This window comes from Nipponia nippon, unplaced genomic scaffold (genome assembly GCF_047370975.1).
Source record: "Nipponia nippon isolate SJK-2023a ecotype South Korea unplaced genomic scaffold, ASM4737097v1 scaffold_1, whole genome shotgun sequence".
NCBI lineage: Eukaryota > Metazoa > Chordata > Aves > Pelecaniformes > Threskiornithidae > Nipponia > Nipponia nippon.
Genome location: NW_028262290.1, coordinates 66,258,301 through 66,402,479, shown reverse-complemented (window position 1 = coordinate 66,402,479; position 144,179 = coordinate 66,258,301). Strand labels below are relative to the sequence as shown.

Sequence of the window (144,179 nt, the reverse complement as noted above, 5' to 3'; positions counted from 1 at the left end):
TGCACTCAGATAATTGGGTTATACCTAGTAAGGAGAAGGGAAATTGCACTGATTGCCAGCAGGGGAGAGAGGACATTTTGTAGGCACTGTAGAGTACTGAATCAGATTTTAGATATCCACTTTATAAAGTTTCACGCCTAGCCCACCTATTAAGAAAGACAGTGAGGTTCACAGTTGCCTGTTGAAATACATGAACTGAAAGCATGCATATGAGTTGCAAGTCATGGGTCTACAAACAACACGTATCACGTGGACAGTATTTTCACAGGCCACCAGTAAATGTGTGGTAGGGTCTACCTTGGCAGGTGTAGGGAAGAAGAGTGAACAAGAAGGGCTGATGCACTCAGCTTCAGTAACTCCTAAGAAAACATTTTATACCATATCACTCAATGGATCTCTGGCTACTTACAGAAGTAGATCTGCCCTGGTATTTCTCTCAGATTGATTTTCCTTTTTTTTTTCCTTCCTGATTGTACAGTATGTTAGTTTTTCGTGCTTGAATTTTTACACCTGTTGTTTGTACGCGGAGTATTAACACAATACTCCTAGATGTGTCTGACTTTAAAAGTTTGTGTTGCCATTAAGCTATTTTCCTTTCTTTTTTGTGAGAGACGGACAATTAAAAACATTCCCACTATTTGTAAATTCTCCTTGTGAGGAACACAGCAGATTGCCTGGATCTTCTGCTTGTTGTTCTGGCTTCAGTTTCAGAACTGAATGCACTCCTTCTGCTCCGTCTGTTTGAGTTTTGACAATGCAAAGGATGAAGCTGGAGGAAGTCCCATATATAAGCGAGGTCTATGCTTCTGCTTTATCTCATTTTTAATTGAATTTCAATTGGATTCTGCTTGCTTTTATGTAATTCCGGGCAGGAGGAGATAGAGTTTTTGTAGTACACTTTCTGCAACTACAAGTTCTCTCTAGTCACGAAATGATAACATATAACGGGCATTATATTTAAGCACAGCTGATGTTTTCAACTACTACCCTTTTCCTGCAAAATAAGTTACTTTGCACACATTCAGTTGCTAAAACATACATAGGAGTAGCTAAAAACTTCACTATTGAACGCATTAACATACATTTTTCCTCTTAATTAACTGCGTGTTAATTATTCATCAAGCAGAAAACAAACTAGTGCATTTCCTTCAGCTGATTATGCAGTGTGCTTTTGTAATATGCCCTCTTTTTATTGGGCAAAGGAACAAACCCTCACTCGGTTGATGTATGTACGTGACTCCCTTCACTGCAATGTCTCTCACTAAAAGCCTTTTCTTTCAGTTGGATTTTCTTTGCAAACTTCTCACTTAACACTCTCTTCTCGGCTTGGCTTTGTCTTGTAGGTTAAAATTCAACATTCTTGAGGTCCATTTTATTTTGCAAGAATACCATGCTGATAAAAACAGCGTTGCAGTAAGTTCTTTTATTGTCAAAAATCATTCCTGTAAGCAAGCTTATCAACATAGACGTGCTAACTTGTCTATGTGGTATCTTTATGACATTTTATACAGATGAATTTACAAAATCTGAGACTGTGTAATGAGTCTTCTAGTTATCCATTAAATATTAATAGCATTCTTTTGTAGCTTCATACGTGTAAAGTATTTTTTGTAAAATATTCTGCAATGTATTACAGATGAAGTGAGGAACACAAACGATCAGTCTGAAGTACGAGTTTTACGTTTACTTGTATAGCCCAGTTACACATTTCTGTCTGTATTATGAAATGAACAAACTTTTATTAGCAAACAACTTTAATTGCTAAGAGCTGGTTCAAAGAACATATGTCATTACACACTCTTTTTATAAACAAAACAGGCAAATGTAGAAAACTTTATTAGCTCATCTTGCAGCTTCTTTAAGTGTATAGTTTAGCAGTTTGCAGGATTGAATGTTATAAAAGAAATTAAAAATTCAATTAGAGCACAGCATTACAAGATCATTAGAAATGAAGTCGTCGTATTGTGTTAACAGAAAAATTCTGCTGCTTTGGGGTGTTCTAACAGAGGGCACGCTACGCCTGCTGCTGAGGCTGGGTGGACTACACGGGTGGACCTGTGAGTGAGAAGGCAGCTATCTGCCTGGGAAATTCAGAATGTTTGCTCTGCTGGAAACACATAAGCCTAAAATTTGTGACATGCACTGTAAATTCATACCATATAATTAATTCATACTGTTTATAAGAACTACTAATAAAAAGTCATGCAAAAATTCTGCTACCAAGCCATGTCAGCTTATCAAATTGAGACCAAAAATGCTGATCTGGTCAAAAACTAGCAGTGAAAGAAAAGAAAGTTCACTGTAGAAGCTTGGATTCAAGCAGAAGAAGGGGAAAGATCCATCTCCCCTAGTCCGAGCCATGGAAAATCAGATATCTGGTCTGAACCAGAATCTGAACCAGTTAATGGCAAGTGAGAGAAGGTCACCTCTAGAAGGGCGACTCACCCAACCCTCAGAGAAGTGGTCCGCGTGAGACAGATCGCCCCACAGTGCTGCTGCTCGGTCCTTGGCAGCTGCAGGGGAGGCCTAGGCTGCTGGCTTTGGTGAAATGCTGAGCTTTCCCATGGCTAACCTGCAGGGAGATTCAGCTGTCCTTGGACCCAAGACTACTGTGTTGACTCTCTCTTCCAGAGGTAGAGTGGTTTTATTAGGTTGTAAATCTTTACTTTCAGGTCTTGGACATCCTCAGGAAGGATATAAATTGTCAGTGAGGGTTTTTTGTATGCTTGTGTACTGGTGTTTTAGTCTGTTGTCATCTGTGTTTCAGGTGTAAGAGTATGGACACAGGACACGTGCTGTCTATACCAGTCATAGCTCTGGGCAGTTTTCTGCCTTCGGGCCCAGCTTATGTCCCTGCACCAGCTTCTAAACAGTTGCATTATGCAACCAAAAGGGAGAGCGTGCCAAGCCCTTTGGCATAGTCCTGCTGACAAAGTCCTCCTTTCCCAGGACAGAGAAGGGCAGGGCTGGGCTACAATGGCCCATTCAGCTTCTTTGCTGCACGAGGCTTCGCAGTGATGCCGTCTGCAGGAGGAGGAATGGCGAGAACGGCTTATCTCCTCATGGATCCCAGCCCGCCGTGCATTTTAGGGTGGACAGATGGAAGCCCCATTGGATCTAGCTGTGGAGGGAGTACAGATTAATTGCTATCTGACTGTCGCAGAACGGTACCAATTTCACTTGCCTGCGAAGCGGTGTGTGTTCCAAGGCAAAGGAAGAATAACATTTGCCTGATGCTATTACTTCTCTTGTTCTCCTGCCTGCAAGAGGAAAAAAGCGGCATGGTACTACATGGAAGTCTGTTTCCCCGCTGAGGAGAAATAAAAGCACCTCGTCCCGCAGGCATGTAATTTTGTTGGTGTGCTTTGCCAATTACCTCTTTTTAAAGCACTTTAAATTAGATTCAACTTAATTCTGTTTCACTTTCAGGTCATAATATTGTTTAGAAACATTATGGAAACATAAACACAATAGAAGTTCTCAGCGTAAAGAAAAAGAGGGTTGATGTTTCCATCTTTGCTGCTCACTGCTGGCCCCTTTGCTTGGCTTCAGAGGAAGCCCTGCAATCGGCCCCGAGTACCTCTTAGCACCTCTGCCCCTCGCGCCCGCTCTGTGACTCCATGTGGTTGTTGGCACATTACGGGACCCACTTAGGTGGCAGCAAAGGAGACCTCCGAGTCATAGCTTGAAATGATGATGAGACTTTAGTAAACATGAAGGGAAAGAGCGTGTGAGGCAAGAAGGGAGGTCTGGGTCTCTCGCTGCCGTGGTGCTTGCTGAGCATTGATAACAGCAGGTCTCAGCTGGGATGGGCCAGGGGAAGGTACGTGTTCTCCCTACTGCCTCCAAGGAATAGCTGCCGATACGGCAGTGACCGGCTACGTCTGGCAGATGGGGTCCTGGAGTGAGAGGGAAGCTGGTCTGCCATGCAGAATAGATATAAGGCATAGTGCTAGCAGCAAAGCAGAGAGAGAAAAGACCCGGTTGTGTGAATTTCCCTGTCTCTGAGACCTCTCGGGTCAGCATCTATTGAGAACTGTGTTGTTTATCATTCTGGCTCCCAGGCTCCTTTACTGACTGTCTTGAAGACATTGCTTTCCAACAGTAAAATAATATTTGCATGGTACAGGGTAAAATTTGGAACTCTTAGTTCTTCAGACAAGCCCTAGTATTTTTTCAGAGCTTAGACAAAAGCTTGGGAGCATCTGTGTCTGTTTAAATTGATGGATGTGTGCAATTACTCCATTGAAACTTATCCCAATATAAATGCAGTTACACCAACATAGAACTGGTGTAAAACCAGAATCAGGTCCCAAATAATTGTCTGAGTCTTGAAATTGTTACACATGGGTATGTAAGCCACACCAGTTTATTTTTACCATTATCTAATGCAATAAAGTATTTCTTTGAATTTTTCTCCTTGTAGAGGCACGTAATGTGCTTTAGTGAAGTTAATCATGTGCAGCCTCAGGTGACTACTGCTTGTATTTCTAGTTTATTTTCTAGCCTTCTTTTCATTCTCCCTTATTAATAGATGTGCTGAGGTTTCAGAGGAAGCTTAACTTTCTAGAAGCCATTTCTCTTCAACTAGCTGTGACACATGCCCGCCTGATGCATGTACAGTACTCACTTTCTCTGTAGACGAGTATCTGATTTCATTGGGAGTCCTCGCTGACTCTAATATTGCTGAGACAGCTGCTCATCTATCTTTTTTTTTTTTTTTTTTCAGCGAGGAAGCACCATGTACTCACTCTAATTACAAATCCTGTGATCTGGCCATTCTTCAGCTTTTGCAGGCTGCCTGTAACTCTCCCTATTGAGGCTTTAAAGATGATCTGGACACAGAACACCTGATCCCTCCAAAATATTCCATTTCATTTATTGCTTAGTTTTGCACTGATGACACTTTGGTGTCTTTACTGGGGGCAGAGGGGTAAGAAAGGAAAAGGTTATTTGTTTATTTCTGTTTTGATTTTAGGGAAAGGGGACTGAGAAAGCAAAACTGTAACTCCCTGGACACCATTTTGTGTGTGAGGATGCAATACCTAATGTATGCTTTGTGGCTGGTCCTAACAGCTTCGCAGAGCCTCCTCATTTTTGATGGTGGGAGGAATTCAGTGGTTTTGATTCACAGAGCCTGAGTTTGATAGATGCTGGTGGCTGTGGCACACAACGACTGTTGGAAATGGTGCCCATAGGCACCATGTTAAGGATGAACATACAGAAACAATTAGTGACTTTTCTAAGCAGTTACTGTTTGATGACTACCTAATTAAAATTCTGAAATAAATCAGTGGCAAATACCATTGGAAAGTCCATCCCAGCTAGATGTAGATTATTTAAATAATTATAAAGATTGATACAGGTCTGCAGAGAAGCTCCACTGAGCCAGGGAATGTGTTCAACCAGCAGTCTCCTGTGGTGTGGGGCTGGGTGTACTAGCCTACACACCTGCACGGGGCACCTGCCTCCTTAGCTCAACCTTTGCGACAACCTAAACTGATATTATAAAATACTTGAGCTTCCCTAAGTATTGTCTTTGTGAGTTACCATGTTCTAATCAACATATTTCTCTAAGTGATGGCTCACAGGATCTGTGCAAATTTCCCGCTGATTCAGATCAGTGTACATAAAAATGCACATGCATTCTCTTCAAATACAAACTCTGCCTTGTTGCATGGACATGGGTATTCCTATCTCTTTGCCTCCTTTCGCTTTGTCTCTCAGTGACTGTGTAAGCAGGCCAGCCTGCAAAAGCAGAGCATCCATCACTGGAGAAGGATTGACTGGATGACCAGATTTTTACTTAGTCTGTAAGCATGTGGAAGATGTTGGTGTGGAATGAATACATCTTTTAAGTTATACCTTTAGTATATGATTTCTCTGTAAGCCAGCGAAGGTCTTGTCAAGTCAGTTTACGTGGTCACTGATGTGGTTTTGTCCAATATGGCTTGTTTTCACCTTACGAGATGACAGCATTTCTTACAATACCTTTCGGCCATATGAAAGCAAAAGCCTGTGGTAAACAAGTTCTCTTTCATGCTCTTACCTTGTCTTCATCCCTCTGAAATTGGAAGTCTTTTCTTTGTTGAAACAAGTATATAGCAGAGACTGTTCAGAAGTTCTCTGGCTGGCCTTCTCTGTAGCTCTGTGTTTACTTACAGCCCAACACAGTGTGAACTTGGGGATGTTGTGCTGACCTGTCCTCTGAGTATTATTTTCATAAGTGTTTATTTTCCAGGAGATAGTGCTGACTGCCCACCTGAGGATGTGCAGAAAAGCATGGTCCAAAGAAAAGATCCACTTACTTAGCTGAAAGCATCCCTGTTTTTCTTTTTTAAATTGTGTTGTTTGCCATAGAGCCTATATTGATATGTTTTTTAAAAATCTGAGCCACGTGGCTGAATAGTTTGAAAGCTGCATTAAAAAAATAATAAAAAAAAAGGTTTTTTTCCCCTTCATTTTGGATGACCTCCAGGCCCTCTAAATCAGATTCTGGCCTTGGCTGCTGCCATTTCACACCCTTTGTCCCCTGTTGCTGTTCAGTCCTGGCAAAATCCTATTCCTTTCTAACTGGTAAAAGCTTCTAATATGTATACATCTGGGAAAGTTACTGTTTGATCCAGAAGATTCCAAAATTATGCTATTTTTCTAAGACTTGAAAACAGCCTTGTGCAGATGCTATACTCTTTGACCCCTGTCTGGTAAGCATGTATGACACCCAGAGACACTCAGTTGTAGTACTCCCTTAAATAGTCTTATTAAACAAGATTGTGTAATATAAATCAATGAGCAAAAATTAAATGACTGAGTGAAATCCTCATCTCACTGAAGTCTATAGCAAAACTCCTTCTATAGAATAGCAGAACTGCTTTATTTATTTTGGACCTGGGTTTTTATTTTGCCACTTTTGAGTTACAGGGAAGCTTTTTGCATTGACATCATTGTATCAAAAGCAAGCACTGTGTCAACAAAAGTGATGTCTTTGAATGGTGGGTGACAGGATTACTATTTCTGCCTCATTATGTGAAGTTCATTTTGAGTTTGCAAAGCGTTCCACAAGTCTCAGTTAAATCACACCATAAGGGAAATATCAATGTACACATTTTAAATGTGCATATACTTCCACAGTGAGCATAATAGTTCATCTAGAAAACTAGAGAGAGATGCAGCATAAGACACATAAGTGTCCTCTAAGACTAGAATAAATGGGGGCTGTAAACTGGCATATATTAATTTTCCCCATTATTGTTTTTAATGTCTTTGTATCTGAAATTAGAAGTACTACAAAAATCCACTAAGTTTTCATTTGCACTTTGCTGCTCTCTGGTAGTGTAACAAGCAACAAAAAAGGGGATCATTTGAGAATACTCCCAGATGTTCAGCTTGCTAAAGCACTGCACACGTGCCGGCTGTATTTGGTATTTTTAGATTTCTCTGAGATCCAAAACACTATCAAACCCCAACAGCTTTTTCTCTCTGAATCTTCAATCCATGCTGCGTGGCACTCGTTCACATTGTGTGATGCCAATGCAGGGGATGAATAATCAGATACCCTGGCACTTTGATACATTTTCTGAAACTACAGGAAAAAAAATTGGGCTTAGGAATGCATTCTTTAGCTCCCCTGGTAAATCCTTAGCCAGTAATATTCTCCCTAATCTGTTATGGGGTTAAAAAGAAGAAAAAAACCCTCTTAAGCACATTCTTCTTCCTTGTAAGCCACACACAAATTTTTCTACTCCTGCTGTCCTAATTCCCTAACACTCCCCCCTCACCGCCCACTCTGTCTCCTCTCATGTAAGATATAAAATATAGTGGGCACCACGAGGTTGAACTAGAAAGCCTGTCTACAGCACATTCAAAGATGACACCTGTTCCCTACTTAGAGCAGGTTCTGAATTTCAGCAGATATCGCTGTTTCTCGAATCTGACTCATGGACTAATACAAATTGTTCAAGACTCTGCATCTCCTTTCATATTAGTCTTTCCCATGCTCTCATCCTGCCCCTTCTTCCCTCCCTCCCAGGACTTCTCCGTCAGGCTTTTCTTTTCGTCTGACTGCAACACAACATCTAACCATCTCCTTCCACCTCAACAGCTTATCTCTGGTATTAAGCACATGGCGATGCTTGTTTCCCACGCCGCTCGCTGTGAGCATTAAATGGCTGATTGGATCACCTTGTTATATCGCTAGCAAACGTACAGCGCCTCTGGGAAAACAGTTACAGCTTCAGGGAGCCTGCAGTAACGTATTTGAAATGCAAACTGACAACTGGGAACTTTAGCAAGGAGAGGTTCCTCCCCACCGCACAGGCCCCTCTCAACCAGCATGGGAGGTGTTTTCTCTGCTATTTCCAGCTTTGGTGTGAGGAGTCTCCCAAGTTATTTTTATGAGAGATTTTTTTTTTTTTTTAAGCCTCTACACGTCCCTCCTGTACACTCTGTGCTGGCTGCCCGAGGGCTGTCGAGTGACGGACAGAAGGAGGGACCGCGGCCAGGGCGGTGGTGTGAGCCAGCGGGACATGTGACCCGCATGGAGTCAGTGTCACCAAGCGAAGCATGCCTTGGCAGGCCTGCCTGGTCACCGACCCCACACCGGCTCAAACCACTTCTTGGTAAACGTTCCTTTCTGGGAAAGGTTTATTAAGATGCAGGCTATCCGGGTGTTGCACTTTGATACCTTGTCAAATTGCTGCTGCCACTACGGCCAGTGCTATTTGCAAGGCAGATACTAATGTACTTTTCAACGTCTTAGTTAAATGCTGATAGGTGATTCTTCTATGCATGCACCGAGACTGGGACTGCTGGTCTGAGCAATGTGGCACATGTAGCATGTCTCATTGCATCAGAGTTCATGAGTTGGAATGGCTTTAATAGAAAATGTCTAGTACAATGAAGAACCTTAGTCCTCAAAATAAGAGAGCTATATGGTCATAAAATCATAGAAAAATTTGTGTTAGAAGGAACTTTCGGAGGTCTCTAATCCAACCTTCTGCTAAGACCAGGGCTAGCTTCAGAGTTAGAGCAGGTTGCTCAGGGCTTCATCCAGTCAAGTTCTGAAAACCTCCAAAGGCAGAGATTACACAGTCTCTCTGGACGCATTTTCTCAAAATCAACATGTAATTTTTAAATGTATCTCAGGTCTTCAGGTAAGAGTAGGATATACTTTGCTCCTCTGCTTGGAGAATCATGCAATGCCTCAGCTGCAAGTGTTCAGGCCAGAAGTTACTGTGACTACAGCAAACATACGTGGCTAAACTCTGAAGGGTTTTCCTGGAGCTTTTACCACCAAGGTCAGAGGATTATAAAGTCACCATTTATAAGTACAGTTTGAAAATATGCCAGTGTAACAGAATCTGGCCTAGCTTTACCTCTTGGATGCCCACCAGCCTGCTGCGCAGGGATCCACCCGTTGGATCTTTTGCTTGAATTTTTACGGAGTATGGCCAGAGTCCAGGCAAATACCCCGCTACCTACTCCCTAACACCTGCTTTTGAGACCTCATGGTTTCACTCCTTAGCCTAGGTCCAGCGCTGACTCTTCTGTCTTTTCTCGTATCAGTACTTCCACTGTAAAGGTTAACATTCAATTCCCACCTAATTCTTCAAGAGTTAGGCACTTGTTAGTGGAAAATACATACCTGTGGGCGCATAAAGCCTTTGTGTAGAGTTTCTGAACACAACAAAAAGTCAATTACTTAATAGAAAAGTACAGAAGAACTTAATAATTCTTGCTGACTTAAAAAGCTCCAAAAACTTGATGAGTACTGCCTTTCCTTGAGAACTGTACAGGGAGTTCAAGCATCAGGAGTCAGGACCTCCCATTGCCCCATGAGGGTCCTACACAGTCCTCCTGATCAGGAACTGCTGAACCAAGCCTTGAGCCGAGAGCTCAATTTGGAGCCTACTGCAAAATTCATAACAAATTCTTCACTTTGTCAGAGTTAAGGGTCTGGCTTGCAAAACTGTCTGTTTCAAGCAGTAGTGGGAATACATAGCTATGTTACATTTTTAAGAAGAGATATTAATTTAGCAAAATTTAATGAGTCTATGAAGCATTTGGTAAGAAAGGAATGGAAGTGCCACTTTAATGCAGCAAATAAATTTTCAGCAGTGTTAGACTGCAAATTGCTCATGCCCAGATTTGGAAGTGGAGAGGTTTGTGCACCTGTGGAATTGTGTGTCAATGAGCAAATGAAGAGACATCTCAACACCAGGGAGAGCAGAGTGGTGCTGACCAACGCCATGGCCAGAACAGTGAAGGCAGAGCTCACTGCCAAGTGTATGTTGTTATTCTAGTGAAAAGAGGCCAAATGCATTGTGGCTGGTGAATTTGCCAGCTGCAGTGTGTGCTAAGTATCAGGAAGGCTGGTGATGTTCCTTAGCCTGTGGTCCATTTCCTCACGTGCAGAGGTGCACCATAATGCACAGAAACCAATCTCTTGGCTTTGCATTCTTTAAATGTGAGTTAACATAAAGGGTCAATCATTTATATCCTTTGACCAGGAACTGGTATGTGGGGAAAGCTTTGTGTTTCCAGTGGATGAGTAACCAGCTGGATCTGCTGTCGTCATTTGCTCTGTGGTTCCTAAGACAAAATTACTTACAGTCTTTGTCATGGTTTAACTCCGGCCAGCAACTAAGCACCACACAGCTGCTCGCTCACTCCCTGCCCCTGGTGGGATGGGGAAGAGAATTGGAAGGGTAAAAGTCAGAAAACTCATGGGTTGAGATAAGAACAGTTTAATAATTGAAGTAAAATAGAATAGTAGTAATAGTAGTAATAATAAATAATAATATAATAATAATACAATAATAATATACAAAGCAAATGATACACTATACAATTGCTCATCACCCGCCAACTGATGCCGAGCTTGTCCCCAAGCAGTGATCACTGCCCCTCAGCCAACTCCCCAGTTCATATACTGAGCATTGCATCATACGGTATGGAACAGCCCTTGGGCCAGTCTGGGACAGCTGTCCTGGCTGTGCCTCCTCCCAGCTTCTTGTGCACCGGGCAGAGCATGGGAACCTGAAAGGTCCTTGCCTAGTGTAAGCACTACTTAGCAACAACTAAAACATCAGTGTGTTAACAACAGTATTCTCACACTAAATCCAAAACACAGCACTATACCAGCTACTAGGAAGAAAATTAACTCTCTCCCAGCTGAAACTAGGACAGTCTTATTTGGTGCAAAACATTTTAGTTGTCATTAATTTATTTATTTTTTTATCAGAAAGGCAGAGGAGATAAAGCCTTCAACCCCTCACTACTTGCCAAATACACAAAACAACAGCAATATGGCACGTGTGGTCTGATTTCACAAGTGACCTGTGACATCTGCAAACACAAACAATCTGAGCCAGACCCTGGACTCTCTTTAAACCCAGCTCAGAGCTAATCAGCAGAATCCAGGGCATGATCCCTCTCATCCTAAGGTAAATATCTATGCTTGGCCAGATGAATCGTCCACTAAACTCCAGTTTCTATATTGACTCTATCTCCACTGATGATAAAGGAAGAACACAGGAAGTCCACCTAGCAAGTGGACTTCGCAGGCAACATTAGGAATCCTACTTCTAGTGTCAGAATACTAAAAATGACCTTGTCTCAGTAAGAATTCTGTGAATTTGGGCAGTGTCCACTGTGGCAAACTGTGGAGTGCAGATCCATAAAGGAATCAGAAGAGGAGTGTTTCCTCAGTGATTCTCCAGGTAAGAGTAACAGCTGGAGAGAGAGAATATTAAACCCCATGATGGGACACTTTCATCCTTCTTACCAAAACAATGATAATAAAATACAAAGAGTTAGAAATAAGAATTTGCAGAAATATTCTTTAGATGAGCTTCATATATGCAAAATTGCTTTTTTTCATTTTTTTTGAAAATATAATAGAAACAGTGTCTAAGGAAGCTTTAAGAGAAGCACAAATGACTCTCAGTGTGTTTTTTTTTTCTTGGTAGGTGATCAATTTAAATGTCAAAGGAGACCAATTGGAAAATTCTTTAGAAAAAGTTAAATTGAACATATTCAAGTGGAACTTGTTCCCTTTATATATTCACGTGTTTTATATTCTGGCATAATTAATTTAAAACATGACTAAAATACAATGAGTTTGATTAAGATAGTTTTAATAAGGAGCACAGAAAATGTGTCTGTATGTAATAATAACAATGAGCCTCATATTTTACAGTTTAATTTGCTGGGTCAACATCTAATGCTTTTCCCATTAGCATTGGTGTGATTTGATGCAGAAAATAATCCCGTTTCCCAACAAACTTTAGGAGATAACAAATATTTAATGACACCCTGCGTAGAAACAATAAATAAATTTGAGTCGCTCTTGGACTCCTGTGGAAAGAGGTTGTGAAAATTTTATAAGTTGGGAATTAATAAATTATAACCTGGCTGTTAAAATGTGAATCACTGAAGACTCCTGACACCCTTTTCCTTTCTCTAATTAGAATTTAAAAATAAATAAATGAACAAATAAACTTGTCATGTTTAGAGGCTAACTTACTTCTCTGCACAAGTTGTGAAAGTAAGAAAAGTTGATCATATATAGTTTGCATATTTTCTTTTACAAATTAGAATTTCTGGAAAGGACAGGAGTGAGAGAAAGAACCAGCAGGATAAAACATAACCCGTTTATAAAAACATGTTTCAACATACAAAACAATTACCTGCAAAAATTCCTGGAGCCTCCAGATTCTTTATGGTGCTCTATAAATTAAACAGCCATAAGAATTGCCAATGCAATTTTCATTTAGTAAAGCAAAATTAGCTCAAGACATTTCTATATGTGCTTTTATTTATGAACATTTTGCATTAATGTTCAGAATGAGCAGAAATAAACACCAAAATGATGATACTGGGACATTGGTCAAAACAGTGTACGTAGTGAATATTCTGTGGAGCTCAGATATTTGTCTGGAAAACATGGGAATTAAGTGTCTTTCCATACACTGGCTCTGGTAGCCCCCTGATTCTTCATAATCTTTCTTCTCTGCTGAGCTCTGCCTGTGCCTATGTGGAAGGAGCAGTTGGTCCTTCCAGGGCCGTGAGGATTCAGGGATGAACAGAGGGAAAAGGAGTGAAAGCAGACCCTTATTCCTCCGAGCAGAATGAAGGTACGCTTAAAATGTAACTGAGTCTGCATTCATGTCTGGGATCCTCTATCTGTCTTGTGAACAACCTGGCTTTCTCTGTTGGCCTTGGAGAGCCTATGGGCAGTGGACAGCAGGCAAAGCCAGAGTGCCAGGAGGGCACGGAGAGGAACGGTGAGGCTCACTGAAGTCTCAGTGCTCTCTACAGATACCTTCATGTGCTTGTTAACCTCCCTGAGATATCTTGGCATAAAGGACTTAACTCCCTGGTCTTCTCCCTTCCTACAGCATCTCAGCAAGAGGATATGAGAATTCCATGAAGGGCAATGTAAGTTTCCCATTTCCTAAGCTCGTATTCATCTCAAGAATGGGGATCTTTTGTTCAGAACAGAGCACAGCTCTTATTCGTTAAAATGTCCCTGCTAAATGAAAGTCCATAATGTTGTCTGCTTCCTTCAGCGTTCTTAGCGTTCACTGTATAGGGAGAGATACGAAGAAATGTGATAGTAGATAATACTAAAGGATTGGGCAGGCCTTGTATCTTCCATTTAAAATTATTTCTGTTATTTTTCATGATCTAGCTAATCTTCGTGGCCATTTTATTATCTCTTCTTCCTCTTTTCCTCAGTATTTATGACTCATGATGTAATCATGTAAAGTTGGTCAAGATGAGGTTGGCTGCCTCTGATGAGCTGGAATTTTGCTGATCCCATGTAGAGAGAATTATTGTGTAATCTGATTGGGCTAATGACTCCTAGTATTGGCTCTTGTTGAAATATCTCTTTTATTCATCTCAGCAAGTATCACCTTCTCCAGATTTTGGCGATTCATCATACCTTAGCTCCTGTTTCAGATTTCTACATTTACCAACCAAAGTTCTCGGCTGTTTGGTAATGTTCATTCTCTGGCCCTTTTTGTTAGCAGATAGAGCCAGACAAACCCCAGTCAGAATACCAGTGTCAAAATCAGAGAGCATCATTCTTTTGCCTAAGGAATTATTGTGGATTTTGCAGTCTCAATTTTCAAGCAGGTCTGATGATAACAATCTTGGAATCTACCTGAAAACCAGCACTTTCCTGAAAAACAGATGTTACTGCCTGCACTCTTTTGGTAGATGCTGGGTAGGTACTGCTGCTAGAGTCTGACTGCCCCTTTCATATAGTGCTGATTTTGTTTCTGAAATGATTTTTTGCCTGAAGAATAGATAATTGCCTCACTTCATTGCTGTGTCTTTTTCCGTCTCAACAGCGTGGTACTGAGTGCTCACGTGTGTATGCACAGGAGATGTCCCCAGGAATTCCCCTCCAGCATGTCTGCCGTTCCCAGGCCCTGACCCTGCCATGGGCTCAGGAACAGCATATTTCCCCTTAGCATGGCTCTTCATGAGGCAAAGCACATCCAGGAACCAGGGTAGAAGCTGTAGGCCATCCAGGTGTTCTCTTCACTGCCATGGTCTTCTGTGGTCAGCTGAGCACGGGTTGTGCTCATGGAAACCTGCTCTAAAGCTGAGCAGAATCGGGATTTTAAATACACCATCCTGTGTCACTTTCTTTCCATGTCACCGTACTTGAAATGGTGGGTGCAAGTCTTCTGGCATTAGGCTCCAGTCATCCTCTACAAAAGTGGTGTTGTGAGCTCAGCCCAGACTTGAGGACTGGATCCTGTTCTGACCTTCCCTGGCCCGCTCTCCGTGTGGCAGTCTGTAGGTCAAGGAGATCATCTGGGGCCATGGCAGAAAAAGGGACAACTGAATGCAAATACTCAAATCTTCCCAAAGCATAAGGTGTTTTGATCTGATGTTTGGTTCAGGTCGATCATTTCTGGAGACATGCAATCTATTCTAGATATATATTTTTTTTAATGTAACTAAAAGAGAAGAAAATATTTTCTCATGGATTTATTCTGCTTCTGTGACTGTCTTATTATGGTTCTAGGGGTTGCCTGTGATTTCACTTACGAACTGTATCTGATTATTGTTCAGGTCTGGACAAGAGAAGTACTCTGTTGTATGTAATAGGACACGGAAAAAATTTGAGAACCTGTCGTGGCTGAACCAATTACCTAAGTAGTGGCTGTTTCTTTTAGTCATGTGGTTAGTATATTTTTGTAACATACTGGAGCATTTCCTGCTCTTGCATGCATGAGTGCTAGTTTGGAGCAAGTCAGCTGAATGAACCTTATTTTCTTTAGAAAACAGATTAGAGACTTCAAAGACTTCTTGCTTGACTCAAAATGTTTTCATAGGACAAGGTAAATGATAATAGATACTTGTTTATTCTGTGCAGACTGTAAATAATTTAGGAACTTTGCATCCATATTTGTTTCTATTACCAGAAAATCCAGAAATTCAGAAAAAGAAAATAAATGAAATTCAAACCTTAAAAATTCCAATACAAATTAATTTCACACTTGGGAAAAAAAAATGAGGCTCATTCTTGATTAACCTGCATTCATTTACTTGCCTTTTTGTTAAAAATGAAAGCACCATATTAATTTTCACATTTGACTATTAAACCCCTCTTTATTATATCTCCCTAGCAAAGATCTGTCTCCCAGCTGGCCACCCATTCTTTGTAAGGGAACTGGGCATACTTGAATTTCCCAGGACATGTCTATTGGAAGGCTCATAGAAAGCCATGTTCTTCTGGCTCAGTTCTCACAATTTCTTCTGCCAGTAAAAGTCTGCACACAACGACCTTCCCAGCAGCTAGCCACTTGCTTGGGAATGGGCACCATCAGTCTGGAAAGCCATTTATATTGGTGATCATTTTGACCCCATAGCATCTCACAAGGCAGGCCTAAGACTGGGTGAGCCAGTAGGCTCCAGCTCATAGCTCATAAAGTTTACTATGCATACCTCATAAAGTTTACTATGCTCAAGCACCTTTAGTGTGCTTGTGATCCTAGCATCCACTTTTATAGATACATATCTCTTGAGGTTAGCAGGAAGATTAAAGCATGTAATGGCTCTTGGTAGCTTAATTTCTCAGTAACAGACCAAGGGAAGGTGAAGTTAAAGAGCACTGGAGTGATCCTTAGCACCCAAGAATCGCCATACACTTCTCTTTTGTCAGCATATGCCCAGCTAGTGGGGTGATAAGCAGAGTTGATAGCGTGGGGAAGCTTTCATTTCTGATGTCTATGCCATTGTCTGTAATGGGTAAGTAGACGTCCTCCAAAAGTGTTAGGAGCTCTTTTCCCAAAACTCAATGATTGATAAAAATAAAAGAAAAAAGATCTGGCATTTCCTAGATTGATTTAGGTGTTTAGTGCTGACCAGAAAATATTTTTTTAAATATGATTTAAGCCTTACTAGTGAATTTCAATTCAAGGATTAATTTTCTTCTCACTAGAGTTTCGGTAGCACCCTGTTTGCAAAGAGTAATTAAAAAAATTCATTAGTGGGGATGGTAACCTCTTCTGCCATTTCAGTCAATCTTGTAAGGTAATGTAGCCTGGAGCTTTGCACAGCTTGGCACTTGTTATAAAAGAGGGTATTTCTAATAAGATTTACATTTATTAAGACTTCTGTGGCTGCCCCAATCTTGATCTTCTTGAAGTTAAAAGGACAATTCTTATTGACTTGACATAAGATCTGACCTAAGCATGAGGGCATCTTGAAATAAAAAGCAGCCTTATAGCATCCCTCATTTTACTGGGATAAGAAATAACTTCAAATCAGCCTTTCTCACAACATTTTGTTCTTACCTGGATATACAATGCACATTCTCATTCACTCATGCAAACACTTGGCATGGATATTTTAAAATAAGTTACCTCCATACAAAGCACATATGATATAAGACACAAGTGAAGGCATTCGATTTAGGACAAGTATAGGCTTCTCAGCAAATTACTGTTTTCTTTTAGAAGCTGGCCAAGGCTCTGTAACTTCGGATCCCTAACATAAAAGTTTTCCCTGTTAAGCATAACTTATAGATAGAGCCAAAATGAGTTACATTTGTGCCTACATCATGATGTGCATTTGTTGCATTCCTTTCTCTGATCAAATAAAATTATCAGAGAAAGATTTGATCATATGAGGTATCCTTTATGTCATGGCCTCTTACCTCAATATGAAGAATGCTTATGAGGGCGGAATTGCTCTAAATGTACAGCCATCTAAGTTAAACCAAGGTATTCCACCTAATTAGAAAAGTATAGCTACTAGCAAACATTGTCAAAAGGAACAACCGCTAAGGTGTCCTCTGCTTTACCAAGGCTCTTGGTGTGGTAATCATGTATGTTCTAGTTATCTTCGTGGATGTCTTTTCCTTTCATGGAGCTATAGTTTCCATGATACCAACTGACAACAAACAGAATGTCTTAATAATGATTTGGGTTGAAAAGGACTTACTTTGCAATGTTCTTTTGAAGGATTTGCTTTTTTTCAGCCAATTGACTCTACACAAAGCTGCCCAGCATTCTTAAAACAAAAGACTTTGCATGCTGGATTCACTCACATATTTACATGTTTAGAGAAGGTAGTAAGTAAAGACAGCAGTGGACTCTTCGTACCAAGTCAGAGTATTTCTCCTGATGATGTAAGTTGATTACAGCTGTGTGAAATCTTTTTTCTTAGGGTATTTCTTGTGAGAAGTAGAAGCACCTGGTGTGTCATTTTCACTCCCCTTTATCTCTTTGAGAAAGATCAGGTAGTTTCAGGGAACCTTATGGTTCATACAAAGTTGAAGGGAGCAAGCAAAATGACTCAGTTCATCTGTATCATTTATTATTTTCTTGGCTTCCAGCATTTCCTCCCTTGTTCATTTTTTCCTGAATAATTTTAAACTTTTTCATCTCAGTTCATATGGGAACATTTCCATAGTAATTTTGATCATGTCTGTCTGGAGTGCTTTTAGTTTTGTATTTTTTTTTTAATTGCTTGTGCCAGAGATGCATGCAATATCCAACATATAGCATATCACAGACTTTTCCACCTGCAGTAAAGGAAAAGAGCAATCAGTAACTTCATTGGAGCTAAAGACTGGATTTTATAGAGGCACATATGTATAAATAATTGTTTTAAGTATTACAAGTCTTTCTGTATGAAGGCCTATTTTTCAGTCTTAGTAAAATAGCCAGACTGGTATCTGCTTGTGAGCCAAGTCACACACTTTTATTTCCATTGTGAACAAGAAAGAGCTTACAAACAAAGATTTAATTCTTTAGCTGAATAAAGAGTTTCTTGGCAGTGATTATAAGGGGCGCAAAATGACTATTATGCTTTGATTATAATTATAATTCTCAGTGAATCATCAACTCCTATAGCAAAGACTAGTATTTTTTAATAATGAAGAAGTGAATTTTTAGCCTTGAAGAGTCGTCCGCCCTGGACTGCAGAAATGTATCAAGTATACAGCTAATGTAAATGATTGTTCTTCTGCATTGCCACTATTATTGTAGAGTTTGGGGAAAGGAAATATGTCTGTAAATGAGAAAGCTGCTTGTAGGAAATACATAATTCAATACATTTCAGTTTTAACTTTGTTTCCAAATTATCTAGGGATGACATCTTGGGATATTTTTTGAAAAATCACCCATTTTAGAAAATCTGCTGCATGATATGAGGATGGATAACTTTGGTTATGCAAGTAACTCATTGATATCCAATTTATTAGTCTAATAAGTTGCATGCTATTCCTCATGTTTACTGACTGGATGCAAATATCTCGGAATCAGAGTTGTCTGTACTAGAAATTCACTTTTTGCCTGGTTTAAAATGTATTGGTTTCAGTAACTTTTGCAAGTGACTGTCTTGAAAGAACATTCAAGGAAAATAACTATGACAGGAGCAATAAGCCAGCAAAACTGTTCTGACCAAATATTTGGAAACAATATTTTAAGGTATTCCCTTGGCTCTTTTTTAGCCATCCCTCTACCTGTTGTGCTCTTTCAGACCCAGTCACCCAACTGAATGAAAGTAAGATCAGCCTGGCAGATCTGGTCCCTGCCTGTGGGCACAGCAGCTTTCAATAACCCAAACAGTTGGGCAAACTCACATGGAAATGGTCAAGACTGATACCTGGCTATCATCATGGCAAATATTAGTGGATGTCCTTTGAAGGCAATGTTTCAAGTTCAGCAAGCTGGCATTTTTCAGCACATTTCTGTCAATTAGATCCACAGCTGCTGCATCTGAGATGCTGCAGTGTTGTCACAAACTTACTGACAGCTTTTAGCAAATAGTGACTTCTGAAACAGCTTGAAAAGTATCCAGGAAGGCTGGGAACTCCAGGAAATGCATTAATTCTTTGTCTCTCTTTTAAAACAACATTGAATTGACATTAAAAACAACACTCTCTTTGGAGACACAGTGTTAGACTGTGGCCTCAAGCCATGACCATCATTGGCTGTGGAGCAGAGAAGGAGCAGCACGTGTAGACCTGGAAGCTGTGTTATTAAAGGCATCTGATCAGCTGAGCCAATATGTCTCTTGGAGATTCAGGGCAGAACATAAAAGAATTCTCTGTGCCAAATCACTCATTACCTCACACCTACCCCATCTCACCAGACGTCTTTTAGGAAACAACAGCAACAGCAGTGCTACCACCCTTGCGTTTTTATACTTGGACATTGCACAAAGGCATGAAAGTCCCTGCCCCAAAGCATCTTGGAGCTAACAGAGGTTTTGCAACAAATCCCAGGACATGGAAGGACTCTTTGCATCTCCCCTCTCTCCATCCCCCCTCTCATGCATACATACATATGTATGCACAGTCAGGTCTTTATTTAATGGGACTTGAATTTACAGCACATTAGAACAGTGTGTAGTTTGTACGGAAAGTGATAATACAGATTTAATTAGTTTGATCTTGCTTTCTGTGCTAAAACTGAGTATGTTTAAAATATTATTGTGTCATTTCTTCTTTATTTGCTTTGTATGTATCATAAATAATAATACAATGAGTTTTCAAATGTCTGTTCTTGTGGCTATTAGGCTATGAAGCAAAATGGGAGTGCTCAGTGGAAGACTAACAATAACTTTATTGTTACAGTACATTTCATTCCAAACAAATCTGAAATCTAGATGACTTTACAAATTCTAATCCTTTCACCCATCCTGGAAACGCTGAGACTTTTTGTATATGGCTGTTAAACAGTTCAGAAAAGCACAAGACAACTAATTGGGACAGAAATCCATTTAACCTTACTTAGTCAGCCCCAAATTAAGTGTGTAGTCTAGGCTAGTTGTGCCAGCTCCTCTCAGTGAAAAGCTAATCTAACTCATCGTCCACCTCTGTGATCAGCTGGGCTAACCCAAAGGAAAGGGCAGGAACACACAGTCAGGATCAGAGAAATGTGGGAAGGCTCTTTTTCCAGACAAAATGGTTTTGAATTAGGTTAAGCCAATTCTAAAAATCTCACCTGGTTGTTATAGCTAGAGAAGCCCCTTGTTTCATTTTCAGCTGTGTTTTTTTCTTTTTCCCCTTACAAGTTTCTTGTATTTAACTCTGCAAATTAAGGCAAGAAAATATCAGCCAGATCACCTGAGGAGCACGATATTTATAAAAATAACATTTAATTCCCTATTTGTCTTCAGATATGGAGAAACAAAGATGTATTATCAATGTTATGTGGCTCAACATAGCAGAGAGGATGTTGGCCAGCTGCAAAGATTTCGATATGCCCAATAGAATCAAAGAGAAAGCAGGGAAATCAAGAAAAAGTAAAAGAAAAGAGGAGATATTCGGAGAAGACTTGAAATTAGCAGAGCTGAAATTAAGTGAATCCCTTTGAACCAAAGAGCTTTCTGCTCTCCAAATTTGCTCCAACATATCTCTGGTTCCACATCGCGACACTGGGGAATATCAGTGACCTGTGTTGCACCTAAAGCATAAGCAATTCTGGAAAAGCATGTGTGGACTCGTTAAGACTCAGCAACATGTTTTCTTTGCCTGGATAAAGCCAATTCAGGGCTACTGCAGGGTTACAGGGAGGGAAGAAAGTGTTATTGTTAGGGATCCCACTGAGATTCAATTTGTCATTCTTAGGGAAGACATTGTACTGTCATAATAGACTGATTACTGCAAATTGAAGAAGCTGATTAAGAATTTCCTAAAATTTTGGCACAAACTTTGACACAGAATAAAAATCCTGAAACTTACAGCAAAGGCTATTCAAAGATATCAGAGAAAGAATTACAGAAAGTGCAAGTTTTAAAAAAAAGCAGAAAGGTAACCTAGAGACTTGCTGTGATTTAGAACAGTAAGGGAGCCAGGCTTTTTTTAGAAAATAGATATCCAACCTGAAAGAATTCTGTAGGAATGAGCTCAATGAAATGTCAATGAAAATGGAACTGAGGAAGAATAAAGAAGAACCAGATGTGCCAAACTCAAAGACATAAATACATATAAAATATATTTAGTTATATCCAATACAAGGCATACGTCAGTGTTTACCTTAAAGCACTGTGTAGAGAAACTATGGGAAAAAAACCCAGCCCTCTTATTTTCTTTATCTTCATGAAAATTTTTTGAGACGTATTAGACATATTTCATTCAGTTATTTGAGGAGATAGGTTTCTGGGAGATTAAGCTAAATCTAAACTTAAAAAAAAAAATTTTTGCAGGGTTTTCTTTCAACTGAAACCAGGAAATTTGAGCCTTGGTAAGTCAGAACAATAAGCATTAACATAGTACTTCACCAGAAATTCACCGTCTCCTAGTTAATCAAACCCGGCTGACAAAGCCGGTGTTCAGTTCACAGGACCCTCCATCAGATGTTGAAGTTGATGTTCTTTCCACCTGCACACCAGATGGAGCGCAGTGCCAGGGACCTTAGCCAAGGGGTAGTGTCTCACAGCCCTGCCACAGTCCACAGCCTGAATTCAGGGCATGACCCAGCATCCATGAGCAGGCATGCCTGGAAGTATCATAGGGAACAGCCAATTTGCAGGGTGCTTTGGTGAGTAATTCTACCCACAGGGCAACTCTTCTTCTGGAGTCACTAGTTTGTGGAAATGAATTGGAGAAAATTGGCTTTTGTAGCTGCTGTCAAAGAAGGGCTTTCCTGCAGCATCCCAGTGCCATCACCCAAGCCCTTTTGCATTTTTAGAGACTGTCCTTTTGTATTCATGGCAGGAGAGCACCCTCTGGACAGTTGCCCAGCCCAGGGCTTGTTCTACAGAGTGGGACAAACGAGATGATAGGAAATCACGTATTTGGAACAATGTCTATAGATATGTATTGGACTTTGATCTACTCCCCATAGTCCTACACAAGATAAGTTTCCCAAGGGGCAAACTGTTGTGTCCTGTGACAAATAAAAAAAAAAAAAATTCATGTACTGGGATTGTAGGATTTGTTTTAGGAGGATTTCTTCATCTTTTTTTGTCTTTTTGCATCAGGATTATTAAGCCCCTAAAAGACATTTTCAAGACATTGTATGAAGACTAATGCAATGTCAGATTACAAACTTAGGTGCCCAATTAATAATGCCAGAGGCTCAGTCTTTAAGAAGACTGACTAAGTACAGTTCAGAACATGGGATTCATGCTGTATATACATTTGATTAACTTTGCTACTCAATATTCAGGTTAGTGTGGTGTCTAGTGCATTGTGGGAGAAACACTTCATATTGTATTGCAGATAAATGCATGGAAATATATTTATTCTCATATTAAAAGGTTCATTATTGGCTTAAAATCAGGACTTCGATAGTTTGAAGTTTCTGTTCATTTGCTTAGGCACTGAATTCAGATGTCACTGATGAAAGTTTTTCTAACTTGCCTCTAATGCTGCTGGCAGTTCTCCCTTTATCTCTGTTTCTTTCTGCCTCCTTGCCTTGACAACCATTTCTCCTTTGCTTCATGAGTCTCTACTCTGTACCTTGTTCCTTTTTTCCCTAGTACTTAGCTTTGAAGCTACCTCCCTGGGGATGTTCATCTGATGTTCTTAACAAATAAAGTCTAGCATTCTGTGAAACTCACATGCCTTTGGGTTTCACCACAGACTCAGATCATGGTCAAAGTTTTTCTTAGATTCATTAACCTTTTTACAGGGACTTGGTCCTTTCGTAAAAACCCAAGCCACTGTTTACTTTCATTATCAAGAACTACAGGAACCCAATGGCTTCATGAAATTTTCATAGAAAACAGTTTGTAGCAATAGTTTCTAAATTTAAGTAATCTACAAGCCTTGTAGGAAATTGGGGATGTGCATACATGCAAATGATATACAGAAAAACTTTCTGGCTACATATAATACTCTTATATTTGTCTTGTTTTAGCCTTAGGTCTTGTATTATCTGTAGTATTGTAAAAGTTTTAACTTACCTTTAGCAATTTTGCTTAAAGCTCTCTCTACTACAGTACGAATGTTGCCACATGGTTTCATTTTATCTGCTGTGTGCACACATTTTGCCATTTTTGGTGTATCTTTCACAATCAGCTATTCCAATAAGTACAGTATCATTTATGTCTGACTCATTAACCATGCAGTCATTTCTGTATCACTTGGTTTTGCTCTTAGTAAAAAAGTGTTTTATCAAAATGGTAAAGCTGAGCAAATAATTTACATCAAACACTTTATCTTCCTTCTCCTCCTGGGAAATCTATGACCAGATTGCACTTATTTCTCAATTATTAATTATTTATACTTTTCCAACACTGACTAATTCATTTCTTACTGTATGGGTTAATTATAGCTATCCTAAACAGAAATTAATTTCCTTCACTCTATAATTAGTCAGCGAGGCCAGGTCGCTTTGTTGCAGATCCCTGGCCCATGTCATGCACAAGCATTCTTCACCTAGAAAAATGAAAATACTCGTGCCAGCAAAGTGGACAGCCCTTGAATGTTTACATAAAAACACACACTTGTGTCTTTCCAGGTAAATGGATTGTGGTCTGGTTAACATTTTCATTCACATTTATTTTGTCAGGTTGTGAGGATGAAAACAGTGCAGCAGGGAAGTGAGGCCTTGTTTTGTACATCTCTGTACAAGGCTATTTTGAGTATCTGCAAAAAGTCTGAGTGACACAAAATTCAAGATCCAGCATCTCCCGGGTGTGAGTCTCAGATGTCCACCCTCCCTCAAAAAAGTGCAGTGAAATCAAGGTCAAGCTACAGGTGCTTGTTCAGGCAACACCAGGCTGAAACCAGGGCATATCTGCCTTCAGAAAAGATCAACACCTGCCTCTGCTCTCCTTGAACAAAACCCCCAGGGGCATTAATTCACCCCACCCTCCTCTACTGACTTCCCAGGAGAAGGGTAGCCATGCCACTTCAGTGGTTCCCCTGAAGGCAGCACACTGGGAAAACTGCTCCAGTCTACTTGTGAACAAGTCAGAAATGAGCTTGGATGTTTGTAAACTCAGCCAGATCTCTCTCCTGCCAACTGCAGAGAGGAGTTTGGGGTGCCTCTCCGAAAGCACTATTCTGAATATCCCTGTGGTGGGGGACAGTCTGTGTCAACCACAGATGAAGTGCTGGGCTTCTCTCAGCTTCCTGTTTTCATGAAGACCAAGCAACCTGTATATTCTAAAGAGAAAAATTTTTTGTGTATGTACTGTGAGGGGGAGTTTAGTTAGTTTTAAGATAGTTGTTTAAAAGAAAAAAAAATCTGGTCCTAGCATGAACACCTAAAAAGTGCTGGAGCTTATCTTGCAAGTGGCTGAATCTCTATTTGACTGAAATCTGCAGACAAATATGTAACAAACACAATGATTTTAAAGGTGTTTAAGAGCACCGAGCTTTTCAGAGCTGAGCTTCCTCACCCAGGCCCATCCTCTGGGCCTGGTATCCTCTTGACTCACTCTTGAGGCAGCAGTCCCCTCTATTAGGAGTTAGGGTGATATTAGACCTGTAGTTGGCACAGAAACAATTTGAAAACTCCTGACAGGGCACCCTTCTGCCTCTCAGAGTGGATTTGCACTGCTCAGCTAAGGAGCTAGTAACATTTCAAAGCCTAAGGAGAAAACAGGGTGAAGGCAGAACTATAGCCCTTGTCAACCACAGGTGCAGGAACAGACATCGCTTCCATCTTTAAAACTGGGGCTTCTTTCTGGGTTAGTCTTGAAAAAAACATGGTTCTTCAACACTCACCCTCAGCTTCCATGGCTTTAAAGCCTGGAGGTGGCCAGGCAGTGGGCAGGTTCATGCTGGGATGGGTCTTCATTGACAAGGGTCCTTATTTTATAGCTGCCATCTCTTAAGAGGATAGCACATGATCCTGCCACCAACCTCTTAAGTGAGTAGTCATAGTTGTCATCACATAAAAATGATGCCTCTGATGGAGCTGCGCTTTCTCTTAGCACACCTGTTGTCTGTGGTAGTGAAGCTGAACAGGTATTTCTATTGAGCTGTTGCATGGGCTTTGCTCACTGAAGTTGGGAAAACTGTAAGAGAAATTAATGCATCTGGGTCTGTGATCTGCATCTAGAACGGGATTCTCCTTTAGGATCCATCCCAGCATACAGCAGACAGGAAGAAATTATATTATCTACTTGATAATTTATTCTAGGAAAATGTTTTGAGTGGAAACAATCAGCAAGAGATTTGTCTTCCTTATTCAGCAGTTACATATTCTCTGTTCCCTGCAGAACATGGTAATATTATGGGGTGATTTCCTCACTGTCAGCTTATAAAAATACCACGCTAATTTGTTGTAGTTGCAGTGGCTCTGCCGGGAACCCTTCCAAAGCAGTCAAATACCTACATGGACTGACTTGGCTGCCTGGCTTACTACATGCACTCTAAATATGGCAGGGTGAGATGTATTAGAACATACCAGCCTAGTCACCATCTCCCTGCTCTTGTACTCTTCATAGTAAAATCAATGCACATTGTGCTCTCAGGCTGGGGCTATTTTTAGGTGTTATTTTTCCACTCAGTCTGCAGCTGTTTTCAGTCACAAGCTTCTTTAACTAAAACAAATACACAGTCCTTGGCAAAGAAGAGGTTGTAAAGAGGACAGAAGCGTGCACATGAATCTTGTGCCTGCCTCACGGAGTTTTACGTAGGGAGGGTCAGAGGGAAGGAAAGAGGACCCTGATGTCCTGGGAAGCCAGGGTCAACATTCACCATCGTGATTAGCCCCTTCAGCCCTCTTCCAGAATGACCGATGAAGGGCAGGCTTCTCAGGACAGAAGAATGTGGGAGGAGGAGAGCTGGAAGGCTACCAGACTCCGCATTATCTGCAACACCTCCCCGAGAGATACACACAGTCACAGTCGTTGCTGAGCCTTTTGCCTTTAGTATGCACAAACTCCTTCAGCAGAATATGTAATCCCATCAGCCCTACTGCATTGTTGTCATTTCCTCCTTCCCTCTCCACCTTGGGGACTGGAGAAAATGGAAAGAATGGGAAGAGTTATCACATGGGATGCCTCAGAAACAGTTGGTCTCTGAGCAGGAGCTCTGACTTTTGGAGCATTTCCTAAGCTCTGCAAAGCATGCAGGCTGAGCTTCCCTTCAGTTACAGAAAGGAAACTCTGCTTTATTCTTTCTTCCCTGCTGCTCCCACTTGGCCCCAAGGCAGCAGTGGAAGTCCATAAGGACAGAGCTGCAGCTCTCTGTCTTCAGTGTGGGAATGGCTTGGTTGAACTTCCTGTTAATTTAAGAGCAGGAGAGAGCAGATTAGTTCAGTTATGTCTTGTTTGGTAAACTGAGTTTAATGTTCTATGAGGATATGATTGAAGTCAAAAGGGCCTAACAGTAGCCAGCCAACTGCTTTTAGCGTTGTTTGTCAGGCTCAAGCGATGGAGAGAAGTGAAATGGAGTGATCATATTGTCCGAAGCCACTCCCATCCATTACACTGGACATCTTCACCGTCTACTGTGTAAACAGATATAGGGTACTGTGAAGACATATATGTCTTAAGATTTTTCTTAAGCTTAGTGCTGCATACAAGCCATGAACACTGAGAGGCTGTACTCCCTCTGATAAGTTTCTCATGTCATAAAATACCACGGTTGTGCTGGTGAACACGAGGAGATGGGCAGGCAATATCTTCATTTCTCCATCATCCCATTCAATTCATCTGAGGAACCTCACTGAAATAGCGGGAGTACTCTGGTGGATAGCATGTGCTATGCCTGATAGCAGATGTTGGAGGGGTTGGGAGCTCAGATTATATAAAATCCCAGTTGACCTCCTTAATCCAGCACAAGACACACATCTGACATGGAATAAGGATCAGAGTGTCTTGCAGATATCACGCTATTTAAAAAGCTTTACTCTGTGATACAGGCCCTTCACTGTGAGGCTGATGCAAGTAAAACAAGTATAATTTTAGCTTTCCCTGTTTTCATTAAGCAGTGTACTTACTAGTGTCACTACATAAAAGCTAGCTGGCTACAGTGATAATTAAAAAAAGCTGCACCATGAAAGTCATTTATACTTATCTCTTGACTCACTTTGTTGAAAAATCAGCTTTTGGTAGAGTTTACTGTTTCATTGTTTAATATGGAAACTTTCTCACACTGTTCTCACACTGTCCATTAGGAGAAGTGCTGCCATCCTCCATGTGGACTGTCAAAACCACAGGTATGAAGTGCCTTGTTGTGCTATACTATCAAGTTCTTCACTAGGTTTTGTATGAAAAGCAAACAAAGACACTTCTTCATGAAATCAGAAGTGCCCAGATTATATTTCACTTGTGTGAGTTTCCTTGTTTTTATTAAAATTAAGTTTGCTCATTTGCCATTTTCAAGCTAGTTTGAAATGAGGATCACCTTGTATCCTAGGAAACACAGTGAGAATTTTATATGTGATCACATTTTTATCCATGTTATGAAAAAAGCAGATGGTAATTAGGTGCATTATTCATAGGAAAGCTTGTTGAGCACAGTGCCTGTATGGTTCCAGCTTCGATTAGAACTTGTTTGGAAGAACTACTTCATACCTTTCAATTGCCCCTCATTAAGTGTAATCATTACTCTTCTGTGGCCCCAGTGTGTTTTAATTTGTGCAAAACAGCATACACAATATTATTTAGAAAAAAAAAAAAAAGCAAATTTCTGGGGTCCCTTTCATTCTGGTTGACATCAGTGTGACCCTTCTGCCCATCCAAATTCATTATTATTTATTGCAGCTGTGTATGTGCCTTGTAAGAGACCACTTGGCAGCGGGAGGGGTACAGCCCTGTCCTGGTTCAGGGACAGCAACTGAGCCATTGGAAGAGACCAGTTCACCCACTTAGGTGGTGCAAAGGATGCTGACAGTGCACTCAGAGGCTGGGCCAGTTTGCATAAGAAAGGCAGGTGTCAGGATTTCTGTATCTCCAAGCCTTCCACCACGGACAGAGTGATGGAGCAGAAAAGGCACAGCCATGCTGCAACAACAACAACATGTCTGCACCAGGATTTATGTTAGCTCAACAGTACTTACCTATTTGCCTATTTAGGTGAGTCCTAAATCGTGCCCAGCAGGGTGACTAGAAGTTGCCAGATAGGCAGTTGGCTAGCTAAGAGTTTCTTCCTCCCCTCCACGGATCTTTATCTCTTGCTATAGGAGTCCGAGTCAGGACAGCTTCTTGGAACCCAGAGAATCCAGGGCAGTAAAATCCTTTTGCAGAGGCTATAACAGGGACATCCTCCATTTCTGAGTCCGACTTTCTCACAAACTGGGCACTCCCTTAAGTACTAGGACAAAAACTGTGTTATCCAAAGCTAGTGAAAAGGCAGACACTAATACCCGTGCCTGTTGCTAAAAGAAAGCCTCAGCAGCTCTTTAAACAACACATTCGCTTCTCACCTTATGGCAGGATGCATTCTAGCCCACATGCAAACAACACATTGCCCAGTAAACACGACTTGCTGTCTGCCTTCCAGTTTGCAATCTCCTACTCCCAAGAAACATAGCTGGAAAGCTAAAACTAGCTGCTTCCCCTTCCACCTTTGACATTTTCCTAATTTGTACACAATTAAGCTTTCTGTTTGGATAGGACACATAGCCGGATAGTGGTGACTTCCCTTAACTTCTGTGGGAAGGACAGTGGCTGTGCTTGTACTGCCAGACCTCTGCAGCGTTCCATTGAGGAACTGCTGTCTCAGAAAGCCGACAGGCGTTTGAAGCAAATCAGGTTGACATAATCCCAGGAGATCACGCTAAGAATGTCCAGATCTCTGTTGGCAGTTCTGCTAAGAGGTCACTATAGTTCCCTCCTTCTCTTGCTTTTGGCTTTTCAAATGCTACAAAATGTAGCCATGGACTTTTTGTCTCAACATTGAGAGTTCGCTACATCCTGATGATATTACTGATCTCATATGAACAAGCTGATGCACCATCAGCTAATACAACACACCACACCACATCTCTTTGGTGATGCAGATGCTTCCCTGTGTCTTTCCCAAACATGAATCCAATATTCAGTTCCTGTTTCTCAAAAGCCTTCAGTAAGCCATCCCCCTCAAAAATAAAAAATAAATTCTGGTGTTTCCACCTGTGTAGCTTTGCCACTCAGAAGGTAGAAACATATACAAGAAAATACAGTGGGATGATCAATAGAGCTGAGTTATACCAGAATGACTGGATGGGACACCCACTTCAAAGCCTGATTGCCATTTTAAAACATCCACCCTGGAGACCACAGAGCAACCGCATGGCTACTCATATTCTTACAGAAGTACAAGGTCCATCTGCAGCACAGCATTTCCAGTGAGCCATACAGCCCTGCCTAAGGAATTTCCCCAAGCTGAATGACTGGGAAGTAGGACCCACCCGCACACAAGTGTCCTTGTTTCTCACTGAAAAAATCTTGTTAGCCTATCCCAGTCTTGCACTTGGGCTTCCTCCAGAGACTTCTCTCTAAAAGAAACCCAAGAAGTCCTCACAGATGGCACTCAGACTTGGAGATCTCCATATGGAAAATATTTTTGGAAAGACAAATAACTGTAACTGGGTCAGACAAGGAGATTTTTTTTTCATACTGCCCCTGAAAATAAAGTGGGGTAAGGCTATTGTTTGTCTGCTTATGCTACACAGAGGCTTCTGTAATCTTCCACAGCATGCTAAAGTGGGAAAAAAAGGACGTTCAAGTGCATATTAACACTTGTATCATGTAAGAAAGTGTGTGTGAGCATGAGTTTAACAGAGAGGCTATTTAATCTTATCAGTACTGTAGATGTCTATTTTATTTATTTTGTGGTTAGGATATTAGCAGCTTCTACTACGTCACCTGTATTTGCTTCTGAAGAAATTCATTTCAGCGTTTTCCTTAATGACAAACTAATGCTCGTAAAGTCTTCTCTCTCCTTTGCAGCAGACAATACACTCAGACAGTGCCAACTGGTCCTGCAGAAATAGATTGCTTTGAAGTAGCCATCAATAAATACATGCAAGGGTCCAAATAAACCTGGTAAAATATACACTTGACTAAACAATGCATCAACGCATTTGAGACTTTTTTTTCATATTTGAAATGTTTGCCAAGATCCTGACTGATACAGTAGATAAGATGGTCCTTAAAGATTCAACATAGCCATCTTCAACACTGGTCTTGCAGAAGCAAGGCAACACAAACCTGCCATAAAATCAAAATCATTCAAATTCTGTGCTTTGCTAATCATAAAATCCAAGAAAAATTTGCTTTTTCTGTTCTTCACTTGGAATTCCTTGTGCCCCAAGTAGGCTACCATTTAAAGTCTCACCATGATTTCCAGTATAGATTTTTATCATTCATTTTCAGGCTTCTGCCATCAGAAAAGTTGCTCTCCTCTCTAATAACTCATCTCAGGAATGACCTTAAGGCTTGTGACAAGATTTTTTTTTGGCTTACCTTCTGGTGCCTCTGGTAACGAGATATCTGTATTGCAGCAACCTATCAGACAGCCAAAGGCACACATCTCTAAGCACAACATTTCTGTTGGTGTTGTCAATCCCATTTCACATGAGACCCCAGAAGAACCACAGGAAGGCTGAGTTCATTGTGTCCTTCTTCCTATGGCTTCCACCATTAGCTCTGAGTTCCAGGCTCAACAGAAGCACAGGGGAAATAAATGGTCTGGCTTCCTTCCTTCCTTCCTTCCTTCCTTCCTTCCTTCCTTCCTTCCTTCCTTCCTTCCTTCCTTCCTTCCTTCCCTTCCTTCCCTTCCTTCCTTCCCTTCCTTCCCTTCCTTCCCTTCCTTCCCTTCCTTCCTTCCTTCCTTCCTTCCTTCCTTCCTTCCTTCCTTCCTTCCTTCCTTGTTCCTTCCTTCCTTCCTTCCTTTCCTTCCTTCTTTTTCTTCCTTCCTTCCGCTAGCACCATTGCCCTGATCTCTCCAGCCTCTCCAGGTGGTGGTTCTAGCCAGTGCCACAGACTGATGCTTCACACCAAAGCAGGACACTGCCCCAGACTAGCCTCCATTACTACAGAGGTCACTGATGAACAAGTGCACATCTGGGCTAAAATATTACATTCCCCTTAATCAGGCAGCCAAGCCTGGTTTAGGTATGTGTTTTCTCAAGCACCTAGTGAAGCTAAGTCCACCTCTTCTCCAATTGCCAACAAAACAGAAAGAATAAATGGCCCTTATTTGTGGATGTACCTGTCCTCTTTCATAGGCAGCGGCTTGCTGTCGTTATGGAGAGCCTTGATAAGAGAAGTTTATAAATTGTGTGAAGGAGAGAACAGCGTCCTGTGGACAGGTCTTCTGTCCCGAGGGTGCAGTCTGGTGTAGCTGCTGGCCAAAGGCCATGCCTCATGACACAGCTCTGCTTCTCAATCACATGGTCTCTCATTTAGGAAAAGTCAATTTCTGAGCCTGTCTTGCTGTGAAGAAACAAAAGAACCCAGTCTACAACTGGTTTTAGTCATAGTGATGCTGCCTAAATTGGACAAGGACCTGAAACAGTGGGCCTGGTGAGTGCATAGGCTGCTGTTCATTTGTCCCAGTATCAGTATTCATATCTAAATCCCTAACCTCAGGTGTCTGTCTCAGTACCGAATCTTTTAGCATCCTATTAATGGTCTTTTCCTAGAAAAAAAACTGTTCTCCATCCCAATCATCCCATGCTCCACCCACCCAGTTACCAAATCCTCCAGACCTCCTAATTGCTTTTCCAGAACAGGCACGTGTCCCTGCTATAAGCTTTATCAGCCAAGTTGAAAATATGAAGTGAAGCAAAACAGATGGAATTTCATAACCAATTAAATACTACAGAGGGAACTGTAATGTGTAGGCTCCTCATTTTCAAACTGAAGTCAGTCATCTCGTTAAGCCTCCTAGTAGCTGTGACAGAGTGCCCTACATTCTCTTCTGCAGCCCCACAGCTTGAGGGGATCCCGCACGTTGGGAGCATGCTGAGATCCTGCTGCAGGACTAAAACCTTACTCCATCGAACTCTAACCAGTGGCTGCACCTTCCCTTGATCTAAACGCTCGACACGTCTTGTCTGCAGTGAATCTGTGGTTCTTTTGGTATTACCGAACCATCACAGTCTGATTTTCTGTGTGTGCCGGGTAGTGTGCTCTCTCGCTTCACAGCTCAATGACAAAATGGAGCGACTATTAGAGAAGGTCTTTAAACAGTTAGAAGACGTTGGGTTTGTGGCCAATAAGTAGCACGGGCTTGTAAAAGATACATCCATGCCAAATAGGGGTGAGGAAATTCTATGGCAGAAAGGAATAATTAATGGGAAGTGGCACTCCCTTGGTCCAGGCTTTCACCCCTTTCACAGCTGAGCTTGTGGAAATCAAAGTTTATAGTATTCTTAAGTGACAGGAGGACGTGGCCCAAGTGAATTACAAGACAGTAAGACCAGCACATATGAAGTGAGAATTAGGCTTAAAATATCAATGGCCTGGGGACTTTTTACTAAAGCATGTGATACCTGGGTCTCACAAAATCTTACCCACTAATTAATTCAAATCGACTTGTACAGATTTGCCATGTGGACATAAATGTAGTGATGATGCAGGGAATCACCCTGTAAAAAGCTGCACCGACCAGCACTTTGGACATCGTTTTCAGTGAATTGGAGGAGGGTCTAAGAGAAAGCTTGATCCTGTAGAGTGAGCTCCCAGTGTGGAGCACACTGCCCAAGGAGACCCCCAGGTGCCACTAGCATGGGCTACTCAAATAAGAATGTGAGATCTGCAGCACCACCAGATACTGAACGGGCGGGAAAAACTAAATCTATCATCCCACCACAGGACTGAAGTATGTTGCATTGGCAGGTGTCTCACTGAGGACATAAAAAGTAACTAACTACTGCAGATAAGTGGAAAAGTTGAAAAGTGAGTGAGGAGGGTCTTTTGAGAGGGACAGGTTCCTTGCTGAGGAGCTGGTCTTTGGCTCTGCTCCCATGCTCCACCTGAAACCAGTGGGCAGCACAGGGGAAAGCAAAGAGGAGGGGCAATGAAAGATGGTGAGTTTAGGGAGAGATGGACCAACACCATTCCTTTCTGAGCTACACAAGCTTCCTCTGCCTGTATGTGTGTGTTTGTAAGAGAGAGGGAGAGAGAAAACACCGCACTGCTTGTTGTGAAAGGTTACAGGAGTAAAAAGAAACATAGCGGTAATGTAAGAAAGATGTTTCTAGTTAGTACTGGTACAGCAGTCAACTGAATGTGTGTCAATTCCCTTTCTTCCTCTCTGAGCCCAATATATATATTTAGATGTGAGCAGAGACATTGTTAATCTCAGATCCCAAATGCCACTTCGGTAACTGCCAAGATTTGGGGGGGGGGGGGGGGGGGGGGGGGCAGTGCTGCTGTAGCAGCAATAATACAACATTGTTTTCTGTCCTGATGGACGATTGTATGTGAAGTGCTCCTCTCTCCAATATGTACAATATTTCAAACTTTCCTGCCAAAAATAAAAATGGAAAAAATCAAGAAAGCCTTGAGGCAACAATAACTTATTTGACATCAAGTTACATGGGTTTTACATGTTTATTTCCTCAAATATTCAATTAAAAGCTTACTTACTGTGGCAGATGTCATATCACATGGTGCATATGCTCCCTCTCCAATACAGAGCAGCTTTTTAGAAATGACTGCCAAAATGTTGTAAGAACTTTTATAATGGTTTCAGGATGAAGCATAAAATGTAATAAGTCACACATTTTTGTGCGTATTTTATTGATCATTTGGTACTAGCTTTCTGTTTGGGCGTGGGGTTTTTTATTGTTTTTTGGAGGAAGAAAGAATTGTTTCCATGCAAAGAGGGAGAGAAGGAAACCGTCGGGTTTTTTGGAAACTGGGCATAGAGGCTTTGTTGTGAAAAGACGGCTGGAGTGACCTCAGCGAGACAGGTTTCTTTTGGTCTGCTCTTGTTCCTGCATGTGAAACACAAAAAGATGTGTAACCACTATTAAATACTTCAGTAAGTTCAGTTCCACTGAAAGCATTTTACTTCTCTGAAAAAGATCTCTGAAAATCCTATTGTTGGCCATTTGGTTAGCTATTATGTGGGTAAAAATAGGCTGTTTTCCAAAATCTTTGTCTGGTTTCCATTCATAAATTAGTGCATGTGTTAACCAAACTTAGATTAAATATTAAATAGATGTAATGCATCTATGTCTATCCAAATCTGGTATAGCCACCTGTTATACCTCACAGTGTAAGGCAGTCATTAGTGACTTTCAAGAAAAAAGATGTTTTCTGGTTGACAGAGTCATCCATACTGGAGATACTGCATGCTTTGCCATAACATTTAAAAACAAGTCCTGGTTCAAGGATGCTGGACTACCTACATAAGGGTCTAATCAGCTATGATGATCTCCATGCCTTTCTTCTGACTGGCACTAGTGAAATAGCTCTGAGAAAACTCTAAAGCATCATGAGAAAAGAGCTTTGAAAAAGAAGGATGAAGGTAACAACACTCGTATTTGTTTGCACCCACTGAAGCCTTGTATAATCCCAAGGAATAGGGTCTCTGGAAAGATATTGCTGGCTTGTTCAGCAAAGGAGCGTCAGACCTAGGAAAGAGGGTGAGTTTTTACAGCATGACCATAACACATGCCAGCTGACATGTTACACACAGGACAAGAGTGAGGCAGTAATATGGATCTGTCTTCGCTAGCGTCAGTGCCTGCTCCAATCTCTATAAACAACACATGTCAGCGCTGGATCAATAGACTTGAAATGACAGAGCTTTATGGATTTTGAGGAGCTTTTAGGACAAAAAAAAATTCCAAAGTGTCTTCACTGCAGAGTAGATCCTGACTGTCACCTGAACATGGCACTTAGCTCTCTGCGATTGCCCACAGAGAGTCTTTAACCCTAACTTCACAGTTCTTTTAACCCAGGACAAGCAGAGTTTAAATTTAAGCTTTTGTGTCACTTCAGGATGGGTTTATGATCCACTTTCTTCGCCATAAGAAGATAGGCTAATCAAAGCTCATGTCTGTGAGGCTCCCAAAACATTCCCCTCTCCTGGAAATGATTCAGAGCTGAAACTCCATGTTTGACTCCTTCCTACAAAACTTCTACAGTATTCACACAGAGATGCTATGCACACATAAAGACTGGGCAAACTCACTTGTTTCACAGAATCATAGAATGGTTTGGGTTGGAAAGGACCTTAAAGAAGATCTAGTTCCACCCCCTCTGCCATGGGCAGGGATACCTTCCACAAGATCAGGTTGCTCAGGTTTAAGATAAACAGGACAGACTCTCTGTTAGGGGTTGCCCAATCCAGTAGCCCAACAGAGGCGAGGCTACTGCATCTCCATGTCCTCAGGTCCAGCCAGTAGCGAGGCTGTTTATCTATTCCCAAGAAGCACACACAGACACATACGTACAATGTGCATAGATACACACCACTGGCCACACAGACCAATGTCCACAGGAAATGCCCACACAAATAAGAAGATAATGAGCAGCCTGATCCTGTTTCCCTCTCTGGGTGATCAAGATGGAAGTCCATTAGTGGAAAACATGCATATACACAGATATACACAATATAAATCCCTCCTTACTCGGTCTATTGAGCAGCTAGCACCCAGATCCCTGGTCTCCCCAGCTGCTGGCACCTGCACAAACAAAAGCCTGACACACCCACAGCCCCACTCCAACCACTGGTACTCAAACTCTGACAGATACCCATACACACACATATACACTCACTATGGATCCCCCAGCAAGTGGCCTTGGATACCTAGGCTATCCAATAGCTGGCCCCTGGGTCCCCCTGCCTCCCTGGTACCTCATGCACAGCCACACACACATAAGCAAACAGGTCTCTGGCAGCAGGTCCAGACCTGTGGTCTCTCCAGTGCCTGACCCTCAGACTCCTTGGTCTCTCGGACAGCTGGCTTGCAGCCCCTGGTCCCTCCAGCAGCCAGCTCTCAGTCCCTCTTGCCTCGCCAGTATCCACCCCACAGCATCCAGCCTCTCTGATACCTGACTCCCATGGTCGTCCGACCAGCAGCCTCTCCACACACGGCCAGTCCCTTCCAGAACGTCAGGCAGAGGAACACCACGGTGGGCACGTAGTACTTGCAATTTGGTTAAAACCAGATTACCACTTAATCTGGTCAAGTGCCAGCTTTTTCACTGACCATTCTTTGGAGAGGACGCTCCTGGGCTTCCATGACATGGTATACATTTTTCACTGCATGCCATAGGCAGGTGTTGCAATGAAAATTACCTTGTAAAGGATATGTTTTGTAAAACACACAAGGTAGATTCATGCACCTTTTAGAGGAACTGGCTATACTAGGATCTGGAAAAGGTAAATAAAAGCTGCAAAATGGTTTGCTGTCACGTAATTTCAAATAGTGTTACAAATTTCAGAACTGAACTGAAATTCTCATCTTCTTAGATACTGTAGTTTACAACTTGATTCATTCAGATGAGCTGGTAAAATTCTATTAGGGGCTACAATTAGATGAATAAGGACCCTTGCAAGTGCAGGAGTGATGTTCACTTTGTAGAACCCAGCCTATAAGAACATGTCTGACACAGCGATGAAACAAACCAGAGTATTTCAAGTCAAACGCTACTTTGAGCACAAGGAAACAGACTGGAATTAAAGCACAAACACCACATTTCACATATATACAATCCCAGTATTACTGATTGTTTTTTAATGCATTCCAAGCTTGCAACTATTATTCCTTGGAGACAATTGGTCCTTTGTCATTTTGATAGAGAAACATACAAAAGAGACATGGGAAGCCTTTTCCATCCGCCCACGTTTCCCCATTATTGTTGGACTGCTCCCTTCAGCAAGTTTTGAAATACATTTTCTAGTTCAGTTTCACACATTTCTAGTTCCATTACTGATTTTGACACCACCATCTAAGGTGCTTCAGGGTTTGGAATTTCTTCTGTGACACTATGCTATTTTTTTTTTATTTTTCTCAGCCTACTTCTACCATTACTGTAGTTATACGGGGTGTATTGCTCTAACCCACTGATATTAAGCCATACTCCAGAAGACTGGCTAGTGGTCAAAAGTTGTTCCATACTGACCAGTGCCTTCAGTTAAAAAGCTGATGAGATCAACACCAGCAACCTCACAAGATCAACGCCAGCAACCTCACAAGAAACTCTGAGTGCTGACAGCAGTCGCATTAGCACGGTAACTTTGGGAATTGCTCTTCTGAGCTATCCAAGTCCCTGGAATGCTGGGCTGGGATTCAAAATGTGCATTCCTGCCAAATCTTGTGAGGGGTAAGAAAGTTACACAGAATATGACCCAGAAAAGTAAAGCCTTTGAAAGGGTGCTGCTCCACAGATGCAGTTACCCAGAATTACTGCAAAATCCAACTTGCAGAGCAGAGCCGGGAAGGAAAGAAACTGTTGGAATTTATTTTCTTGCACAAGACTGAAAAACAGGGCCCCTTTGAAAGACTTAATATGACAGCAAAGCTTCCACAAAAATAAATGGTGGTTTAGGGTCTCTATCGACAGCAAAAAGCATAGACCAAATATCAACACAGGCGTACTCTAAAATGCATGCTTACAAGCTTAATTTGTTGAGGAACCAAGAGCAGCATCTGTAGCAACAGCAATTCCCCCCTGGATCTTCTGGAAAAGAAGCCTGCCGACATCTCCACTTCCTTTTATCAAGTAATGGCTACTCCAGGCTCTGTCCAAAGACACATGGTGAAGGAGAACAGGCATAAAGGTCCCTCTTGATCTTGAAATCTCTAGTCTTAGGGGAACACTGTAGTACGTACCTACTGTGCAGCTCAGTCCAGCCATGGAGTGAGAACTCCACTCCAGTCTCACACAGGAAAATTCCTGCCCACCTGCAACTAGCGAGTGAACTTAATGGATCTGGAAAATAAATAAATAACTAAAATAGAGCTGAAACATTGGCTGGGTTCCTTCAGGCATCAGGAACCTGGGTGCTGAGTCTTCTGTTATCACAAGCATTTGTGGAAGCCAAAAGATAGTTTCCATCTTCTGTCCATACCCATATGCAAAGATGAGAGCTAGGCATAAAGTCAGCACCAGAAATTGCTCAAAATTACTATTGCTGAGAACTACTCCTCTGAGGTACTGCATGCGCTAGCCTTTGAACTGAAGAAGCAAGTAGCATGCAGGCAATTTTTCTTTGTACAAATCCCAATCCAGTATCCAAAGAGAAATTTGGATCCACATTAAGAAACCTAAATGTAGGTTTCTACATGTGAGCCAGGTGCCCAAGATACCACTGCAGTCACTGAAGCTTAAAGGCTATTCAAACGCACCTAAAACTCAACTGCTACATTTGGTCAGCTGAATAGCTGTAAAGCTACATTAAAGTCTAATTCTGCAAGCTGAATCCCACCCCCATGTCTCTCTGTGGCAAACAACTGGAACTGTGCAGCGAGTAATGATTGTAGCAATAACCAGACTTATTCAGGGCTCTACCTTGAACAAAGAACTTGGTCACAGAAAGGCTGAATGTGTGCTCAAACACTAATGAAACAGGTGATTCCTGCCAAAAAAAAGATAAAATGAACAAATGATTCTTCCCTTGATTTTACAGGTCACGTTTAAGATCTTGTTACAAATATACTTTTTGATCTGGTTTACAGCATCATGCTCAGTGTGTGAATAACTAAGAAGGTGTTGCTACTAGGTACCCAGAAGTAGGAGATTGTTGTGGTCTAACCCCAGCAGGCAACTAAGCACCAGACAGCCGCTCGCTCACTCCCCCCAGCAGGAATGGGGGGAAGAGAATTGGGAGGGCAAAAGTGAGGAAACTCATGGGTTGAGATAAGAACAGTTTACTAATTAAAATAAAATAAAATAAAATAAAATAAAATAAAATAAAATAAAATAAAATAAAATAAAATAAAATAAAATAAAACAATAACAATAACAAGTTGTAATGAAAAGGAAAATAACAAAGAGAGAGAAATATAACCCAAGAAAGACAAGTGATGCAAATGAAAACAATTGCTCACCACCAACTGACCGATGCCCAGCCAGCCCCCGAGCAGCAGCCCCCCACCACCTTCCTCCTAGTTTTATTGCTGAGCAAGACATCATATGGTATGGGATATCCCTTTGGTCACTTGGGGTCAGCTGTCCCGGCTTTGTCTCCTCCTGACTTTTCATGCACCCCCAGCCTACTCACTGGCAGGGCAGCATGAGGAGCAGAAAAGGCCTTGACTCTGTGTAAGCACTGCTCAGCAGTAATGAAAACATCCCTGTGTTATCAACACTGTTTTCAGCAGAAATCCAAAATAGAGCCTCGTACTAGCTACTGTGAACAAAATTAACTCTACCCCAGCCAAAACCAACACAGAGATTGAATTACATTAGAGCTTTTGGGGATTTGTTTTTAATCAGTCAGTGTCAAGGGACATCACTTTCTGCATGTTTCTCTTCTGGGGTATGTAGTAGTTCTCACCTTTGAACTTACCTGCAACAGTCACTGCTGAATTTCAGTTTTTCTGTGGAATATTGGGACCTTCAGGTATGTCCATATTGCAAACAGGATCGATCAGAAGGTTGATTTTTCCAGAAATTGTACACAATTCCTTTGTGGGAGAAACCACACTATGGTCCTGTGGGGTGGAGGCAGAAATGCAGACACTGACCAGATTATTGGAAAGGAAAAGATTATTGGAAAGGAAATGAAACTTTCATATATTCTTGTATGTTGTTAAAACTCCATAGAGCTAATTTGTTTTACATGTGAAGCAGTGACCTGTTCCTGCTGTTTCAACCAATTTTATTAATAAAGGTTTTCAGAGGTGAATGTAGCTGATACCAAAGACAAAGTCTTTAGGAATTGGGATACTTAAATGAATCGTTGAGGGCTTTTAACTCAATTCAATCATGTTATGATGGAGAAATTTAGTCATAATATATGACATTGGCTTAATTATTGTAACCAAGCTAGGTGATCTAGGAGATGGCACCTCTGGGCCTGTGATAGTGCCCTGCAATGGTACACAACCAAAGGGAAAATATTTTTTTTCTAAAGATGCTATCTTTTGGAAAACTTTGCTTGCTTCTCTGGGCAATAATTAAAGAGGATGTGTTCTGAAGAATATTAAAGAATATTAAAAGAATGTTAAAAGAGCTATCTGAAACAACCTTGCAAAGTGCTTTAAATGTGTGCAGTAACAGAAATTATTTGGCCCACTCAGACCTTGAAGTCAAATACCCATTTACTGGAGTCCATAGTGAAAGATGGGTACTTCCAGGGGTTGATTCTTCTCAGCTGTTAGACAGTTAGCTGCAGATGGGACGAATTGTATCCTGTTTCTCTGCATTAATTAAAGAAGAAGCCGAGATCACTAATATAGATAAACGCCAGTTTTACATGGTCACAGCTGAATGAGTTCTTCCCTTACACTTTTCTGATTTGGAAACGAAACATTCTCTTTAGGGGCAAACTTTTCCAAGTATATACTGTAGGTATATGCACCTACATATGAGACTACACTGTCCTATTCACTGATGTAGGGTTTGAGTAGCTGTGTCACAAGGTAGGTGAAAGACTATGCTTTCTTTTGATGTCTGAGACATCGACTGAGAGTGAAGCTGGTCCCCACTAGAGCCGTTGCACACAGCATGCCATTGTCACACTTGTGAGCTCCCACTGTGCACTGGAGGTCTCAGTAGATGATGGACATGCTCAAAATAGAATTGGGCATGGGCACTACTAATGAGACAGTGATGTACCAGACCAATCCTTTCTTTTTCCTGGCTTTTGGGCCAAATGGGTCAGTTTGGAAAAACAACTATTGGTCTTCAAGCCAAATACTACCAATATTTATGTTCATATGAACATGTTCAGAATTAGCATTGTTTTGAGTCAAAGACATTCTCCTTTTGGAAATATTTTATTGTCTAAAAGTTAGAGCTGACATTATTACCACTCTGCTCCCCAGATAAAACTGTTTTTGCAAATGTAAAGGCTAGGGACTTACATCAGGAAGGAAAGAAAAGCCCTTGGAAATACAGCATGGGATCTTGGCTCCATTAAAATCAATGGGAAAACTTTCACTGAGTTTAGCGGGGCCGGGATTCCATGCACTGCCAATGAATTTGTGCATGCAGCTGCTAAAGCAACTGTGAGCATCTCCGGTGTGATTTCTGATCTTCCCTTTTATTCCCCTTTAAAAATATTTTCCTTCTAGAGGAATGTACCACAAATGAAAATTGTTCTGCTGCTGTTCTTTGCAACACTGGATGTGAATTACATGTACTGAGTGGATGATCCACTCTGTAGGAAGCACAAGGCAACAGGGAATATTTATCTGTCATCGTAAGGTAAACAGAGCTAAGAATTAAAGACGAAGTAGCCAGAACAGGGACATATGCACATTGACTGAATAACCCGAGCACCGTGGTTTTCAAACCTACCTGTTCTGTAACTGTGATTAAAGCTATTCTTTAATTCATCTTGGATTTACATTTACCTTGTTTGGTTTCTGCCCATGTATTTGAGAAATTTTAAAAAGACCGTTGGTTTTGGATTCACTGAAATGTGAAAAAAATATGACATTTAAAAAACAAACAATATATGCCATAATGGAACACAAAGATACTTGGGGAAACATGAAGTGAATAGTCAAGTACATGGCACAGATCAGAGGGCTTAAATTAACACATGGTGAATATGCACAGTTATTCTGAGGAAACGAAAAATGATCAGGAGATTCACTCAAATCAATGCAAAAAAATTGACTCTGACCACCTGTGTCTCTAAGAAAAACAGGTGAAAGCTCATCCTTCTCCCTAGGAGAAGATGCTCTAAACTTCCTGGAGACAGACGCTCTAGAAAGGATTAACAGCACCATCAGTTGATCTTTGTGCAGTGTTTGAGAGACCAGAGTCTTCTCACTAAAGAGCGAGGTTAATAGATGCAATCAGATTACTCATTTTCAGCTGTTTCTTGCTTAACTAACATGTAAAATGCTATGTACAACAGTCATGGTTTGGAGGCATTGTTTCTATATTCCTTTTTTAATTTTAGCAGCTATATTTTTTCCTCTTAATCCCTATAATAATCCTGTTTTGAGGCATACTTAATTATTTAGCTTTGCCATTCTCCCAGGGAAATTATGGACTAAATTGCATGCATGTTATTAATACAAAGCACCATTTTGTTAGCTAATTTAGAATTTCACACCCACATCAAACAGGCAGATGTCTATAATCTATTATTTGTGATCCCGCTCAACTGTGCCGAGCGGACAGAGCCCACACTCCTGTTCTCCCTCCCCGCTGCGAGGGCAGCATCCCGCCGCCAGGTCCCCTCGGAAACCCAGCCCTGCATACGCTGGTGCACCACCATTTGAATCTCCCAGCTTCACAGCCTTTCTCCCTTAATGCCATGCTCAGTGGACACAGCTGGCTCCTCTTTTCTTTTTGGAAGTTGTTTTCTTTTAAAATTCCTTTACTACTGCTTGATTGCCGTTGGATACACTCTGGCTCGGCATATGCTTCTCAGCTTAATTGTAACCATTTCTGGCCCAGGTTTGGGCCCCACCAAACCAACTGTCAGACTTTCTCCCAGAAAGGGGGAAAAGGCAAATTTAAACTCTCCCCCCCGTTGGTTTTGCTTTTAATTTAGAAATGAAGAGCGTATATTTATTTCAAAAGGTTACGTGTCCCTTTTCATCATTCTTGGCTCTCACATTCATTTTGTATTGCAACTACTTCATTTTAAGCCTTGTGCAGTACAATGTTGTTTCTACTGTAATGCTGTTTAATGTAGCAACACAAACCTGGCAAGTGACCTGAATTTCACAGATCAACTGCAACCACACAGGAGACGTGGGGACCTGCAACAAGAATGTTTTGTTTCCTCTCTTGATGTTCTAATTGCTGCCCATGATCCAACTGCTCCCCCATCTGACCTTGCATGCAATTTTCATTGCTTATTCTTTGGAGGCTGTCTAGATGTATGACATGTCTGCAATTCTTCTTGGTATAATGCATATTCAGCACCTGATCAGCTGCGTGTCTCTGGGTGTGAGACAGTCTAAATGGAGTCGTATCAAAGGAATTACGTGATGTACAGGGTGTCTTCAAGTATGTCACAAGCATAGTGCATAAGCCAGACTCAAAAGGCAAAGCCCTACTCTCTGTTGAATATTTTGCATGGACCATCTGAAACCTCAGATGTCTTAATAGAGCTTCTTTCTTAAAGCAAGCAAGACCCTTTAGATAACCTCAGTGGCCGGAATATTGGTACAGGCTTGTAAAACCTGATGATGCTTTGAATGTCATGCCTCTTTTCTGTGATAGTCTTTTTTTCTAGCACTGTTCTTCACACAACACCTTAATTCACTCAAACAGAGACATGGAAAGAATGAGGACGAGTATAGAGGATGCAGCTGAGAAACTGAGATAGTATCAGCTTCTTTTGCCAGTACTTTTACAATTCCATATATGTTCATTGCATTCTGCGCCCACCAGCCACTTTCTCTCAGGGCCAGAGCAGACTTTACCCGCAAAGCTTCTGTGCACTCTTGTTGAAACACGTTACATTTCTCCTTTCATTTCCTGTGGTTTTTGTTGGCCAGAGGACTAGACCGTTCCGGACTAGAGCATTCCTTTTCATTAAAAGTTCCAGATCATCCCATGAGTATGGATCAACTGAGCGGTAAGACTAAAACTCTTGGTGACAGCTTTATTTACTCATGTTTCATGCACAGTATGTTCCTTATATCCCATATGCCTTCTCCCTCAGAAACACCAACCTTACATTCACAAAAAATCAAGCTTTACCAATATATTTTTAGTGTACATCTATACATTACTAAATGTATGTCTGACCTGGAAACCCTGCTGCGCAGTTAACTTTGGGAATGAACAAAGAAAGTTAATGTGGCTTTTTCTGGGGTCTATTTCTACTTTGCAAAGGCGTTCTTTTTTTATAAGAGGGCAATGCCAAGCCAGCGACTGGATCAAGACGGCCAGAGCTGTCTGGGAGCGCTCTCTTCAAGATCACTGAAGGAAGGGGGGAGCCCTGAAACACACTTTTGCTAATTTTGCTAAACCTCCAGGAAGGGGGATGCTCTCAGGTCCCTTGCAGTCAGACCTTCTGGTCCTCAGGGACAGCACCCTCGTCCTTTCTAGAGCCACCTGACAGACTCCCTGCAGGGAAGATCTCTTCTTTTGTTATCTTCCCCATCTGCAGCTGCCGGCATGGTGCACCTAGAAGCCGTCTCTGCCTGGTACCCTGCTTGATGGAACCCGTGTCCAGTGGCAAGGGGCTGTGAAGGATTTGCAGATCCTCCAGCAAAGGGCTGGAGAGACCTAAATGTACTAGATGCCGGGCTGCGCTTTTTCAAAGTTAGATGCTCATATTCACTTCCACCAACTGAAAATTCATAGCAGTTAATTCCTAAAATGTGTTTGCTTACCGTGTCCAGATATGTATCACGGACTCAGCTTTAGATATGCCCCATCTCATTCAAACATGGGAAGACATGCTGAAACAAACTGGACATAGACAACACTGACCCGAATGAGTTTTCTATCAGTTATATAGCTGGCCATATCTTAACCTTAAATGAGCAAGCCACAGAGGACTAACTTGCCTCTTTCCCCAGAGTCTCCTATTGCACAATTGCCAACAGACAGAGCTAGTATAACCCTAAAATCACATCTCTGTCTGTGGGGCATGCTTTCAAGGCACACAGAAGTCCACTGATAGAACCTCGAGCTGAAACACGCAAATGCACCTGCCATCAGTGGCAAATCTTATTATTATTAATGTTAACATTAGAAGAACGTAACTGATGGAGCAACACATCTGGATCTGCAGCAAAAAAACATCAGGACTAAGGAACTGAAATTATATTCTCAGGAATGAATTATTCACTGCATGTGTACAACCAGCAGGAAGAGAACCGCAGGCTGAGGAAAATATGTTCAAACTTACCAACAAAAATAAATACATGAAAGTATGATGTGAACATCAGCTACATTTCCTAGGCAAAAGCTCCACATGGGGGCCTGAAATCCAACTATATTTGCATTTTGACATATTATCACCACAAAAGACATAGCAATGCAGCCCCTGAGGCAAAGGAGTTCAATATTGCCAGGCCATCTGGACCTTTTTCTTACGGGTGGAAAATTCCTCTGCTCACAAATGTCCTACAGGCTTGTATAGAGGGAAATAAAGAGGGTAAATGGGGGATGCCCTGCCTTGAAAGCAATGAAGCTATTGCAAGGAATCATCTAGACAAAAAGGCTGTACTCTTGAAGAAAGCTGAGATGTTTTTGCACTGCCCCCTGAACCTACGTCATCCACTTGCTTCCCTTTTCTTCCCAGTCTTGATGAGCTCACTATTATCTGCTGTATCTCTTCATAAAGCTGTTACCTTTCCTCTCTCTCATCTCCCCTCTAGCAGATTCCCTCTCTTTAATTTGCCATTACCCCTTATCCCAGGCACATCACTCCTCACACACACACACACACACACACACACACACACACACACACGAGTCCTGAAGAGAGATTATGATGATGCACATGAATTAGTCTTCTTAAAGGCTGTAAACAATGGAATAAATGGGAAGGGTACTAAAACTCTATGGGTCTAGTTTGATGAAGCAATTGAGAGCTACACAATGTTTGCCTTTAAGGGGATAAAAGAAAGAGTTACTGTGCTTCTCACAGAAGCTTCAGAATTTGGAAAAAAAAAAAAAGGAAAGAGCTTTGAAATGCTGTCATGGGAGAGCCCAATTTGAAGTTGTGCTAGGAAACCCATCCTGGAGTGTTTATGCTCCTGGGAAAATTCAGCCCAGATGTGACAGCAAAAACTGTGATGCTCAAGCCACAGTTGCAAAACCGTGCCATGAGGAGCACTATGTGAGTGGGAATGAATGGAACCAAAGTACATTTCAGTCAATGAACCTATGCTTTGAATCAAACAAAGAAAGCTGGGTCTGTACTGATGCCTCCCAAGATGGTGCTGGGGCAATGCTGCTCCAGGAGAACAGAAAAGACGCACTTGGCTTTCTATGGCATCTGTTACAAGACTGATGGCTGAGCCTGAACAAAAACATACCTGACTCTAAATGAAGTTTAGGCATGGCACACACACGTATAAAATTTTCTAGGCATATGTAAGCTTCATAACTAAACAGAAACTGGTCTTCAGAATTACTTTTTGCTTATATACAATATAATGTGTGTATATGTGTGTATATATACACACACATATATTAAGGAATCAGAATCATATGTTTGTATATTCAAGCCTAATGGTGAAACTGCAAAGTTAGTTATTTGACTTTCAGACAATGAATGGTAAGTGCTCGATAAATGCAAAAGTATGTGGCAGATGCAAAGGCATTCTCTTATTTTGGCTTCATTACAGAAAAGTTCATGTGAACATGTGTGTTGATGCAGCTCACCAAGGATATGAGGGAGATGAAAACCCTGTGCTCTTTGCTTGCTCACTGAAGGTCGTCAGAGCACAGCATAAGGCAAATTTCAGTCAGGCTTTGAAGAGACCGTCATTAAGGTGGTTTCTTTTTCCACAAATGAGGGCCACCAGGGTAGCTAGAGGGAGCAGCTGCAAGGCAAGCGATGGGCAGGCTAGACACAGACATCTTCAGTCAGACATTACCCACGGTAAACAAGAAGAAACGCCACTTTTCAGATTTGCTAGCACGGGGGGCTGGTGGTCAGCAAGTTCATGTCAGACTGTTAAACAGAATTTCCTGAAAGGGAACTACGATTAGTTTCTTTTCACACTGTAAGCCGGCAGTTCAAAAGCAGATCTTTTGCCAAGAGGATTCTGCCAGTCATGAAGCATGGTGGCCCACAGACAACCTCAGAAGTCTCAAACCATCTGGCTACTTTGATTTCAATGCTACATAGGAAAATGTCTCTATCATAGCATCCTACGTAGCCATTTCTATCTTTACCTTATTTTTACCTACAAGTACAAGAGTCTACGGTAAAGACCAGATGGCTAAAGAAACCATTTCAAATCCTAACTACCATGATTGCCTTAGTTTTACGCATCTAGTGGACATAAATTCTTGTCATCTCGTTTTATGCTAACGGCAGGATTTATTAGATCAGACAGGTCATTAAGTAATTTTTTTCTTCAATACTGTCTTTGATTCAGTGAACTCAAATTTATGCTCTGTTATAGTGTGCTAACAGCTATTTTTTGGCTAGGAAAGTCAGCAATAAATCTGAATTTAATAAACTGACAATAGATCTCAATGTGAAAGAGATTCAAGGCACTCATTTTTCCAGTTATTTAAAAGCAGTGACTCCTTGCATAACTGCAAGCCTAATTCCAAACTAAAAGCATATTCTGTCTAAAAATATCTCATTTATCACAACATGCAATTCTGCTTAATGTGGAGACTGTTTTAAAAGCTGTCTAACAATTGCCCTGGTCGCTAGTGGCAGCATGCTCTTTTCATCTGCCAAAGAGGAAACAAAATTTGGGATTGTTCTTTCACGAACGCAGCTCTGTGAACAAGCACATATGCACCTCTACGTGCACTCCCTCCTCCTCTTGCCATCTCCATTCTCTGCACGCATGCAAACACAAACACAAACACACAGAAAAAAGATCTGGAGCTGGAGAAGCATGGTGGAACAGGTTGCCCAGAGCAGCTGTGGAATCTCCATCCTTCAAGATTTTGAAACCCCACATGGACAAAGGCCCTGAGCAACCTCATCTTGCTCAGAGGCCCACCCGGTTTTGAGCAAGGACCTGTGTCCACCACAGGTCACATCCAACCTAAATTATTCTACAATTCCATGAGCTCGTCAGCCACCTGTCCTATTCCTTGCTAATGAAATTTTTCAGGAGCTCCATGCACACACCCACAGCTTGTCTACAAAGGGAGAATCACTGGCAAAGCTACACAGACATAGTTTTATCTATATATATGTCTCATTATATATATTGTATGTACATATGTATATGTGTGTGCACATTTGTATGTGTGTTTGTGTAAATGGTTTTGCACATACCTACGTACGTATACAAACACGCCCTTCACTAGCATACTGCCCCACTGGAATATCAATGCCCACCCTCCCCAGAGGACAAACCAGTTCTCCTGCAAGTGAGGTGGCTGGGAATGAAGACAGAGTGGCTGCGCGTGGCACTGACTGGACAGGTCTCTCAACATGCTCAAGCAAGACGCAGAAGCAGTGAAGACACAGCGCACAGCTTCACCACAGAAATGTTCACACACAGGTCATGCCATTCCAGGTCCTGGTCATCCCAGCGCACTGGGGAGTGAATAGCTTATCCCATTCTGTCTTGTTTTTAAAGGACTTGAATGAGGTATTGAGTCCCCATCCCTGGAGGTATTTAAAAGTTGTGTAGATGTGGTTCTGAGGGACATGGTTTAGTGGTGGACTTGGCAGCACTAGATTAATGGTTGGACTCAATGATCTTGAAGGTCTCTTCCAACCTAGACGATTCTATGATTCTATGATTCTATTATGTGATGGATATGCACGCTGCATATGGGAATCACTCACGCCTAGGTGTTTTGATGACCTTGTTCTCATTTCTGAAATTCCCTCTAGCTACATGCTACATGAGTACTTGGGTTCTGTGTCTCCCAGCCCAGTCTTAAGTAGATCTTTTAGGCCACAGATAAATTAAATACTTCATGTGCATCAAAGGACTGTATGTAGGTCCAGAAAGCCTTGGTTGGTAGAATGCCTTTGTAAGCTTCTTTTATTAAAGCCTACCACTTCGTTCACCATCTTCCACAGTGCTGCATCTGCCACTTACTTACATAGCTTTGAAGAGAGAGGGCATGTGTTGAGCTGCTCCATAGCACTGTGAAACAGATGCACCAGAACAAAAACCAAGACACCAGTCCTTTCCTATGTGTCTGGCCTAGATTAGACTCCTGTGTGACAAGGGCCGAGGAGGCAGAAGGTTTGCAGTCATAAGGGAATTGTCCTGTATCTGTGATGGAGCAGAAGATGAGGAACTCATTGCTACGAATGAGACCTACTCTCAGCCCTTCTGGAGACAGTCATAAGGGTAGGAATATCACCTTTCGATCTCTGAGCCCTCTACTTGAATTTTCTTGTCACACCTCTCCACTTTCAAGAAGAACCCCAGTGAATCACGCTGTCTGGCTGTAAAAAGGGAAACTAAAAGAAACGTCAAATGTCACGGTGGCTTTTTCACGTTATCTCTCTGTTGTTCAGACAGGAAGTAGGAGTGCATCCTACTTGCGGCGCAGAGAGGGGAGACAGCTGCCTCCAGAGTCTCTTTATCAGGAGGGACTGCCCCTTTCGGAGAACCACAGGCTTGTTTTCTTTTCTTCTCAACACAGTTTTGTTTTCTGGCCTCTGTTCTGCCAACCTAACTTGTCCTCTGAGAAGCAATGTTTCAGGGTGTCCAGTCTGCTAAAATTTGGTCTCATTTCCTTTTTAATCCAGATTTTGGACCATATCCATCTACTCTCAAACCATAGGGAGTGGTTGAGATGAAAAATATTTCATTTTAACTTTGAAAGCCTGATTGTCTCTTAATGCAGTAGGTTAGGAACAGTATCATTGAAATTCATGCCACACTGGGTGAAGCAGCTCAGAACGCATTAATGCTTGAAGTGAATGAATAAAACAGCCTCTCTCAAGCTACTCTCAGACTTCTTCTTAGGTCAGGTCAGTTAAAATGTCTTGCAGCCACATTTTCACACCACTCAGAATGAGTGTCGGCTGCAGATCCTCCATGAATATTTGTTGCCCAACTACACGACAGGCAGGCATTTTACACATCTCAAAGGGGAGACGGCCTGTCAGCTGCTCTGTGGCTAAATCCTTTCATTCTATTCACAAATACATTCCCACTTGGTAAGGTTCAAAAGCTGCATGCAGTCCAAAAGCTAAAGTACCTGGCAACTATAGTGCATATGTCATAGTCTGTGTGCTAATAAGGGTCGCAAAGAGCTGGAGCAGCCCGTGCAGATAGCTGCAGGATCACCTTCTCACATGTATGACTGACATGTAGAAAACTATCAAGTGTCCTCAGACAGGCAAAGTTTTTTCTTCTCTTCAGGAAGACTGGCGGTTGCTGCCCAGTCCAAATCATCCTCTTTCTAGAGACTACAATTAATAACATGAAGAGACCAGTCAGTGACTAGACCAATGGTGTCTTGAGCAGATTCCCTCCTTGGTTTCGGCCTTTCTTTAAAGCTGAGGTTGAATTTCTCAGGGCCATAAAGTAAGCTCCTACAGATCTGAAAGTAGTGTTTGCAGCCCAATTAGCTTGTAATGGCTCTTCAAGCAGTTGTTGATGATAGTAATCTGGGTTGAAGTCTTGGCATGTAAGGGATGCTTGTGATTGTAGCTCACGTTGTCTCGCATTGCCTGAAGGCGTATAGAGAGGACAAGGGTCACTTAGTGCTATCACAAACTAAGGCCTCTGACATAAGGCATCCCTCAGATACGTACCCTATTGCCCATGTGCTGAGCTTTGTTAGTGAGATCATGCCAAAGCTCAGGCTAGAGAATTATCAGCTTTCTGAAAGAACAGCATTATAGCACTGCAGACAAAGCACTCTTATGTGCTTTGTGCTGTGCAAACTGAGACCAAGTGGTAAATGTGTCAGTTTAGGAGTGTTTTGGACTCAAGAAGCAATGGAATGTCCTTTATATCTTTCGTAATGAGAGTCTGTTTGGATTAAAATGATCTCCATGTAAGCAAAAAAATTACCAGCCTTCCCGTTTCAAAGCTGGCAGGGCTTCTTACACAGGCCTCTATTCAAACAGTGTAGGGGAAGAGGAGTAGGGCACTTTTTTGTTTAACTCAAATGACGTGGTGTGTATTTCTAACATAAAAAGCAAGACAGAAAATGAACTCTGTCTGAGGCAAAAGATTTAGAAGAAGAAGGAAAGTATGAATGTAGGAAGCTGTCTGAACACAAAGGCAAGGAAAATGAACACTTTTAGTCATTGACAGAACATGCATTTTCATAAGCGTTAACAGAAATTTGGTGTGATGATTCCTATAGTGACATCCTAGCCAGTACAGCTGGTCTAGAGGCAGAAAGGGAAGAAGCTGGATGAACAGTGGGATCTATGAAAAGTCTTTAGAGCATGTTTAAGAACAATTTCAGACATTTGGGGAAGATCTGAGATTGACAGCCTAGTAGGGTTGAAAACCATGGTTGAAAACAACAAGGAAACTCCAGCTGAAGAAATGCAAATCTATACATCATCCAAAAATAACTGCAGACAGCTATCCTACCAAAGCCCAGAAGCCCAGGAAAGAGCTGAGGAGTGGTCCGTCTAAGCCAGGTTGCTTTCCCCCAAAAGCTGGCAAAGCACAGTGCTTGAGAGGAGACTGCACAAAAGGTAACTATGTACAGTTTTGCCACAAAAATAGATGCAACAAAACATGCATTTAAGATAAAATGATTAAATACAGTTTATTACCTCAGGCTTAATTCTCATGTACCCCTGCTAAGAAATCTCAACTACCCCTTTCCCTCTATGCAACTTCCATTCTCCCCACAAAGAAACTATCACCCTCTGGTTATGCAAGGGAGTACCAGAATAACCTTCACAGTGCTCCCCTTTCCCCCCAGATGAAACTCACTCCGATTTCTAGTTTTTCTGTTGCTCCCCAAGAGCTCTCCCCGCATACTCACAGACCTCGCCTACCTGCTCTGCTTAAGCCCTATTCTTTGGTTTCTGTCCCACTCACACTTCTGTCTGCTGCTCTTCCCACCTCTCACCTCACGCAGTAACACAAACCCAGACCCTATCTTGGCCTTCCTCTGTCACACCTCTGATGACACTTGACCCAACCTGGCTGCCTGTCCGTCTCCATGCTCCTCTTCGTTGCTCTCATGAGCTTCTCCTGCTATAACCTCTCATGGCAACATGCCTGACCTGAATGCTTCTCTACTCAGTTTTTCCCTCTTTTCCCTGGCAGTCTGTTGCATGACCGTACCATTCCTAAACCTACTGCAGACAGCCAAACTATTTTCTCCATCATCTCCTCGCCCTGACAGAGACGTGTTTTTTCTGTGGTCGCTGTCACTGAAGCCACCTTTTCACAAAGATGCCTCTTCTTCTCTCACACTCCCTTCTCTTTCTCTTTCTTCCCTTCCTCCTCCTTTCTGCTCTTTTGAATAACCCTGTACCCAAGCCCTTTCTCTGCTCCCACATTGCTCTCAGCCATGACTCTCCTCAGATTGTGTCTCCTGAGAAATTTTGGAGAGTTCTTCATCCTCTTTTCACCCTCGCCCATCCTCAGATGTGGATGCCTGTGCGCTGATGACAAGCCGATCCTATAGGTGTTGGTTTCTTTGCACTTTTGTCTTCATGCTGTCTGCAGCCATGCCTCAACTTTCCCTCTCACCTAAAAGGCTACTCATCAAGCCATGCTCTCTCTCTTTGTTCCCTCCGATGTTAAATTCCCCCTCCTACCGTGACCAAGTCTCCTTCAGCATTATCCATTGCTTCTGGATACAACCCCTCACCTGGCATTCATGCGCCTTCCAGTCCACTGGCATCTGCGCTCAACCTTTTGTCCTTTCCCCCTACTCATAGCTTTGCTGATGCTCTCTGGATGCTGTGATTCTTTCCCCCCTTTTTCCCTCTGCAAGTTTTATCCTGGCACTGGCTCAACTGCAACAACTGTTCCTCCAAGAACAGGCTGACAACTGCCACTATGAGTTTGTTCTCTCCTTTTTCCATTCACCCGTTTCATGCAGCACTTAGCACAGTGGGCTTCTGGCCCACGAGCGAGGCATCTTAAGCACTGCACTGAATGCAAATATAATCACGTGGCTGTGGAAGTTGTTCCTGCCATTCACATGAATAGTTAACTGCTTTTTGTTAATTAACTTTTTGCCGCCATGAAGTTTTGTAGCAATCTTTATGCTGCTTAAGACCGACCCTCTCCTGCAGGAATGGTTGAATAATAGCACCAGCTGGATGCGTCATAATTATCGCAGCCTCGGCGCTGTGGAAATATAAGACTTCTGGTGGGTGGAAGCCATTGCTTCTTTCTTTTCCTGTGTGCCTGGGCTTATCACAGGATGTCATTCAAGGTTAAAAAGCTTAGCATCCCTGCTGATCATGCCTTTCCCCCTGGAAAAAACATGTGATGGATATGATCAAAAAGGGTTGTATTTCAGCTGCACAGTCTGTTCGGGCTTGTCCTTCTTTACCTTACCCATGGTGTCCCAAAAACAACATGTGACCCTGTGCACATGAGGGATTAATAACTGGTATTCCATTTTAGTGACACTGAGAGCATCAGATCATTGTTGTGGGACGCTTGTTCAGAAAGCTGGACACAAATGAGCAGAAACACAGCAGTACTGCTTGCCTCACACCAGAGAGAGGGAGACTGACTTCAGTTTTGCCACTTTAATGTTTAAATCATCAGGGAACATTGACTCTAGTCATGTTGGAGAACTCCTTGCCCTGCAGCTGCCTCTGCCCCTTCCTCTTGCCTGTCAGTGCTGTCTTTGCAGTATGTTACAGAAAAGGGTGAATATATATTTCTTTTTCTTAGATGCTAACACATGGAATTTCCATCCCTGTGTCTTCCTCTCTATTTATAAAAGGATGCCTCTAGGCGTTTCTGTGTGAATGCTACATTTACTAACATGAACATAGCTGACCCTATATTTATACTTCTCTAACATGCCTTTCTATTCTATAGCTGCTGCAAACTTCAGCCAAGATCAGGCAGAGAGAGGAAACGGTTTAGACTTCTAACCCAGATTGGTAATAGCATTAATGTTTTGAGCAAAGATAATGTATTGCGATTCCCATTGACCATCCTACACTGAGTATACGCCTCGAAAGACTGTCTTGTCCTCCTTCTTGAGGATATGGTTATGCCTCAGTTTACCCAGGTTTGGGATTGAGGCCTCACATAATCCACAGCCAACTGCACTGTAATTGTATTGGCAAAGTTCCTAGATTCTCCAACAATCTGGTGGAGGCAAAAGCCAATTCTGCCACCGCTTCTTTTCTACGGTAACAAAGGATATGTTTAACCAAATAAATATCAAGATAACAATGAGGACGGTGCAATGGTATCTCTGTTACTGCCTCAAATATCACTTTTCCTTTATTTAGTAACCCTGGTTTTCAGTACACCACAGTGGTGGCGGTTTTTTACCTCAGCAGCTTTTGCCTGCGTCGTGGCGTTTGTAGGAAGGACTCTCCCCCAGGCAAAATCAACAGGATACTTTATAAAAAGGACATATTGCTGTTTAAAATGATGAGGAAGCACTTATAACAAAAACTGGTCTAATGCTGCGTATGTATTCCTAGATTTGAGATCTCTACGCTGCCTCTTTTCTTACTTGCCAACGATTTGCATATTATTGTCTCCACTAACAGAATACGTCAGTGTTCTTCTGCTTACATATCCCCTATTAATTTCTTCTTTCGTGTCATATTACCAGGGTGCTTCACAAATACAAGCAAAAATACATTTTTGTTAGATAGCTACAATGCTGTTTTGGTATAAGGTAAAAAACCCCCAGAATTGTGAACTTATTTCTGACCTTCTGCATGCAGGGCATAGTCTCAGATTTTCTGATGATTGTTAAAAATGCAAATAATTTTAATGTAAATTCCATGGACAAAGTAAGTAAATGAGCTGAAGTATTCCTTTGCCTGGATCGACCTTATGACTAAAACACTGCCAAAATTTTACACGTTTTCCTGTGGTCTGTCCTCCAGACAATGAGATCCAAGCTGCCAGATTTTTCATTAATTAGTTCTTCAGTGGACGGTAGAAAAGCAAGAAGAATATATCAAATGTGTTTGTTTACTTAACATCTGCTGCCCCTTAACCTCCAGGTTCCACATTTCTCTAGCAAATACCTTTTCCTCCATTATCTCAAAACCACAGCGTATCCAGCATTTTTCTTTTATTTCCTTGTATGCTTTTGCCCCTTTGCCTTTTCTCTCATTCCTGTTTTCCTGGCGTTGACATTAGGACACGCGAATCCAGTGACTGACCCCCCCTTTCCTCGGGACTGCCCTTCTGTGGGGTGAACGGAAGGGTCGGGGAAAAAAAGCTGATCTTTCATCAACACAAGATGTGCGTGAAGGTGGCTCTGTTACATGGGTCAGCTCTGGAAAGACGGAAGAGCTTCTGTCAATATGTTAAAGAAAAGGAAGGCATTCTGATGACGCTGTTAAGAAAATAAACCTGCCCAAATCTCTCTCTCCTCTGCCTCACCCTCCTGGATAACTCCGTAGGAGCCACTGCTGTTGTTCATGTCCCTGGGGAAGAAGGAAAAAGAAGTGAAAGCCTCTGGGATATGTGAAAAAAAGAAAAAAGAAAAAAGAAAAAAAAAAAAGTGGGGTGGGGGAAGAACTGAGCCACAAAAAAGGTATACGGGGAAAGCAGGAAAGTATAAACTGTACCTCCTTTGGAGAATGGAGCGGGGCACAAATGCTGCCAGGGAATGTGCGGGGGCAGAGCAGCAAGGAGGCCGACTGACAGCCCTGTGAAACCCGGCCCGGCCCCGGCGGGGCCAGCTGCCACATTAAAATAGCCCGGCACAACGCCGGCAGCCACCTCTGCGGGCACCTCTGCAGCCACCTCTGCGGCCACCTCGCTGGCACCTCTGCGGCCACCTCTGCGGCCACCTCTGCAGCCACCTCTGCAGCCACCTCTGCAGCCACCTCTGCGGCCACCTCGCTGGCACCTCTGCGGCCGCCTCTGCAGCCACCTCTGCAGCCACCTCGCTGGCACCTCTGCGGCTACCTCTGCGGCCACCTCTGCGGCCACCTCGCTGGCACCTCTGCGGCCACCTCTGCGGCCACCTCTGCAGCCACCTCTGCGGCCACCTCTGTGGGCACCTCTGCGGCCACCTTGCTGGCACCTCTGCGGCCACCTCTGCAGCCACCTCGCTGGCACCTCTGCGGCCGCCTCTGCAGCCACCTCTGCAGCCACCTCGCTGGCACCTCTGCGGCCACCTCTGTGGCCACCTCTGCAGCCACCTCTGCGGCCACCTCGCTGGCACCTCTGCGGCCACCTCTGCAGCCACCTCTGCAGCCACCTCTGCGGCCACCTCTGCGGCCACCTCGCTGGCACCTCTGCAGCCACCTCTGCAGCCACCTCTGCGGCCACCTCGCTGGCACCTCTGCGGCCACCTCTGCGGCCACCTCTGCGGCCACCTCTGCAGCCACCTCTGCGGCCACCTCGCTGGCACCTCTGCAGCCACCTCTGCAGCCACCTCTGCAGCCACCTCTGCGGCCACCTCTGCGGCCACCTCGCTGGCACCTCTGCAGCCACCTCTGCAGCCACCTCTGCGGCCACCTCTGCGGCCACCTCTGCAGCCACCTCTGTGGCCACCCCGCTGGCACCCGCCGCAGCTGCCGGGGCCGCCCCGCCGCCGCTCCCCGCCGCCGCTCCCCGGTCCTGCGGGGCGGTGGAGCCTCCCGCCGGCTGCCGCCTCCTCCGGCCGCGGCTGTGGCCTCCGAGAGAGCTCCTCTCCGCAGCTCTTCAGCAGCTCACGTCCAGCCCCTCTGGTATCAAATAAGGCGTGAGCACCAAGTACGGACTTTCCCTGTATTGGGCTCAGGAAGGGAGCTCTCATCCCTCTGCCCTCGACCTGTTCCCATGGATCACAGACCCATAGAACGGCTTGGGCTGGAAGGGCCCTTAAAGAGCATTGAACTGCAGCCCCCCTGCCATGGGCAGGGACGCCACCCACTAGACCAGGTTGCTTAGGGCCCCGTCCAACCTGGGCTTAAACACTGCCAGGGATGGGGCGTCCACAGCCTCTCTGGGCAACCCGTTCCAGTGCCTCACCTCCCTCTGAGTAAAGAATTTTTTCCTAACATCTAATCTAAATCTCCCCTCTTTCAGTTTGAAACCGTTCCCCCTTGTCCTATCGTTAGCTGCCCTTATAAAGAGTCTCTCCCCCTCTTTTATATAAGCCCCCTTTAAATATTGGAAGGCCACTATAAGGTCTCCCCAGAGCCTTCTCTTCTCCAGGCTGAACAACCCGAACTCGCTCAGCCTGTCTTCATAGCAGAGGTGCTCCAGCCCCCTGATCATCTTAGTGGCCCTCCTCTGGATCCGGTCCAAAAGGTCCACATCTTCCTTGTGCTGAGGTCTCCAGAGCTCGACGCAGCGCTCCAGGTGGGGTCTCACGAGGGCAGAGTAGAGGGGGAGAATCACCTCCCTCGACCTGCTGGTGAAGTGTGCAGAAACTTTGAAATGTCCACCTCTCTGGCCAGTAAGGACATAAACACATGCGTTCACCTTCCTCTAACACCCTCCTTCCTCTAACAAGACAAGTCTAATATTGAAGCCTTCTGGCGCAGCAATCATTGTGAGACAAAAATCACCAAAGATTTCTATGCATTTTACCATCTCTGCTGTATGACCAGCCACCTCGTTGTCACAAATGCCCTTCACTCAAAAATGCTCTGGTGAGCTGACAGCACCTCGTGCTCAGGGGACCACTTGTGGGAGCTGAAAAGAAATGATAATGAAAGGTAGATTAAGGTGAGAGATGCCAACACAGGAAGACTTGCATATCCTGATTTATGCTGTATACTTATGATTAGGTTTGGTAGGCAATGCACCAAGACAGACAGACCTTATGCATAAGTCAAGAGAGGTCAGAATTTGAGCTGTCTGAGTTTGTCTGGCCCAAGGCTCTGCACAGACCTTGACCAGAAAAACTGAAACTGTTGCCCTGCTGTGCTAGTAAATACATGTTGCCAGCTCCCTCCTTCACCTTCTCTGCTGTCCAGTGGTTTTCCTTCTTCCCGGATACCACTCTTCTTCCAGGCTTTGCAGGCCTTCCTTTTTCCTTACACTACTTTTCCTTCTTATGTGTATGCCCCTCGTCTCCCACTTCCTACTCTGACATAGGAAGTTTATGGTGGAAGACTGAAGGAGGAGAAAACAATTCTCAAGAATCAAGTGGAGAACACGGTGAATGAGGAGAGGGGCTAAGAAGATGGTCATCTTGGGAAGGACAGGTTAAATGGAAGAATTCACTATTGGTTCCTGAAGATTGTTTCCTTCAAGCTGTCCCATGTCATGGAAGCCACAGAATGAGCAATCGAGCTCATTTAAGTCCTTTTTCTGGGCAAAACATTATGTACTTGGTTAACAGCCCATAAGTAAACATAAATCCCTAAGCCCAAGAATGTCATTTCAGCTAGAAGCATCTGTACCAACATCATAGTGACTTTGCCTGGCTCCTGTTGGTGTGTCCTTGAGGTAAATACATCTATTATTTTTTATTCATCTCCGTAAGTTTGGACAAGCTCTCTACCCAACCCTCAAAAGTCACTGTAGTTCCAACTCGACAGCAGGGACGGTATGCAAGATCAAACAAGGTAAGCTCTGAGATTGTAACAATTAATTTTTTAGCTTCATTCAAAAGTAGAATAAGCAACATTAACCCAGGAAAGCCAGTTATCATGCAATAATACCTACAGGGTCCACAACTGTTGAATAATTTAGAGTAAACTTTGCATTGAGTGCCATGAATTCTACTCTAAAATAAAGAGTACGCAGTCAAATCAGTTAGTTCAGCTTGAAATATCTGGGTCCTGATCCAGGCCTTATGCCTGTATTTAAATCATATTACCCTCAGTCTACATTTCCATCTCCAGCGAGAAGTGCCCATCTGTCTCAATCCACGCAGAGCAAAGTCCAGTACAGCCTTAGCTGTGCATTCCAGCCCAGGACTCAGGTTTCCTCTGTGATCTGCATGTGTCTCCTCCACACACACCAGTCCTGTCCAAATAATACTGGAACCCTGACTGACCTTTCAATATTAATGACAACATACTCTAGAAAGCACCAGGAGAGAGGTTTTCAAAGCTGCTGAAAGACATAGATAGGTATCTCCTGGGATTTTTGAATGTGAGTAAATAGGCCAATTGACTCCCTCCCACTGCTTTCATGAAATCAGTAAGAGTTGAGTGCCTAACTTCTTCAGTCATGTTTGGAAACCTTGCCGCAATCATCTTTGAATAACTAAGAATTTTTGGACATCTGGCCTTACTTACAGATGAGGTCTGCCCAGGCACTCAGTAAAACAAAAAAAAAAATATCCTCCCAAAACTGGTTAGAGCCTAGTACCTAGTACATGAGAGTGCTCAGAACAGCTGGGCTGCTCCAGACAAGACATACTGACTCAGCTTTAGCTCTGGTTTCATACGCTTTGTATCCCAGAATCAGGCCCAGCAGAAACCGGGCTAGCGCTATTTTACTGAAGCCTGAAGCTTCGAGAGCACCTGCAGTTGGAACAGCTGCTTCATCTACTTGGTTTCTGAAAGAAAAAGGAAAAAAGAAAGGCTCTGCATCTCCACAACTCCTTCCCTCCTCCCCGCCAGTAACCTGGAGCATTTCTGGCAAAGACTGCCAGGTAGCCCGCAACCTGAAGCTGCACTCCGGAGGCCTCTCACCTGGGATCGCTGACCAAATTGTGGGCTGTGATCTGCTGATGGCCATTTTGCCTGTCACTCCACGTGCAATGCAGGAGACTACACATCAACAACATCTTGAGCAAAGATTTTTACCTCTGCCGCAGCAGACAGATAAACAAAGACTTGCAAGAAGTGCAACTTTTGGTAAAGTCAGTTCTGGTTTGAGAAGTAACCATTCACAGATGCATGGTACGGCTGTCATCATCAGGAAACTTTCACTTACTTGAATTGTTATATGAAAATAAACAAAAGCCTTTTTGTGTTTCTGAATTTCGTCCTGTTGTAGAAATCACAGTTCACCACTGAACTCATCACTAGCATGTGAAAAATACTTTGGGAAGTCACATCACGCAGGTCTTCCCCAGAAGTCAACGCACTGGAAAAAAAAAAAAAGTATGTCATGTATATTGCTCATCACTTCTGCACAGATCCGGGTTCATCAAATTTGAGCTTTGATTCATTTTAGCCACATGGCCAAAAGGACCTGTATGAATTTGTCCAAAATTGTCTGCCTTTCTGTTTCAAGCTCATGCTTGCATTCAGAAGCAGATGCAAACACGCACCAGCACTGATATTCATCTTCTGGTTACTCAGAACCAAGTGCCCCCTCCAGCAGTATTTGCATTCAGGCTGGAACAGGAGGCACCACCCCGGTGGGGAGCTTGATGTGAAGCTCCACATTCACAACCCCGTCACCAGACTAAATCAAATGGTATGTGGTCCATAACACTGTCAGGAAGGTAGGGTATGCCGTTCTGCATCTGATTAAGAGTGATATATTCAGTCAACCCACGTAATAATGTTGTTTCAGGACTAAAAGGAGAAACTAGTGGCAAATGCAATCATCTTCTTTTTCAAATGATGAAGAGGATGTGCAAATACACCCAGAGTATAAAAACCTAGCCGTCCTAACGATACAGGGATACCGGCATCAGGACTGGGATGCTTTACAGCCTGCGTGCTCTGCCTTTTGCCTCCTAGTTGTTGTTTACGCTTAGGAATAGAGCTGTGGGGGACGGGATATTTAGGAACTGTCACTGCGCGAATGACATATGGGTGCTGCCTGGCTCATGGCATCTTTATGATGGTGTGACTTCTAATCCAGACATATGCAGATTAGCAGCGGGTTCAGTCATGCTGCAAGCATTCAGGGCTTCCTTTTAAGCACCGATCCCTTTCTGACTGGCAGTGATGTGACCGTCAGCTACTGTTTCCTGATGCCTCTCTCACATGACTCCCGAGCGCCGTGGTACACCGCGCTCGGACGGCTATCCGATTTCCAATCAGGGTGCCGCGGCAGCAGACAGTAACGGGGGTTTCTGTTCCTGGCCAGGTGCCACAGTGTACTTGGAGACATTTGCTGCTTGCATGTGAGTTTTGGAATCCCCTTTTACAATCAGGAGGTCTATGGAAAAAGAAATCCCTACCACAGCATGAACATAATACTGGCTCTGTGTGATGCCAAAAGCATTAACCTCCTTCAGCCTTAAGGCCGTGTACCTACGGACTCCAAATGTCCCGGTTCACTCAGCACATTTCTCTTGACCTTATGCATGATTTTTTGATAATTATAATGTCACATGATAGCACGCTGCACTGTCTTTGAGTTATGAAACTGGAACTTCACGTCGGTAGAAAAATCCAGGTTTTTTTTTTAAATCACTCACAGGAGAATGGAGAAGTCATTATTGCAAACTGCAAACCTGCTGGTACAGTAGTTTCGAAACTTGAGGATGAGTTGCCTTTATCTCGGTGAAATGATGCTCCAGTTTAAATAAAAATCTCTCAATTTAATTTTCATTGAAAAACTATGGACTTCTGTCTGTAACTCTCACTGCCAACAGGGCCTGCAGCTCCACTTAATTCAAGCCAGGACTCCATTTAAAACGTTTATAGAGGATCAATAGGTGACTACACGCTATGCTGAGAGGTACATCAGAAATGCTTTTGACAGAAAAAATCTGGCTTTGTCTTTTGTACCAAGTGCTGAACAGGTTTTGAATTTAAAGAGGTGTTCCTGTGGCCAGCACAACTTTCATACCTGTAAGAGGACAGGACTCTTGCCAAGAGGAAGGAAGGAGGAAAACAGAGATGCTTCCCAAACCACTGATACAGTTTTCTTCCCTTTACCATTCCTACTGATTTTTTTTTTTGTTTAACCCTTTTTTGTATCATTCACAGCATGTGAATAGGTCAGCGTCACTGTCCCCTCATTGTCCATCGAGCATAATTTAGACACTCAGATTGCTGCAGAGAAGGGAATTTGATCTGATGCCATGCAAGTATATTAAAAAGGACTACTAGAAACTGAAGCCATGTTCTGTTGCCTCCAATTTGGGATGGCAGAATGGCTGTGGTTGTTTGGCAGGTCATGAAGGCCCAGGAAATTTACTTCTGCGAGACTTAAGGAATGTAGTAGGGCTGAGATCAATGTGATCATACAGAGACTTGTGAAAAGTCAGTAGAATTTATATTTTGATACAGAAAGATCTCCTTTCTGTTGAACTTCCAAAATAATTGGTCCATAAAACATGTAAATCCAATCATATGGTTTATAAATGCTGCAGGAAAATTACCGTTTTCTGTACATTTCTATAAATGCAGTTCCTGTAGGGCTGACGGAGAGGAAGCTGCAAGTTTCTAACTTTTCTTCGTATTACTGAGTGGGGACCACGCGCCCGCATCAGCTGAGCGTGGGTCACAAGAGCAGCGACAGTGAGGTTCACCACAGATCCTCCTGCCCGCTGCTCTGGTCTGCCAGCCCCCATCAGCGTGGGCACAGGACCGCAGGGCCACTTCAGTTGGGAGGGACCGCCGGGGGTGACCTGCTCCAACCTCCTGCTCAACCAGGGCAACTTCCAAGTTAGATCATCGCTAATTAACAACACAAGGAAACACAACAGAAACACCGGGGATGTGCGTCTGCCTTGGATGTGCGGCATCAAACAGAGAATTCAGAAGAATTTCATAAGCGCATTCTCAGTTCACCACTACCTTAACTTTAAAGGCATATTTTAATGTGGCACTGATTCATGATCAGCTTTCTCAGATAAATACAGCACACCCAGAAACCAGCAATTGTAAGCTGCTCAAACTTACTAACAAGTTGACCAAAGGAAACTTAATGCTTTAATCCAAACACAAGCAGCAGACAAAAATCCTGATACGGTTGTCAAACATAGCATAATCTTGGCTTTTACTTTATTTCAGTTTGTTTTGGGTTTTTTTTAAGGAACTGTAATTTAACCTTGTCAAGTAGGAGTTTCTGGGTTTTGGGGTGGGGGGGCGGGCTCTCTCCAGATCAAAGCAGAGGCACATAAGGAGAGAACCGAGAGCAAGCATGTGCTCTCGCCGTCGGTGTTGGGCAGCTGAGGGTGACTGAATCTGCTCCTCATTTACTTCTGTACAGCTGGGGATCTCTAACAGCACTCTGCTTGCTCCGCTCGTATTTCCTTTTTACAGGGGAGAGGCTTTCATCAGAAAGCTGGAACAAATTGCACCTTTGGTTAAACCATCATGCATGCTAACGGTTGCTTCCTCTTTCCCGGTATCTGACATCAGAGCCATGCTGTTTGAGGAAGTCATAGTTACAGCGATTGTTTTTAACTGCTGCTCCCTTCTATTTTAGTCTGGCTGAGAACCATCCCATCCCTTTACACTCCGCTTCTCGCTAAATACACTTATATCTGTAACCTGCACATCCAGAAACACTGTTTGAGAAGACCAGAGGACAACAAGACATTTCTGGGCAGAACAAAGGAGCAGAAAAGGAAAGTGCGGCTTTTTATTTATTTATTTATTTTGTATCGATTTTAAATTCTTTAACAACAACAGCACGTTGATTGATGCGAAGTCACAATGAAGTCACAGTAGACTTGGCGGTGTGATGAATGCTCCTTTGACCTTTAGAGATGGTTGGCCTCCTTCCCCCACTGCTGCGCTCCTAGGGTTGTAATTCATACCTGTGGCAAAGTGGTTACCAAATCAGCATGGTAGCAGTTTATAGCGACTTGTGTGAATCACAACACAAGGAACAAGTCAGGGGGAAACCAGGCCCAGTGCCTTCTCCTACAAGGCATCAAAGAGAGGATCTTTTATCATTTACTACAATACTGCCTAAGTATCAACCTAAAGCGAGGCCCTGCCAGGCACCCTATAAACACAGAATAGCGGATGGCTGCTTGCCACAGCCGAAGGGCTTGTCTACGGGGGGAAGTCACTGCTCATTAAACGAAGGTGCGTGCAGGGAGAGCTGCTCTTTGTGCTCCGGGAGGGGACGGTGCAGTTTGCGAGCTCCTGCCTTATCCCAGTGCGCAGTGACCGCAGGCGCTGTGTAAACCCGTGGGGCTGCACAGCAGCTAGGCAGAAGGGTTGGAGCCCCACTAGTACCCCTCCTAAATCTACCCTGCCTCCCAAGCAGATTAGCCCTGTGCAGAGAAACCCCTTTAACCCTCTGCGCCATGGTCACCCTATAACCTCACCATGAAGCCCTACAAAGGGGTCCTGCCTTACTGAGCGCTATCTAAGATCACCCAAAAGCAGATCTAGCTGATCACACGCAGGCGTGCCAGGCCTGGGGCAGGGGGGACTCAATCCATCACCTCTTTGCCGATGACTGAGGGCCAAAATGCCCCTTTTCTAAAAAGAGTGTGCTTGAACAGAAAAAAGAGAGGTCTTGCGCAGCAGGTGTTTTGAACACGTGAGCTCCTGGGCCCTCACAGGGAAACAGATTTTCAGATGGTTCAAGGCAGGTTTGCAAATGTGTCTCATGAAATGTGCCTCCACTAAATACAGTGATCACCCAGTCCCAGGGCCTAGGGAAAAAAAAAAAAAGTTCCCGGCAGAAGCAACACAATCCCCCAATTTCTTCCAGAGGTCCAGGGCACCTGCCAGGACTCTCTTATTCCCTTTTCTTTAGAGGCATGCGTCCAGAGTCAGTGATACACAGCAGTTTCTGACTTCAAGTGAGCAGCCCAAGCCAAGTATCCTAGGACAGGGCAATTTGGGCTGGGAGTCACAGCCTGTGACCATAGGAGATGGCTTGTCTTATCCTTCGTGAGAAAAGTAGAGAAAGCCAGAGAGCAAGGTCTGACCAGGGCCTATGAAATGAAAACACAACTGTGCAGTCCCTTTTCTGTCTTTTCAAAGTCCTGCAGTTCCCCCATGTACACCTAACATACTAATTTTGAAAGTGCCCAAGAGGAACTGGGATTTGGCTTATTTGCAGCGTTGTGACAGGCAAGTTTATACGAAACCTGTGTGTAGTATCTCCCCAGACACCAGCAGCTCCAGGACTAGGCAGGCTGTGTGCGAGTCCAGGAACGCCTGCGCTTCATGCATTCCCTTGCAAAAGGCAGGGTATGTTAAGATGGCCAAGGCACCATCATTTTGCACATACGCATCCACAGCAGCACAGAAAATACAGCAGACAGTGGATACGCTGGGGGAACCAGCGTCAGAAGTTCGCCCGGCTCTGACATGTGTGATAAAATGGTCTTCATGGAGTAGACAAAACGCCATTCTCTGTCTAAGGCTGTCTAATGCCACCCCACTCACTCCTCAGTCCTGCCAGGATTAACTCCACCAACAACTTCACAGAGCTCACCAAGACACACATCCACAAATACACCTGTGTCCCTCAAGTCTTGCCTCCTTTGTGGCCAACGAAACCTCCCCTGGGTCCCAGTGACCCCCTGCACTGCAGTTCCTGGCTGAAGGCAGGACTCGGTAAGGAAACGGAGGGGACAGCTAACCTCTGCTTCCATGGGCTCTCCCTGCTTCTGAGATGCCTTCTTGCTTTTAAAAGCACCCAAGGGACGAGCGCTGTTTATTTAGCAAAAACTCTGGAATTTGTTAACTTAAACCAAATAGTGGTTTTGAGCCTGTTATTTGTTCACAGCCCCTACTGAATAACCAGATATGATGAAGCCTATGAGGTGTCTCGAGCATAACTCTCTGCAGTTTGTCCTGTGTGGACAAGTGATGGTGCATGAGTCAGCTGGCTAACCACTAGAAAGCAAAACCATACTCCTCGTAAGCTCCCAATTAGAAACAGTAAATTAACAAAGCCACAATCACTTCTTATAAGCTTCTTTTTCAAAGCCAGCTTCTTCCGCTGTCCTTTCTGATTTTCTTTCAGGATCCTGAGGTGAGGATGAGCTCCATCTCCTTCTGAAAGAACAGAGGGGAGAGCAGGGCAGGCAGTCAGGTGCAACCTAGAACAGCAATGCAGAACGTCAAGAAGATTTCAGCTGGAAGGACTCTCTGGAAGTCTCCACTTTCACCACCTACTCAAAGGAGGGCTAGCTTCAAGGCAGACCAAAGCACCTTGCAAGTTTTCAATGTCTCTGTGGACAGAGGCTGTGCAACGTTTCAGAGAGATCTGTTCCAGCGTTTGACTAAGTTTCCTGGTGAAGAATTTCCTTCCTACAGTCAGAACCTTCCCTTGCTGCATCTTGTGACCATTGCCCCTTGTCCTTTCGCTGACCAACATGGAGAGGAGTCTGGCTGTGTCTTCCCTGTAATCCCTCTTTAGACGATTGAGGACAGCAATTAGATGTCCCCTTATCCTTTTCTTCTCTGGGCCAAATACGCCCAGTGCCCTCAGCCCACCCCCCCTACGTTACACGCTCCAGCCCACAGCACAGGAGCGTTTTACTCAAAATTAACGATGCTATTCCATTACTGCAGAGGTCAAAACCAATGACCTCAGGATGTCACCCTGTGTATTTTAACGATAAAATGCTGACATTTTAAAATCATTTGAGGATTTTTTCCTCATTCTGTATAGGTTAAATGCTCCTATAAAACCACAATAAATTAAAAATTATATGGAGTTAAATTTTATTACAAGTTGCATAAAATACAGCAACAAATCACATCCTAGCAGGTGACCATCCCTTTCTGCTAGGTATTAAGCCTGTCACTCGGCCAGCTGAGCTACACTAAGCATCAGATAAAACCTGCAGATTGATTAGACCCAACTGGCAGCTGCAGAATTAACACCTGCAATTTTGGTCAGCTAGCTAAACTAATTGAACTGAGCAGCACAAAGCTATCAGATTTCACTCCTTCTGTTTTCACACATAACTCTTGACGTCCTTTGCAAGCGGTTGTGAGAAACTGCATATTTGATTTAGTTTGAAATCTGATCATTTTCGCAGGTGACCGCAGCTTTGTAATCCAAACATGGAGATACCTCTTTATTCTCGTTGCAGAACAGAGTGGGTTTGGTTTTTTGTTCTGCTTTAGGGAACTGCCATTGGATATTCAGTGACAAGCAGTTTGAATAGATAGATTTAATTTTTGCTACAGCCCCAGTTACAATAACAATCCTTACATCTCTTGTAATTACCACCCAGCATTTCACCCACAACTACATAACAGCCTCTCTTTCTGTATATTTAATCACCCTCTCCTAACCTCCAACTCAACTAATGGAGCTGCTGGTTGATTAGCAAACAAATAATCACCTGAGTGCCAGACACAGACAGCTGCACCGCCTGTGTGCCGCTCACGACCCACCTGCAGAACGCAGCAAATGCCAGATGCTTGTCTTGGAGCAAGCTTGGCCGCAGACCACTGGACACGGACAGCGGTGCCTACATGCATGCCTGTGCCTGTATGTATACAGAGAAATAAGAGCAAGGAAAGCTTGGAAAATGTTACCAAAAGGAAATATTTTTATCTGCTCTTCTCTTCATGGCTAATTTGTTTCCTGGTGTTTCCTCAGTGTCATGACTACCGTACCATCTGCTAAAGAGAAAAGTTTGGTGCAATCCCAGTAGTCAAAAAAGGAGCTGGTTGCTCAGACTGTGCAGTGACAGTGGATTTTGTAAGTGGTCCTGACTAACGTGGTGTGTGTCTCACGAGTTTTATAGTTTCTAAACATTACAAGATGGCAAGCAGTTACAACTAATACAATGTTTGGTAAAATCTCCTGACTAAACCCAAATTTTACATTTGATTCACAAAGTGACTGCGCAGTTCAACAGAAGGTGGGCTTGTAATAATTGCTGGCATTATTCACACAAATATATTAATATTTTGATTTTGCACACACCACCTTGAAAAGAAGTTAGAGATTCAATGCCAGCTTCAGCGTATATACCAGAATGCTCCTGAAGTACATCCCAGAATTCTCATTTAATGATGTGATATTTTATTTTAAAATATACATTCAGGTGTGTGGCGATTATTCAAGAAAGATATAAAGCTCACTCAAATTCATTGGCTTCTCTAAGGCTGGATCTCGCTTTATTGTTTGATTTTCTTGACAAAAATGGCATTAATACTTCAGTGAAACTCGGGATTATATCAGAGCCTCATCAAACTGAGCAGTGCAGAAATAAAACAAAAGAGAGACTGAACTTTAGAAAGCAAAGATTTGTTGGGCATCCTTCCACTTGGAAAGAGATGGTGACTACGTTAGAGGTAACCCATCTTTTTTAACTAACCTTGAGCAAAACTCAAATTTGTGCCCAGTGCAGATGCACACTAACACCTTATTAACATATTTACTTCTTTTGAGCAATAAGGGCAGACACCAGCAAAGACACAGTCAAACTGAGGTAAAGAGGTATTAAACTTTTCCTTTTTATGGGTGTAACTCTGAATGTCAGATTGGGTGTTGCAAGCAGGCAAATGGATGGGAGTAGCAATACAAGAGCAGAAATGTTTTCTCCGTCTTATTAGGAAGTGTCTGCCTGATTACAATGAGGGGAAGGGGAAGGGGAAGAAGAAGAAAGGGGAAGGGGAAGGGGAAGAAGGGGAAGAGGAAGAGGAAGAAAGGGGAAAGGGAAGGGAAAGAGGAAGGGAAAGGAAGGGAAAAGAAGGGAAAAGAAGGGAAGGGGTGCTCTGTCTTCTTTACACTTAACTCTTGTGTCCTCATAAGGCTTTAAATTCTCATCCATTTGTTTAGACAGTACTCTTCCTTCAAAGGAACACATTGTCTTCTGTGTTTGCCAAAGAAGACACAAACTCCCTTAAAGATCTCCTTCTAGCTGAAATTGCCCACCAAACTAGAGAACTCCCTAGGTGTAAGTCAATGTGAGGAAATGCAAGAATCCTATGCAGAGCTCACCTGAACATTTCCCTGGTAGGATACCACCACTGTGCCACCGGCAATCTCTGCTTGTGCAAACGAAACTTGACAGCAAACACAGGTGAACCTTCTCAAAGATCTAATTTTAGAAAATGTACTAAGCTGCTTGATCCACATGACAAAGAAGTGCTTCATGGGCTGTATCTATACTGCTGGATCACAACTTCATTGCTTCTACATTTTTCCTTCCACACCTTGGCATTTAATATTAATTTACTTATGTGGAATCAGCCCTAATCACATTTGCCATGGGTGAGCTGTTACCAGAACTAGAGGGTTTTAATTTCTAGGAAGACACTGAACTAAAAACACACTTGGCTGTGTGTGTTATAATATATAAGTGAAAGAAGAGAGTGTGAACAGCATCCTGCCCTCCTGCTCTGCTGTGTGCTGCAGCAGCACTGACTCCGTGAGAATTTGTGTGTGTGTGTGCATGTGTGTTGCTAAATCACAAGCAAAACTAGCTTTCTCAAAGTAGGGAAGGGAAGGAAAGGGAGGGGAAGGGAGGGGAAGGGAGGGGAAGGGAAGGGAAGGGAAGGGAAGGGAAGGGAAGGGAAGGGAAGGGAAGGGAAGGGAAGGGAAGGGAAGGGAAGGGAAGGGAAGGGAAGGGAAGGGAAGGGAAGGGAAGGGAAGGGAAGGGAAGGGAAGGGAAGGGAAGGGAAGGGAAGGGAAGGGAAGGGAAGGGAAGGGAAGGGAAGGGAAGGGAAGGGAAGGGAAGGGAAGGGAAGGGAAGGGAAGGGAAGGGAAGGGAAGGGAAGGGAAGGGAAGGGAAGGGTCCACAGCTCCAGATGTATTGGCTGCATATCAGTGCCCCCTGGCACCTGCAGAGAGTGAACTTCTGTTACTTACAATCTGTTAGATCTCACAAAATGAACCCAACCCTTGCCTTCATAAAATAGCACTGTATGGAAGTAGCCTGATCTCCAGGAGAACAGTATAGATGGAGGGGGAAATGCCAAACTATGTATTTCATCATTTGCACTTAAAAGAGTGGTATGAGAAGTAGTTTGAACAATCCTCTTCTTCTGAGCAAAACAGACTGAACTCAGTGCCTGAAGGTCTTAAATACTGGCATCCACCTACTGGGTCACAATTTATATCATCTGCATCTATGTGACGATTATACATTTCCTTCCAAATTGTTGATAAAGGTATTGAGCAACGCTGAACCAAGAACAGCTCCTTAGGCAACTTCAGTTCAAAATTTACAGTGCTCCTCTGCCAGCTCTTCTAAACCAGAGATTTCCAATCTGTAGTGTGCAAAGCCCACTGATGGTCCGCATGCAACCTCAAAGGAGCAGCCAAACACAATTAAAACTCTTCCCTGCTGTTTTCTTCTAGAGGCAATGAGAGACTGCTTGAGTAGGTAAGAACTTACTGACATACTTGGGCTCAGTCTCACACAGTTAAGGGAGCTACTACCGTGTAGCTGCTGTCTAACAGCCTCTTCTCCTTCCACCACTTAGACTACTACAGGACATACATGCAGAAACTAAGGGCCAGCTCTTTTTCCTCTAATACACCCCTACGGTTGCTTTCGGTTTCACTGACAGCAATATTTATTCTGTAGCTGAATCACAGAAATCACTACAGATCATACTGTTTAGGGACAGTAATGGAAAGTGGAGAAACAGTATCAAAGTAAAACCAAAATGTGCAGCTGAAAAACCTGAACATGGTAGTAAAATCTCAAATCATTAACAGAAACTAATTCACAAGAGCAATGATCGAGCTCATAGCCAATCAAAAGCAGGTGAAGTTGGAGAAATATGTAAAAATAAAAAGATCAGAGAGGACAGAATCAGATGGCACCTGACAGAGGAGGAGGCATTCAAATATGAAATAGCACAAAACAAAAGAAAAAACAAGGAAGATAATGTAACAATGACACAAAGGAACAGAAACCACCAAATACAACAGAAAAGTCTAAGTAATAATAATATTCATAATCCCAGCAAAGGTCCAAGTCAGTCCCAGAAAACTGTATACAACTTTTGGAAGTTGAATTCAAAGAAAGAGTGCTGTTTATTAACAAAGGCACACTGGGGAAAGGCAGACAGGTGGAAAGACAGACAACAAGCAAAAACCAACTTTTCCAATCTTTTATGTTCATTTCACCATTGCATCAACATCTTTCCCCTCTCAGGCGTGCGCACACACACACACTCTCCATTTCTTTCCTTGCTTCAGCCTATTGAATCCTGTCACTCATCAGCTGTCTTTGCTCCTTTTGTGTACAAATAACCAGACCAATGAAGCTGCTAGGATTCCTAGTTGTGTGGCTACAGAAAAATGTACTTACAAAGACCTAGTTAAAGGTAAAGTCCAGCAAACTCTAAAAGACATTTGAGAAGTCAGTGTACCTCAAGAAGTTAATGTGAAATTAAAAGCTGAAATCACAAACCTTTGGATCACTTGAAGGGGATGCCCTACATTGCAGTTTCTTTGTTGTCTTCAGAGGTTGATGGGCAATTATCTGCTGAATATTTTTGTTATTGTTAGAAAATGTTAATTAGTCAAATACAAACTTTGGGGGAAAATAAGGCAGTATCAACAAGGAGAGCCATGAATTTTGGTCAAAACTAGGAAGAAAGGAATGCCAGGATAGCTAGTAACTTGCTTGTGAAGTAAATTCACATGGCATGTGAGAGAATCGGACACAAGTCCCAGCTCTGCCTGATTCACAACAAGAATATGAAGGAAGCCAAGTCAGTCTTTCTGTGGTTCAGTGACTATTAACACAAGACAGAACAGACGCAACTGGAAAGCCTGAGAAAGTCCCACACACACTCCCTTGCAAAAGGCACTGTCTGGAGACTGGGGAGGCCACGGCCTAGTTTCAGCAGAGCAGGCACTTGCAATTATATTGAACCATCTCAGGTTTATGTTGAAATGTGGAGGGAATATTTATAAAATCTCAGTGAGTTTGATAGCTATTCTGCACCTACTTGCATGCTCCTCCTCTCTCACAGCCCTCAAAAACGTACAATCCTGGTGTCTCCACTACACCCTGATCTCCTCTGAGAGCTCAGAGGAGCAACGCATTGGCTGAAGCAAGTTGTTTTGGCAAATCCGGCTTGGCTTTCTTTTCTTTTGTTTTTGTGGAAGGACCGGAACTGTGTACTCCCTAATACGGAGGAGACTGAAGCCGAGTAAATGAGAAGACAACAAATTAAACTTTTATAAAAGTTACGCTCATTGCAGTTGTATGATCTAGGATAAAGGTTGTTAAAACCAATAACAGCAACAAAACCCATCCAAACCCAATAAAGACACCCAAGGACCAAAATCAAGAGAAAGTTTCAGGAGCCATGACTCAGGTACCAAATGATTTTACAAGTGCATAACAAAAAAAAGTTCAGCACAAGTGACTTCAAACTCCTTGAAGAAGTATGAGAGGAACGTGTAGACAGACAAGATACATGGACTAATACTGGGAAATAGAATGAACTCTTTGCTCAGTGGCTATCAGGAAGAGGAAGAGCAGTGTTTCAGGAAACATTTCCTGGAGGCAGAAAAACATGACCATTCCTTCGTCAGGACACATGTAAAAGAAAAATGCAACATCATTAAAAACATTCCTAGAGATTTTTGCTCTTGCCCTGACCCAGAAGCCTGTCTCATCTTGGTAATACTTGGCTCTGCATCTGTGCAATCACACAGGCATCTCCTATTACTTACAGATGATGTTTCTCATAGAATCATAGAAAAGTTGCTTGAAAGGGACCTGTGGAGATCATTTAGTCCATCCTCCTGCTTGATACCATGGGTATCGCCCACGCTAGTTCCCATCAGCTGTGGTTTATCTGGCCAACTCTTGAAAATTTCCCAGGGTGGAGACTGCACAGTCTCTCTCAGTAACATGTTCCAGGGCTGCCCTACCCCTCTCATGGGTTTTCCCAGCCGTCCAACCTGAACCTCCCCACTGCAGTTCTTGGCTGTTGCTCCTTGTCATATTGTCTGCTACTAAACGGCAGAGTTTAGCTCTGTTGCCGCTGCTATTCCCCCTCCAGTTGCTGCAGGCTGTTGTTAAGATCACCCTACAGCATCCTCTTCACCAGACTAATCCCTCAACCTCTGCTTGTGCTCTTGGTCCTTCACTACCCTTGCAGCGCTCTGCTGGACTCCCTCCAGCTTCTTTACAGCCTCCTTTGAACTGGGGGAAGGAAGGAGGGCCAGTACAGGATGCATGATTCCAGGTATGGCTTCACTGGTGCCAAGTGAAGGTGGATGAGAACAATAACTTTGCTTGATCTGCTGGGTATGCTCCTTCTAGCCAGCGTGCGGTTTACCTTACAATGGCTTTTGGCTCAACCATACATGGTTCAACCAGTCCACCATAACCCTGAGGTCCTTTCCAGCCAGGCTGCTGCTTAGCCCATTACCACTTTGTACCAATGCTGGAGTTACTCTGCTCTGAATGCAGAAACTTGCATTTCTTCTTGCTTAATCTCATGAAATTTCTGTTGTCCCAATCTTCAACTTTCTGAAGATTCCTCTGGACTAAAGCTCTGCCATTCTGTGTGTCAATCACTCCCCCCCACTTAACACAGTCTGCAAATTTGCTAACGGTGCCATCTGCCTCCTCATACAGGCCACTGCCTTCTTGTCTTTGCTATGTTTGAAAATGAATTTCAAGAAGATGTTCTTTTTCAGTGATTGAGGTGACAGTAACTGTCATATTGTTCCCTGAATTCTCCTTTTTGCCTTTATGAAAGACAGGCCTTTTAGCTTTTAGCCTTTTTCCAGTCTTCAGGGACCTCTGCAGATCACCCTGATATTTCACAGATGGCAGACAGCAGGTAACTCTTTCAGTATCATCAGATGAATGTCATCAAGCCCTATGGACCTGAATACATCCAGTTGTAGTTGTCTCTAACTCATTGCTCCTTCCCTGTAGGCTACCCTCCATAACAAATGGTGTTGGTATGTATGAAGCTGGGAGTAGGCTTTATCTGATGCAAAAAAGACATTGGGGACCCTGTTTTGTAATTTTTGCCACTATGCTGTTCTCCCCCATTCATCGGTGGGCCTACACGCTCTTTGAACTTCTTTTGTAATAAGTGTTCCTGTAGAATCCCTTCTTGTTACCCTTAAGGCCCTCTCCTCATCTTACTTCCAGCTGGGCCTTGACGTTACTCATTTTTGTCAAAAAGTGCTCAAACAGTATCTTTATTTATACTCCTCCTTTGTTGTACATTCATCTTTTCAATTCTTGCATGCTATTTGGTTGCATTACTGGCTCCCCATGCAACTCTGCACTTAGTCAGGAGAGCCTTCTGCTGAAAGCCCATCCTGCACAATGAGGCAGATGATTGTTCCTCACCTCTCAGTAATTTTTTTTTTGCTTGTTTTTGCCTGTTTCTTGTTTTTTTTTTTGTTTTTGTTTTTTTTTTTTTTTTAAATCAGCCAGCTCTCCTGTGCCCTGTTCCCCTTTGGCAGCTTCCCTAGGAATTCTGTGTACAAATTCCCTAACTAGGCCAAACTCTGCTCTATTAAGTCTGAGGTCCTAATTCTGCTGCTTCTCTTCCCAGCCTTCCTCTATACCTTGAACTCAATCATCTCATGGTCACTGCAGCCCAAGTTGCCACTTCTGCCATACTTTCTGCCAGTTCTTCCCACTTTGCAAGCAGCAGGTCAAGTACAGCCGCTCTACCATTTGCATTATAAACTGTCAGCAACAGAGTCGAGGGACTTGCTGAGTCTCTTACATGGTGCAAGACTAGAAATACCTATCTGGATAGCTGAAATCTCCCATGAAGACTTCTGGAGTCTCCCAGGAGACTTCTGTAATTGTCTGCAGAAAGCCTCACCCTCTACATCTTGCTCAGGGAGTTTTGGTCAGACCCCACCACAGCATCTTCAGTGTCACTCTGCCCTTAGACCTTGACTTTTGACAGACACATCCTTGGATTTCTACTAGAGCTCTGCAAAGTCAAGGAGCACCTTTACAGAGAGCACAGCAACCCCGCTGATCCTCCCTAAAGAGCCTGTGCTCAGTCATGAGAGCACTCCAGTCAGGATCTAACACATCATAGTTTATATATGTTTCAGAAGACCTGCCACCAGAAGTCTTCGTATCATGCATTTTGTGTAAGACAGTGCTGCATAAAATATTACTGCTCTGTTTTCACTTTCTTCTCCATCTTTTCTACATCACCTCTTCCTATCATCCTATTAACTAGTATTTCAGCTCTTTAGGGCTAAGCTTTCCTTCTACAATTGTATTTCACACACTTGAGTTCCTATCCTCACTGGCATTAGTGTAACAACCATCTTTTTAATAGTGTAACATAATATAACTGGGGTGAGTGCTGGGGCTGGGGGGCAGGAAAAGAGGAGTAACAGGTTCCCAGTACTCATAATCTGCAATTCATCAAACTTGAAAAAGATGAACACACCTTAAAACACTCAAAACAATTTAGCACCGTTTACAAATGTAAGCAAAACTCTATGATCTAGTTACGGTCATTTATCATTATTAGGAAGAAGAAAACCAGTTAATTTTGAATCCATTCAAATGAATGGAAGATAGACCTGTAGATGATCAGGAAGAGTGAATAGACTGTAATTATATTACTTTTACTCAAAAATTCATTGCAAAATTATGTGCAATAATTATGCCACTGTTGCACTGAAGCCAAAAATGAATTTAAAAATATCCTTTACTTACACTGATTACATTCTACAATCCTTTCTATGAGACCTAAGAGGACAAAACCAGATAAAGACACTGAAGTTTCTGTGTTAATCTTCCAACAGAATACCCTAGTAGTTATTGATGAATAGCAATTAATACCCTCTAAAGAATATTCAAAGGAATTAACGACTCTGTGGTCTCCAGAGGGTGAAAGCAGATGCTGCATACTGACTTCTCCCTACCCTGTGCCACTTGGGAGGCGTGCTTTTCAAGATTTAGGAGGCTATAGACTGTAAGCGTGCCCTCCAGAAGGCCGGCAGCGTTCACGAAGTGACGGCTCTTCTTGAACCAATCCTCCCATGCTCACCTTCGCCTTCTACTCCAAGTCTTTCTCCCTGCCAATAGTGCCGGAGTCAGGGACAGGAGAGGGCATTTGCCACCTTCAGAGGTAGCTCTTATTAAGCCAGTAATGACCTGCTATGCCCAGAAATGGCCTGTCACAACAAAGTGCCTGAATTACAGGACGATGCGTGCGACTCCTGACTGAACATGTGTTCTCCAGCTGCTCTGCTCACATATACTGGTGCCTGCTTATGCCAGCAGCCAAGTCTACCTGTCCAGCTGGCTGCTGTGCTGGATTCAGGTGGTGAGGAAGAAATCATCCCCATCTAGCTGAACCACCACATCCTGGGTCATTATTTTTATGAAGGGCATTTCTCAGACCCAATAAGCAGTAAAACAATAGTGAGATTTTAATTCATTTCTTACAAGCTTCCACTCTAAGTATGGCACAGTTCAGATTTTATGCCAAGTGCAGCTGGTATCTCTAATGTAAAATGTCTATTAAAACACAGTTCTTCAAGGAGCAACATTAAAGCAAACTTGGTGATTGAATTCACTGTCACAGCCATGGCTGACTCTCATCTGTCTGTCTCTCAAGCTCTCTTCCTTCCCTATGTTGCCTAAAAGGAGCATCTTTTCAACTCAGTTTTCTCCTTAGTCTTCATCGTGAGGAATAATAATCAAGGACACAATTCTGGTAGTAGGTGGCTTCTGCATAGAACTCTTCTTCTTTGCTCTCGCCAAGATGAACAATGCTGTCCCACTCTTTCCTGCCCAGGATTTTACAGGTGGGGAACCAGAGGCCCCAAAAGGTGATTTATTGAACTGGCAAACGACAGAGCCAAATGCCATATAGATCCTGCTGTCACCATCCAGCACTCTAGCTAGAAGAAGGTTTGTTCTCTAGTCTAATCTCAACGATCACTACCAATGTGAGTCATGTTTCCCACGCTGTCACGGATTCCTCACCTGTGTGATGCTGCTAAACAGGGGTCTGAAAGGGGATTTTAGACACGAGCTCCTGCCCCAATTACTCACACAGAGTTGGCACCGTTATGCAGAGACAGATACAGTAATTAGACCTCTGACACACCTTAGCGTTTAAATATTGCTCCAGCCTCCTTACATGCAGGATTTCTTGAAATGACCTTGGATTTTCTGAAGGTGCAGCACAACCACAGCACATTTTGGCTTAAAACATTTTCAGGCCTTGAGAGCAATTTTTATTTATTTAGTTGGCGTTTTTTAAGTCCTTAAAGAGTAGAGCTTCTTTTTGGCAAGCACATGTAAAAGCAGGAAAGCAACAGACAGTGCCAGCCTGACTCTCAGAAAGAGACAAGATCTTTAAAATAGTATTTCCGCTCCTTTTGAGGCTACAGCCTGTGGTTTCATCTGATGTACCTGTGTGGCAACCTATTCAAATGAGCCCACAGAGAGTCTCATATGTTGCAAGATATGCAAAGGAAAGAGGAATTTCCAGTGGAAAATGTGATTGAATGGAGAGATGTTCACTTGGACAATCTCTTACCAAAGCACAGCAAACGACTGGAGGTATCCGCCAGTCTTTTTTTCCAGAGGTATCTGCCAGTCTTTTTTTCCATGCCATGAGGCACTCTCTTTTTACTGCTTACATCAATTAGAACTCATAATGTAATTACTAGGCACATCAAAGCATCATGCCTCCCTTCAGAAAAGCTCACAAGCCTGCCCACTCACACTGTGGTCAGCAAGTAACTATGAATCCCCCAGCACTTAGTGATGCATTTCACACCTCAGCTCAGGGCTCTGAGCAATGGTTTCAGGCTCTTCTAGCCCTGACAATTACAGACACCTTTCCTCAGGAACCCTCAGACTTAATCAAACATTCTCTTTTTTCATATTTCATATTAATAAGAACTACTTCTAGAACACGGTGCTCACAATTTAGTATATAGTTAAGAAAAGAACCTATCTATTAACTGAATATTTCAAAACTGGGGTAATAGTACAAGACGGTGTAAGTACATATGTGTTTACGGATTTTGAAATTATTCGTTCTCAAAATTTGCATGTGGGGTTTTCAGTGTCTCAGGGAACTTGCATGTGCATGTATATTTATCAGAATCACAAGGATTTTTGTATGCATCAAGCTCTTTTCCAGCTATAGGTACTAATTATACTGATCACTGAATTTGTCAACATGTCTGGGTGGGTTTTTTTTTTTGAAAACTGGAATGATTTCCAACTTTAACAATTCTATGATTCTACAATCTCTAAAGCTCATGCTTACGGGAAATGTCAGGGGAGATAGGGTCAAATTGCAAAGGGCAAAGGGGGTGGAAATGTTATGGTTTGGGGTTTTGGTTTTTTGGGTTTTTTTTGTTTCTCAGACAAGTGTCATAGCCTTGCTCTTCATCACAAATAACCCTTTTTGTTTCAGTGACAATAACTACAAATGCATTTGTGCTGTGATGACAGTCGTCTGATTTGGAAACAACAAATTCTCTACCAGAAATAATCCACATTGTACCCAAAACCTCCAAAGCAAAGCTAGGTCCAGACCCCAAAAAGAGCTGCCTGAACAGAAGTTAGTAAACCAAATACTCTTGCTGATCTGAGTCTGCTGCTGTGCAACACACTCCCGTGTGGTCTCACCCCAGCTGTACATCCCAGCCTCCTCCCTGGCATTAGCTCCCACGTTCCTCTGCTTTACTGGTGATCCAAAAAGGTTCACTTCTGTTACGTGGTCAGTTTTCTGATCTACTCACTGTGTAGGCGTGCCAGAGACACCATAAGAGAAGTGACAGGAATATGTAACTGAGGAGGGATATTCAGCAGTGGTCCCAACTTAAATGTTGTTTATCTGCAGCCTGAGACTTTACAGCTTTCAAAATTATCCAGGGAAGTGCAGCGAAGGGATAGAAGTGAGAGGTCAGGGCTCAATGGCCTTCATGTGTCTTGTCTTTGGGGACTGGGGCACCTCTGCCCGCTTGCCTTCCACCTTCATGCACAGCAGGGCCAATCCTAAGCACAGAGGATGCAGCTGCCTTGGGCAGCAGGTTGATAACAACCACAGCCCTGATATCTGCTCTGAATACGCTGGAGCTGCAGAGAGCCAGGTTAATGCAGCTCCTGACACCAATGAGTGGACAGAGGCTTCAGCTGGGGTCTTCACTCTCACTCATCCCATTTAACAGCAGCAACAAGTTGCATTCCCCAGGCTCTCCCCTCTCTCTCTGAGCTAGCTCCTTTCCCTACCTTCTCCTTTCCCACAGTATGGGTCCTGTCCCAGCATCTCACTTTAGGGGTAGCAGCACTGAGTTTGGTTTACAGTGCTAAGAAGTCCTGAGCAACCTTTGCCATATGGTTGTGAGTAGCCCAACTGCATGGCTATGATCACAACAGCTGCTGGCACTTGTGCCAAAATCTCCAAAGGCCAGGAGGTACAGGCATCCTCACCCTACCTTAAATGTTCAGCTAGTAAAATCTGCAATTGCCTGAACGCCCTTGGAGATATAGTAGTCTTCAGCAGTCAGGTCCCTAGAACTACAGCTATCTGCTGCGCACGGCCACGGACATACTGGTTGTTGATTATGATTCAGCAGCCACAAGGTTATCACAGTTGGTCATCAACCCAAACAGGAAAAATGAGAATGTCAAAGTGCAACAAAGGATTAGACTGAAATCCAGCCAAATGAACCTGAAGTAGTCTCCACAACCCTTCCATAACAAGCAAAGGAAACTGTCAGAAGGCCACCATCTTCTTTGGGATGGTTTCTGCAAAGCTCTAAGCAGCTGAATGGCTCCAGAGACCATCAGCACAACAATCTGTGCTGTTCTGGATCTCAGTAGTGGGACCACCACAAAGAGCTGCTTGTGGAGCTCATCACAATAGTGTGACGGGGGGGGTTGTGGTTGGTTGTTTTTGTGGTTTTTTAAAGGTCAAAACAGCTGAAAACAGCACAAATGAATTTGTATCAAAATGAAGTTTTGCAAAAATGAAGGCAAATGCAGTCCTTCGCCCAGCTTAGTAAACAGCTGTAGTGTCCTCCCATGTCCTAGTACAGACACGTGTGAACTGGAAACAGGGCTGATCTTAATGGCGTTAAACTGCGTATTGTTCATTGAACTGGAGGGGATGGAAGCAAGGAGCAGAAAGCCAGGACACCTGTTGCAAGCCTCCTTCAAAAGAAACTATATAATACTAATTGTAGGCTGTCATAAAGAGCTTTATAATGCCTCAAAGGCATTGGGTCAATGTGTTAACAATTTGGTTCATATACTTAGTGGAAAATAAAGAGAAAAGAACTTCAAGGTATGCTTGTTCCCTGCAAACCAAAACTTCAGCTGTATAGTTTGATGAGTGGCTTTATGTTGGAAATTCCTTTATAGTTATAGAAAGAGTAAAAAAACCCAACAACACTGCAGACCTTATATTGAAATAGTAACAGTGAAGGAACAAAAGAAAGCTTTGGAGAGGTTCCCCAGGGATGAAGGAATTATTGATAAGTAATCAAAGGACTATTTTTTCTTCCTTGTTTTCTCAAGACAAAACTTTGGTTCTAGTCTCTCTAAAAAGAACATCTTTGGTTTTCAGGTGATGTCTGCTTCACTCACTGAGCGAAGAAGTGTGAGGAAGGACAGCGTCTGGGGAGAAAGGAAGCCAGGAGCATTTATTGGAAGGTATTAACTATATCAGAGAGAGTACTTCAGACTCTGATTTAATTGAAATCAGGAATGTAGCTGGAGAAAAGAAACATCGCCAGCATACCCTGGAGAGCAGCGCTGAAATCTGTGCTACATTGACCACTTTACAATCCATAGAGAGCTGGCAGGTCACACAGTGCTGGCTCTTCTCCTTGTTTTCAGCTGCTAAATTACATTAAAGTCAGCTTAAAATTCATTAAACGCCTTCCTATTATTACTTTTCCATATAAGCAGTTGTTATAGCTGCTGCAGAGACATTGTGTGACAGTGACAGTGAAGGGAGAGGCCTGAGTAAATATGAATGGGAAAGGAGAGGTGATTTTGACCAGGAAAACGCTTGGGACCCTTTGCTTCAGAATTTAACTGCTCTTCAAAAGATGAAAGCAGCTACAAAGTAGATTGTGAATTCAGATGCTTCAATGCTCCAGAGATACCTTAATACTGAATGTGGAGGTCACGTTTTGTTTTGCAGTTTTGTATAAATTCCGAACCAGTCAGAGTCACCACTCTGTGAGACTGCCATTGCAATGATGCTGACCCAGTGTCACTGATAATTACAGGTAATTTCAAGTGCTGTCATTAATTTGCCTTTTCCAATCACTCGGTAAAGCCTTACAGGCTTTGTCCTGTACATAATAGTGTTGAAGGTAATAAGATATCTTCCATCAGGGATTTAAGGAATTGGATTTAACTCATTATTTTAAAAGGTTTTGCACTATTTTTTGCAGGTTTTGGAAAAAATAATTTTTTAGCAGTTTTCACCAATTTCAGCAAGAAGTTTTTCCAGACCAGGATACAGAGGACTGAAATTCAGGTGTTACCAGAAATATACTGTTACTCAGTTCAGAAGGGAAGCTCCTTTACAAGTGGAAGTGGAGGGGAGAGCAGGGGTCCTCGCCCCCACCCCCATATAAGCCTCTTTGCTTATATGTTCACTTTTTATAAAAGATCAAAGATATAAAGATTCTTTGCTTGAATTCTGGCCTTTAATGGCATGTTACATGCAACAAAGAAGAGACAAGCAGCATGAAGTAAGTGTGGCTTTGCCAACAGGACAGGAATGGCGGTCCAAGCCCAGTACCGAATGGTATTTTGAAGTCAAACATCAGTCACAGTGCTGTCCATTCATGACCTGCATCATCTGATGTACATAAGAAAAACATATCAAAGGGCCTTCAACAACACCTTTTAGCCTGACTGAAAGAACAAACCCATCGGTTTTTCTCGGAGAGCAAAGTAAGAATCTACTGGAGAAAGAAACTCTTTTTAAATCTAAAAAGGAAGATATAAACCCTTTTTAGTGACTCATATGACTTAGAGCTGTAGAGACTTTTTAAAATAGTATTTGCAATTTCTGCAGGGAAGACTTTCAGAATAGCATCACTAAAAATACCCCAATGCCTTTAAAGATTTACTGTCCATGCCTAGAATTCTTGAAGAAAGTAGAATATTAAAATAACATAGGTCCTACCAGAAAGCCATGCCTCTGCACATCTTACAACTGGAGTGTACATGGGAGATGCAGAGGTCCATACACTGGAGACCCCTTGTGCATGCCATGCAGTTCCTCTGCATATGGAGTTCCCACTGGTGTCACACTTGACCCAGGCTATGCAATGATGCTTCCAGCACACAGTAAGCATGTGTACTGTTGGGTCATTCTGATCTTCACTAAATATTCGGAGCTGAATTTGGCTTGTTTGACAACTCAGGTGAAGCAGAAGGTACGAAATTTCTCATGATTGTGGGCTTCCTATGTCTTGGAGCTATAGTAAGAGCAGCTGAATCAGCTATTGCAAATGTGCAGGAGGACAACACAAGACTGATGAGACTAACCTGAACCTAAGGGGCTTCTAGGGAACTCGGTTTATCCTGCAGGTTTCCTCAGTGGAGTATCTGCTCCTGTGGAGAGATGAGCTGCAGAGCCACCGGCTCTCTTTGGGAGAACTCCTTTCATGTTCTTGGTGGAGCTGTTCTGCCCCCGCATGGCAGGTCACTAGCAGAGCATGGAACCAGACCTCTGCTTCACACAGACAAACCCATCTTCTCACGGCAAAGCGTGCGGAAGACTTTATGCCACATGGAAGGGACCTGTGTTGGTGTTCAGAGCATCGTGTTCTGTTACAATTGCACGTGCAAGAAAATTGTGGGAGCAAGGCAGCTGAAGGGAGTCTATAAAAAAATAATGGCTGACATAAATATCGGCCTCCGAACAAAGAATGGTCAGAAGTGAAGATGCAACAGAAGTGAAAGTTGTGACTTCTTACAGGCTTTGTGACGGGTTCTCATTTGGCGGACTGATTTAAAAACATGAGGAATTAAAGGCAGTTTTAAGGCAGGATGCAAACTTGGCCTCTGGAAACAGAGGCCAAAACCGCGTATAGGGTGCAATTGGGAAGGAGGTCCCTGATGACGTTAACTGCTCCACAGATGCAAAGAATGAGATAGAGAACGAGATGCTCGAGAGGAATGAAGTAGAAAGTTTCTGTGGAGGAACCTAGACAGCCTTTGAGGGCAAGAGGAAGACTATGTCAGTAGAGAGAATTAACACACAAAGCATGGGAAGTTCAGAGGAGCATGGTGAAACATTCCCATGAGACGAGACAGCCCGTCCCATTCCCCCCCCAGGAGAGCCTAGGCAACACCAGCAGTCACTGAAAGCTAAACAGGGGCTTGGTGCATTCAGCTGACTCCTCTGAGAGTGGGAAGAAGATCGTGACTGTTTCCTGACTACATTCAAACAAACGTATAGAGCTTTTATGTGGGCAGGGGCATCTGGTTTTCACACCATATGCTACTCCTTTTGGAGTATAAGTATATAGCTGAGTAAATGCAAGGGGATGTTTATATGATGAGCATGAAACAGTCTGAAATGATACCAGAAGCCAGTAGTAATAAATAAATTTTGCTTTCCATCTTGGGGCTCCAAATTCTCTTGGTAAACTTTGCATTAATCCACTTGATCTTAAATGTGATGGCACTTGGGCATGGATGGGGGAAAACATAGTTATTTTTCAAGATTTGCATGGAGTATACTTGTTAGTTCCCGAACATCCAAAATGTCACAAACAAAACAAACAAAGAAACTAAACCAAAGTAAAACACACCAAAACCTCACAAAATTCCATCACGTCCCAACTGATGTTCTCTCCCTGCACTGCTTACCACCAAAGATGCCGTACTCATTGATGCTATATTCATTGCCATTCAATGTAGGGAAACAGTGACCAAGCGACTAAACACTATTCTTCAAAAAAAACTGAAAAAATAAATATTGTAAGCGGTGCAGAAGTTAAGAGGGCACCACAGGCTTCATTAACTCCCAGTGCTGTGAGATCCCTTCTGTCTTGAGAAGGTTTCCATCAAAACCCTTCTTAAGATAACACAATAAGGAACAGCACAGGCTATTAGTAAACAAAAGGACAAAGAATAAAGAACAATTTCACTGCCTCTGGTGACTAACTTTATTAATTGTAGGCTGGGAGGAAAGATGGTCAAAAATAGACTACTGAAGACAAAGGGAAAGCATCTGCCAAAAAGAGGTTGCACGTCTCAGACTGAAACCTCTGTGTGTCAGTGCATATATATTATTTGCTACCAGTTTCTGCTGTTTTCAGTGAATTTCATACTAACCTTACCTCCCAAGGAAAGAAAGAATTGTTAAAAAATGAATGTTGGAAGAAGCTTGAGGAAAGAGCTTGAGGTGTATTGGTGCACATCCAAACTAGTTCTTATCCGTTGTTAAGTATAAATGGTGCGAAATATTGCCAGTACAGGGAAAAGGCACATGTTCAACTAGCATGATGAATTTTCTTGACATGAAATCTTTGAAGAAAGTTGTCCAGCAGAGAAAGACAGAAAAGGTGCCAAACATGATGCAAGCATAAAGGTGGGACACAGTGCAACTGTGTAGAGAAGGTGATACAAGCACCTGTTTCTAGCCAGGGGAGATGTCTGTGATTGATTAAATTAGTAGTTGTTGGATGTCTGCCATTCCAAGTCATGCTAACAACTTTCAATCAGACCTAAATTTCAGAGTTTCCACAGAGAAACAGGTCAATATTGATGCCCAATGGATTTAGGAAGTACGGATAAGCACCTGATGTATCTTGTATGCACATACATACATATGTATTTCTGTGAACACACATCCATATATTTAGAAGTACAAATGCAGAGCCACCGATATATATTTATGTGATTATACATGGATGTAGTTATATGGTGGTTTTATATTTTTGCATCTGTAACTATGGATAAAATTTTGGCACAGTATAAAAATACTGATATATATTGGAGATTTCTTCCTATATCCAGAAGAAATAGGAAATACGTACATGAGATAAAGCTGTACGTAAAGATCTGGCAGCCTGACACACTGAGTAGGCCTGTGCTCTCACTGAAGGCTGGGGCTGCATTAATGTTAGTTTCCTTTCAACCATGACAAGGAAGGAGGAGGGAGGTCTGGAAAGCACCATCTGCTTTTCCAGATTGCTGTTAATCTGCCAATAATTCATATTGGATATAAAGAATTAATGCTATGGGAGAATGTTAAAAATATACAAAGCCTTCACTTTCGGCATATGGAGCAAAGGCCAGCAAAGAACAGGTATCAGGTTGTCCTCATGGGCCAGGAGGGTGGAGAACCCTCAGAAATTCATCTTGTGGGAAAAAGAGAATGAAAACACAGACAGGTGTGGAAGAGGAAGGGGATATTCCTCTGATAATCAAAGAAACAAACCTGTGAGTCAACAAAAAAAAGCTTTGCAAAGAACACTCTAAGGTTGGACAAGCAACACTGGAGAAACAGGGCCCAGGCCCAGGCATGCGTAGGACTGAATGAAATCCTGGGTTTGGGGAACGTGCAGGCTTTGCTGCCCGAGCCTGCGACGGCTTCTCTGAGAACACACACTGGGAACAGCCGCGAGCAAAAGGTCACGCGAAGGGAGCCTGAAGTCACTTGGGAAGGGTGGCAGGGTGGCATCGGAGAGAAAGCAAAGCGTGGGGTGACACATCTGAGGTGAAACACTAATCCAACAACAGTTGATCACGGTTTTTACATTGACCAGAAAAGGTCGACATATGGTGTGCTGGGAAAACTGCCAGCAGAAGTACTGCTATTATTTTAATGTTTTTAATATAAATTTCAACCTTTTCCTTATCTATGCAGCTCCATTAGAGAAAAGAGCGCTGGTTATTACAAGGAGTGATCTCTACTTCTTATGGCTCCTCTGAAGATGTAGGTTGAGTAGGAGTGAGTTACATATAGGTAACAATTCACTGAAATAGGACTGTTTTGTCCCGTACCTGGCATTGCAGCACGACATGGGCATGGGAACCTCTGACTGTATCTATCCAAGTCAACTGAACAGGGTGTGGGCACAGGCCTGAGCATGGACAAGCAATCAGGCTTGCCACGAAAGCATCAGCATGGTTTCTAGCACAGCTTTGGCCCAGGCCAAACGTCATTGCTGATCTCTAGTAATGTTTCAAGAGCTAATGCAGGCCAGCAGCCATGCCGGATGCACCCAGCCTCTCTGATGGGGAGGATGGGTTAAGAGAGTCTCGCTTTATGAACACGATCTCAGCCATCCCTGTTGGACCCAGGACCAGAGAGCAGTCCCTAGCCCAGTTTATTTAGCATGCAGATACAGCCTTTGAGTCCTGACTCCAACTATTTGTACGTGCCTGTATACTTTGCTGCTATGGCCTTCACACCATGACACGCTGCCCTGTTTGGAGCGCTCTGCCAGTTCCAGCACTTGAATCCAACAAACACGTATGAAGGTTTTTGCATCAGCACACGTGGTATTTTGGATCCATCCTTCTGACCCTCCCCATCCAAGGTGGCAGAGGAGCTTTATAGAGGTGAATAAATAAACTTTCAAAGCTATTACCTTTGCATTCCTACAAAGGTCCCAGGTGTCCTGTGCAGTGTGAAATTGTCTTATAACAACAACATTTAAGTTTCACACCAGAAGCGAAAGGACTGATTGACTCTGACACTAGGAAAATAAAATCACCCGCCTCTCTGAGGACAGAAAGCTGGTGCAGCAACATAAGTGATCTGGCAGTTCTTGCATAAACAGGAAAGGAAGAATTCCACAAATTTGATGACATGTGGTCTTTATTTTCAGAGTTGTTTGATTGACGAGTGACTGTGAAGGGGTGCTGTGTACGGGGAGCTCTGCTGATGGGCCTCGTGATCCAAAGCTGGAAGGAGCTCTAGACTGATATCTTTGCTACCTGATGACAATTTTCTGGCTCTGGGGGGTATTTCTTCTGTCAGACGTACGGGATTCTGAGTGCCATCTCTCCTTCATTTCATATGTCTTTTTTTTCCCCATAGGTTTTTTTTTCCCCTTCTCCTCTGAGTTTTCTTACAGTATAAAACGTGTGAATGGGTACGGGTTGTAGGCTGAAATCATGAATGTGGTGTCTCTCTTTCACTCTAATTTTTACAATCCTTGCTTTACACACAATAAAAACTACCAGTAAAACAACCTGTTTTATTCTCCTCTCTGGTAAGCTTAAGCTGCAGGTTGAGAACTTCTCAAAAGTTCAGCCTTTGTGAAAATACTACAAAAGGAATCGGGGCCAGAGTCTAATGCCACAACACCCTAAGACCCTCCATCAGTAAAAGCACAGACTAATGACTTGTTTTTCAGAAGCAGGACAGGGTTAGTAAACAATAAATTTTTTGGATCAAACAACATAGCTGGAAATAAAACCCAGGTAAGATTTTGGACACATAAGGTGTTTAGGGCGTCCTTTACCATAAGGTATTCATGGCTTAAAGCTTTAGTATTCTAGACATTAGCCTTAATTTCCACAGATGCACAATGAATTTTAAGGGAAAAAACTGAGCACACTAAGTAATGTTCAGTTTACCCATGACATGCAAAGCACAAATTCCAGAAATTACACTTCTGGCTATATGAAATGCACTTATATTCCATGTGTCCAAACTATATGTTGTTTAACTTAATGGTTTGTTTTATGAAAAGAAAATGAAAGACATCACTTGTATAGCTGCTTAATGTTTTATTCCTGGCTGGGTATTTGGACTAGGAAAACAACAGCTTTCCTTTTGGCTGCTAGTGTTTAATTATTCAATGTTAACAGCCAAGAAGTAAGCTGTTAGCCCTCCTCCTCTTCTTCACAGCTTTTCTTTCCCTAGTGGGTCTAAATCTGTCCTTCACACATATGAAGAGCAATTTGAATTGCAGGGATTGTGTTTTGGCCTCACAGGAAACAGCCTATGGCTTACAATATTTCCTCTTAATATCGGTGTGGTTTGTTCTTCATTCTTTTAAAACAACACAGTGGCAGCTTCATTTCCTCTGTCTTTGATGCTCTCCATTAAACACCATCGTGAACCCTTCTCCTTCACAGATCTGTTCCCAAGCTAAACTCTCTCGGTACAACTTCTGAAATGTGACTGTTCTACCCAAATCACTGTACCCACTGCTAGACAAAATAAATAAGCTCTAAACATGATGGTTTTCCTCCTGCTTCCTGAGAAGTCTCAACAGCACTCACAAGGTCTAACTAGATTAAGTCTAGAAGCATTTAAAAGTTTCCTTGAAAGATGGCAGATCCTGGTATCAGAGGATGATGACTGCTTGAATCACCCCCAAATAATATCTTATAAAGTAAATCACATATTCACTATATTTGGGTCAAGTGCGTGAAGACCAAATCCAGTAGTGTCACCTTCAGCAGCGTGCAAGCTGTCTTTTCCTAAAGACTCCAAAGTCACACATCTTGCCTCTCTAGGATGAAAGCGACTCATGACATAATCACACACCTTTCTGGAGCAGAGCTTTCCCCTTTACTCTCTTCTGAAAAAAAATCTCTGGAAACAGATTCATCTGCTGCAGCTAAGCATGACAAAAGGTGGGTATGTACCCGCTCACGACAGGTCATCCCAAGATACTTCTGCTATATCAGGCAGGGATACACAACCATTCATGACTGTTTGCTAATCTTTGCTGCCAAATCATTGCATTCAGGTTACATTATAGACTGCTTGAATTCCCATCAGTCTGATACACTTGAAATGTTAAGGGCAAAAGGAACACACCATATATGCAAAGCCATGAACTTAGAATCATAGAATTGTTAAGGTTGGAAAAGACCCTTAAGATCATTGAGTCCAACCTTTAACCTATCACTGCCAAGTCCACCACTAAACCATGTCCTCGAGCACCACGTCTACCCGTCTTTTAAATACCTCCAGGGATGGAGACTCAACCACTTCCCTGGGCAGCCTCTTCCAATGCCTGACTACCCTTTTCGTGAAGAAGTTTTTTCCTAATATCCAACCTAAACTTCCCCTGGTGCAGCTTGAGGCCATTTCCTCTCATCCTATCCCTTGTTACTAGGGAGAAGAGACCCACCCCCACCTCGCTACAACCTCCTTTCAGGTAGTTGTAGAGAGCAATAAGGTCTCCCCTGAGCCTCCTCTTCTCCAGGCTAAACAACCCCAGCTCCCTCAGCCGCTCCTTGTAAGACTTGACCCTTACTCTAGACCCTTACTGTCTCTAGACTCACTTACTGTGAGTCTAGCTGAAGTCTAATGAAAGAATTACCCACCCAGTTACAATGACACTAACACTTCACAGTTCAAATTATATTCAGTTAAAATTGCATATACACAGACATTTTAATATCTACCCATTTTTTGGCAGTGTGCTTTCCTTTCCACTGCCCCTCTGGGTCTTAACGATGATAGCTTCAGTGCAGGGGGAGGGGAACAGTGAGCTATCGATATTCAAGTCTTTTGCCAATATGGTGTTGACGGTTTCTTCCTCCTCAAACTAGGATCTTCTTGGAGCCCTTTTTACATGTTTCCTAACATGCTCTGCACCTTGGTCTTTCTTCACTCATCTCCAACTCTATGTAACACATGTACTTACTACATATGATGTATATTACATATGTTAGATACTTAATATTTGTTCTCTTTGTTATCCTTAGCTGGTCTTACCCACCTCTAAAGGTTGCCTTCCTTCGATCACTAGTAAGTGACCTCTGCGAGCTGTTCACAGGCCTGGGACCTCTGGTATCATCCTGTTCCTGTACTCACAAGGTGTTTTATTCTAGCATCAGTCATACACAGCTCATTCTACAGAGAATAATTACTTGTTATTAATATCTTCTAGTTACAAAAAATATATAAGAATAGGTGTTACACCACACAGTTGTACAAAGCTGATCAAGAGCTAAAACAAAGTAATAGTTACCTGGTCATTAGACAATGACTATTACAGGTAAACAAGCTAAAAGAAATCTGCAGGCAGGCCAAGACAAGTCCATGTGAAGCCTGACAGGTCCAGAGGCCTCCGTTGTTAACTTCAGACAAAGCCTGCAGCCTCTTACAATAAATGGCAACACCATTATCTAGTGGGCTACAAGGCTACAGCTTTTCCTTGAACACTGGCCTTATAACAGAGACATGAAAGTCGACAGCAGAAAAGTCTCTAGTCAAATTCTGAGTTTGAAAAAGCCTCTCAAGAATTTATGTCTTCAGATCAGAAGTGGGCCTCTGGCAAGTGGTGGGGACTGTGATGCAAACCCTTTCTCTTTGAGATCAGATATTCAATTCAGATTAGATTAGAAGGGACTAAATTTCATTACTCATCAGTCAGTCTCTATGACAAATGTCTGAATTACAAATTTGCCATCATACAGGAAACAAACAGGCATTTTTATTCATTGCAAAAGAAGAGCAAAACTGAAGATTTCATGGCTGCGAAGAGCACTGTAACACCCTCTTTGGTCCAAATGAAAGCTTACTTCTCACCAAAATGAAGCGATCATACTCCTGAAAGGTGCTCACTGCTCCTTCTCTAGCTCAAAACACAGGAATAAACATGCGAGTCCCCGGGACAGTCAACATAATCCTCAGTCTCTGCCTGCATATCCAAACACAAATGCAGATTTAGACTGAGGCTCACTGTCTCCGACCTCTCTCTCCATCTCAATGTGCATGTTACTTTGAAAAAAATGCTTGTTACTGGTTGTGTAATGATAATAAAAAGACACCTATGAAATCCATATAACTCTTAGCTTAGCCTTTACTCTTTCATGTGTTTTTCTTGTGACGTTCTCTTATTTCAAGAAAGAAATTACTATCAGACATGGAATCTCATAGCTCATGAAGAGGCAATGTGACCTTTACTCCTATTATCTTCCAAAAATATATAAGATTTTAATTCCATCCTAACATGCTTCATGTTATTTCCAGGCACCACCAACACCATCATTCTCATTCACCTCTATGCAGAGTCATTCTGGAATTTGGTGAAGAAACTTCCAGCCGATGACATTGAGTAGAGAGGCATTAATCAGGGACCACTGAGCTACACCCTCTACAAACAGAAAGAATGCAATCCTGGACTACAAAGACTGACTTCCAAGATCTGCTCTGGGTATTTTAGCAAGCATTTTCATGTCCTGAGTCTACAATGTGTAGAAAAGAGGAGGCCCAATTTTTCAGGACTGTCTTCTGTTTGCAACCCATCAACCACATCGATTTGGGCTACTCATCTTGAAAGAAAGGGAACAGGACAAAAAATAGTAATTACACCTGCAGAATTTTTCAAAAACCAAAATTCCCCAAACAAGTTAAGACTTCCTGTCTGTCCTGTGTAGTGTAAGCATTGCAAAAGCAAGGACACTTCCTTACAGATAGAAAACAGATTGGAAAAACCCTGCCTTTGTGATTGAAGAATGTCTCCACCTTTTAAATACTGGAAGTTGTTATTGATTTCCCCACCAGATGGAGTAGCATGTACAGTTTTGATGATTCCTGCAGACATGTGATCTCCTTATTTAGAGTGCATACTGTATTCTTAGTTAATATCATGGAACTCTCTCTACTCGGTTCAGTAAATCAAAAATTCAAGCTCCAAAGACTGAATAAAATCACAGATAAAACTAAGAATCTTCTTTCTCTCCACAACTCTCCAAGACCTTTGATAATCCGAAGTAGGCTTTTATTGAGGATTCTGCTCGCCCTCAGCTCTTTACCTCAACGGCTGTCCAGCAAAAATACCCCAAGTTTCAGAGGACGCAGACATTCAAGTCAGTGTCAGAAAGGCTCCACAAAAATCATATAGTCATAGGATAATTCAGACTGGAAGAGACCTTGATAGGTCATCTAGTGCAACCCCATTACCTACAACTCAAAGGTGGGTCACCTATGAGATGAGACCAGGCTTCCCAGGGCTTTACCCATCGGGTCTTGAAAACATCCAAGGGAGGAGACTGCACAATCACTCTGGGCAACCTGTTCCAACACTTGACTGTCCTCATGGTGAAAAAGTTTCTCCTTATACCCAGCCTCTTTCATTTCAACTTATGCCCGTTGTTTCTCATCCTCCTGCTGTGAAAAGCCTGCCTTCAACTTCTTCATGACCTCTGTGTAGGTATAGGAAGGCTGCTATTAAGCCTCCCGTTCTCCAGGCTAAACAGGTCCAGTTCCCTCAGCCTCCCCTTACAGAGCAAGTGCTCCAGCCCCTGACCACCTCTGCTGGATTCTCTCCCGTTTATCACTGTCTTTCCTATATTAAGGGTGCTCAAAATGGGACACAGCCAATCTCTGCCATAAACTGATGTGTTGTACTGCCACTCTTGTATTTCCTAGTATTGACAGCTCATGCACGGGCTAACTCATATTAGGTGGACTTTATACTTCTGTGTCAAGTGCGCAGCATTACGTAGAGGAATATTTGTAACTTAAGGACCCTGGAAATCCTGAATTCTAGCCCGGTCTGAGTCACTGTATTGCTGTGGGAAGAGGATTAAATTCTTCAGTTTCCACACTGCTTCCATACAAGGACAGCATACATCTCACAGAAAACATATATACAAAGTTCACCCCAACTCAGCAAGTCTGACCTGAGACAAACACTATTCTTCCTTCATTAATGTGACAAAAGAACACATCCCCTAATGCCTTGGGATCGGTTTCAGGAGCAGGTGTGATAGGGTGGGACCTACCCAACGCTTTCATCTCAAGCTGTATTTTTCCTGGAAAAGGCAGGATGACGCTAGATCCCCTCAGCAGAAACCCAAGCAGTGCTTTCTGGCAACGAACAAAGGTGGGCACACACACAAAGAAATGGGGAGTGGCATTGATTCAGTGCAGAAATGAAAGTGGGGGCAAAGCACTGGCTTTGCTCAGATGTAAATGGCTTTATCCCACACACAGCAACAAAGAACAGGACCTGTGATTACTGCCCTCCTCAGCAAGCAAAAGGAGAGAGTGCCTGTGCAAGACCAACCACAACCAAGACCAAGACAAAGGCCAAGTCAGTTCTTCAGTGAACTATATCCCATGTATGAACTTGAGCTACATATGGATGATGTATCTCCTACAAAGTAGCAACTGCAACTAGTCAGGGTATCAGGGGGGTGAGCAGAAGCCATACAATTGTTTGAAGCAGAAAAGAAGTTGAAGGATTAGTCTGGCCAAAACTTGACGGCAGCAAACTGGGAGAATAAAGAAATGATGGTGGTATTGCTTGTTACTAATAGCTAGTAAGTATTAGTCGTTCTTAGGAATTAATAATATCTCAGAGTGTTATGTTTTCTTTACTATCTTATTTCAAGACAAAATGTAGGTCTGCTTTTATTTTAAATTTACTTCCAGTTCTGAATGAGAGACTGTTGTCTTCTGATGCACCTTAATGGTCTTCCAGGGAGACTGTGCTACAGGGGTTTTACCCGGCAGCATCAAGTGAGGGTGAGAAGTGGAAAGTAAGAAGAGAAGCACTGCATGAAAGCTCTTCTGTCACGGCAGGTGCTGGAAATGTTTAGCATGGGCGTGCTAATTAGGCATTACAGTAATGCTTTCAAGTCTGGGATCTGATGGTGTTGAATGCACAGTGAAAAAATGAGACTTTGTATGTGAAGTCTCTCTTTGACTCCATACATTTGCCAGTTTACAATAAAACAATCGAGTTACACCTGGGATGCCAGAACCTGCGGTGCCATCACTCTACCACTTTAATTTGCCTTCACTAGCTTTTTCACAGCCGGGTACTTCACAAAGACACTTACGGTAAGATAGGATGCTGTGTTGGGAATGTATGCCAGTTTTTATGACAAGGTTCCTTGTCATCTGATCCATGAATTATCAATAGCAGTATTGTTTCCAACTTTAGCGTTATCTGAAAGCCACTGTCTTATAGTAGATGGTGGGGGAACAGGTTCTGGAGCATTAATACAATTGTCTCACAGCACTTTTCTACTAAACATGGTGATTAGTTGGCTTTTTAAGATATCAGCTTTTCATTACCTGACGCTCATGCATTGTAGGGGCAAGGCAATACACATCCTTACATCTAAAGTACAGGCATATTTACATAGCCTGTGAATCAGCTACAGATTTTACTAAGCCTGGCATGACTACGCCTACAGCTTTACCGCTAAAAGGTGTCTTTTTATATAGGGAGATAGCTAACTGCTGCACTTAGCCCAGTGTAACTTCTCAGACAAGACCTGGGAAGTTCATATATCTTAAAATATGGAGTTTGATCTATTTATAAAATGCTTTTATGTTGCATCGCCTGCAAGAGCAGGGAAAGTGAACTTTGTGGCATCAGTGTTATTTTCTCCCTCTAGGCTTTGATGTGTATATGGCAAAGACAAGCCAGGTGTAAACATCCAGACATCTGTACCCAAACTCTCTGGAAAACATCCATATTTCAGCCACTACGTGGGACCTGGCTGGTCAGCACTGGCAATTACCTGGGATTACATGAATAGCACTCCCCCTCAAGGCTTTTAGCATCTTGTCTACTTGAGAACGGGGAGAAGACCACCCAGCCCTTAGACTCTGGACGGATAAATGCTCCCAAGAGAAAGAACCAGGATTTTCATCCCAACAAACAGTGAGCCTGCCAGAGGCTCTTAAGCCAGAGAGCAGGCAGGAGGGATGGGGGACAGGGCCACTGGTGAAGCTATCTAAAAATCTTGTCTGTGGAGACAAAGGGAAGAGGAGCTGTCCAGCAAACAGAGCACTCGGACACACAGACATCAGCTTGTAGTGGCTTTAACTTATCTTAGGGAGATATCCGAGAGACTGAACCCTTTTTTATTGGCAAAGAAGTGCCTGGCAGAATGGTTACAGTTGTATTCCTAGAGCCCCTTTTCCTTTCAGAAAATTAGTTCAAGGGAAGAAAGAATAAAGGGCACGTATATATTTAGAAGCTTTCTTCCTTCTGCTGGGATCACTGGGAATGCCGAGAGGAAATCCAGAAAAGCCCACTTTTTTAACGAAACCATACAAGTAATTAACTTTTATGTGTTGCTCTGGCCACCTAGTGCATGTCGTAGGCATCTTCTAGGATGGTCTGTGTGAGACCTACAGATAACAGAAATGGTGTAGGCTATTGAGAAGTAAGAACTTTATATAAATCGGTTTATGAGCCAGCAGATAGATCTGAATGCACAGGTGGTGAGTGAGAAATGAACAAGCAGAAGGCCTGGGAACAGTGCCCGGTGAATTTTGGGAAGGCACTCTCAAGCACGTCTGAGTTTTCACTCGCATGCTCCATGCAAAGTAGAGCATGGGGCTAGAGCCTGCTCTTCTGTGAAATCCAGCATCTCAATGCCAGCCTTGCACACAAGCCCAGACATACCAGTTTTTTGTGAGGATGGTCAAAAACAGGGGCAGGAACTTAGAGTAAACCTGCAGTGATGCAGACTCATTCTCATGCTCCTGGCAGGAAGGCAATTGGTCTCATTATCTGTATCTCCAGCGAGTTTGTGAGGACACCAAATTTCAGAAAGTGGTAACTAGGCTGGAGAAGAGCACTGCAATCTGAGGGACCTTAGCAGTATGGAAAAACGAGCCAACAAAAACCTCTTGAAGTTCAGGAAGGACAAATGTTAAGCCCTGCATCTTGGATGGAGCAACACCACGCAACAAGACGTGACCTGACTCACCAGAGAGCAACGCTGCAGGAAAGGACCTGGGTGTCCCAGTGGGCAAGTGGAACGTGAACCAGTAGCATGCTCTTGCAGTGATGAAGGCTAACCAGGTAGCAAGATGCACAAAGAGCACGTCAAGAGAAGTAATCCTAAAGATACTCCTTTATTTGACACTCATTTGGAATACTGTGTCTAGTTTTGCACCCCCAGCACAAAAGAAACAATAACAAACTGGAGAATCTGGGAGAGGGCCACTTAGATGGCTGGGGGCTGGAGTACATGACATACAGGGACAGAGGCAACCAGGTTTGTTTAGCTCAAGAGGGCTAACGGGGAAACACCAGCTGCCGTCCTTACCTATGTAAGGCTGAGAGCAGATGGAGCCAGAGTTCTCTCAGCAACGCACAGCAAAGGGATGAGAGGCAATCACTGCAAGGTTAAACAAGGGAACTTCTAATTGGATATAAGAAAAAAATCTTCACCAGAGAGTGGTTAAGCACAGGGGCAGGTACCCAGAGAAACTCTGAAATCTCCCTCCTTGAAGATTTTCAAAATGCAATTGGACAAGGCCCTCAGCAACGTGATCGAGCTTTAATGCTTGCCCTGCTGTGAGCAGGGGGCTGGACCAAAGACGTCCAGCAGTCCCTTCCAAAGTACACTTCATTATGACCTATACCCATATTTCCAATATTATTTCACATTGCCATAGCTACCTAGTGTTAAGTGCTGGTTCCAATTTGAATTTCCAGTTCATGTAAAATGTTGACATTCAGCAATTACTTTTAACTTTAATTTTGACCAAAACAAAAATATTTTTTAAATTAAGAATTTTTAAAAAAATAATTGTTTTGAGATTAGAGACAGTTCAGCATATTGATTTAAAAATATATCTTTAGCATTAAATTTAATGATTTTTATTCATAGATTACTTTTTTAAAAGATCATGAATTTATAATAGCATCAGATCTTCATAAATGCTAACTTTGTCGTTTAGGAGGAAGACTTTTATTTTTTGTACGTGAACAAGCTCTGGGGGAAGATGTGGCTTATTTTATTTCAATCTACCATATTTTCTAAGTTGCGGCAAACTACCTTGTATCTTTTCATGGCTATTTATTGAGAATGTAGTAGAGACATGAAAAGCTGAGGCTGTTGAACATGAAAACATCCTTCATCAAGATGTTAATTAGCTGTTGATTTAAATAGCTTTTTTTAAGGAAGAAAACATCTTCTAGTCATCCTTTTGGACAGAATTGCTCCATTTTCCCCTAACACTTTGTGATTTCATAATTTCTCTACTTCTCCAGTGAAAAGGCCTGGCTAAAGAGGCCTTAATTTCTAATGCAGAAGAAAAGCAGATTCCAGAGGTTGAAAGGGGTGGGGGAAGGTTAAAAAAAAACAACTTTCAGTCTTCATTTATACCCTCAGAAAGCAGAAAGGGACATCTACCGCCATCTTTCTTTTCCTGCCAAGTCACTTCTGAAGGCTGCCTGGTTTCACCAAAACTGTTCTTGAGCTCTGCAGAGCTTATTCTGTTGCCTTGCTGGCAAAACTTAGAGGTCAAGGAGGGAGCCGTACTGCACCGCAGCCAGATCTGGTCCGATGCACCACAGCTTATGGCCCTTGCTCCATTTGAGTCTCAAGATACATTGCTCCAAAGCATAAAACTACCCTGGAGTCCAGTTCTTCCACAGCCTGAGGGAACAGCTGCAAAAGAAGGGCTGCAAGGGACTGAGCTAAAGAAGAGGTCCACCAGCTGAAAACACCAACTTCACTGAAGACTGACTTAAGCTGACTTAACAGGGCAGGTTTTGACCTGCTGCACAGGAGCAAATCGGCAGCGTTCACAATTTCCTCCTCCTGCTGGTATCTGGAGGTGAGAGGAATTTCCTAGTTACAGAACTGACTAGTTCCTCAAATAGTCTAATGCCATACAGACAAATACACATACACATATTTTAACCCAGCTATCTAAAAAGTCAAAATGCTAGTACATTTGGTCAGAAGAAACCACTGCTGAGCTTCTAGAATGGAACTACTTGGATTTGTCCTCAAGGTGTGCTGGATACATTTGCTGAAGTCTGCTGACAACAAAAGCGTACAAACGACATCTCTATCTGCTATCAATGGGGCATGGAGGAGGTGGAGCAGTGATTTCTGCTTCCGTCATTTGGTTTCCTCCTCCTTCCATCCCACAGGGCTGCCAGCACACCTACCCAAAGCTGCGCTGCCTTCCCTTCCCATGCATGGCCACCACCTAGCAACCTGTGCTCTGCTCACCTACCTCTGGTATTTCAGCAGAAGTCCACCCCACAGGCAAGCTACAGATATATTCCCAAACATTATGGTATCGTACTTGTTTTACTGGTCTGTGAAGAAAAAGACTGAAAACATCACGTGACATGCTAAGAAAGGCTGTGAGAGGTTCAAAATACTACAATATTTCTGAATGTCAAGATTGCATCTTAAAGCTCCCAACACACTCACATTTCTAAAAACTTTCTGATGTCACCAGGTACAAGTATCATCTAATTTCTGAAGTGAACCTTTCTATCACTCACTTGTGGCATATTTCAAAAGCATAGAATCGCAATTTTTTCAGGGACCCAGCTTTGACAGTGTTATAACATTAAGACCACACAGACCATAAACTCTGTCACAATCTACCCAGTGCCTGTAACTTCAACCAAATATATTCTTATTTCTGGTCTCTGTAATGCTCGAAATATAAAAAAATAAAATAAAAAAAAAAATAGGCAATCTTTTGGAGGAAGCACATTGTTTTACAGCTCGTTCCTTACCTTAAGTACATTTTTCTCATCAAATTGAATTTAACAATCAGTATAGCTCCTGGGTATTCTATTTCAGGTCTACAGTAAAGAGCAAGCTTAGAAAGTGAACAGTAAAAGCATTAAATGTCCTTTTTGACACAAACCCACAACTGCCTCATCCTCCTCACACAGATGCTTAGCAGCTTTCCCATTAGCTTCACTATGAGACAGTTAAGCCCATCACACACACGCAAAAAGTTTGCTAACATTTCTCTAAGAGGTTTTCTTTTTATTCCTCTTTGGTTGCACAATTATTTTGATACAAGACTAAAACTAGTCAAAATTTATATCCATTCAATTTGTTTTTTTCCCCACTGCATAGGGGTCACTCGGTTGCCGTACGTAGCACAAAACGCTGCCTAGCCATGGCAAGGCACTAGCAGATAGACTCTTACTCTGTGTTGGCACAACCAACATGAAGCAAGTTAAAATGAAATGGTTCAGTGATACCCACATGGAAAAAACACACTCCAGCAGCATTTACTGACCTACTGTCTTTTTAAGTGCTTTCCAGAATTGCCAATTGTTTTTTCTTCAAGTATCATAGTGCTGCTAAAATTTTTGTTCTTTGGAAAGTCTTTGTTGATGACTGTGACCTGCCAAGCATGACTTCATGAGGTTTTTGGGTTTCGTCACCACCGTATACTCTCAGATTATTTCATCACCAAAATGAAGTTAAAGATCAGTAGCTCTGTCAGCAGCAGCTGGGATTCAGGGTTGGATTTCATCTCAAACAATCTGGCACCTACAGCGTTGACAAATGCTCCAACTACTCCGAGTTGCTGTCCACAGTTCTTCAACTGCCGGGAGCAACAGGCACCTACACAGCACCTTAGCACCTTTTCACCTGACACTAAAACAGGTTAGCAGAACTAAACCCTAGAAATTCAGGTTTGTCACCAGTGACTACAAAAGGCCCACAACTATTAGCAGCTACATTGTGGAAATCTCAAGTTAACTAATCTGAAGTTCAGTCTCACCTTAGGGAGGCGAGATTTCTGTGTCATTCACACAGAGAAAAGGAGTTCATCAAGTTACCCATCCTTAAGAAAAGCCAGAAAAAAGTGGGGAGAAAAGGCTATCGCTGGATGAAGTAGTGGTGTTCCTTAGATATCAGGAAGGAACAGCTGCAGGTGAACTACCTTGCTTGGACACCAGGACAAATAAAAGACCTCTGTGCTTTCTGCAGAACATAGATGCTTTTTCAGAGAAGCTACAGTGCCATAGCCACAATAGCCTAAACAACTGAGATAAAAGCTTTGCTGCAAGAAGTCATTTTACTGAAAAATTTTCCCCTCAAAGTGGTCAGTCTTCATGCAGTGGTCCAAGACAAGAGGCCCTATCTGATGCTCTTCTGTTCTTGAGTTTGCCATGGGGCAGAAAGCAGTTAGAAATAATTTCAGCTTGGAGGTGGAAAATATTCCTGGAAGCAGAACTAGCAAAAATATTTTTCTTCTTCCCACAGGTGGTGTGAGGTTCTTTCTCTGTTCAGGAACAGGGAGATAATCTCACTCCACACACTCTTTCATTCAGTGAAAGCAATTCTATCATTAGGTAATTTTGCATGCAGGGAGATTAGTATTATTTAATTCCACCTGGAACAGAGGAGAGAAAAGCTCTAATTCTACTATCCACCACTGGGAATTCCTCCATGCATGAGTTTTCAATCTTCTGGAAAGTTTGTTTGTTTGTTTGTTTAAGTCATGCCCAAATGCCATAAAAGGCGATTAAAAAAAAGCTTTTCACCAAGGAGCATGGAAACAACAATGGAACAAAATTAGTAAGCTAGGTCTACCAAGCCCCACAACTGCATCAGGTTCAGATTCACACTCAATTACAATAGTTTGGTCCTTTGCAAATTTCTCAGCAGTTTGTATCATGCTGTTATGTTTTTTCCTTCACAGATGTCTTCCTGAGGTGAGGAACACATACGCTCTCCTGCCACTGATTACAATATAGACCATACTCTAACTGCATGGTACTTTTATGTAAGAAAGGAGTAACATCACTTACCAGCCAGTCTTGGGAATGTAAGGCAACATTGCTTTGGGTTCTTTTCATATTACCTTACCAGAAAAACAATCAGAACAGTAGCTAATAAACTCGGAAGAAGGTCTCACAGAATGGTGTTTGATAATTAATAGATGTTGGGGATGCAGCCCCTCTGAAACTGGAGCATACTGACTGTAAATTTAGTTCTGATCTAATTTTGGAAGCATTTCACTGAAATAATGTCTTACCTCTGCAGCATTTGTAAATATATTTGATATCTCTGTAGCATCAGAGGACAAAAACAGGTCAGTATATTTACTCAGTGATAAATGTTTGAACTAAAAAAAAAAAAAAATCACACTAAACTAGCTAGAATTTCACTTTGTTAATATTAAGACAAAGAGCTCTTTGGAGGAGGCAGTACATGAAGTTTTGCTTAGTTCTGTTTTATGAAATGATAGTGTCACTTCAAAGAATTTCTCCATTTCCGGTTGGTCAAAAAATCACACACACTACTCTGGAAGGCAGCTGTATGAAAAAATCCTTCAAAATAAGAAACAAGGATAATGACTTGCAACCTGCAGCCAAATGTGAGATAAAGGTGCCAAATCTGTGGTGATCCACATCTGAACTTGGGTTTTGTCACAAGTAAAATGAGTCTGTTCTGTTCACTATTGTTACTACCTGCCCTGTCTCTGCATCACAGCATTACCCTACAACATGGCACAATTCAGTATAATTGGCAGCCTCCAGAGAAAAAGAGACAACTAGAATATAGAAGGAAGAAGAGAAGGTCACAATACCTCTCAGGGATGAGGTGTACTCAGTAACTTCACACCTGCTCTTGCTTTGCCTGCATTTCTTTTCACCAACTTCTGGGATCAAAGCAGAAATCACAAATGCTGTACAATTTTCCCCTCAATAAAAGAAAGCCAAAAGGCAGACAGTCCCCTCTTACAGCTCACATCCCAAGTTAAGAATCATTAATACTCTTAATATACTACTAACAATGCCAAGTCTACAAAACATAGCCTTCTATGAAACACATTTTTATAAACAGCTAATATGAGGATGTCAATGCAGCCTTATTATCAAAGCTGAAGTATATAACAAGTTAGCCTTTGAAGAAACAAGAGGCATCTCTTTTTCCAGACCAAAAAAAAAAAAATTTTTTTCCACCAAGAACCCATTATTATATTTATAAAATCATTTAGCCCTCACCACATGATCTCAGCATAGCATCCACTCATCTCTAGCTAACACAGCTGAGGAAGAGAACACAAGCTGTTCTGTCTGCTTCTTTGCACTGCTGCCATGGTGCAGTCTAATAAGGGTGTACCATCTTACATTTTCAAAGACACATCCTTTTGCATTTCTAAACTGATAAAGTGACCATACACATGTGCATGCATGTATCGTTACAGATATACAAATATGCCTGTAGTAAAGGCATTATAACTTACTACGAACAGTACTGAAGAGAGCTTACAGGTAGTAACAGAAACAGAGTAGTAACAGAGCAGGTAGTAACAAGAAACAGCTGGAGATAGATGAGACATTGGAAAGAGCTGAGTTTCTTCTTGGAGGTTAAATTCAGAGTCTGATGTGATAAAAGAAAAAAAATCCTTTTGCTGCAAAAGAGCTGGGTACGTATGGGACCGTCATGAATTATGCACTTGAACAACTGCCCTTGGTCCCTTCAAGAATGAGAAACATTGTCAGTGATTACCAGAGGCACAGTATTTATTGTGACATGATGGCAAAAGATGGGAGGAGTTGACATGCTATATGCACGCTGCAAGAAAGGTTGGCCTGGATGTGACCAACTGGATACCAGTAAATCGTGAAGCCCAGAGGAGGAAAAAAAACCAAAGATTGTTTTTCTGTAGTAGAGCTGGCTTCTACACAGACACCAAAAGTAAAAGGTAGTTCTGAAACATTAGAACTAACGAAGCCCACATACCTACAGATCCATAGCTTATGGGTGATTGACTTCAATGTGCAAAAAGGTGCAAGAGCGAAGATTAAAGCTTTTCCTGTCATAAAGGCATTTAAGAAGTCTGGCTCTCCCTCTGTTCTCCATAGGTAGCAAGTTAAAAGTGAGTCTTTTGCTCAGAGGGAACTTCTACAGCCTCCCTCTTCCACCAGCTACCTATTCCATCCAACCCTGAAGAACAGTGTCTTTCAGCTTCTACTCCTCTGTTAAATCGGACTGAAGTTGGCTTACATACCCAGATCTATCGCTGGGGAAGGGAGGGAAAGCTTAAGTGACACAGATGTACTCATGTACAACAGGACCATTTCCTTATAAAACCCTTTCTTCACTTGAGGAATAATGGATCCTGAGGTTGCAATTTTTTTTTTAAGTCAAGAATAAAAGATTCTAGTACTTTATTATATCTTCTATGGAAATAGAAGTTCCTCCAGATTTCGTGAACCTCTATTGTTAAGGAGAAAAAGTGAAGATCTTTGTGGACCTAGAGCCTTCTATAGCACTTAAGTACACTACAATGATATTTACAATATCTAACAGTCAGTTCAGCCAAGCTTGTACTTCAATCACATACAAGTAGGCATAAAAATCCAAAGTCTTACTAATTCCTAGTTGTCTGATACAACACTTTGCAAATGACCATCCTTTCTTCTTTTCCACCTATTACTGAAAGACTAGTTTTCTGTATTACAGATTAGCTACTGTTTATCAGCGTGGCCATAATTCATTCACCCAGGCCAAACAGAATTGCACATTCATTATTAGCCAAACTTCTGGTAAGTCTCTGCAACCTGCATTTCCTTATCTGTACTTCTGTGGAGCTGAAGTTTTGATAAACATTGATTGCAAGAATGCACTCCAGCTCATGTACATGAAATGCTAAAAATATGAGCATGAATATCTAACACTTTTATGCTAATCATTAAAATGATCACAAATTGAAAACATACGATAGCAAAATCTGTCTTTTTATCATGTACAAGGAACATCACACAAAGCTATGTATGTTTCAGCTAGCTGCATCCAACTGAAGTATCACTTCTTTCATTAATTAAAGCAGCAAGGTTTTTTAAACCATAGGAAAGCTCACACTTCCAAAATATAAAGTCAAGAAGGTGTGGGAAGTAATTTGTGCAAAACTAGAGACAGTAGACTGACAGTGCACGCAAAAATCTATGGTACAGGCCATTCTAGAAAACAAAACATTTAATCAAGGACAGCACTGTCAAAATAGTCAATGTTTTTATACTCTGTGGAATTAAATGTAGGCTGTACAGCAGTAAGCCTTCCCCCCCGCCCCTTTTCTTTTTCTGAGTTCATAGCTGATTTTGGTCTTTAGAAGCAGCAAGATACCAGACATGCAAAAATACAGAAGGCTTTAAATGGAATTATTTGATGTGGCAAAACAGCTTTCAGGGACCGGAACCGTTTTGAAGAAAATTGTTTCCTGCTGTGTTAGAAAACTGTATCATCAAGAGTAAAGAAGAGGTTACCTACTTCGATATTACTGTTATCCATTATTTCCTTCCCTTACGCTATTTTAGAGTACATTATTCCTTTCCCTTTGAGTACCACAAACCAAGACAGCAGCACAGTCTTTCCACATGGTCAGCAGAACAACTGACTTGTATTTGGTCTTTTCTTAGCATTTTCTTTCTTGCCTTAAAATGAAATCACTGACTGCATGGATTTTATTTTCTTGCTAAGCACAGCATTTAAATAAGAGACCCTTATCTCTGCCTTTTGAAGTGGTGAGCTAACCCCCCTATTTGTTTTATTTTCCCTTGTGTTTTTACTTCCCTTCTATATGCATAGCAGTAAGTGATTTGTGGATCCTTTTCCCTTGGATACATGATTTATTTGGCTCAGTTACCACCACTTTAGTGTATTCTGCTACCCTACTGCCTTTGAGTCACCAGAATTCCCTGTTCCTCAACTTTCAATCCTCTGAAAACATAACCCTCCTACCATTACATTTTGTAAGACAATTTTCAGTTTCTGCTCCAAGTCTTCTGTCTCTCCCTCTACATTTACACTAGGTATTACGGCATAAGCACAGCTCAAAGCAATTACGATTATCGCCCTGAGTCCACACTCCTTATTCTTTTTTTTGTTCTGAACCGTTTCTTCTTTTCAGAAGTAATGCTACTTTAAGAATTGCTTTAAAGGAAGGTGGTGCATAAGAGAGGCTGCTTCTACAGCACGTCAGCAGTCAACACTTGTGTCAAGGCTGCATAACCAAGAACATTGTTTTCCCATTACAAGCTGATACTCAAACAGGAATCATAACATGAACAACAGGCAAAAATAATTCTATCCAACTGTATGGGAAGGCCTGATTTGGTTATCTGAATCTCAAGACCACATCAGCAGTGAGAAACAACTGAAACACTAATGCACCAATATGTATGTACCTTTAAGAAAAAAAAAAAAAGGAAGAGCTGTCTGACTGTTCAAAATGAAAATAAAGAACAACACCCAGAAGCAAACTGAAGTGATCATCTGAAGAGCCACTTAGCTGTATCTCAGCCTGTTTGCATGTCCTGTTATTTAAAATGCAGCCATTGCTTTTACAGTCCTCCCATTCCATTTTCCTCCCTAAGTCTCCCTGAAAGAGTCTGGACCTGCAAGAGAAACATGTCTTTGACAGCTGTGCAATTATTCTTTTTAAAATCAGTTAGGTACCAGTTCATGTTGTTCCTCAAGTGCAGTTTGAAAAACAAGCATCCTTATATACTTTTATGTATAATGGCACTGAGTAAAGTTTAACTTGCATTTAGAAAATAGAAGAAATAAATTCAGCTATTTTTCTTGAGTTAACAGAAGAACATGAACAGCTCAGCTAGCGTACCTCGGTTTCATTTCAACAAACATGTTTGTTACCTTTGCATGTTTGGGCGCCTGATTTTGCCTCTCCCATTCACAAAAAAAGATCTTCTGGCATAAAATTATATAGCAACGTACAGTATAGAAGAATCTGGTTTGAACTGTCAAATGGCATTTACTCAGAAATATGGTTATATATGAAAACCACAAGTATAACTTTTTAGATGTGGTATGTTGGAATAGGAGGAAAAAATACAGTTAAGACTGTTTCTATTTCCATATAGAACTTTTATTGCAATACCTGTATTCTAAGTGTACAGATACAAATATAAAATGACCCACGACAGACTTTAAGCCTGCCCAAATAGCAAACTGAGAAGTTAATTCGGTATTAGAGCCAAAGTTGACAGGACTTCAACAGGTGATAGGAAGCTTCCCCAGTCTCTCTTCAAGAACAACCAGGATCCATCATATTTTTGGTCCAAGATGTATGCTTTAAGTTGGCAGCTGAGTCTATGACCGAGTGTATTTACCCCAGATGTGCAGCATAAACACAGAAGCAATAAAAAGAAGACTCATGACCAAAACTGGAACAGGCCCACTAAAAATAAAGAAAAAAAAAATGTATTAACATAAAAAAAAAAGTCTGCTTTGTCCAAAGGCCAGTCATTATCAGCCAAGTGAACTCATCAGTTCATAAGCAATTGTATGAGAAAACTTATTCCATTCCCATAGAAATACCTAAAAGTACACAGAAATGAGACAGCCATCTCTATCAAAAACTGCTGCTGGCACTACATATTTAAAGATACAGTTTTACACACCCTAAATGTTACGTAACTATAAAGCACAATATAATAACAAAAAAACCCCACTTATTTAAAAAGTAACTAATGGGTCATTTTACCTCATCATTGTGAAAACCATCTCCAGAAAATTATCATCTGTATTTACTACTCAGATAGCCACCTGAGCAGAGACGTAGTCAGATACAAAAACCAACAGAGTCCTCTAGCGGCTAGTAAAATTTTGGCATAAAATTTGCATTAGCTGTTTTTTCAGAGGTTCTATTTCGTTTGAAAACAATGGCAGCAGTGGGTGAGAGACGGGGACTTCTGTTTTCTTGAAAAAGATACACAGAGTGTCAAAGTTAACTCCATCATTAAATCATTACCTAAAATGTATAAATTAACAAATTTCTTAACTTCTTTCCTTCCCACTTTTATACATCATTTAGAAATTGTATAGTGATTTTTTAAAAAACTGTTTAATCTTAGGGTGCATGTTGAGAGACTAAATCAGCTGTTTCACACACTTCTGAGACACAACAATTACGCGCACTCAACGCTGCTTCGTACCACCCACTTCATACAATCTCATTCCTGATTTTCAGCCTGCTATTGGGAGAAACACCATGAATTCTGTTATCCAGCCTGGATTACCCTCCAGATTACTGTTTATAAGCAGGTAAATGTTACTTGAATACAAAGTAAAAAAGAAACTGAAAATGGATTCAAACAATTTACTAACATATTTTTCTATGAGATCACGGTCCATGTACTTCAGATGTTCATAACTACAATCTTACACTAAGTTTTAAAACTCAATTATTATTTATCATACTCAGACTTATTGGGGTATGGAGAACCCTGAACACAGACATAAAGCATTTGGCAAATAAACCAATGACAAAACGCGCAAAATAAAGAAGTCCGCACACACAGTGAGTACATAAGCAACCCCTATCAAGGGATATCTTTCACTAAGCAACAGAATGCACTTCTCACTCCTTAGTGTTTTATACATATTTGAAGTTTATGCCCTGCATAATATAAATCGTAATGGTACCCGGTGCACAAAGTCCTTGCACTGTATCGGAATTACTATTTAATTCATTTGAGCCTTTAGTAGTAGTAATATGTAAGCTACTCTTTGCCAAAGGCACACAGGAATAGAGGAGCACCACCAACCACAGAGTGGCATGGAAATAAAACAGGGAGGGACTGTTTGTGTGTTTGGTGTCTTTTTTAAACATGCAGATGACAGTGATCCCCCTGGAGAATAATCAGGTTTCCAATACTGACATGTATATATCATTTCCTCCAGCCCCAAAGACAACCTGCTGAAACCCTGCAATTCTCCGCCAAACACCCAAATCTTCTCAGCCCACCACACAGTTTAAATAAATAAAAAACACAATTCAGGCACCTCTAAAGATTTGGTGCTATGCATTCTCAGAATGTCTTTCATAAGGCTGCATATTATACCACAAGCCCCATTTGATTCTCTACCATGGCTCCACAGGAAACACTGCCCGTAGCTCTTTAAGCAAGAAAGCTCAAGGAAAGATACAGGAACCACAGCTACCAAGTGCCACACAAAGAGGAACAAGTTTGGGTTTAGTCTTCTTTTCAACGTATGCGAGGCTTGATCTGAGTTTTAAAGAGAAAAATATCATATCCCACTCTCAACCAGATCCCCCACAGCTCCCTTTTGCTAATACTGTTTTTAAAGACAGATATTTTGTAGCATCACGTACTGCAGATCAAATGTACTTTCCTGAGGCGAATCAAACTTGCTTATTCAACATATTTATTGGTTCTGATGTTGAGTACAGATACTAAATACCTGAAGCATCAGAGGTATAATTATGCACAATATAAAATTTGATCTAGAGCAGAATTCTCCTGATCATAGCTAGCATGAAATAGCCTGTTCTCAGGTGTTTTCCTGTATTTTTTCATAGTAATTTTAAGAAAACACACACACAAAAAAGCCCAAACACCAGCAGGCTAACCTTTCACAATGCTTTATGCAGTAGTGATCACAACCACTTTTAAAAACAGCTTCAGCTGAAGCACTTTACTGAGGCAACCACAACCCATTTTCATTTTTAAGCCTACTGGATAGGACAGAGATCGTAATTGGTTGCTATGGAAAAAAAAAAAACCATACTTAGAAAAATACATGGAAAACTATACGCAAGAAAGTTGCTCCCAAGCCCTGATTCAGAAAATGTTACATCTAGTGTGCAGGTAATTTGTAAAACCAACTACAGATTTGTTTCTTCCACTAAAAGCCTGACCATACAGCCACCCACAGTAGCTTGCAAAAAACCCACTCCCTGTGTTCCAAAATGTTAAAATTGGGAAACAGTGTTGCAACATAAATAAAAGGGAAAATCTATCTACTGACCTGCTTGTACTGAAGATTAGAACAATTGAGTGGCCGTTCAACATCAGAAGTGAAACCAAAGGATTCACAAGGAAATGTACTGAAATTGGTAAAGCTGCTTTGATAGCTTGTATCACAAGTCTGTTGAAGAAAAAAATCTACCTAATGGTAGAACACTTCTGGTTTTTCTCAGTTTGGTTTTATTCATTTTTCTAAATTGAGCTTTAGTAGACCAAACACAGAAAATAGTTGCCTTGCCTGTCTGCACAGATTTACTCAAGAACACTATCATTGCTCATTATCTTTCTCTCCTTTGCCTTGCCTCCTCTCCGGATTCAGAATGGAGAAAGCAGGACCTGCAGCAGCAGAACACCACTGCTTCGATGGTTTGCTGTATAGTTTTATATCTTCTAAAGTGTCAAGCACATATGAAAATGAAAACACATAAGACAACTTCAGAGGAAGGATTACTCATGGAACAATCACTAACTAGACTATCACCAGCCCTTCCCCAAATGTTCTGTTTGTGCAGCCAGCAGCAGCCCTCTTAAAGGGCTCCAACATAAAATACTAATGGATTCTAGAAAAAAAGAAGCAATAGGGACATCCCTGAGTGTCTTGAATCTCTTCAACCCAGTAAGAACAAGAAGCCATACAGTGTAACTCTACAAGAAGCACAAAATCCCACTCAAGTTATGACTTAGCACGCACCCATCAGTTGAAATATCCCTTCTACCTTTGTTACCCAAGCATTAGGCTACAAAGCTTGTTTGGGAAACTGATCTGAATGAGTCAAGCTGGCCAAAAAGGAAAAACTTAGGCTCTCTTTACAGCTTAAGGGATGCTACCACCAAATATTTAACCATAATCTTGGAATATTCACCTCAGAGATATACAAGGTATCGGAATGCTATTTGCTTTGCAAGCTTAGCTAAAATAATTTATCTTCAGCTTTTTAATAAAAACACCTGAGATTCTGCAAACATGTGGCATATCAGTTACATTATGTTTTCAAGGGGGGTGGGGGGTGCAGGATCACAACATACCTATTAACAAAGAAAAAACAACAGTTTTAGTTAAAAGAGAACAAAAACATGCATGAAGATGCCTAAATTCACTGTGACAAGGAATCTTTCCCAGCTTCAAAGTGATTGCTTGCAGTCTTCAAAAACCACTTAAGGTAAGTCTCGGCAATTACAAAATGTAACTTGTACCTACCTTTTTAAAGCCACTATAACTTTAAAAACTACCTCTCCAGGTTTACAGATTAAATAAAATATTTCATCCCAAATGTATCTAAGCAGCCATCAATTCAGCATGTTTTCCCATGTAGACCAGAACATTTGAGCTCACAATTCAAAGACTGAAAGACTACATAAGCAGGCGAAATACACAGCCCCCACGCCTGCCACCACCTGTATATCCAACTTACACTTTGAGCCCTGGAGAGTCCTCAGTGTAGAATCGCCACATCCCACCGGTACCTGTGGAGGTGGCACGGCCCGCGCTTCTTGTCCCGCAGCTGGCATTCTTCCTTTAGGGGGTAACAGAATGAAACCAAGACCAAAACACATTAGCGCTCTGCCAGCTTCTAGCACTAAGCACCCCAAGAGACTCCGCAGAAGCAAGACAGTTGCCTCAGCCCGTATAGCCAGGCAAGCAGAGGGCACGATGGCTGGCACAGCACCGCCTGGGGCTACAGCCAGGTGCACCGAGGACCGAGGAGTTAGCCCCGCAGGAGCCCTGCCTGCACACCCCAGGGAAGCGAACAGCTCGGCCCCTTTCCACCGTCCCCCTCCTGCCCCCCGCTGGGGCCGCCCAGCCACACGGCACTAGGGACAGCGAGGGGAAAAGGGTTGCCCCCACCACGAAGACGCCGCGGGCACCTACCTCTGGCGGACGGTGGAGCCCGCCGCGCGGGGAGCCACGGCCTTGCTGGGGGAGCGGCCGGCCGAGCCGACGCTTGTGGCGCTGGGGTTGGGCCCGGGCTGCGGAGAGAGGAGAGAAGCGAGAGGGGGTGAGAGGCGGCGGGCACGGCCGGGGGAGAGGGAGCGCCCCAGCCACCCCCCGCCCCAGGCAGAACCCCACCATGGCGGCGGCGGCTCCGGGATCGGCAGAGCCTCACAGACGCTCCTGCACGGCGGCTCCCGACACCTCCCTGCCCGCAGCAGGCCCCGCCCCCGCGCCGCGCCGGCCGGGGCCCCGCGGCTGCCCGGGACGATGCCTGAGCAGCGCCGGCCGCTTTCCCCTGCCCCTCTCCCTCAGCGGCCGCCTTCTGAGCGAGCTGACCCCGCGCAACGCCTCGGTCGCTCCGCTCCCTCACCAGCTGCCGGGCCGGGGCGGCCGAGCAGGGAAGGCGCGGGAGGAGGCGCCGGGCAGCGGCCGGGCCGCCCGGCGGGTGGGGCGAGAGGGAAGGCCCCGGAGGAAGGTTGACGTGGCCTCCGGTGGCCGTCGGGCTGCGCATGCGCGCTGCTGCCCGCTACGTGGCCGGCGGGCCGCCCCCTGGGCCCGCCGCGGCAGCCATGGCGGCGGCGGCGGACGAGGCGGAGGCCGGGGAGGGCCCGTCCGTGGTGTTCCTGCACCCGGACCTGGGGCTGGGCGGGGCGGAGCGGCTGGTGGTGGACGCGGCGCTGGCGCTGCAGGCGCGGGGTTGCCGGGTGCAGATCTGGACGGCGCACTACGACGCCGGGCGCTGCTTCGCGGAGACGCGGGGGCTGCCGGTGCGGCAGGCCGGCGGCTGGCTGCCGCGCAGCCTGTGGGGCCGCGGGCACGCCCTGTGCGCCGCCCTGCGCATGGTCTTCGTGGCCCTCTACGTCCTGCTGCTCAGCGGCGAGCGGGCCGACGCCTTCGTCTGCGACCAGGTGCGGGGGGCGGCGGCCGCCATTTGCCGCCGCGCTGCTGCGGTGAGGGGAGGCCCGAGGGGGGCTGGCGGGAGAGGGAGCCGCTGCCGCTTGGGCTCCCCGGGTGGTGGGGCCTGGGCAGGAGGAGGTGCGTGGGGAGGCCCCGCGGCTTGATGGGGCCGGGGCGGGGAAGGGGTCTCGGCGGCCTCGCAGGCCCGAGGTGAGGGAGGAAACCCAGAGCCGCAGCAAGAGGTCGCGGGCGAGGGGGTGCAGCTTGATGCGCTTGCAGAGGGGAGAGGGAGAAGGCCCTTGGCTTGCAAAGGGCTGGCTCTCGGGGCATGGCTTTGAAATCAGACGTACACGCCAGCACCCCTAATGCAAATAATGAACGTCTTCTCTTGTCCTGTCTCTCCTGGGTGGACTAGGTGTCTGCTTGCATTCCTGTACTTAGACTGGCCAGAACCCGTAAGAAGGTTTTGTTTTACTGTCACTTTCCTGATCAGCTTCTGACCAAGAGAGATTCTTTCCTAAAGCGCGTCTACAGATTACCGCTCGACTGGCTGGAAGAGTACACGACTGGCATGGCAGACTGCGTTGTTGTGAACAGCAGGTTCACCGCCAGCGTGTTCAAGGACACGTTTAAGTCTTTATCTCACATAAACCCAGATGTCCTCTACCCATCGCTCAATATCAGTAGCTTTGAAGCAGTAGTTCCTGGGGACATAACTGACCTGATACCCAAAAAGAAAAAGTTCTTGTTTCTTTCCATTAATAGGTATGAGAGAAAAAAGAATCTAGCACTGGCCCTTGAAGCTTTGCATGAGCTTCGAGGAAGACTGGATTCTCATGAGTGGAATGAAGTTCACCTGGTTATGGCAGGTGGTTATGATAAACGAGTTCTGGAGAATGTGGAGCACTATGAAGAGCTGAGGAGACTTGCAGCCAAGCTTAGTGTTAATGACCATGTCACTTTTCTGAGATCATTCTCAGATGAACAGAAAGTCTCTCTTTTTAGTAACTCCGTATGTGTGCTTTATACGCCAAGCAATGAACATTTTGGCATTGTTCCTCTGGAGGCAATGTATATGAGATGTCCAGTTATAGCAGTTAATTCAGGCGGTCCTTTAGAATCAATCTTGCATAACGTTACAGGATTTTTGTGTGATCCTCTGCCAACGCAATTCTCTGAGGCCATGGAAAAAATTGTGAGAGATCCTCTCTTAAAGGATACAATGGGAGCAGCTGGGAGAGCCACAGTTATGGAAAAATTTTCTTCAGAAGCATTCACAGAACAGCTGTACCAATACATATGCAGATTAACACAATAAAATTATATTCCCATATTTTACAGCTTTGTATCTGTCATTTGTATAGGGGACCAGTATTCATTGTGACTATGATGAAGAACCTGGGACACGTGAATTTCCTTGTTATGCTTCTTGTGCTGCCTTATGTCACCCAACACAAAGAACGAGCAAAACATGTCCCACTCTCTTCATTAGAAGGTTAACATTTTCATGTGGTAGGCTGATCTGCCATTGTAGGAGTTCTTTTGTGTACCATGCCTTGGAAAAATGCATAGTTAAATGGCAGTAACTTACTAGGAAATTATTGCACATTTTATTTTAATACTGTACAGTATGGCTGATTCAATTTACAAAATGTGGATTTGTACGGATAAGACAGGCGCAGCTTTATTTTTATTTATTTAAAATGTTAATCAGTAATTTTTAAGTAAAAGCTATCTCAGCTGAGGTATGGAGAGAATTGCACAGTACAACCAACTGTTTAAAAAAACCAACACTGTTAGGGATATGAATGGTATGGGTTTAAAATTATTGACCTTTTATTGTACTTAAATTGCATTATGTCGTCACACTGGGTGTCATAAACAAGCGTACAGGTGTGTGAGCAGGAGGATGCTGAGACTAGAATCAAGGACATCAGACTACCTTGGGCAAAAATGTTAGTGCTGAAGTTCTATGTCTGTGCAGTTACCTGCACTGTTTAAGGATGTAATTTTACTTTGAGAGTTTCTGGTTTATAGAGACTTGAATGATATCGCCTTTATTTAACGTTTCATTCTAAATGACAGCACGCTTTTAAAAAAGGTAATCCGGAGCAGGCAGAGAGATTTTATTTTGCTTGTTTTAGTGGCAACTTTTTGGTATAATTTTTCTGAATAGTTTAGCTGGGGGATACTTTTCTCCTAATGCAGTGACTGCACATGTGACAGTAATTGGACTTTTTTCCCAAGTGTAATGCCTGGTTTTGGTCAAGGAATATCTGATTTTTTTCATCTACTTTTCTTTTTAGCGCATCTTTATTAGTTTGTTGTTCTGTTTGGTTTCCAATAACACGCAATCCATACAGTTGAACTTTAAGTCTGAAAATGGATTGAGTAACTATACGATTTCCTCATTCTTTGAAATCCAGTTTTATCCATAAAATACAATTTTGTAGTCCAAATTCTGCAATTTGTATTTAAGATAAAGTTTCAGGCATTTTCACATTTAGTACTTCACAACAGAGAGACCAGTCTTTCTGTTGCTTAGGACTGCAACCTAGGTCTCGGTATAAGGCTTTTATTTAAAGTAAAACAAACAAAAATCCACAAACAAAGTCTGTCCTTGTCTTTAATCAGGAAGTTGGGATGCTATAATGGTTATTCATTGTGGATAGAGAGCGGGTGGTCACACAGGCCCTATTTCCAACATTGCTGTTCATGTCAGAAGATCTGGCAAGCCTGAATTTATCGTCTCTCTTGCCTGTTCCTGTATTTGTGCTCCTTCCCCACCACTTAAAAGTTTTCCTAAATCTTTATGCAACTTTTTCAGGATGGGTGTAGCAATGAGTGACTGAAGGGCCTGGAGAGTGTGAAAATAATCTGTGGTCATTGATGTTAACACCTTCAAGACATATTTGGCCTGGGTTTTAAGCTCCAGCTAGAAGGTGCAAGATAATTGGAGCTGATTCCTGTGGCTGCTTAGTTTATGTTAATGTTCTCCTCTCCAGACTGCGCTGGAGTTAAGCTGGAGCCTCAGGTACATGCCAGTGTGCACTTGCCAGCTTAGCTGCGGGGGTAGCTCCATTTATGCTCAAACCTTGGCCTCCAGCCCTTTCCTAAGCTGTGTTGATGGCAGGCATGTGCCTAGCCCTGTGCCCTGCAGCTCCTTTTGACTGGATTTCAGGAATGGCACTTGGACTTGACCTGCCGTCTCATGTTTACCTGGTGGTCACTGGGCTGTCAGCAGAATCTGTTACTGTCACCAGGCTGCCCTGCGTGGGTGCTGTGCCCTGGTTGGTGAGATCACCATCCCTGTGTGATATGGTCTCCCTCGGCTTTTGACTGTCATCCCTTGCAGAGCAGCCCCAGTCTTGCTGCTTCCTCACAGGTAGCTCGGGCCATCTCAAGCCCAGAGCTGACTGTCATGGAGCCTGGTCTTCCGGCTGCCCATCAGCTGCAGGTTAACCTCAGAATCCTGCAGGAAGCTATGGTCAGCACGGAGAGGTGTGGCACAGCCTTTCAGGCTGCTTCAGCATCTCTTGCTCCCCAACTTCTAGAACGATTCAGTGGGGACTTCGACAATGGTATCAGGATTTACTAGTCAGATGTGGCTAATCTTTACAGCCTATCCAGGGGCTGTATATCCCAAGGAACATTAGATGCTCAGGAGTAATAATCTCCCAACGCTCAGGGAAACGCAGGAGTGGATTGGGACCATGTGGAAGACAATGGCCCTGTGCTCCAAAACCTGAGGACTTATTCATTGATTTGGAGCAGGTTTTGGGGGACCGCAACTGTACAGTGGCCAAGGCTGCCTTGCTGGAGCTCCAGCAGGGGAAGTAGTTGGCCACTAACTACACAATTCAGGTCACGGAGTTTATTGTGGAAACTGAGTGTGAAGAGCAAGCCCTTACGGCCCTCTAAAGTCTAGGGCTGCCTGAGGCCCTCAAAAATGAGATGGCTAGGACTGGCCTACCCCAGAGCCTGGGGCAGCCTGTCAGACAGGCCTACCACTGGAGAAGCACCTAGCTCTGTCAGGAAGAGCATATGCAGACCTCCACCATGTTTTGCTCCACCTTCCTTACTATCCCCAGAGGAAGAGCCCATGGACATAGGCACCATCTACCTCGCCCCTCCTCCCAAGAATGAGGACACAGATGGAGAAAAGGGGGTTGCTTTTGCTGTGGTAGAAATGGCAACTGTCGTCAGTTGCACCAACAAACCCCCTGCTCTGACAGTCACTTGGTGCAGGTACGCGTGAGGCAGCCGGTGTGGCTGGCAGACTTCTGGGTTGGAAATCAAAGTTAGTGATGAATGGATAGTTAACAAAGTGTGAAGAGAGAGAGAAGCTGGGCAGACAAGGTGGGGAGAGAAGCAACTCATCCTTCAGTTGTATTCCAGGTTCTGGTGGTAGGTCAGCACCGCTGTTGGTTCTTCTACTACCTCAAGAATGTGGTACCACTCCTCAGAGGCAGCTTTGATTTTCAGGTGCTGCTTGTCCCAGACATCGTAATTCCTCTCAGTGGGGGTAAGCTGCCTAGAGAAATAGACATAGGATCCTGGGTTGTGCTTTGGGCCAGCTTCTGGGAGAGTATGGCCCCTGTGACACAGAAGCATCTGCTTCTACAGTGAAATGCCAGCCAGGGCGTGGGTGGGACTGTGAGGCAGGCTGTGGTGAATGCCTGTTTCAGTTCCTCAGAAGCTGTGTGTGCTTCTTATGCCCATAGAAAGTGAGGTCCCTTCCAAGTAGGTGCTGTTATAGGAGCCATGATACTGGAAAACCCTGTTACAAGTCATCAAAAGAAGTTGGCAAATTCTAAGAAACTCTGCAGTCCTTGCATGCTAGAAGGGAAGGAGTGGAAAACTGCTTTCTGAACCAGATACTGACACTATGAGCATCTTGCGATACCATTTGGTCTCTTCTATGCTCTGACCACCTTCCATCATTTTGTAAGTGATGTCCTGCACAGCCTACTTGATAGCTATGTAGTGGCATTCTCGACATCATGTTCTCTGATGCTCAACCGGCACACAGACTATGCCAGGGAAGCCCTGAGTCACTTGCGCAGTAGTGGCTCCATGTCAAACCCCAGAGATCTGGTCTTTTCAACAGCACAGGGTGGAGTTCCTGGGGTACCTGGTGGACCCCAACTGCTGGCATGTGGATCCCAGGTAGGCTGAAGCCACCTTAAGTTGGCAGGCTCCTTCTATGAAGGGTCAGAAACCCCCATACTTCTTTTTGACAAAAAATACGGGGCACTGGTAGTGGAGGTAGAGGGGCAGATCAACCCACATAGCAGATTGTCCTTGAAATGCTCCTTGAGGGCTGTTGATTTGGAGCATGACAAAGCCTAGATTCTCCCAAAAGGTGCTAAAGGAGTTGGTGGGCAGGGGGTGTCACTCTGGGTGCAGGGGAGGTTACTGATCACAGTTCCTTGCAGGGCTTGGGGTTGAAACAGAAAATGCAGGGTGGCCACGGGGTCAAGTCTTATGACAGCTAGGTGCAGGGAGGCTGTGGGGGCAAGCCCTGGCTCTAGTCTGAAGGCCAGGCTCCATGGTACTCAGCTCAGGGCCTGAGAAAGCCTGAGCTGCCAGGGAGCAGCAAGAGCAAGACTCTTCCACAACAGAGAACAAGCCAGGAGCCAAGGATGGCCACAACGAAGGCTGGGCAATGATCTCACTGAGAAGGTGCAGTCCCACAGCTCTTGAACTGGGCAAGTAGAGAAGGGGCGGTCAGAAGAAGGTCCTATCAACAGTTCAGTGATCATCAGGCAGAAACAAGGTAACACGTCAGGTCCAGGTTCAAACCAGGAAAGCCAAACAGCTCAAGGACAGGGCTAGAAAGAGGTACGCCTACAACACAGCTCACGCAGAAACCGAAGGCCTGAGCGTAATTGGACCCCCTGCAGCCATGAGCAGCGGGTGTGGGTGGAAGCCCCAGGTGGGTCTGGTCAGGGCCAATAAGACCTGTTGGTTTGATGACTGCTGGACTGGTGAGAGACCCTGTCACTGCCACCAAGCTGCTTGGGTACAGTGGAGCTGTGCCCCGGCTGGCAAGGTCACTGCCCCGTGTGCTGGGATAGCCCTCAGCTCCTGACTTATGTGCCCTTGTGGAGCACCCTCACTCCTGCAGCTCCCTGACAGCCGAGGGACTTCTTGAGCCAGTTGTGGTTTCTTTGTGTTATTCAAATGGATTTCTCCTCCATCGCTTTTTCCATTTTCCCTTTGAAATTCATGGAAATGTTTGCATTTGTAACACCCAGCTACAAGGACTTCCACAGTTTAACTCCCCTATTGCATGAAGACCACCTTCCTCAGACTGTTTTGAATCTACCTCCTGCTTGCTTCATTTTAAGCCTCTTAATTTTTCCTTTAGAAGAGACAGTGAACAACTAAACCCTATCCATCTTCCCCACGCCATTTGTAACTGCAGTATAGTTGCAAAGGGCTCCCTCTTTGCTCTCCTTTCTCACTGTCTCCTGCTGGAGGGGAACTCTATGCTGCCTCTCCCAGAGACCACCTCCTTGGCATGGGATAAGGCAGGAGACAGAAAGACGATGGGTTTTTTTCGTATTTAATTAATCTGCCCTAGGTTCCCTCTTGACAGGGGAGGCACAAATCAGCTCCTCTTTGGCTCTTTGTGGTTTAGGTTCAGTAGTCCTCAGTAGTCCTGAGTGGATTGCAGCTTGAAGAATAACATTACATCTGTATAAATTGCCTCAGGATTTTTTGCTGTGTCCAGTGTTTATCTTAATTTTCTGTCTTAAACTATTGAGTGCTACTGCTGTGTGTGAGGAAAGCTAACTATGTTCTAATACTACACAGTGTCTCAGAGCTGTAACCTTTGAGATTAAAGCTATAGTTGTCCTTAAATGTTTCTGGATTATGCAGTGTCTCATATTGATATGTTCTCTTGAGCATCTCTTCATCTAGTGCCGTACTGTCCTTTAACTACTGCTGTTTTAAAGACCCACACATGAAAACAAAGTTTAGGTTTACAGAAGAAAGAAACCTTTTGTTTCAGAAGTGCAAGTGCTCAGTCAGTTCCTTATCTTATTCCAGTGTAGCTTCGTTTCCTCTCTACTTCCTCATCTCCTTTTTAGAAATGCAGCAAGAATCTTGATTATGCAGGTAGAATGCATGATGTCCTTGTCAGTGATGAGCCACCTGTCAATTAAATAGAAGCAGCTCCATCATGAGAGGACAATAAGTGCCCCCATATTTTGCAAGTCAGCATGTTCTAGGGGATATCTAGTACATTTTGTTGTGCGGTCTCTAGACCAACACAATACAAAAAACCAAGGCAGACCAGTGTTGAGTTTCCAAAATGGCAGCTTTTTAAAGTAATAATTATTTGTACCTGCATTGAACCTGTTTTAGAAATCCATACTCTTTGTGTGCATATCTTTCCTCCTTTCTCCTTTATTTAAATAAAAAATCATTTAAGAGAGTTTTATTTAAATCAAATTGCAAATGCCTTGTGCAATCAGCTGTCAGAAGGAATATTAAGTATTGGACGAGTACAATTAAATAAATTATCTTTAGCCTACAAGAAAATGAAGGTTTTAAATTCATATCCCACCAGTGTGGTGTGAAGGAGGATGCAACAAGAAGAAAATGGTTGCAAGAAGGATTTCATGTCCTATCCTCTCCTTCCCATATTTGCACATCCTTCTACCATCAGTTAGAACACGAATATATAAAAAGAAGCCAAATACAGAAGTTTTCTAAAGCATAGTTGGAAAAATAAGGGCAGAGTATGTACAGGGATACTAGGTGTGAACGAAGAAAGGCAAGGAGAGAGGTGATTAGTCTTTAGAGTTTCTTCAGTTGCCAATACCGTGGGCTGGAAAGTGGAAACTCACAGTTTTTCTTCTTCAATTTATCTTTAATACCTACAGTAAATAAGATAAGCCACAAACAAATAATTTCATACGCATAATTTTTGTACACTCTTTTTCAGATTATAAAAGGAAATCGGAATAACAGCAATTTCAGGATTAAACCAGCCAGCTAATGTTGCTTTTTTTCCCCTCTCCCTGCCCCCTTCATTACTATTTTTTCCACAATATAAAAAATTTATAGATTTTAACATTTACATGGAGTCTATAAAAACCTCATGCTACATTATCATATTGCTAAACTTTATTCCTTTTTATTATGGCTTTATTATTCTCTCCCATGGATGAAATGGCTGATATTTTATTTTGAATTGTAATTTATTATACAGTTAATATCACAGGGGTATTTTTAATGAAACAATAACTGCAGAATACTGAAAAGATATAGTATTATGAAAGGGGTATATTCAGTAGCGTGAATGTGAACACAAATAGTAGAGAAGGAAATAGACATTTTAATTATAGTTACCTTTATCTGCTGTTATGGTGAAAGTAGAACATGTGACCCAATAAGAAATAAATCAGAGGTTAGTCTCTTGATTTATGGATGTGCAGTTCTTCAGTGCCGGTTATTTTATGCCCAAGATTAACTGAGTTGATTCCAGATTTTTGCACTGTTAGTCATATGGGAAGACCAACAAGTTTGACCTCATGAACTCTGAGACAAATCTATTAACATTATGGTATCTTTATGACTCCAATTCCTGTGCACTGAAAGAGAAGAAAAATATAACGATTGAGAAAATGAAAATAGAAATCATTTGGAGTTGTTTTACATGGAGAAAGGGAACAAGAGTTGCTAAGTTTTAAAACCCTTACATAATATAATCAATCACTGGGAAATCAGCCTTCAAACAACCTACACTACAACTATAGGCACATACCATATTTTAATGTAATGAACTTTCCCCCTCACAATTATACACAGAACTCCTGCACTGTATAGCAAGATTTGTAAAAGACAAAAAATTGAGAAGCCGTCTTCCATTATTCCCAGGCAAAAGCGGGGCGGGGAGGGAAAGCATAATTCTTGGTTGTGTCTCTAAGTATTTACAAATGTGTAAAACAAATCATAGGAGCGTCACACCTTGTCTGATTTATTCTTTTTTAATCTTGAGCCTGGCCTAGGATTAGCCCTGTAAACAAACCTACAGCTGAACAAGGTTCTGTGTGTAGTAACAAACATTAAACCTTGTCATGACTGATCGCAGGAAGAGATCCTGACTGTTACCTCCTCTAGGAACACAGGATGAGAGGACAGAGAACTATGGAAGCATAAAAAATAGTAGGAATGTGTCTCTCATTGGCATCCCTCTTCTAGCACCTGGCACACGAGACAGACTGTTTGCCTCCTGCACCCCCCTTTTAAAAAACGTTTTCTTAACCAAGTGAAAGCCAAGAAGATTAACATGGCAAAGGACTGCTCAGAGGGACCTGGTGACTGGAGCCCAGCAAGGCATTTGACCCTCCACCAAGGTGAGAGGGGTCCAAGCAGAGCTCCCACAGGAGCAGGACAAGTAATGCAGCAGCTGAATGAAGATGCCTGATGTTCTAGTGGGGGCTCATCAGTGGTCAGGAAGAATGAAGCCATCTTTGGTGCTAACGAAGGAAACAGCACTCAAATAGGCCAGGAAGAAATCTGGGGCCACCTCAATCCCCAGCTATCTCAGTTTCCCTCCAGTCAATCCTTTCTCTTATCTCTCACCACCTGTTCGGATCCAGTCAGGGTAGAGTTAGACTGCCAGGGAGCAGCAAGGTGCTGGAAATTGTATTAGATAACACACAAATAATACTAGACATAAGCATCTGCTTTCGGGCACTGCTGAAAACAGAATACAAACCCAATCTGATCTTTGATCCATATTCGGACCTTTTCTGTTCTTAGGCAGAATGTCTCTATCCCTAAGTATCCCAAACCATGGAAAAATGTATCAAGAAGGCACCCAAAGAGCACACGCAGTGCTTAAAGGACATGAAAATAGGCAAGTCACTTCCTGAAACACTTCCTGTCCCAGGAAAAATCTATGAATCATCATAAACAGCAATACACCGAGAGAATTCTGCTGAGAGGGGATGTTTAATTCATCCAATGCTAGTGTCTGCTTTAATAATACTTAAAGGACAGGATGCTTTGTCACCTATTTCAGCAGCATCTAATTTTCTGCATAGAAGTATTCTTCTAACACTTCAGCGTGAATTCAAGACAAGAAATTGGCACTTTTAAATTAAGCTGTGACTTACTGTGAATAAAGTGAATAGTATTGCAAAACACCATCTATGAATTTTTGATCCCTAAAGCTATATGAAAGTTCATGATAGGTGACAGGGTAAAATTCCCCGGCTTGTATTCCTACTATATTTCATAAATAATCGTGGATGCTCAAGTCTCAAAATACTTTGTATATGTACAAACCCATTGTGGAGATCTGATCTTTTGAGTGAGAGAGGCCCAGTCCAGACTGTCCCCCATAGTGATAAAAATGCTCATGTAAGTTTTCTTTCTGCCTATATATTCTTAAAGGGAAGTCAGTTCCTAGAACTTGGGCGTTATGGGGCTATTAGTGAGACTACATTTCTAGAGGCTGAAGCAGATATTAATCAGAATTAAATTTAAAGTATTCTCTTCAGTGTGTAAGGGCACTTGCCATTAATCTAACATGGTAGTCTAACCCTACAGCTCTAACAGACTTCTATATTTGGCAAGGGAAAGAGATTTTGATTATGTACCAGTTTAACTAAAATTAGGCAAAACAAACTCTGACTCATGCAGGTGAACAGGCTCCTTAAAATACAATTTGAAAAATATCAACTGTGATCATCTCAAACAAAGCACCTCGACAAGGATTGTAGAGGCAGATTTTCAAAAGACTAATAGACGGCAATCCAGAAGGATTAGAGAACATACATCAGTTTGATAGGAATGATTAAGCATTAACATTCCTTCCTTTAAGGTGTGAAGAAGCCGATACCTAGATTTGTCGAAGATTCCTTGATTTTTATGTGGTTCCCAGCATGAATGTTGTCCCCAAAAAGTAACTTAAAACAAAATTCCATAGTTGAGCAAAGGAGACTGTTTTGTATGCTCCAGATCTCACAGTTACCAAGAAATGATTTATTGTTCTGCTGATCCTTATAAAAGGACATAAGAAAGCGAATCCTGAGACCACTATATGCAGAAGAGCAGCAAATTTCGAAGAAGAAAGATCCATTTTGAAGAAGCACAAAGCGATCACAAGAAGTATTAAAATAAATGGTTAATAAAAAGGATTGGAAAGATACGGAATGGCCTGAGATAAAACACTGTGTGCCAGGATCTTCTTCAAACTGAGACGCAGGAGAAACCAAGATTTCCACAGATCATAACAACGGCAGGATTTTCATCAAGAAATGTGCTTTTCTCCAGAGTAGGTAGCTTCCTCCTTGAACCAGTCTCCTGAAGGGCATTTTTCTCAATCAGACATAAAATAGGCCCTAACTACATGCATTTCTTAAAGAACAAACTTGGAGTAACAGAAGTGAGTAGGATGATTTACATATAATTTTCTTCACAGTAATAGGAATCAGAATTTATATACAGGTGTACACATATATTTGATTTATTTTAATGAACTGGAGAAAGGCACAGCCTCTTCACCTAAATTCCAAGTGGATAAATATATTCTGATTTAAGGAAATATTTAATATAAGATCTTCTTACGAACTCAGCTGGATACAGTAATATTCTTCATATCTTAGTCTAGAACCTGATGTAACATCACTTTGGGTTGCCAACCATGAAATCATTTTTATGTGCAAAAAACATTGTAAGTAAGTGCTTTGTGCCTGTTGAAGAGTGGTCCAGAGGAGAGGAAGAACCACACTGAAAACAATCTGTATCATGTTGCGAGCAGCCACACCTCAGGCCCAGAGTCCCTCTGTGATAAGCAGCGGCTACATTGGCATCGATACCCTGTGTTTGCTCCCTCACACTCTCCCTCCCCCTTCCCCCCCCCCCCATACACTTACTGTTTGCTTTTATCAGGTTTCATTTCCTCCGTCCTTTATTATTATGATATAAGAGGCACCTTCTTAATACAAGATACTCGGGAAGCTGTTGTCCATATCTGAGACAGTTTCATCCTAGAATGGCCTGCATGGTGTCCTGGTTTCATCTGGGATAATTTTCTTCTTAGTAGCTGGTATAGTGCCGTGTTTTGGATTTAGGATGAGAATAATGTTGATAACACACTGATGTTTTAGTTGTGGCTGAGCAGTGCTTACACTAAGTCAAGGACTTTTCAGGTTGCCACGCTCTGCCCGGTGCACAAGAAGCTGGGAGGGGGCACAGCCAGGACAGCTGACCCCGACTGGCCAAAGGGCTGTTCCATACCATATGACATCATGCTCAGTATATAAACTGGGGGAAGAACAAGGAAGGGAGGGATGTTTGGGGTTATGGCGTTTTGTCTTCCCAAGTAACCATTACATATGATGGGGCCCTGCTTTCCTGAGGATGGCTGAACACCTGCCTGCCCATGGGAAGTAGTGAATGAATTCCTTGCTTTGCTTTGCCTGTGCATACAGCTTTTGCTTTACCTATGAAACCGTCTTTATCTCAACCCATGAGTTCTCTCACTTTTACTCTTCCGATTCTCTCCCCCATCCTATTGTGGGGGAGTGAGCGAGCGGCTGTGTGGTGCTTAGTTGCTGGCTGGGGCTAAACCATGACACATGGTCACCACGTGCAAGAAGTAAGGAGCAGAAGTTGCTGCCTATTGTCATTAATGTTTCATGTAATTGTACATGGCACAGAGATGCTATTCTCTTAGGAGCATGTGAAAGCCATATAGAAGAGTGAAAGAAAGATTAGATCTACAACACACTGGGATCTGTGAGACTTCTTCCCGTGACCATGGTATGAATGTGGAAAAAAAGATCCCTGGTGCTCAGATAGCAGTACACAGTCGCTGTGATACTGCATCTGCTTCAATGGAAACTTCTCTGGATGATAAGCAGATGATAAACAGGCAAGAAGATAAACTCCTTTTACAACTTAATTCAAATCTCCTTTCTCTTGCCTGCAGGACTTCTAGTTTTCACTTTCCTTCCTTAGAACCCTTTTATATCAGATCCTCTCACCCAGGCAAAGAGCAAGGTCATTTACAATGGCAATAGAAAGTTGATTAGAACAAATAGCAAAGGCTGTAGTTTCAGTGAGTTAAAAAAACTTTAAGAGCATTAAACAGACAAGACTCAGGCAGGATCTACTTATAGACTCCCTCAGTGGGTTTCAAGACAAGTGTTTCCTTTTCATAGGACTCTACATGTTTCCTCCACCATAGCGATTCTAGGCTGAAAGTTCAGCCTAGAACTGTGCTGGTAAGAATTAATGGACAAAAAGCCAAGCAATTGATTGCTAAGGTGCTTGCAAAATGACAGGCTACGCCACACTCATGCCAGGCCTTTACAAGCTGAGCAAAGTAACTAAGTTCAGATTTGAAACCCACCTCACCAAAATATTCAAATTGCCCATTAGACTGTGCTTGGTGCTGGTCTTGGTGGACAGGGACAGGAAGGACAAAAATAGTTTCTCCCCTTTGCAATCCTGTTTGCATTCTCCCAATAACAGATTCCCTTTGCTAATTGCAAGGAATATTCCAACCCCTACAGAGGGAAAGAGCAGGAAAAAAGGATGGAGGTGGGCCTACAGCCAGAAAGTTATCCATAGACTTTCAGGAAACATCTCATTTAAGCTGATGAAACTCACTTTCACATGAGTTGTGACATAACCATGGCAGGAGCTGACAAGTGTCAAAATCTTGCTGAACAAATAAGATTTCAAGTCCTATCCCTCTGTACCGAAGAAGAGCCAGCAAATATTACACATTTATTCTGCTTTTTCCCATGGCACTAACTCCTCTCAGCAGCTTCACTGGCACTCTATAAGCATGTCCAATTCACACTTTCACTTAGAATAGCTGCTGATATTTAAACTGAACTTTTCATGGCTCTCCCATTGGAGTGGGACACCTTTCTAAATATCACTCTACTGTGGTGAATAAAGAGTTACTGGATGTTCTGCCATCAGGATTGGGGTTTCTGTGCAGATCCTTGAGCCCAAGAAGCAACCCCTCATGTTGACCAGGAGACCAAGGAATGATTTTCTTCACAGGCCAGAACATCTCTCATTCTCTTTTTCCAGTGCTCTCATCACACACCAGTGTCTTAAAGGAACAGATCCATAAGTGTGGACCTGAGCACAAAGGACAGATACCGGTAAGAAACAGATAGATTTAGGTATCACTAGACCATGGTGTCCAGGTGCAAGCAGGAGGATATTTCCAGCAGCTTCTTCCCCGTTGCAGTCATGTAATAAGCATACACCAGGGGATGTTGTGGCCTCTTGCAACTAATCAGGTCCTACAGCCTATTTTTTTCCAGAAGAGTGTCTACCTGATGCTGCTGCCTAGAGAGAAACCACACCACAGAGTGGCTTCCTCATCGCCGCTCACTGTGCCTGCGGCTGCGGCCACGGGCAGTGTCTCCTGACAGCTCTCATCCCCGCCGCTCAGCCCAGGTGCTGTGGCAGGCACTAGGTCTGAACACTTGGTGTGGCTGAGGGAGTGGGGGAGACAGTCTTGGAACGCATAACCTGGAAGGACTGCAGTTAGTATTTCTCGGGAAGTAACAAGTGTTACACAAGCGTCCATGTTGTGCCTTTTCCTCCGTCCATGCCCTGCCCTTGTGTGAAGGGGAAAGTTGCCTTCTGCTCAGTAACCCTTTTCCAAGAAAGGTTTCTCCACGTGTCTAACCATGCTTTGACAGCTACCTCAAACCAGGCACCCCCTTCCTCAGGACAGGCTCCAGCATGGATTATCAGACTTACCAAGGAGTGGAGTGTCTCAGGACAATAGAATGAGATAGGGTGAGCCCATCCATTTGCTCTGTCAGAGCAGGCTCAGGAGACGTACACAAATGGCAAACTGGACAGAAATTTCGGGAACTTTTTTGCTAGCGAACCTCCCTTTGCTCTTGCATGGATTTTCTCCTGGAACTCTCTCACTTGCTTCCTTCCAGATGTATGACCCCTTGGGACTGTACATATGGATGAGCCGTACCCAGAGCAGACTCTGCTGCTAGTTCCAGGCTTGGGAGTAGTGGGGATAAGCCTCACTCACCATGGTAGAATAGCGTGCTCTTCCTCTCCTGGTACTACATCATCTGCTCAACAGAGTGGACCGTTCACTGCTGGTCTCAAAATTCACACGGACTTTTAGAGTGGATGCTAGTGCATTTCAGGTTTCTCCTCAAAGTAGACTATAAACTAAGATCAAGGGGCCATTAGTACTAAGTCCCTTACACAGCAAAAGTAAGATGATTGTCCCCTTCTCCTTCCATTGTTTGTGGTGCAGTCCTTTTTCCTGGTAATTCCTCTTCAACCTCCAGCTACTCGACAGAGCAAGCACTCCCTTGAGGAGTCAAACCAAGGTCCACAGTGCAGAAAGATGTGCAATATGCAGTGAGCAGGGACAGTACAAAGGAAGCCTCCCTGGTGAGGGAGGGCTCTGCAACACACAGCAAACATCTTCCTGAGGGGAAAAATTTGCTTGTAGGATTGACAAAGTGTTCTACAGAGCAGGCCTGACTGAGGGAAAAAAAAAAATGTTCTCCAGCTTATGACTGCCTCACACATGTCTGGGGACTTTTGGAGAGGAGGAGAAATGGTGGAGGAAAGAGGGAGTATCATAAGGCTGAAGTAAATGAGTTCTGAATCAATAAGGTGTGGTGGCAAAGGAGGGAAAGCATTTGAGAGACCTGATAGAGGAATCCATAGCTCTGTAAACCCTAGATTAATTCTTTTTCACACACTGTTGCCATTTGCACATGTGCAGCACCCTGAAAAATGATAGTCATTTTATCTCCAGATCTGGTGAAAGAGTTTCCCCAAGGCTTTGCAGATACTACAGAGGGCACAACAGTTTGCACATATAAGGATGTTGTAAGGCTTGTTGGCATTTAGCTTGTCCTTGCAGTAAAGAAGCTGAAGATAAGTCTTAGGTTCTGCCAGGCAGGAGTTCAGGGCCTCACTGAGACCCCTGAACACCCTCTGACTGTGCCTGCACATCCCAGGGGGTCAGGCAGCCTCAGTGCCGTCATGCAGAAGGGTAGCCAAATACTGGAAGTGTCAGTGTCCCCTAAGGTACAGAATAGCAGTTAGTTCCTGCAGGAAGACTTCATGGGCACTGTAAATGTATCACATCACTGTCTCTAAGTCATCTCATATCTCCTGTCTGTCTGCTAATGCCCTGCTGAATCATGGATCAGCATCCCTTCCTACTAGACATCCTGCAGAAAGCACATCCATCTGCAGAGCATGCTGCCACCATCACAGCTTGCACATCATGCAGGCAAGTAGGGAAGGCTAGTACACTAGACAGTTCTATGTTGCATGAGCAGAAGAAATGAGAGGATTGCTCTCGAAGCTTTGCTACGTTCCCAACTACTTTAGAGTACAGACAGGGCTTGGGACCATGAAGGCCCTGAGATGTGGGCAGCACAGGCTCACACCAGTCTCTCATCCAAGTAACAAAACATCTAGGACAGAATGATCCATCTAGGACTGCACAACCTACCTGCAGTAAATAGTTTATCCAGTGGCTTATCTGCAGCCACCAAAGGCAACAGAAATCTCTCCATTATTTATTGTTAGTACCTCATGAGTTGACATTTAATTTAAGTCTTTCACTGTGTCTTGCCCAGCAGCTTTAGCATTATAAATAAAGAAGCACTTTCTTTCCCATTTAAGAACTAGCCACAAGGATTCAGATCTGCTTGATCAACCTTTTCGTAAGGTTTGCATTTTGTTGTCATAAATGGGTGACGTTCTGAAGTTTACGGGCGCCTCTGTCTTCAGGAAAGTTACCTAATTGCTGAAGGCACTATTGCTTCAAGGCATCTGTCAATGTCCAGCCTTCATGGGCAGACATGTTTCCCTAAACACTATAGAGATGAGGAAGTTGTTTCTTTTGTGTACAGTTATAAACCTCTTTACAAACAGCTTTTTCTGAGAAATTTTACTTTCTTTGTATTATGAAAGCTTCCACAGCACTTGGGATACGGGGCATTTTGACACAGAGGGAAGTCAGGTTGCTCACACACTCTGTACCCTTGGCAAATTTGTGTTAGGTATTGCTGATTGCTGAGCTTCACATGCTCAGGTATGGATGCCAAGAGGACGTGCTCCATGATCTTTCCAGGAAGGGCTTTCACTGTCTGCTTTTCTCACTGTACTTCACCCTTACTCATGGTGCTATAATTGTCTACCCTTTACAGTATCTCAGATGCTGTATTACATTTATTTGTAACAATGACAGTAAGCAGACTCACCACCTTCAATCAGATGGCACTCAATCTCCAGCATAACAGTGTAAGTCATATAAACATGTAGCCTGCTTTCTCAAAACAGAAAAGACTAATGCCAAATCCAAACGTCCTTCAAATGCAAATACTTACCAAGAAACATAAAATAAGAGGTTTCTCCTCATTGAAACAGGCTGTTAGGGCCTAGAAGAGTCTAAAAGAACCAGCCACTCTTATTGCTTTTCTAAGGAAACCTCCCCGTCCTTTGTAGGCATGGCCTGAAACCTATCCACGCATCTTGCAGCTGGAGCCGAGAAGTAAATCAGGCCATCTGGTCTTGAGACCCCTTGCCCACGTAACAGATTAGCCACTTCATCATTAATAGCTTTCCAAAGCACTCATAAAGGCACTTCCACCACTTATGCTTTCATAGGCACTCACTTGTATTAGCATTTGAAACCTCTTTATCGACATTAAATGTTTATACTATGCTTATTACCATAATACCTGCGTACCATAATACATGTGGCCTCAGAAATCTCCTGGGAATAGGAAAACAATATTACCTTCAACTTACAGGCAAGGAGATGTCCATATGTTATAAGCCCTCTGTGCTCAGCTTTCTTCTTCTGAAAAGGCTTGCTCTTTCATTTCTGAAAACAGGACTTTGTTTCGGTCCCTTGGACCCTGCAACGCTGATCACAGATGCATATGGTTAGAGTGCATTCCTTGGGTGCAGAAGCTGCAATTCGGGCAATGAGGAAGAGAGCTGACAACCCAGACAGCAGAGACCACAAGTGAACTCGTGTCCTCTGACTCGGGCTGTAGACGGGAGGCATTGCGGCCTCCTTGTCTGCCAGCTGCCTTTACGTGGAACTGGACCCACCAGGCCTGCCCGAGGAGCATCTGCTGGATCAGGCTCCCTGGCTGAGGGAGCAGCTGTCCGGAGAGACCTGAGCCATTCTGAACTGCTCAGCACTTTCCCTGGAGCACATACTGTGCCATGGGCTTATCCGTGTGGCGCCCATGAACTAGAAAAGGTTCCTATGCTTATATATGCTTACTTAATGTTTGTAGATGGTGTATTTTGAAATGGCTTTATTAAGGCAGCAGTTGTGATTACATTTGAATAGCGGTGGGAGCTCAGTGTTGTTAAAAATAACACTTTTTTAGTTCCATTTCTTCACCTTTTATTTTTGTTTTCACCACATTTCTTTCAGGAAAAAAACACCTCATATTCTCCTAAGGGAGAGATACAACCAATTAGTGACTTATATACTTGGTCTATTGCCTTCATGAATCTACTTCCTAGGTTCCAGAAAGAGTTACAATTTTTCCTCACGTCTATACATCTTGAAGACTGCATGAACTGATTAATACTCTTTTCCTTCCTACAGTCTCGAACAGTCCATATTCCTGTATTCAGAGGTTTTGTTAATATAACCGTACATGGGAAGACTGCAACCTCAAGATAAAATGGAACTGTTATTCAGCGGGTGACACAGTTTTACCACTTATCTATGTGTTTCCTTAACAGAATAATATAGAAGGGAACAATTCCTCTTTATCCTCCATTTTCAGGCTCAAAAAATAAAAGACCATGCTGCTGACATTTATTTGTCAGCTGAAGTAACTTTCCATGCTTTGGAAAATAAGACATTTAGCCCTAAGGAAAGGATCCTTCAGTGCAGGAATAATGGCTTGTGTTAAATGTCTTTGGGATAAAAAATTGATTCACTAAGAACATTAAGCACTGGCTATTCCATGACACCTTTCAAGTACCACTCTCCTTGCAGCAGAAACTAACAGCCTTGAGAACCATGCCCAGGCTTTCATTTCAGCATCTCCTGGTAGCTCAGGATGGGAAATGAAAGGATCAGCAGGAAGCCCAATGAAACAATGAAGAATTCCTTGGAGACAGAGAACAAATGGGAACATGACTCCATGGCTGAGTGGTGCTTCTACTCCCGGTTCCTATGGTGCCGCTCTCAAAGGGCTGAGGCCTGATCTGGGTGAATCCTCTGAGCTTGAGCATTCAAGGCAGGACTGCTCCCTCTTTTGCAGAGTCTGTTTTGAGCAGGGCCTCATCAGTTATGTTTGGATTATGGAGCAAAGTCCAGGCGTACACTACAACATGAAGACTGACTATGCTCACCAACATAATATTAAGGTCACAAGCAGAGGTGCCAGTGTGGGGTAGGATCCAGCTGGGGGGAGCTCTGAGGAGTACAGGCTGCAATTCAGATGTGTGAAGTGGACACCTGGTAAGATTTTGCCATCTAACTCCATTCAAGTCTTCTCAGGCCACTTATTTAAAGGCTTTGTTTCTGGATTTCTAGCTGGAAAATCCATGGAATTTCAGTTGATATTATGAGTATGCAGTGTGTACAAATGTTACACACGTCTATAGTTCTCTTTTTAATAGCACACAAAATTAAAGCATCCAAAATTAGAATTTTCTTCCCCCAAAAAGCCACCAGTGCAACTTTGTGATTTTTCATCTGTAATGCAGTGATAATGATGTCTTGCTTTTGACAGATGAAAATGATAATAAAAATCCTAATGAGACTCACTTAGCCTAACCCTCAACAAGGCTGCCATATGGAAAAATCAGACTTACCTGTAAACTCCTTTCTGACCTCGTTTGTAAAACTTGTGGCTCAATCACTCCTCACTCTTTTCCTAGCTATAGGAAATTTCACTAGTAGGAAAACCGGGAAGTTAAAAGAAGTGATTCTTCCCTCTACCACACACTCATGAGTACTCATTTTTACCTTAGAAAGACAGACAACAAAACTGCATTAATTAATGTATATTCTAAAAAGAGCTCTAGGAGTTCTTGAGAAGCATTATTATTTACTTCTGAGGGAAGGTGTTTTGCTATATGCTTAGAGATACACTAGACACATACCTAAATGAAGTCAGAAGATAAAATTTTTTAGGTATGAGGAGTGTCCCCACAAGCCCCTGATTTTCTAAGCTATCAGTGGCTCTTTAGCTACTTCTGTCCTAAAGGTAGGGTTTTAACTATGCTTTTTAGATCTAAAATAACGAGGGATATAAAGAAGATGGAGAATCTCCTCAGAGGTGCAGAGAGAAAGGACAAGAGACAACAGACATAAGTTGCAGAATTCTGACTAGATATACAGGGAAAAAAATCACTATAAGGGTGGTCAAATACTGGACCAAGTTGCCCAGAGAGGATGTGGAATCTCCATCCTTGGAGATACTTAGAATTCAACCAAGTGACTCTGAGCAAGTAACAGGGTAAGTCCCTGGCTGGACTGGATGATCTCCAGAGCTTCCTTCCGGCCTAAATTTTTGTATGATTCTATGATTGTGACTACATAAAAACCACTTTCACGTTCACATGAATCACGTGATGTCACTGTGTGAGCTCATATCAGTCTCTTGATGTCATAACATCAGTCTTGTGGGGTTCATTTCTGTTCCTGTTTCATACTAGTCAATCCCGACAGAGACTGAAAATTTTTCAATCAGAACATTGTGTTTGCTGACCCACTCTAAGCATGACCATGGTCATATGTTAAATGCTTATCACATTAATTGCTTTTTTTTTGGAGAGCTTACCTAATACAGCTTGATAACAAGGTTCCTAATTTTTGACAGCAGATGTAGCTTTATAACTAATAAAACTAGTGCCGCTTGTATTGTGGAGAGTTTCAACATTTTTGACTATCTAGATGGATAAGTCAAGTGGAGTTACTTTGGAAGTGTCTTGGAATATGTATATCAGTTATATGCGGCTTGTATGTATTTCTTCTTGGGTGAAATGCAAAATTTAATTATATGAAAAAAATGCAAATCGCTGCCAACTGTGTTAACTGTGAGAGAGTTGCATTATCTCCTAACATAAATTGTCAGTGAATTGAAGAAAAGACGTTTTGGAAGCTGATCTGATTACTGTCAGGGAAAGTGCTCAAACTCAATTGTTGGCAAATGTCCAGTACCCATCACTGAATGATCATCACCTCATCATTCAGCCTTCTCAACTGACATGCAAAACAACATCCAAATATTCATTGCACATCTGTGCTGGACAGATTATGCATTAGCAATTCAAATCAATTCAATGTACAGGCAGTTTCTGTAAAGGCGTCTGTTTGGGTGAGATGCCTTGTTGTCTGGGATGGATAATAAGGCAACTCTGTCTAATCTTGGAGAACAATCAACCCATCTTGAGAAGGTGACTGACTACGTATGCTCTTGCCCTGACAGCACTAGAACAATGGCCCCATAATGCACTTGACTCAGCTGGTAATAAAATCTACTTTTGATTAGCAGCCATGGCTTGTGTCAATCACTGCATGATGTACCATTGTCCTCTGGTCCTGAACACAGTTTATTTACAGGGAAACAAAAGCTTTTTGGATATGGCTGCTGCCCAGAGATTGCAAAATAGATTGAGCTGTCAGCCTCACACACTAGATGAAGATTAATGAGTTGTGCAGACAATAAATATGAAGCAATGACCATAAATATGCTAATAGGTATTATCCATATACACTATAATTGCAACAAAAATTAAAAAGTAGTGTGAAGGAAATAGGTCACAGGGTGACAGATAGATAATCTTGGATGCTGAAGATCTTTGGTTCAGTCAGATTCTCTACAGGTTTATTTCCTTCAATTAGACCCTTCAAAAGAGTAATTGTTTAAAAGCTTTTTGAATAATCTCTTTGAAACAGAGGTTTATGGGAAAATGTTTATGAAAAAGTGACTTCAATGAACATGTTATTGGAATGAAAAAGGTGACTACCAAAAGCAGGCTATGCAGAGATTAATGTAAGTGATCAGCTGCCCAGCTTCACTATGAGGAAAATATCTCTAAGTGGCACACTAGTGAGGACTTCAAGGAAAACATACTGAAGAGACACAGCAGTTTATATCCACAGACACAAATGGGTAAGGTCATTCACGAGCAAAATATAGAAGAGTTGCATGTACATCTGGTTGTCTTGGTTTGTTTGGTTTTCTCAGCTTAGCACACTTTTTTTCCTTTTTTTTTCTTTTTTTTTTTTTTTTAACTGAAGAAGGGAAGGATGCCCACGGCTCAAATTTTCAGAGAACTTCCAATCAAGCTTCTGGTTTTCCAATTCCTTTCAAAGAGCACACAGTCTAGACAGTTTTTGACACTTAAGGATTTCATTTGAATCTGAAACTCAGAGAATTAAACATCAGACTATGTTAGCTACATGTATAAATGCTCCAGCACCTAAGGCTACTGAAATTGTAGTGACACTGAAAATAAAGGCAATCGTACTCTCGGTACTCATGGCTTTGACTCTCTGTTCTCTGAGGCTTAGAAGTGCCACTGGGTGCTTTTCAGGTCAGCTCACACCACCCATCTCCTCTCCTCAGATTTTTAGCTTCTGGAGCGGGCAAATTACTCAGATACTCTCCCAGATCCAATTTACTGTTATAATGTCAGGCTCGGTGATACAAATGAGTTATTTTTTCTTTCCTTCCATACTTTAACTAGAAGTTGCATCAGTTTGGCTCTTAAAATTATCACTGCTTGGATTTTTGGTAAACAGTCCACACAGACTTACAACTGCCTTAGGGCTTCTGTGCCAGGCTCCCTGCAAACTGAGCTGGACATCAACTACACTTGCCTAACATCTTGAAAGTTACACTTTCTAACCAAAAATATCAGTAAAATAAAGCAAAAAAAGGTAGGGGACCATTTAGGAAAACATCTTACACAAAGCTGGCAGGTGAGAGGAGAAGCACGTCTTTCTGGATGAATTGGTGGAGGGGGAGGACCTCTGGAAGCTGAAGGCTCAGGGACTGACTTCTTGTTCCCCATCCCACTTCAGCAGCGACACTGGGTCTTTTTAAACTGGAGGCTGTGATGTTAGTCATGTCACATGTTGCCAGGGCACAGCGAGGCCCTGTCCCACCACCCCAAGCAAAGTGAGACCCAGAGATGATAGGCATGTTGAACCAAGAGTCCAAATAATCAGGCAAGTTTGTAGTGATGAGGCAAGTCCAAGGTCAAGCCAGAAACATGAGTCACCAAATCAAGTTCAGGTCTGGTGATGGTAGCCAGTGTCAGTCACAGTCCAGTGACTGCTGGGCAAGTCTGTCCTTGCTAACCAGGCATGTCAAAAGTCAAGCCATGAAGGCGGGCTGCAGCTCAGCCTGGATCAATGAGGTATGGCTTTGATGGAGCTGCAGACTGGTGCACCTACAGCATCGCTCAGGAGGGACTGAAGGCCCAGGGAAGGCTGGCCAGGGATGTTAAGACCTAATAGCAGATTCAGCCCTGACACAGGTACAAGACACTGACCTTGTTTTCAGTCTTTTCATACAAGAGATTGTCCCAAGTTTTCATAATAAGCTGTAAACAAGTAAAAGCAAACTGATGCCAGGTCAGAACTTCTCCATAACTTACATTTGCCATGCCACTACAGTAACAAGAACATGAAGGTAGGCAGAGCTCAGCTGTTTTTAGCACCATGTCATCTATGCCTACTCACATGTTCCTCATCCAACTCACTGCAACCACATAGCAGATTTTAGAGCCACCTCCTTGATGACTAGGGCCATGGCACACTTGTAAACAGGGGTTTCCCTTGAATCCCTTCGGTGGCTTCCCTCTCCTTATTACACTGAGTTTCTTCACCTTGTTTTTATGAGACTACTATTCATTTCTCCTTTCCCTGCTTGTTCACTGATATCTCTGACAATCATGAATTGCCTTAAGGCACTTTGCTTGCAGTAAAACTTTTCTTTTTGTCATGGTTTAACCCCTGCCAGCAACTAAGCACCACGCAGCCACTCGCTCACTCCCCCTCCCGGTGGGATGGGGGAGAGAATTGGAAGGGTAAAAGTGAGAAAACTCATGGGTTGAGTTAAAGACAGTTTCATAGGTAAAGGAAAAGCTGTGCATGCAAGCAAAGTAAAACAAGGAATTCATTCACTACTTCCCATGGGCAGGCAGGTGTTCAGCCATCTCCAGGAAAGCAGGGCTCCACCACGCGTAACGGTTACTTGGGAAGACAAACGCCATCACTCCGAATGTCCCCCCCCCCCTTTGTTCTTCTTCCCCCAGCTTTCTATGCTGAGCATGACATCATACGGTGTGGGATGTCCCTTTGGTCAGCTGGGGTCAGCTGTCCCAGCCGTGTCCCCTCCCAGCTTCTTGTGCACCCCCAGCCTCCTCGCTGGTGGGGTGGGGTCAGGAGCAGAAAAGGCCTTGACCTTGTGTAAGCACTGCTCAGCAATAACGAAAACATCCCTGTGTTATCATCAACACTGTTTTTCAGCACAAGTGCAAAACATAGCCCCATACGAGCTACTGTGAAGACAATTAACTCTATCCCAGCCCAAACCTGCAGAATTTTATCTAACTTTAACTATTTTTAGTTAAACAACGTTGTGTATATCCATTATGAATTTGTTTTAGGATTGAGTAAAAGGTCATCACATACAGAGCCTCGGCAACTTTGTGAAGTCTTCATTCCCTGTGGCTTTGCCAGACTTTATCATCATTTCCTGATGGGCTGTTCAGAATATTAAATAAATTATATTAACAAAGCACCAAAAGATTTTAGCAGATTTGAAGGAAGGATCTGTAGCAATATGTACAAAGAAAGTGACGTTTTTGGTTTTATTGTCACTTTGAAGAGGGCCTATAGCATTAATTGTCCTATTCTTACATGGAATTTTACTTGCATTTAAGCTGCAACTTTAGGTATTTTATAACATTAAGTAATTCAAAATGATAAATGAGAGACTTGAGAAATTATGGGGATAAAGATGCATCATAATTGCAGAATCCCTAATGCAAGCAGAGTAGAAAATAAAAGTAACAAACATTAGCATTAAAGAAAACTAACATATATGAATTAAAGAAAAATTGAATGAAAGAAAAGAGTTAAAAGAGCCGTGCTGCTCAGGGGTACATGCACCAGATATCCCACTGCTCAGATAAACAGCACGTAGAAGAACAGAGAAAAGGACTTTGTATCCTTTGTTCTACAACCCACCATGTACAAGATACGGATATTATGCAACCGTGAAAATGCTATATTTTTATTCTGTATATTTCTGCTTTGAGAGCCACCCCTGTGGTAGTGTGACCTAATCAGATATTCCTATTTACCTAAGGGAGGAGACCCATGGATTTTTAAACAGCCTTATTTAAACTACTGGCTAAGGAATACTGTGATAAAGGAGTGTGTGCCATTTGCAAAGGCCTGTTCATTAAAGATGGAGGCTCTGCTTTAGCAGGATTTGCATGAGGAAGAGCAAAACATCTGTGTCAGTCTGCCCATATGACGCAAAGTCCCCTAACAGTTCCTTCCATAAAGAAATTAATTTCAAGCATCCGTTGTTAATTGAGTTCTGATTTCCAGCTCTCTGCAAACTAGTTCTTTTCGGGGGTAGCTGTACTCTGGGTGCTATAACCAACTCAAGTTGCACTTTCCGCATGACCACCATTTTGCTGCCTTTTTGTCCACTGTCTTTACTCGGAGTAGCGTTGATTCTTAAAACGAGGGGCTATCTCCTACAGATGCAATTCAGTACAATAGAATGCAATGCAAAAGAATGAAGAAGCAAAGTTCTCAGCCACATCAGTTGCCAATCGATGATTTGTATGCTACTAATTTGTTTTAGTATCCTAAGATGAAATCAGTTGGTTTGCCTAAACTTCAGCCTGACAACAGCAATAAAAAGGCATGTTCATGGAGTTCAGTTTCATTTCCTGGATGAGGATAAGTTTCGGTTTCTTTTCTTTCTGATCGTAGTAGTGGTTTCATTACTTTGCTGTTAGCTAAAGAGTGTATAAAAACCTTGGCTGAGCCTCGCAGTTCGAGGATAAGTTTTGGTTTCTTTTCTTTCTGATCACAGTAGTGGTTTCATTTCTTTGCTGTTAGCTAAACAGTGTATAAAAACATTGGCTGAGCCTCGCAGTGCTTTAGTGGATTCCACTCCATCAGAAAGAGAAATGTCCAACCAAAACGTCCGCAATGCTGGTTTCACTTCCTCTGGGATCAAAGGAGGATCGCTTGCTTCATCGATGATGTCCCGGGAAGCAAAAGGGTCTGGGGGAGGCGTGCATTCTGGAGGCCCTACTTCTACTCTGCAAGGAATGGGTATGAGCAATTTTGTGTGTGTGTGGTTTTGTGGTTTAGTGCGTAGGGCCAAACAATTCTTTTTTCCTTGAAAATAAGCTTGCTAAGTAATCTCTTCTCTCCTACATTTCTGTATTGCACCGAAGACAAAAGATTCCTATATTTAACTGCATGTTATGAGTGGGATGCTATTAAGGGTGTTTTTGTGTATGTACATATGCATGAATGTACACACGCATGAATGTACACATACATATGTGGTATTCATGAGATTCAGGACTGTTTATTTGAAGTTTGTGCTATCTCACTATTCTGCTAGGAAGCATCAATAATATGGAAAGTCACAGTAGCAATAAGCAACAGTACACTTATGCAAGAACATGATCTGTGTACCTACATTTCATATAAATTATCAGATTTCCCTTGCTCTTTACTCACACACATCCATACAGGGAGAACCCATAAAACCTTATGCAAATGCTGTAGCAGAAGGAAATTAGCTGCAGTCCAAGAGCTGAATTCACAAAGGGAATATATACACATCCTTGACAGCACGTATCTAAGTGCTAAAATTAGGTATAGCTGGCTTTCACATGAACTAACCCTGCAGGTGCTTGCTTCTCTGTTGCATGCACAGAGCAATCCCTGACCTGACGACCCTAACCAGCTTGGCACTTGTTTAACCCCAGATCCCGTGGGATTCATGCACAAGGCATTCTCCCTGCCAGTCCTGACTGTGTGACCTAATGCAGCAGGCATCCTCTAAGCAGGCATAACCCCAGAGAAGGGAGTGCTCCATGTGATCCTGCTTTACCCAACAGCACAGTAGTTAGCAGGCTGACCTCGGATAAAAGCTTCAAAACCCTTAGGGGTCTTGGACCCACATCTCCCACGTGTCAGGAGCGCACTGAGCAGCCGGCTGCAGGCTGGTTATAGGTGGGGCTCTCTGCCATAGCGGTCAGCTGCTGCTCTAATCCTTTCGTAGTAAGCAGCTAGAAGTCTACTGAAGGATGGAGCTGAACCTGACTCTTCCAGCCATAAAATGGGTGGTTGCCCAGGTGAGCTGACTGCGGTCCAGATTTGGGGCACCTTTTAATGGTAAAAAATGCGATAAGCTTGATCGAGAGGAAGTAAGGGGTTTTTTTAAGATATGATTTACATTGCTGCCAATATTATTCATAGCATGAGGCTCTCTAGACGGTGAGGGAATAAGTGACATAAGGGTCATTTAGAGAGATACTGCGTGTGACTGCTGTGAGGCATTTTTAATTTTTACTCTGTATGATCTGATCAGTGAGTTTAGGTTACTCTTTATTGAATATGCAATAGCAAAGAGCTTAAGGGATGGTAGCAGCAGAGGGAAAAAATATGTGAGACAGACAGGAGAGGAGGAGGACTGAGAGTGAAGAGCAGCAAGAGCTGTTCTCAGGCACCACGCTGCATTAGCGCCAGAGATCCTGGTACTCAGGAGTTGCCAGTTACTTAATCTAATCATACCCTAGAGCGGAGTCAGCTGCAGGATACTGCCTTCTGTTACAGATAAGGGTGGCACAGCAGTACTCAGCGCACCCGTAACCAGTGGCAAACTCTTCAGTAGTGATGCACTAGACAGAAGGCATGAAGTTGCAGTTTCTAAAATAAAAGGCTGAAGACTTGTATCCCTCCATGTGCTGAGAAACTTTAGAAAAGAGAGAAGCGAAGTAAACATTTAACAACACCAAGTTTTATCCTTTCCCTGTCTGTATCAACTATGCACTTTTATGAAAACCACTGGTTTTGGTGAAGAGAAATCTGCATGGCTCAAGGAAACCTTAGCCATGCCTACAGGAGATACTCCAAAAGAGCTTTTATCCATGTGAAAAATGCTAGCTCTGTAACATTGCCAAGGCAGGTGTGAGCTTTGGCTCCCTGCAGCAGGAGAGCTTGCCACACATTCTTTGCCTGATTGAGAGCTAAAAGGGCCTGATTTCATTTCCGCAGGTGCTCACTGAAATCTCTTACTCTTCAAACACATCTTCTTAACCTTTTCATTCAGACTGTAACCCCTCCCCCCGCCCCCCCCCCCCCGAACAAACACGCTCCAAGGAGCGGCTGATTCTGCAGCAGGGCATGAGTATTGTTCAGTATCACTTTACAGAAGATGTTATAAAAAGCTCATCACCAAAATATTTGAGCATCCTCCAGGAATGCTTTAAGCATTATCACTAATGTTTCTCATTGCTAATGCTTTACTCCTCTCTCAGGAGAAGAAGAGTTTGCAATGGGATACTTTCCTTGGGGCATATTTGTAATGAGACAGAGACATACATATAAATTGGCCACTGGCTACCACAGCTTGCTGTGTTTGACTTCTACAGGTATCTACTATGCATAGGTTTATGCTACAGAAAGTGAAGTGAAAGGAGCATATCTGTCACCTGGAACAGTAAGTGGTGAGGTCTGCAACAGTCCTTAGTTCCTGTAGAGGTTTGTTCCGCAGTCCTCAGGCAGCTCCTCAGAAAACTCTGATTTCGGCAGAGACAAACTGTGCTGAAACTGTTTTGGAGATCCGACTTTATCAAAAACAGTCTGTGCAAGAGTCGTAGATTTTTGTTGTGTTCTAGGAACATCCACAAAACACTGCAAATGTCCTTTCCCCAAGGTGGCAGCTAAAAAGCAGTATACTGATGGAACAAGTCAAGTAATCAGCAGTCTCCTTGCCTTTTGATACATTTGCTAGCCTTGAATTTTTTTTTAAAACACAGTAGTTTATAATTATACCATAAGGTTCCTTCCAGTCAGGAAAACACAGTAACATCTCCTTTGTAACTGTTCTAGGTGCCAAAGGCTCAACCCATTCATCAGGCTTTACCAGCAGCGGGATCTCCCGTGGTTCCCAAGCCTCCCAGATGATGTCCCGGGAGGCCAAATCCCATGGAGGGGGAATTCCCAGGAGCGGTACAACTTCCACTGTCCAGTCCATCTGTAAGTGAGAATCCTCCTAATAAAGATGAAATAACAAATGACTTCTGAGAAGTCAACAGTATTTCAGCTCAAGCATACATTTACCAGATGAAGGAATGTAAATAAGAGAAGTGGCTCCACTGTACTTGAAGCAACATTTCTCCTCTTTGTTGCTTTATACTCACTGGGAAGCTGAAACTAGGGAATTAGTGGAAATAACTGTGCCATAAATTTGCAGTGATATGGACGGATAGAAGAGACAGAAATCTCAAACACATAGTGACAGAAAAAAGGCCAGTGGAAGTTTAGGTTATGCTTTCATCAGCCACACAGTGGAAGTTCATTAAATATTTTTCAAACACAAATTCAGGACCAAACCAAGAGCTTTACATTTGAACACACAAAACAGGTTAAGTAGGAGGAAACAGTGAAACATGAGAACGGAGTTATCAGGCTGACAGACAGGAATCATTAGTCCACTACTTGTGGCCTTTTTAGAACAGCTTAGCTTTCTTTCCTTCAAAGGAAATTCATTGGGTCAAAAGCAGAGGGATCTACCTGCACTTACCAGCTCAAAACAGAGAACAGCACAAGTTTTCCTCATCACCCTGCCAAGTTAATGCAGCCCACACTTAGATAAATCAAACCAAGGTATGAGGAAGCCTCGTCTATACCTGAATGCATCGGTAAGGATGCTAATTATGGTAGTGGGATCCTGTGGGGTTTGGAAGAGAATTGGAGACAGGATTGAAGTTCTTAATTTCAAAAAGTGTCTTTCAAAGTGTGACACAGACCTTTGGTCTCTGACCTGTGAACATTTGTTACCAATGCTCAGATACTCCATATGTTTCCCTATACTGCAACTTTTCTTTAAGTTGTTCTCACACGTTTCTTTGTATTTGTCCTTAGCAATGGGTGGCAAAGGAGGAAAGCACTGAATCGAAGAAAAACATCAGTCCAGAAGTAAGCTCTGCAAACAGTTCATCCTTTACCAACACAGTCATTTGACAACTTCTCCCCTTCTTTGCTCTCCCTGTCACTGATATGAAAGGCAAAGGATTTTTGCATGCACAAATAAAGTTTCTGTTAAAATGATGGATTCTTGCATGAAATTAGTGGGGATGGGGATGAGGGGCAGTTTCTTCCTTGGTTAAACATTCTCTGAAGCACAGGCACAGACAAACACGAGCCAGTAAATGGAAGCTAAGGTACTTTGGACTGCAAGGGTGTCTTACAAAAATCCTGGGTTTAGCAATACGAGACTGTCCAATTACAGGTAGCTTGCTTTGTTTATTTTACAAAAAGTGATCATACTGCAAAAGTCACCCTGTTGTGTGAGAGAAGCATAGCAACACTTGATAAGGGGCATCCAGCAGTTCCCTTTGGATGTACTTCTAATGGGCTATCAAATTAAATTCTACTTCATTAAAAATACATGTAAGCAAATGAGAACAGATCCCAAGAAATTTCATACCTCAGAGGTGCAACTGATATTTGTATCCCTCTATTATTTCTAAGGTCCCTTTCACCCTAATATTTCAAGTCCCTGTTTGTTTATTGAGAGGTGTCTGCTTTGTCACATTTGAACCAAAACTACTCTTGTAAACTTCATGTGATACCTGAGAAGAGGTAAGGAAAGGAGACCACCTTCTCTGGTATAGGTCTCTTGCTGGTCCCCACAGACCTAACTACTTTCATTCATATGTACTCATACAATGATGTTTCCCCGCATCCAGGTAACATTGTCTGTTTCCTATACAAATTCCCACATACATACCTACTCCCCTACAGTTCCATCTTCCTCCTGTCTTTCTGGCTCCTCATCCTCCCTCTGTTATCACCTCCCTCCCTCTGTATTTCTAATAAAACCACACAGAGCAGCTTCTCCTTTCCTCTCCCCCCGCCCCAAAATGAAGGGAGAGAATCTACACCTTCAGGCTAGAAGTTGAGAGACACTAGGTTTGTGGCGCATCTCTTCACAGCTAGGAGATGTGTTTGCACATAGATTTCATTTCAAAGAGACCTTGGTGTGAGGAGAGCGGGGGCAGTTCTCTAGCCCAACCTCCTGCTCGAAGCAGGGTTAACCCTCATGCTAAACTTGTTTGCTCAGGGCTTTGTCCCATCAGGTTTTGAAAATCTCCAACAGAGATGTCACAGCTTCTCTAGGCAACCTGCTCAAAAGTTTTATCACTCTCACAGTTGAGATTTTTTTCCATATGTTGAAACAGAATTTCCTTTGTTGCAAAGCCACGCTGACTCCAATGGATCATTAAGTGCATACTTAATGATGATATATATTTTAGAGTTTTCCCCTTTAGAGATTCACCAATAAATATGCTTTCCTGAACTGGCACCTAAGCCTGAAAATGGTGAAGGTGGGACTAGAAACATCCTTTGCAGAGCTCAGTGCCTCCCAGCGCCATTGCTGAGAACAGACACAGTGTTTGCAAATCACGCGCTGTCACTTCAACAGGAATGGATGTTTTCTCTCTCCCCATACTTTCTGTGCAATCACAGATTTAGAGATTTCTTCACACAATAGTAGTAGCTTATATTTACATGTCAGCTTTCATATTTGAGGATCCCGAACTGTTTTGTTCACTGCAAAGGAAATGCAGCAACATAAGCACGCGTGGGTTTTGGTTTTTTTTATGGTCAGACACATTTTAACTTGACTTGAGTACAAAAGCTTCCCCGCTCATTGCCTGCATGCTGGCTGTCTACTGCTAAATTGTTACCACTGCCATAAATATCTAATTGTAATATTGCTGTCGTATTCTGTAACAAATACAGAAAAGGAATGAAGAACACCATGACCAGGTGAAATGAAAAAAAATTTAAGCTGTTATGGAGAAAAAAAATGAAGTATTTAGGACTCACAAACAGCAATCAGTCTTCAAATCTGAATGAGAAATGTAGGGCATGCTCTCTGAAATGGTATTTTAAGTGTAATCTTCAGCCTTTCTCCCAGCCTGTCTCTATTCTCCTCTAGCATCTCTCCAGGTCTCAGCCACCTCTTCTGCAACAATGATTTTCACACATGCCCCAGTCACCATTAAGCACAAGGCAAAAAGTTTAGCCAGACATAAGCAATAGGATCTGGAAACCGGTGTCACCAACCCCTGAAGAGGGAAGGGAGGGTGAGGCTGCTGGGTTTACTCTGACGAAGTCTGTGTCTGGTTCTTCTGTTCTGCTTGTCCCTGCTTATAACAGGCCTGGCTTTCCCACTGTCCCCACCAAAACAGCCTCCAATTAAGCAATCCCCTTTCCCTCTCACTCTCAAACCTGTTCCATAGTCATCCTCAGTTCGTTTTACGGCAGCAACCTCACAACCGCTGCAGGACATCAGCAGGGTCCTGTTACTTTCCTCTCCCGCTTTGGCTCACCCTCTGCGAGAGCTGTGTTGGAGCACTTTGCTGGCTGGGGCTCTGCCCCCATGTCACCTCTAAAAAAGGCTGCAGCAGCTTTGTCAAACAGCTCCTGGGGTATGGGTATAGAAAGCTGGCTACGTGGCCAAGAGCACAGCTAAATTTTTCTAAGGCACTTAACATTTTCCACTCGTGGCTGCTTCATCACAGTTCTGCCATCTCTTTACACAGGAGGGAGGGAGTATAAGGTCAGTGTAAGGCAATGTGATTTTGACTGAACAGCATTTTAT

General features: G+C 42.9%; 3 protein-coding genes across 6 annotated transcripts; 2 read left to right on the top strand and 1 right to left on the bottom strand.

Annotated features, from left to right (window-relative positions):
- Positions 1-63,635: 63,635 nt before the first annotated feature.
- Positions 63,636-110,641, bottom strand: SEC61B (SEC61 translocon subunit beta). 3 transcript variants are annotated; one of them, XR_015704902.1, is made up of 6 exons: positions 110,476-110,627; positions 110,278-110,375; positions 109,820-109,921; positions 67,379-67,473; positions 65,933-66,069; positions 63,636-63,816 (listed from the first exon to the last, which is right to left on the bottom strand). XR_015704902.1 is itself a non-coding variant. In XM_087758273.1 (6 exons), the coding sequence occupies exons 1-6, from the start codon at positions 110,476-110,478 to the stop codon at positions 63,719-63,721; spliced, it is 489 nt and encodes a 162-aa protein (XP_087614399.1). In that variant the 5' UTR covers positions 110,479-110,641; the 3' UTR covers positions 63,636-63,718. The 3 variants fall into 3 exon arrangements, 2 of the variants coding, with proteins under 2 accessions (XP_087614399.1, XP_087614406.1); XM_087758273.1 differs by having other exon boundaries at positions 65,933-66,025; positions 110,476-110,641; XM_087758280.1 differs by lacking the exon at positions 65,933-66,069.
- Positions 110,642-110,834: 193 nt separating this feature from the next.
- Positions 110,835-112,575, top strand: ALG2 (ALG2 alpha-1,3/1,6-mannosyltransferase). 2 transcript variants are annotated; one of them, XM_087758260.1, is made up of 2 exons: positions 110,835-111,248; positions 111,653-112,575. In XM_087758260.1, the coding sequence occupies exons 1-2, from the start codon at positions 110,850-110,852 to the stop codon at positions 112,553-112,555; spliced, it is 1,302 nt and encodes a 433-aa protein (XP_087614386.1). In that variant the 5' UTR covers positions 110,835-110,849; the 3' UTR covers positions 112,556-112,575. The 2 variants fall into 2 exon arrangements, with proteins under 2 accessions (XP_087614386.1, XP_087614378.1); XM_087758252.1 differs by having other exon boundaries at positions 110,835-111,290.
- A 24,679-nt stretch (positions 112,576-137,254) lies between these two features.
- LOC104018205 (uncharacterized) lies at positions 137,255-141,616 on the top strand. The gene is made up of 3 exons (XM_009471321.2): positions 137,255-137,599; positions 140,396-140,542; positions 141,431-141,616. The coding sequence occupies exons 1-3, from the start codon at positions 137,452-137,454 to the stop codon at positions 141,457-141,459; spliced, it is 324 nt and encodes a 107-aa protein (XP_009469596.1). The 5' UTR covers positions 137,255-137,451; the 3' UTR covers positions 141,460-141,616.
- The last annotated feature ends 2,563 nt before the right edge of the window (positions 141,617-144,179 follow it).

What these genes read in the sequence shown, in the direction of transcription:
- SEC61B (XM_087758273.1), bottom strand. An exon ending in GGCTCCACCGTCCGCCAGAG is followed by an intron (nt 109,922 to 110,277) that starts GTAGGTGCCCGC and finishes TACCCCCTAAAG; the next exon opens with GAAGAATGCCAGCTGCGGGA. An exon ending in GCATTTGCTGCGTTCTGCAG is followed by an intron (nt 66,026 to 67,378) that starts GTGGGTCGTGAG and finishes CTGTTCTTTCAG; the next exon opens with AAGGAGATGGAGCTCATCCT.
- ALG2 (XM_087758252.1), top strand. Translation starts at nt 110,850, where the DNA reads ATGCGCGCTGCTGCCCGCTACGTGGCCGGCGGGCCGCCCCCTGGGCCC. An exon ending in TTTGCCGCCGCGCTGCTGCG is followed by an intron (nt 111,291 to 111,652) that starts GTGAGGGGAGGC and finishes TGGGTGGACTAG; the next exon opens with GTGTCTGCTTGCATTCCTGT.
- LOC104018205 (XM_009471321.2), top strand. Translation starts at nt 137,452, where the DNA reads ATGTCCAACCAAAACGTCCGCAATGCTGGTTTCACTTCCTCTGGGATC. An exon ending in TTCTACTCTGCAAGGAATGG is followed by an intron (nt 137,600 to 140,395) that starts GTATGAGCAATT and finishes TAACTGTTCTAG; the next exon opens with GTGCCAAAGGCTCAACCCAT. An exon ending in TTCCACTGTCCAGTCCATCT is followed by an intron (nt 140,543 to 141,430) that starts GTAAGTGAGAAT and finishes ATTTGTCCTTAG; the next exon opens with CAATGGGTGGCAAAGGAGGA.